This window comes from Sinohyriopsis cumingii, chromosome 6 (genome assembly GCF_028554795.1).
Source record: "Sinohyriopsis cumingii isolate HCF-2022 chromosome 6, ASM2855479v2, whole genome shotgun sequence".
Taxonomy (NCBI): Eukaryota; Metazoa; Mollusca; class Bivalvia; order Unionida; family Unionidae; genus Sinohyriopsis; species Sinohyriopsis cumingii.
Genome location: NC_142966.1, coordinates 76,432,956 through 76,577,134, shown reverse-complemented (window position 1 = coordinate 76,577,134; position 144,179 = coordinate 76,432,956). Strand labels below are relative to the sequence as shown.

The 144,179-nt window shown below is 34.5% G+C and overlaps 4 protein-coding genes across 8 annotated transcripts in view; all 4 read right to left on the bottom strand.

Annotated features, from left to right (window-relative positions):
- Positions 1 to 14,233, bottom strand: part of LOC149797253 (uncharacterized) — a 23,938-nt gene extending 9,705 nt beyond the window's left edge. Inside the window, exons 1-4 of one of the 2 annotated variants that reach the window (XM_089961951.1) lie at positions 13,974 to 14,233; positions 13,002 to 13,107; positions 11,235 to 11,406; positions 489 to 677 (exon numbers count right to left, since the gene is read on the bottom strand). In XM_089961951.1, coding sequence (XP_089818077.1) covers positions 489 to 677; positions 11,235 to 11,406; positions 13,002 to 13,107; positions 13,974 to 14,048 — 542 coding nt within the window. In that variant the 5' untranslated portion in view covers positions 14,049 to 14,233. Of the gene's footprint in view, positions 1 to 488; positions 678 to 8,487; positions 10,520 to 11,234; positions 11,407 to 13,001; positions 13,108 to 13,973 lie in introns of those variants that run through there. The other variant, XM_089961952.1, reaches the window with a different exon arrangement.
- A 24,575-nt stretch (positions 14,234 to 38,808) lies between these two features.
- LOC149797252 (uncharacterized) lies at positions 38,809 to 54,897 on the bottom strand. 4 transcript variants are annotated; one of them, XM_089960382.1, is made up of 9 exons: positions 54,638 to 54,897; positions 53,408 to 53,508; positions 51,604 to 51,709; positions 50,857 to 51,028; positions 43,974 to 44,162; positions 42,790 to 43,031; positions 41,598 to 41,804; positions 41,051 to 41,252; positions 38,809 to 39,083 (listed from the first exon to the last, which is right to left on the bottom strand). In XM_089960382.1, the coding sequence occupies exons 2-9, from the start codon at positions 53,474 to 53,476 to the stop codon at positions 38,933 to 38,935; spliced, it is 1,338 nt and encodes a 445-aa protein (XP_089816508.1). In that variant the 5' UTR covers positions 53,477 to 53,508; positions 54,638 to 54,897; the 3' UTR covers positions 38,809 to 38,932. The 4 variants fall into 4 exon arrangements, with proteins under 4 accessions (XP_089816508.1, XP_089816507.1, XP_089816505.1 ...); XM_089960381.1 differs by lacking the exon at positions 54,638 to 54,897 and adding an exon at positions 54,132 to 54,397; XM_089960379.1 differs by lacking the exon at positions 54,638 to 54,897 and adding an exon at positions 53,825 to 54,007.
- Positions 54,898 to 68,648: 13,751 nt separating this feature from the next.
- On the bottom strand, positions 68,649 to 99,331 carry LOC149797251 (uncharacterized). The gene is made up of 9 exons (XM_089961950.1): positions 99,094 to 99,331; positions 89,203 to 89,272; positions 86,789 to 86,912; positions 82,548 to 82,719; positions 78,253 to 78,441; positions 74,611 to 74,852; positions 72,169 to 72,375; positions 71,511 to 71,715; positions 68,649 to 70,851 (listed from the first exon to the last, which is right to left on the bottom strand). The coding sequence occupies exons 2-9, from the start codon at positions 89,227 to 89,229 to the stop codon at positions 70,701 to 70,703; spliced, it is 1,317 nt and encodes a 438-aa protein (XP_089818076.1). The 5' UTR covers positions 89,230 to 89,272; positions 99,094 to 99,331; the 3' UTR covers positions 68,649 to 70,700.
- Positions 99,332 to 112,866: 13,535 nt separating this feature from the next.
- LOC149797250 (uncharacterized) overlaps positions 112,867 to 144,179 on the bottom strand; it is a 49,343-nt gene continuing 18,030 nt past the window's right edge. The window contains exons 11-29 of the mRNA XM_089960378.1: positions 143,003 to 143,134; positions 140,980 to 141,264; positions 140,001 to 140,213; positions 139,315 to 139,470; positions 137,280 to 137,386; positions 136,289 to 136,410; positions 134,614 to 134,735; positions 133,669 to 133,804; positions 132,351 to 132,469; positions 131,118 to 131,258; positions 130,114 to 130,293; positions 126,395 to 126,560; positions 125,206 to 125,309; positions 122,734 to 122,850; positions 118,908 to 119,048; positions 118,459 to 118,497; positions 116,746 to 116,928; positions 116,139 to 116,334; positions 112,867 to 113,378 (exon numbers count right to left, since the gene is read on the bottom strand). Of these exons, the coding sequence (XP_089816504.1) occupies positions 113,063 to 113,378; positions 116,139 to 116,334; positions 116,746 to 116,928; positions 118,459 to 118,497; positions 118,908 to 119,048; positions 122,734 to 122,850; positions 125,206 to 125,309; positions 126,395 to 126,560; positions 130,114 to 130,293; positions 131,118 to 131,258; positions 132,351 to 132,469; positions 133,669 to 133,804; positions 134,614 to 134,735; positions 136,289 to 136,410; positions 137,280 to 137,386; positions 139,315 to 139,470; positions 140,001 to 140,213; positions 140,980 to 141,264; positions 143,003 to 143,134 (2,975 nt within the window). The 3' untranslated portion in view covers positions 112,867 to 113,062. The remainder of the gene's footprint in view (positions 113,379 to 116,138; positions 116,335 to 116,745; positions 116,929 to 118,458; positions 118,498 to 118,907; positions 119,049 to 122,733; positions 122,851 to 125,205; positions 125,310 to 126,394; positions 126,561 to 130,113; positions 130,294 to 131,117; positions 131,259 to 132,350; positions 132,470 to 133,668; positions 133,805 to 134,613; positions 134,736 to 136,288; positions 136,411 to 137,279; positions 137,387 to 139,314; positions 139,471 to 140,000; positions 140,214 to 140,979; positions 141,265 to 143,002; positions 143,135 to 144,179) is intronic.

Below are 144,179 nucleotides of genomic sequence, written 5' to 3'. Positions count from 1 at the left end.
TTTTATTTTGGCATACCTATACCTAAAATGACACCCATACTTCAACCTTGCACGTTTCTGAATGTTACGTTAAAATTCATTGGGCTTGCTCATGAGGGAACTTCAGAAACCAGGAAATTAAAGATGCATAACAATCAGTGTGTGTGGGATTTGTATTGTTAATGTAGCTGTAACAATATTTCAGTCATATCGCTACGATGTCTGCAGTGTGACAGTTTATAGTGATGTCTAGCACTGGGACATCATGCCGCAGACATGTAGCATGATGTCCCACCCAGTCACATTATCCTGACACCAGGCCGACCAGTCCTAACACTAACCTCTTAATGCTGAGCGCCAAGCGAGGCAACTGCTAGTACCATTTGTATAAGTCTTTGGTATGACTCGGCCGGGGTTCGAACCCACGACCTCCCGCATCCGAGGCGGACGCTCTAACCACTTGGGCCACCTAAGCAGTCAATCCTACCTTTTTGAAGTTAATATCTTACCAGAAATCTTTTGGTGTGTTGAAGAGGGTGAAGGGTGCGAGTACCCCTCCCAGGATGAGGGCCCAGTAGCAGGCGTGGATGTCCCCGTGTAGCTCCCGCACCAAACTGTGGATATTTTCCGCTGAAACTACCAAGTACACTACCGCCGCTCCAAACAAGGTAAAGTTAATAGCAAAGGATACCAAGTGCCTAGTTAAATAATAATAATAATAATAATAATAATAATAATAATAATAATCATAATAATAATAATGATAATAACAATACTAATAATAACAATACTACTACTACTACTAATAATGATGATGATGATGATAATGATGAATTTGATGATGAATTTGATGATCATGTTGATAATACTAATAAAAACAGCAACTACATTAATTGCAATGATACTTATAATAATAATAATAATAATAATAATAATAATAAATTATAATAATGAGAAGCAGTAGAAGAAGAAAAATCAATACCATGGTCACTGAAAATAGTAATATTAGAGCTACTGCAATGTTTGTAGTAGTAGTAACAGCAGCAGCAGCAGTAGTAGTAGTAGTGGAAGTAAGAGTAGTAGTAACAGGAGCCTCATTTTAAGAAATCTTAGCAGTGACATAGGAAGAGTTACAAGATCTAAGATACACTTTAAAAGGTATCAGATCCTTCATAGATATACATTTTAACAGCTTGTTTAGTAATATATAATTAAGATCTCTCTATTTGACCAGTGCTTATAATGTACCACATACCGTGTCAAGTACAATCGGCTGGTTTACAGAACTTGGTATTTCGATATCGTTCATGAGACATGTTTGACCTCTTTCCCAGCTGTCGTCTGACCATTCATATGCTTCATTGCTGCATTATAAATGTGTCGATATTGGACCACCCAACCCGTTTAAGCAAGACATTCATATTTCCAATTTAAATCCATTATCCCTATACAAGAACATTTCTGTACAATCTATTTTTTCTTAAAGTAAAAGTACCCCCAAGCCCTATTACTATATTATACAACGTCTATTACTTTTACATTGGGACCCCAAGTGGCCGAGTGGTCAAAAGCGCTCACCGTAACGGATCATTGCCATCTCACCTCTGTCTGCGTGGGTTCGAGTCTCAGCTTCGGCCAATGTGGGTATGTGAGAAAGCTTGCCAATAGCTTCTCGGTGGTTCTTTCAGGTGTTTTCCCGGTTTCTTCCTCCACCATTTATACTGGTTGCCATGTATAGCCTTGTGCTGAAAAATGGCGTTAAACCCTACAACAACAACAACAACTTTTACATTAGCATGCATAACCACTCAAATAAAAAAAATAAACAACTAACATACCCCAAAGTCCCTGGTCCATAGTATGTATTTTGTGTAATCTTTGACACTTACATTCAGAACATTAATTTAGATTTTTTTCGCACATCTTACAATATGGCACAACGCTATAGCATTAAATTCAGTAGTTGTCAGAGACGCAATTTATTTAGATCAAAAGTTTAAATTGAGAGCCACAATGTCGATATCAAGAGATAATGCGTATATGTAAATGAATTTAAGATTTTGAACATGGTGCAACAAAATCCCATTTTCCTGCAACTGTACTCATTACACCAATTAATAAGGATATCGCGCAAGTATTTAACGGAAAACAAATTTAATATACTGTTTAACAAATTGGCACTTACAAATGATCAAGCATTTTTTTTTTAAAAATAGCTATGCCGTAAAATTGATAGTGTATTACTAAATTTTGGCGAGATCAGCCAAACTCGGCCGTGTGGATGCCAACAAATAAACCAAAGGTACCAAATATACCATATTTTACACAGCCCGTTTTGACAGCAACATACGCTGTTAACAAGGTTAATGAAACTATCAATTTTAAGAATCAATGTTGCAACTCAGATTGCGATATCATGACCAATGCTCAACAACACGAGCGGTATTTAAAAAGTTGTGAACATTAGTGCTCCGTACAACAAAATTACTGTGCTAGTTAACAGTGCGTAAATGGATCCCATTACAGTATCCAGTTAACAGTGCGTAAATGGATCCCATTACAGTATCCACCCTCTTGCAGTTCTATGCACTTTCTCAGTCTGGGTAAATAATTATGAAAATACATTTTGAATTAACTCTTTAGTATCTTGTTCAAAGAGGGGATAACTGCATTTTAACTGATTGACGGTTTTCATATCGTCCATCTCTCAGCGAATCTTTGATAAAGGGATTGAAGGGGAAATAAACTGGAACTAAATCAGGATTGCATGAAGGATGTGACAATATTTAGATACTGTTCTTTAGGAAGTCTGGATGACGGTGGATTTACGTGCCGGTGCGATGTCATGCAGTATATTGATGTCTATAGATCTATGTGCGAGGACCACTACCGCAGGAACTTAGACAATCAGATCTTTCGCATCGAAAAGTAATACGTATAAAACTATCTTTTAAGATCGACTACGTCGAGCGATATGTGGTCCCTGCTAGTTTTCTTCGATCGAGTTCAAAAATGCTGGTCATGTTTTTTTTTCTTCACCTGTGACAATTGCTGAAAAGGTCTCTTTTCATATTTAGCGGATAGGTGTTTGCCTATTTCATACAGTGTCTGTTTTTGTTCAGCCGTCAACCAAATTTGGGACCTATCCTCTAAGACATCTTTCGGAGCTTCAAATGACTCTTAAGTATATTGAAAACAGTTGACGAATTAATGCCAATGATAAAAGAGATATCTTCTACTATGTATCGAGCCTCGCCATCAGATGCCACTTTCAATTCACCAATCGCAGACAATGGTCTTTCTGAACGTAGGTCATATTCCATGGATTTGCAACAATCTTTAAAATGATGAAACCACCTCAACATTGTAGGATATGGTAGAGAAAATTACATAGGTTGACTGTAACCAAGTCGGCCATGATATCAGTCGGAGAGGACCCTAAGAGAGCCTTGATTTTACGGTAATTTCTTTGATCAGTAGCAGACTTGTTCTCCTTTTCAAGTGTTTTTAGAGTATTTTAATTTACCTATTCTGTGTCTCAAGGATACATTTGCTTGTGTCCGGCTTGCTGCACTAGCAGCCGCTCCTCCTTTTGTAGAACGTTATTTTTTCTATGGCGTTATATTTATTGAAAGAAACGAAAAAGTTGCAACCAAATATTTAGAACTTTAATTAAAAATCGTATCATCAACTATTGTTCGGTCTTGTTCATCTATTACATCCTCCTCCTCATGCAAAAGATTTTCAAGCGAATAATCAAAGTCAACACCACCCTTGGTGTAACCCATGTGTTACACCAGTAAAAGTTGTCGTCAGAAAAGATAAAGATTCACTGAGTCCAACTGACGTAAAAAAAAGTTTTGTTTTTAGTTTCGTCACTAAAGTGAGGAGCTGTATGACAACTATAAACATTTATCGTTATTTAATCAGGAACAACCGAACAAACAGCATGGGTCAAAAGGTAAAAAAAAAAAAGGAATTTATTGAAGACAAAGGTAGAAATAGCATTCTTTTGGAGAAAACGAACTGTACAAACAGAATTCAGCAAAGTTCTTGTAAACCGAATATAGTCTGAGATAGAATGAGATAACAAGTAAGATTGGAACTGAGAAGGATTTGTAAACAATGGACCAGAAATAAATGAAGAAGAGGTTAAATGTTTATAACGCATAGCTCTTAAATAAAAAATCATTGCTAAATTTATACAGTGAATCATTTCTTATAATCGATAAATTAGAAGTAAAGAAAATGAGATGAAAGATGACTACATGATATAAAATCATATGAATGGATTTGTCGATCTTAGTCTGCATAGGTAAGTAACTTTAAACAAAATACATCAATGGAGTCGGTTTCAAAATGACATCATATTAATAGAATGAATCTGAAATTCTGAAAATGTTTGAAAATATAAATGCAACTTGTGCTGGCTGCTTTCTGCTGTCGATGCATTTAGTACCTTTAACTACAATGGTTACAAATAGTTGCAATGCAGCTGTTTTCCTGTGTTGAAATCTTATAGGAAAAGTATATTAGACAATGAAGAGATAGAGCAGACTAATTAATATTGTTCAGAATCCCCTGAGTGATTAAGTTTGTAAGTTTAAATTATGTGCCGTTTTTAACGCGCTCCTTATCTCTTCTCTGGAAGACATGCTATCATCGTTTGACCTATTTTCACTGGCTCTCTTTATGCAGTGACTAACCAGTGAAACAATTTCTCTCTTTTTCAAGACCAGTTAGATCATATAATACAAACTGAATGATCTATGCCTAAATAACCCTCATGCATTCAGGTTTTGTGGAGTTTGGCCTCGTCCATATATGGGATACAGCGGTTTTCAATGTGGTATCTGATTTAATTTTGTATCTTAGAGAAAAGATATCATCATTGCCTTACCTTTGTTCGTGTACTTATTCATGTATCCGTTACAGAGCTGTCCAGATTCGTCTATCCATCATTTAAAGCTCACTTTCTTGAATTTTATTTTAGTTTATTCTATCACTTTTTACTATACGGTTTAGTATGTTGATTGTAAATGGTTAACATTATATATTATTTTTTTGCGATTGAAACGCAGTTATTTTTGTATCTAATACATACAGTACATAGCTTTGTTTAGATTGTTTTTCTTTCAACAATTATATTTAAAATGTAGTTTTCATAACTTGTTAGTAAAATTGAAAGATAGCTTACAAGTAACGTTTTCAACATCTTGAAATCAAATATCGTAAACTTTCTAGATTTCGTTGGCAATTATATATAAGATAGTTAACAAAAAATGAAAGTTAAAACAAAGTTAGCAAAGAACCTGTAAAGGTTACTTGACACAAACCAAAAGAATATTGTACACATGGACTTGGCAGACAACAGGGGAAAGGTTGAAAGGAATTTAGAAAAAAGAAGAAGCTGAACGTTTGACAAAAAGAATAGCAAAAATCTGAAAAATTACTAGATTTTGAAAGAACATTAAATGAAAGAAATGAAGCAAAACATTTAATTCAAACAGAACATTTATTATTTCATAGGCCGTGATGTTGTTGTTTTGTGTATATTGGTCAAAAAGTAAAGTTGTTTCACTTTACATCAGTGAGGTAATAAATCCTATATAAAGCAAGCCATTACACGATACACATCAACACATCTAAGGAACAACATTACAACAAAACAACACACAAAAGAAGAACACTACAACAAATCAACACACCAAAAGAACAATACCAAATATAAAACAACACCTCAAAGGAACAACACCACAATACTTTGTCAAAATATAAACATTTCCGGAGATGCTTCATCGTTTTTGCTTGATAAATAATGAGATGTGGACTTAAAGGGAAATCATCCTAAACGCAACAGATCGTGCAATAGTATATTCATGCTTTTACCGCTACGTACAGCATTATTTTGAAAAGAAAAACAGTACTTAAAGTCGTCTATAGGTAACCATGGATACTATAGAAGTTATTTAACTAGTCATTAAAGTTTTCTTCATCAATATCACAATAGACAACATTATAGGTCATGGACTTATAATGGATACAATTTTTATTTAGTGAATATTCTGCAGAATTCCACTAACACATGAGTTGTCTATCGACGACTAACGTTTAACGCAAAAAGGTGTTTAATAAATTAAGAGATCTCTTGCATGGGGCTGATATTAATAGACTGAATATCGGAAGATGAAGACAGAAAAGTGTTATGTATATTTGATTTAATTATATCTGATTTAATATATATTTATTTAAATTTAATTGTTTGTCAGTTTTACTTTTTTTATTTTTCATTACATGATATTGTAATGTAAATTTATTCACTAGAGATGATACAATTTTAGAAAATAACTTGACCTTGACTGTTAGTTTATAAACACCAGGTGTTGATCTAAATCCTGACCTTGTTTCAGAATTTGTAGCAACCTTCGTAAACAAGTTCTATTTTATTTTAAAATGATTGGTTGTCTCCAAGGTCATTATGGGACTTTGTCTTGAAGATATAAACCATTTTTATGTTTTTATTTCTTAGAGTAAAAATGATTGGTTTTCGTCAGGGTCACACTGAGTAAACGTGATCTGTAACAAATATTTGCTTCTATGAACGTCCAGAAGATGATCACGTGACCATTGTGTACGTTTTAGAAAGCCCATATAACTCATGTTTTGGAGAATAATCAGTAGAAGTTGGGCTGTTAAACTGTTAGTTGTATGTTGTGCTGTTTGGAGTTATTTCAAATTACATGGTTTGGAGTTATTTTAAATTACTTGAATTCAAAAGGATTAATTCTGTTATTTTTCAGGAAAATACGTGTGCTCATGTAATATTGTGGAACAAGGACAGTGTTTTCATAAAAATGTATTCAGCTATCAGAAACCGGATTGATATTTCTTGTTTCTACAAGCAACTGTAGACTTCAACACTACATATTGCAGCATACGTCATCGTCTTCTATCTTGGATTCTTCGTTGGGATTCGAACGTGAAATCAGTAGAACCTTTTGTTATTAGGACTTCAAAATTTTTATTCTTGGATAATTCTCGGATTATTTTTGGATTTGATTCTATAAAACCGTAAGTTCATTTTTTTTTTCATTTTTACAGAACTTTTGCATGGAAATAAATTATTGCATTTTTCAAAGCTTGTTGTTTTCACTCTTTCTGGTGTTACTGTTTATTTGAGCCTAAACAAGCGACATAAGAAAAGGAATATATATTCACTGCATGCCAAAGACGTATGTTACTCAGGTAAAATGACGAAGTAAGTGTTGAGTACATGTGCGATATCTTTATGAGGTATTAAGTGCTTATCTCTACGGATTAGATAGCAGTTGTACGGGCACAAGCAATCTCAGCAATATGGGCATTATCAGAATTTTACATCCCAAACAAACAAGTTATACATGTAATAGTCACTCCGTACAAAGACGTGTTAATAATCAAATGCACAGGGCTCTGAATGATAACACTGTTAAGTGGTATTAAAAGAGCTAACAAAATATTATAGATGTACAAAAACAGTTTGATGAGATGATTTAATAGTTCAGACAGAGATTCTACAGCTATGCAAGTGTTGCAAATAGAGAAATAGAATATCATTTACTTAACAAAAACATTATATGCATCCGATCAAACATAGGATAGACTCAGAGATAGTTTCTTTAAAAAACGACTTGGGAAAAAGAATAATTAACTGGAAGCTTATGGAAGTCTCCAATATCGACCGGAATAATTCCAGAGAGACTTGAATAAATATATCCAACAAAATGACACAAAACAGTAAGGTACTAAATGATTTGAACACAAACGTTGGCGACTTGAACAAGAATATAATTGTTAATACTACTACTACTACTAATACGCTGACAGGGTTGCAGAATAATGAAAAACAATGAGAATAAAAACGAAATCAACGTTAATGAAAGCACGATTAGATGAAATCATCTTGTAAATTAATATATTGCAAATTTGAATGATAATATGAAAACGATAGAAGATGTTACATTTATCGAATTTATATATCGCACTTTTACACTTGGCCAAGACTGCAGCACTGGACCCAGATATGACGGATAAGTACTAAGCACTTTGATGGGATAGGGTTCTGCAACTTGTCAGCAGTATAATAAAAAAGGTTATCTTTTTCATCTTGTTCCACATATGCATTACAAGTCCTACTGCTTCAATGTCTTAATAATTGGTATTTATATTAAATCCAAGTTTTCACCTTGACTACGTTTGCTGACGTTGCCATTCTTTTGATTTCCATATACTGGCTTGAATTATACATACGCTTATGACAAATTTTTTATTACAGATTTGTATTATAGAAAAGATTCATGCTGGGCAACTACAAGCGCAATATTCGACAAATTATTTTTATAAAAAAATGAGATTAACACCTTACAACCCAACGCCCCTCTAAACAATCCACACCCCTCAAAGATAAACAAAAAACGCAGCAAAAATAATAAATAAATGGGTTCGATGTGGGTATGTGAGAAAGCTTACCAGTAGCTTCTCGTGGGTCGGTGGTTCTTTTCGGGGTTTTCCCGGGTCCTTCCTCCATGATTGATATTGGCCGCCATGTATAACATTCTTGTGCTGAAAAATGGAGTTAAACACAACAGCAGCAGCAACAACAACAACAACATATTCCTCATGATTGAATTCATGATCATTTATCGCCGTACTCACCACATCATCGACACTATTCAACTTATATATGGCAAAAGTTACTATCTCATCGTGTTTAATAGTTGGTTGCACCTTAGCTTGTCTTCAAATGTTTTAGCTACAAACCATGATAAGGGTGCAGGAAAGTATCATTCTAACCTCAATCCATCTAAACAGATGAAAAAGCTTGCATCCTTTCTTATACTGTTTTCTAACACATCTTTTATCTTCCATCTCTTTATCTAAATCATTATTAATCAACCTAAAATTAATGACTTTTAAAATCGTTGTTGAATTAATTAATGCTACCGGAGCGGTATGAAGAAGATAGTAGATCTTGGTGTACTTCTCGCATAAAATATTATGAAAGTTCAAAACAATTACAACATAAATTTAGGAATAACTCGAACAGTGTCCAGATGTTATTGGTATAGACTGATTTTAACTTTTGTTAGAAGTTATTTTAAATAAATAATTTTGAAGCTATTCAGATTTTAGTTTCGGTCATAGTTTGTCTGTGTGACCAAATCTGCCAAGTAATATATTACATTGCAAGGATACATCTCCCGAAATTATTGCATGTTGTAAAGATGTTTAGCACATAAGCATTATGGCTTTTCATAATAGTCTACCTGAATTACATGTATACAGAGCTATGCTAAAACGAGAAACACTTAATTTTCCTTACATGGATCAGTACACTAATTAAGCCAATATACTGTTACGTCGATCTGATTTAATTCATATTTATTTGAATTTAATTGTCAGTTTTAAATTTTTTATTCTATTTTATGCTATTATAATGTTAACGTATTCACTGGAGATGATATTTTTCCAGACAATTGGTTGACCTGAACCATTCTTTTCATAAACACCAGGTGTTGGCCTGGATGCTGACCTTGATTCAAAATTAGTAAACAAAGTTCTATTTTTATTTTAAAATGATTGGTTGTTGTCAAGGCCATGGTGGGGCTTTGGGTTTAAGATGTAAACAACATTTATTATTTTTTTATTTCTTAGCTAACGTTATTGGTCTAATCAAGGCCATATTCTGTGCACGTAATATAAACATGATCACGTGACCCCCCTTCTAATTTCGCAACTTGGGGGAATTTTGAAACTGCGTCTTATAATACAATATAACCTTTGTTTTAGAGAGAGATCTTTCAGTTTGGGGCTTTTTACACTGATGTCAAGTTAGTTTGTTGTAGCCAGATTTTGAGCTATAATTTTCTTCAGATCAGTTGGATTTCAAAAGGATTAATTCTTTTTTCTCTGGAAATATTTTGAGGAGTGCTCACACAGAAATTTTGGAAAGACATTGCTTACAAATTTAATTTGGATTTCCATCACTGGATTGCCATTATTTGTATTTCTACGAGGAACTGTAGATAAGCACAGTACTGACCACAGCTAAAGTCATCGTCATCCATCTTGGATTTTCCATCAGGATTCGAACTTGAAATTATTAGAACATTTGTTACTAGGACTTTTGCAAAATAATTCGTGGATTATTCTTAGATTATTTTTGGATTTGATTCTTGAAAAAGTACGTTCTTCTCCTTTTTTCATTTTTACAGAATTTTTCCAGGAAAATAAATTATTTGTTAAATTTTAAAAAGCTTGTTATTTTCACTCTTTCTGTGTTACTGTTTAATACGTCAATTGCATCTTATTGTAGTCCTCGTAATTAAATCAAATTACCATTACCTGTTATTTCCTGATCAGCTATGCTCTGTACCAGATGTAATTTTGCAAACACCATTTATTGTTCAGGCTTGCCAGTCTGCTGTGGTATAGTTTTCTTTAACTTTTGGGAAGGAAATCCATCCTTGCACGATTGACTTGGGTGACATGGAGGATTGCATGTCAGTTCTACAGGCTGGACGTCAGAACATGCAACATTATGCATGATAAGCTTTTTAATATATTTGTTGTCTCTCATTTTAATTTACAGGAGACACAGTGGTCCTCTGTGTACAGTTATTTCCTTCAGGCTATATTTTAAAATAAATATAGATAGTATATATGAACACTAATCATGTATTGATACATTTAAACTGGTTGGGTGGTGCAGGATTCTGCACATTTATACTTTCCCTTACGTTTCTGGTCCAAACGCCCGGTTTACAAACTTGGCGTTTAAGATACCGTTGATGAGAGATAGCATACCTCCTTTGATTAAATCGTACGATTTTTCAGTATTATTTATTGGAAAAACTAAATAAAATGTATTTAGTGCTTTTGTTGGTCAGACGTGGACATTGAAAGTCAGAAAATTACTAGTGGCATGAAATAGGACTAAAAAGCAACAATACAACACACAGCAAAACAACATAACACAACACAACATAACCTTTATAACCTGTGTAATTATGCGACTAAATAACTCCATTTCGAAACCTGACATTCTTTGCTCGGTTAGCTGTGCTATAAGATAACGGATTCTATGTCTGCCTGTCTACTGTCTGTGATCGTCATTATGTCGCCATGATCATTCGCCGTTGCAATGAATTTCTTTGGGAGTAGGAAATTAGGTTAGACATTGTTGGACAATCAAAGTTAAATAGACCAAGATTTACCTTCCTAGTCTTCCGAATGTAATTTCTCCAATTAAAGGATAGGGATATCGGACGCGTGCTTCTCTATGTTGGGGGTATCTTTCTAAAATTATCAACCAGGTTCGCCCCAGAATAATCCCAGTGTATGAGGATACGAGGCATGCGCAAAACATCAACAGAATTCCAATTTCACCTGCAATATACCATGAAAATGCATAAATTATAAACAATTTGTGATACCTGGCTGTAAATATATTTCTTTCATTATTAGAATTTAAACTAAATTGACTGAAAAAATAAACCAAACAAACTTATAATAAGGCAAAATCGGGCGCATAGTAGCTTGTGTTAGGTTTCAATCGCGATCTTTGCTTTGCTGTTGTTCTAAATGTGATTTCTTGCAAAACCAGTTTGATATTTAATAATAATTGATTATAATGCTGTATTTCAACCTTCCATGCACGTGTTGATTTAAGACTGGCAAAGTAAAATGTATTTTTATTCTATTGGCAACGTACGAAATGGCAAAAAGTTAACATATAATTGTATCCACTCTCCAATCAGAGTTAAACATTCTTTGCGTCATCATCGTAGTCAAAGAAAGGACAATAAGAAGAGCTGCTTGCAAAACCTTATTCATGTTTGCTAAAAGAAGAAATGGGTATAGAATGTAAGGTTATCTTTAAGTGTTCATTATTTTAATCGACCTATTAGCCTCCGTTTCATGCGATGCCTTTTTTTAAAAAATTCGGTTTATATTGTTTTCTCTCTTTTAATAGTACTCAGTTACGGACTGTCGATATTGATTGGGGGGGGGGGTGGGTGGGTGGGAGACGGAGTAATTTACGTATCGTATTGTAGATATAAAAATTAAACGTTCTCAAATTACTGTTAAAAATGTTATAATACCTACAACTATACTATACAATTTGCCTTCTTTTTTACAAGAAAAAAGATCGTATCTTATTTCCATATAACACATCCCCTTCTCGTTCTCAATAAGAGTTATCGTCGTAAGTCCATTTCCAATGTTTAAAGAACTGCCACCCTCTGGGTAGTGAAAAACAAAATATGAAAAACAAAGATCAAGTCAATGTAGTTTTTGAGATATAAAATAAAACGCCATGTTCTTTTGTGTCTTCTTTACTTTTGTGATGCAAAATTATTCAAACACGAAGCGATTTTGATGTTAAAGATCATGTGGGATGGTCCATATTTAAAGAAAAAATAGATCTGTCACATTTCTTCTTCAGTTTCAGATGTCAAATTAAGATGGAAGTTGCCTATTGCCGTGCCCAATAAATAGTTAATTAAATCAACTAACCAGTTTAGAATGTGTTCATATACTTTGAGCACCACCTGTAGGGGCAACAACTCCATGCCTACGTAACAGCACATGGTCGACTTAGCTGCTTAACATTTTACTTCGATTCGTAACCTCTCCATTTTTTTGTGGTCAGATACTTTTCTCAACAAAGTTATAAAAATAATTCTTAAATGGAGAGATTAGCTTTTCCACAGAATATTTGCTAATAGTTTCCTCATTTTGGAGACTTCAAGTCTTATGTTTGATGCATCTAATAATAAAATCATGTTTTGTTATCGGATAGTCTAATGTAGATAAAAATGATATACTGACAAACGTGGGTATTCCCAAATTAAACATGCAAACTATTGTCCCATTTTCTCTTCATTTTACAACTTATTAATATTCATTATTGAATTAATGTTGTGTTACGACTACATCACCTTTCTGCTCGTCTACCTATCTCTTTTCATGTAGCTTACCAGTCCCTTTGAGAGCATTTGGCAAGGCAAGGGCTCCGGCACCGGCTATCACACCAGAGACAAACACCGAAGTTTTGAAAATGTTTAGTCCACCTTCTTGCGAATTCTGTAAGAATATAAGATCTGTTACTTTATCTCATCTATAACACCAACTGACCGGAAATAACCAGAATTACATAAAGCTTGAAACCGTCAATGTTACTTTGAGTGGTAGTTTCGAAAGCGAGGTGAGACTGGACGGAGCATTAAAGTGGGAGGCCAGACCAAACGTTCAAAACCTTTTTAACAATGATTCTTCCTGGATCTGACATAAATTACAATAATAGTATATGGCCTTATATACATTATATAACATTATATACAGTACAGGGCCTTATATTCAGTATATGGCCTTATATTCAGTATATGGCCTTATATTTAGTATATGGCCTTATATTCAGTATATGGCCTTATATGGCCTTATATTCAGTATATGGCCTTATATTCAGTATATGGCCTTATATTTAGTATATGGCCTTATATACAGCAATTTAAAAAATGATAGGTATGTGTAGATTAATGAATGGATGGATGGTAAAATCAATGAATGTATGTAGGCATGTAGGTGGGAAAAGTACCATTTCATCCACCATTTATGGTTACTCAGTAGCTACATTTCACTTAAATAATAAATACATGAATGTAAAAATGAAGGTCAAAAGGTACCAAACATGATAGGACATAATTGACAACAAGCCTTTCCTTTTATTATCTTTTTGTTTTTTGTTAGCATTTATCACTAAAAATAGGCGACGCGCTTTAGCTACACGATGTCATTTTATAAATAAACATGTATGTACACACACACGCACACACACATTTGTAGACCCTGATTGATGGATGAATGGTTGTGTGTGTGTGTGTGTGTGTGTGTGTGTGTGTTGGAAGAGTCAGTTCTAGCATATATGTAAAAAAACCAAACAAATATATTACCTGAATACTGATATTGTCTTCCATTAGGGACACCCTCTCATATATTCTGGTTGTATCCGAGATACTCATCCTCATCTGTGCACTGTAGCCTTGTAAATACACGAAAAAGGAAATTTGTCACGTGTTGCCTATCACACACAGAAATTTATATTGTCCGTATACAAGAATTCGATTGGAGCAAACGAATGAAGAAACACCAGGATATGGAAGTAAATGCGTATAGATACAATGACACACCTGTTACGATGTGTATATAAAGTGGTGTACATGTATATTATCTCTAAATATCATGTATCATTCTGCATCAATATATAGGTACAGTGATATATATATATAGACAATAACATGCTGATTAGATTAATGACACGCGAGTAGATAATTTGAGGACTATGCCGAATCACCGGTTGAAATGATTAAGTGACTGTCATCTCTTAACCACGATTCTCAACATGCTATCAGAGGATGCTACTATCTGTGCGTGTGTGCGTCCATTCGTATGCGTACGTGTTGTCACTCAGCTCCTCCTACACCTTACATGTATAGATAATTACTTCAGCTTATACACCTTAAATATCGACTTTAGATTACAACTTCTTCAACATAATTAGGCGTGGTACATGGATATCCACGATGGTCTTTGACTTTTGATCCATAGTAAATGGATGGTAGTAAACCACGATGAAGAACCTATGCAGGTGGAAGAGTAGAAATCACTGCCTCAATGAAACGTCTTTTGAGATTTGTGGGATCTATCGAAAATTGTGCCTATTTAAAAAGAATAAAAATATGCCTTTACTTAAAACTTCATAAAGTCCTCAACGATCTTTATCTAATTCAATTTCTCTCTTTTGCAAAAATCTCTAAGAATATTAAAATATAACATATTTTGTAATTATATGATCACCATCCAGTGACATAGTATATCTCATATACGAATATGTATAAATAGACCGACTGAGAAATTTATACCTACTTACCTACCTACTTACCTGCCTACATACATACATACATACATACATACATGCATACATGCATGCATTCATACACACATACATACATACATACATACATACATACATACATACATACATACATACATATACACTGTTACGTGTTTAGCTCGAATAAACAGTAACACAGAAAGAGTGAATAAACCAAGCTTTTTAAAATTTAACAAATAATTTATTTTCCTGGAAAATCTGTAAAAATGAAAAAGTAGAAGAACTTGCGGTTTCAAGAATCAAATCCAAAAATAATTTAAAAATAATCCACGAATTAAATTGCAAAAGTCCAAGTAATCAATGTTCTAATAATTTCAAATTCGATTCCTGATGGAAGATCCAAGATGGATGACGATGACGTATGCTGTAGTCAGTACTGTGCTTATCTAGAGTTCCTTGTAGAAATACAAATAATGGCACTCCGTTGTTGGAAATCCAAATTAAATTTGTAAACAGTGTCTTTCCAAAAACTCTATATGTGCACTCTTCAAATATTTCCAGAGAATCAAGAATTTAATCCTTTTGAAATCCAACTGATCTGAAGAAAATTATAGCTCAAGATCTGGCTACAACAAAATAACTTGACATCAGTATATAAAGCCCAAAACTGAGAAATCTCTCTCTACACATTTCTATTAAAACTAACAAATGCGTAGTTATGGAAAAACTAGAATTGCGAAATCAAAGTGTGGGGGTCACGTGATCGTGTTTATGTCACGTTCATCAAAAATGACCCTGACTAAAACCAATAATTTTCTCTAAGAAATAAAAATAAAAAAGTTGTTTACATCTTAAAGCCAAAGCCCCATCATGACCTTGACAACAACCAATCATTTTAAAATAAAAATAGAACTTTGCTTACTAATTTTGAATCACGGTCAGCACCGATGCCAACACCTGGTGTTTATAAAAAGAATGATTTAGGTCAACAAATTTTCTGGAAAAATATCATCTCCTGTGAATACATTTACATTACAATAGCATGTAAGAAAAATAATATTTTTTTTTCTCAAACTGACAAACGAACAATTATATTAAAATAAATATGAATTAAATCAGATATACGTAACACCTTCCCCCATAAAAAAAATATATATATACGATAAAGCTTTCTTTTTACCATAGATTAATTATACACGAGTTTTAAGAAAAACATAAGAAGTACTCTTATGAATTATTAACAGTGTAAATGAAATAATACATTTGTATGCACGGGAAATTCTGGGTTTTACATGTCCATGTCCCACAATATGTCATAGAAAAGTTACACTAGCACGACAGAACTCACTTTTAGATAAATTAATTGTCAAACATGCATCTGTGAGTCTGTCAAAGAATTTCGGAATTGTTGCTAAATGTTCTTTCCAGATGTCGTTGTAGATGATGACATCATCGACGTAAGCGTCACAATTGTCTAGACCAGAGGTAATCGTAATCATATTCATGAGGCGTTGAAATTTACTTGGCGACCCTTTCATCCCGAAAGTTGTTGCTGTTGTTGTTGTTGTGTAGTTTAACGCCATTTTTCAGCACACGAGACGCTATACATGGCGGCCAGTATTAATGGGGGAGGAAGAACCCAGGAAAACCCCGGAAAGAGCCATAGACCCACGAGAAGCTACTGGCAAGCTTTCTCACATACCCACATTAGCCGAGACTCGAACTCACGCAGACAGAGGTGAGATGGCAATGATCCGTAACGAAGAGCGCTTTAGACCACTCGTCCACTCGGGGCCCCCATCCCAAACAGTATTACTATATATTGGTAAAGTCCATCTGGAGTCACGAATGCTGAAATTTTCTTTGCTCTTTCCGTTAGTGGAATCTGCCAAAATCCTTTCAGAAGGTCAAATTTGGTGACATACTTGGCATTCCCAATCTTATCAATACAGTTATCAATTTTTGGTAAAGGGAATGAATCTGTTTTTGTCACACTATTTACCTTCCTATAATCAGTACACATACGGAAAGTTTTATCTGGTTTTGGAACAAGCATGCATGGTGAACTCCCGTCACCTTTACTGAGCTCTATACAGTTATTCTTCAGCAAATATTGAATTTCCTTTTGCAAGTATTCCTGTTTAAGAGGGTTCATCCTGTACTGGTGTTGTTTGACAGGTTTGGAATTTACAATTTTTTCGTCATGGAAAATTGTCTTTGTTCTTGCAGAAACATCTGGAAATAAGTGCTCATATTCAAGTACTAACTGTTTAAGTTCATTTCTTTGTTGCTGTTGCAAAAGTGAAAGTTTATGGTTCAGATCTTTCACAATTTCTGAATTCCGAAGATTTGTCACTCCAATGTCAGTAGAATCTAATGATATTCCCTCACATAAATCTTCACCGAGTGGGACAGGTACAACTAAATTAATTGCATGTTTAACTTGGTATCTTTCAATATACTGGTACTCCTATAATTTATTTAGATCCCATGAGCACTAATATTATAATTTAACTCATTCATTTTCTTCTTAACCTTGTAAGGGCCGTATTATCTAAATTGAAGAAAAATTTGGAGAATGAGCAAGAGAGACATAACTCCATTATTACAAAACTCAAATGTTCTATCCATTTTAGTTCTGTCAAACCATAAATGCACTTCTGACTTGAATTGCTGAACGCCAAATTCAAACACAATAGGCTGGAAAGTTCCAGACCTAAAATTTGACCCTTGACCCGATTGAATAGAGTTAGAAAGGCTAAATTGAGTGAAAGACTTTATCAAAGCTTTTACTATTATTTTAGATTTTATATTCCTCAAGGGAATTGCCTCTGAAACTTTGTTCTTGCACACATAATGGTCAACATGTATTGGTTACCTGACTTACTGTGATCAATAAATGGTTCGTTAAAGGCAGGTATAGGTTGTAGATGAGCTTTGGAAATTTTCTGAATTGGTTTTCCTACCATTTTACAGGTCACAAGATCTAAAGTATTTGGCAACATTACTTTTGATTTTTGGCCAATAAAAGTGAGTTAAGATCTTGCGATGTTAAGTTTCATTGATCCCTAAACGACCAGCCAAAGGAATTTCATAAGACAAAACTACGTATTTCCTGTCTGTAAGGTTTTGGAACTACAATTTGATAGTTCACTGACCATTCGTCTCCATTTTCTCATATGAATGCCATTTTTAATGAATTAAGAGACAGGAACTTTAGTAGCTTCAGTTTCACTAATGACTTTCTGAAACAAACAGGAGATCTCAGGATCATTTTCCTGTTCGACGACAAGTGATTGTCGTTCATCACCCTTAATAGAATAAAGAGAATGAGTCGTTAAAAGAGGATCACTGTGATCAATACCTTCTGATTGATCCAAACAAGGAGTGAAGGTGACCTCATCAAAAATCTGACCAATACATGTGTCAGCTAAAGGAATACTTTCCTTATCTACATCATTCTAAAGAGCTTTCTTTGCCATAGCTCTGGTAAGTGCACAAACTGGAAAAACATCAGAGAATACTTTTCCAATTGGATCGACTTTCTGATCCAAGCAAGGCTTGTCAGTCACAAGTGGATTAACCACAACCTTGTCTCCAGCTAGGTCATTGCCTAGTAATAAATTAATGCCATCAACGGGCAAAAAAAGAGACCGTTTCGACTGTCGCGGGTCCTGGAACTAAGTCTGATGACAAATTTACACAGTGGAGAGGAACATTAACAAAGCCGCACTCTACTCCCTGGATAAGAACACTCTCATTAGAAGAAGACTTCTCAGAAAAAGGCAAAGTACCCGACAATAAAAGACCCTGAGAAGCTCCTGTGTCCCATAAAATTTTAATAGGGATAGGATTGGCCGAATCACCCAAGAGTGACATAGAACCTTTCGATATGAATGGTTCATAATTCTCCATAATCAAATCGGACTGGTGTTTGTTAGACCCAACAAATGTATTGCTTTCAATACATGACCGTGACCTTGACCTCTTAGAGAAAAGAGCATTCGGAATAGGTCTGTCTTCATTCTGATGGCTATTTTTCAATTTGTAGCAATCAGAAATAACGTGTCCTTTTTTTTCTTGCATTAGGTATACGTAGGAAGAGACAAGGATCTTGAATCAAGCTTCTCCGAAGTTTGATTTTTAGAAGTTGTGCCAGTTTGAGTTTTAGAAGGGCTTGTATTAGGCTGAAATACTTTTCTGCTAAAAGATGGTTGAGTAGAAGTCTTATTTACAAAAGGAATTTTATGAGTTAAAGAATAATCATCAGCAGCACGAGCAGCATTTTCCAAGGTTTCAATCTGATTCTCGTCAAGATAAGACTTACTGTCACTATGTACACAGTTTTTGAACTCTTCAGGTAATACAAGTTGTTTAAGCCTTTCATAATCTTGTTCAACTTTCTTGGCGAAGCACCATCTATCATATAACTGCTCTTTTCTGTAGCAAATTCGACATGAGTTTGTCCAGCTTCTTTTCTACAGTTTCTGAATATTTGCCGATAAATTTCAGGGACTAACTCATAACCCCTTAAGATGCATTCTTTGACCGTATCATAGTCACTACTTTGTTGAACTGACAGTGAACGGTAAATATCACTAGCTTTACCAGTGAGTACACATTGTAATAATTGAGTCCAATGCTCCCTTGGCTACTTCAACTTTTCAGCAACTTTTTCAAAATATGGAAAATATTTGTCTACTTCTTTTTCTCTGAAAGGTGACACTAATCTAATATTCTTTGCAAGATCAAAACTTAAATTTGGAATTGAAGCATGAATGTGCTTTTCACTTGCCAGTTCCATTTCTTTCATTCTACATTGGTATTCCCTCTCTTTCTTCTCTCTTTGCAGTTGTATTTGTTCTTTTTGTAACTGCATTTGTCTTTCTGTCTCTTTTTCTTCCTTATCTAACTGCATTTGTTTTTCTTGCATTTGTCTTTCTTTTTCTTCTGCTTTTAATTGCATTTGTTCTTTTTCTTTCTCCAATTTCATTTGTTCTTTCTCTTTCTCCAATTTCATTTGTTCTTTCTCTTTCTCCAATTTCATTTGTTCTTTTTCTTTTTCCAATAGCAACTGCATTTGTTTTTCTTCTTTATCTTTCTGATGCTCCAGCTTCCTCAATTCCAATTCCATCTTGTATTTTAATTCTAATTCCTTCATTTTTTGTGTCAGAGTCTGATACAGACGTACTGGCTGAAACGAAAGCACTTTTATCCAAAACATTCCTTTCTCCCACATACTGAACCAAAATATTTCTTATTTCCTATTTCGTTAAGGAAGCCTTTACTTCCGAAAGATAGTATTTTCTGACAAGTTGAATCAAATCATCTTTTTTGAAAGGATCTAATTGTTCCTGGGCAGGCTATGAAGGAAAGATTTCCACTTTTTATGCCATTTTTAAAAAAAGCATGTCGATTTCACTAAAGATTTCAAAAACTAGGGAAATTCAAATTTAAAATTACAACGTTTTCTGAAATATTTTATTCAAAATACAAAATCCTTAGGACGAGCGCCCAGTTTCTATGTTACGTGTTTAGCTTGAATGAAAATAGAACGTTTTTTACTAATTTTGAATCAAGGTCAGCATCCAGGCCAACACCTGGTGTTTATGAAAAGAATGATTCAGGTCAACCAATTTTCTGGAAAAATATCATCTCCAGTGAATAAATTTACATTAAAATAGCATGTAAGAAAAATAAATTTTTGTTAAACTGACAAACAAACAATTAAATTAAAATAAATATGAATTAAATCAGATATACGTAACAACACACACACATACATACATACATACATACATACATACATACATACATGCACACACACACACATATATACATACATACTTTCGTACGTACATACGTACATAAAACAAGTATGCATGCATATATACAAAAATACATGGAGCAGACATACACAGACACACACACACACACACACACACACACACACACACACACACACATATATATATATATATATATATATATATATACACACACACACAATACATATAAGTATGCATACCATTGGAAACAAATACCCATTTAAAGATACAAACGCACACCGTTCGCCTTGTAATTTTTGGCTTGTACCAATTACGTGATATAAAATGGTCACTATTAAATATCAAGGAATTTCACCAGGATCTAGCACAAATATAGGAAGTACCACCTTATGTACATTGCAAAATATCAGGAGAAATAAATATACATGTAAGATCAATAGGTGACAATATATAAACTGTGCGCGAGGCCCCCTCAGTCGAATGACTAAGTTCCTTTTTATATCTCTTTTCTTTTCTTTATTCTTGTTGATATGCAAACAAAATCCCAAAGGTTCTCTACACGGCCATGAAATGTTAACGGTATATAATTAGCAGAGTACTTGTTTCGTATTCCTAATTGCTCTGAGTTCGATGCCGCCATTGTTATGTATATTTAATTTGTATTGTTTGTTGGCTTTTCTCAATGATTATATGTTTTATATATCTGTATTTTGTACTTTAGCTTTCTTGCAAAAATCAAATTTAATGGTGTACCTGACCAGCGACATTTATTTCCTAAACAACACAATATGTAGCTAATATTTCTTTATGAGTCTAGATTAAATATTCAGATAATTAATAAGTGTAAACATGTTTACTTCAGTTTGAGTTAAAGATATAGTCTTGAATCTGACCTTAGTATCTTCCAGAAAGAAAAATTCCAATTAAGTTGACAGAATATTTATAGAAAATGATAATTGTGACTTACATCAAGTAGAGGGGGCATATAATCTTGTTTACATTTAGATTATTCATTCTTGTCTTAACATCCGAAGCAGAATAAGTCTTAATATTGTTCAGTTTCTAATTTCGGTGGATTAATTTCTGAAATTATTATTTGCTGGAATTACAAAGTGCTGAATAATAATCTTTGACTAAAACTTTAATTTGGAATTTTAGTGAATTCAGACAAAGACATTTTGGATTTATTATTGTGATACATCAAACGACTGTTAACAAATCACGACATTCCATGGCACATCGGCATAGTCGAACTACAGGTACATCAACACATTCAATATTGGAATTTATTTGAAACTTCATACATTTAGACTTAGGGTAGATCTTTTAGGACTATTTGGAATTTAATTCACAATACCGCAAGTTATTTAAAATTAGTAGTTGAATGTTACAAAACTTGTTGATTTTCGCTCTTTTCTGTTACTTAGTTTAAGACCATTTACCAAAATCAAGTTATGATGAGATGTATTCTCCACGTGTCCAAGTTTTTCCTCGCCTTTAATATCACTGCTACCTGCGTCTTCAAGAATGTTTGGTACAGATTGTTTTAATTTGGTTAATATGTGCAAAATACAATCTTTAACTGAGTGTAATACAAACACGGTCATCTGAAAAAAAAACTTTAGTGTACTGTGTAAATCGTTCTAAAATATAATAAAAAATCTCTTTAAGACAATAATATCAACTCTTTTTAGACCTTGCTGATCTAATATTGAGAACTAACATCTTATAGTCAATCACATTAATATTTTTAGCGTTTATTTGTGTGGATGCATGTACATGTAGTACATGAATGCTGTTTCAATAAATGCAAGATAAAAGAGACAACACAGAATTTTTGAGAATAAGAATGAAAGTAAACATAGATCGTTTTCTCCATTTGTAAATGACTCAAGATTATGTATGAAGAAAAAAATACAGAAGGGAAATGAAAGTGTATAACGCGAGGAAGGCTTCTTCAAGTTTATGTGGACATTTGTTTGTGTCTGTATGCCATCCATTTCTACTTGTCGCCAAACGGTACCAACAAAGACTGCACAAATGGCTTCTTTTTTTCCAAACTTGTTGAACAAATTACCATTTTAATCATATGAAAATTTTGACATATACAAAATGCTTTTTTTTCAATTTTAGGAATGTTTTAGTGATACTGAAGAGCAAATGAGCAGTAAATATTTTTTAAATTATTTGACATTGATTATTGAAATGAGTAAATGTTTTCTTAAGAAATCTGTTTTTTTCCCCATTATATCTTGCTGGATTACAAAGATGAATTGCAGATTTTGACGTTTCTGTTCAATCATTTTCAGCTGGTTCTGTTTATATTATTGTTTTAAGAACTATTACAGATTTACAGATCCTCCATCTTCTGCAAAATTTAGACTTAGTTCTCTCTCTATCTCTGTCTGTCCGTCTGTCTGCGTCTCTCTTTATGTTTATCTGTCTCCATCTCCCTCCCGCTCTCTCTCTCTCTCTCTCTTTATATGCTAATACAAATAATACTGGTTAGAGAATTATTAATTCCTCCTCTACTGAGATTCGATCAGACATCCCCTGAGAATGCTAGGATGGACATCAGCGCAGTCCGAAATTGATAGAAGAAAATTGATGTTTTTACACAGATTGTGTTTGATGCCTAATAACGTACATACTAAACGTGTGTTTAACGTTGCGTTATTTCACTTCATTTTGAGCGGATGCATGTCAAGCTACTGGTTAATTTAAAATGTGTATTATATGTTAAAGAAGTTTGACTTGCTCGAGTATGTAACTGATTATTTGCAGCATTCCGAATACCAGATAAACAAAATTGAAAAGAAATTGTAAGGTCAAAAATTGCTGGTCTTGAAAATATTCCCTGGAGAGTTCGTATGTCTAATCAAGCAGATTTTGATAGGTTCTCTTCGATACACGAAAACGTACGACCTGCCTCAGTGTGGCAGTCGGCTAAAACCAGACAGCGCACTAAGGTATATACATAGGTAGCTAAACTATGGGTTGCTGTTCCTGCAACACAGCTCGATATGTGTATTAGATGTGGGAATGTTCATACAGACTTGATACTTCACTGTTGTGTTGTTTGTCCTTATATGCCGAATTTCAGAAAATTTTTCTGGGATTTCCTTACTGATAAATTTCCACTGAGCCTGCACATTAAGTTATTTAAAGCAGAAGATGAACTGCAACTACAATATCTTCTAGGTAAAAGGTTACCAGCAGGTGTAATCGACAAAGGAACCTTCAAGCTATTCACCTAGTATGCAGCATACTTTGTCATGCAGTGTGCAGCTATCTTCTGCAAATAAGGTGCTGAAAATTGCAACTTATGCAGTTGAGGAACACTTTATTGATTGGTATATTGTAAGAATTTGTATTCTAATGTTCAATTGTTTTTTGGGTACTTATTTATTGATTGTATTCAGATGATTTATTGTTATCTCATGCGATCTTTTATGGAAGGAAATAAAGATAATGATGATGAGCATTCTTCTATAGGAATCCAGGGATAACATTTTCCGTTCTGTCTTGTGTATATTTATAACTTCTCTCTCTCTCTCTCTCTCTCTCTCTCTCTCTCTCTATATATATATATATATATATATATATATATATATATATATATATATATATATATATATATATACCACCGCACCCGCACCCACACACACTCTTTAATTCGTCTCTTACTGAGAGGTTAGAGATATTAGTCTTGGTTGAATAAAATCATTGTTATGAATATCAAACGTTGGCCCCTGATTGAGATATATTCGCTCAGTGTATGTCGGATATAGATCATGAAAACGATTCGAACAATAACTTTGTACTGAACTATTTGCCGGATTTAAAAAAGAACGTATTCTTATATTTTGGGGGGTGGGGGGCGTTTGCTTTTTTATGTTACATGAATAAATTGCAGAAATATAAGATTTTAGGGGTAGTACTCTTATTTCCAGTCTCCTAAACATACAGAAATGAGACTTATAAAAGACCTTTTAGGTTCTTTTATATTTTAAGAATTTTTCACGGCAATATTTCCAAACAGGGCAAACAATCACCAAGTCACCTGGTGATGACACGATATTAAGATTAGTATAAGTAGCAAATCGCCGTCGCTGTGTGATAAGTCATACAGAATTATGAGATATAATTTAACATTTTATGTTGATTGAAGTAACAATCCTGAATATCTTTAATAAGTAGCATTAAGAGTGCTACGTTAAATTTAGTAACATCCATATTTAGTCAGTGATCAAAAAGTCAAAACACTGACCACCAGGACTCAATTCTTCCATGTAATTTGTGAGTCTTAAGTTAAGGATGATCTAAATTTCTAAATTTGCCACCAGGAGGACAGGGAAATTGGCAACCAAATGCGATTCGTATTAGTTAGGGATGGAGGGCGGGTAGGAGACTTGCATTTTTCTTGACGAATGACATTAAGCACGTGAGAACGGAGATCTACTTTAGGGTAGGTTACTTAATAATGTAAATTCCGTGTATAACCTGATATATAATGAGACAACCTTTCGAAACTGTTATGTTGTTTTGAAACAACACATTCTTTGATAGATCGATAAATTTTGTCAAACTTTGATATCACAGTAGAAGAAACACAAACTTGTGAAAAGTTGGAAGTTCTATAAACTTTGATTTAAAAAGAGAAGAAGAAAAAATTAATGTTTTTGTTTTTTGTTGTTGTTGCAAGTATCCGCCAATTCATGTCGTAGAACACCGAGAAAGAAACATGATTTTGATAGGCTGAACGTTCCTTTAACCTTCATTTATTTTATTGTCAGATCTAAGCTTTATGATAGTCGTTGAGAATGAGCATTGTTACTGATAACTCTGTTCTTGCCTGATGTTTACATAAGGTTTAGAAGAATCTTATCCTTTCTTAGGGCACATGCGTCACGCAAAATATGTAAGGGTAATGGGTGCAAAGTTTATACATTTCTGATGATTAGCTGATTGCTAGATGAATGCATTTATTATTATTATTATTATTATTATTATTATTGGCGTTGTTGTTGTTGCTGTTGTAATTATTATTGTTGTTGTTGTTGTTGTTTAACTAAACATGGATTGTAACGAATAGAAAGTCGAAAAGAATTCTTCAAACATAGGTAGGCTAAATGAGTCGCTATATCTTTTTCTCTCAACATATGGCTATAGGAACAATCAATCCTTTCTATAAAACAAATAGAGATAAAAACATTGCTGCGTCTTATAATTTATTGTTATATTAATAACTGTTATAAATGACGCCATATTAGATTATTGTAGTGAATAGCATTAACACCAAACCTGCATTAGAAATTAATTAAAACAAGTCCACGTCTCGTTATGGCGTGACTTTGAAATATGATCTGTTTTGTTTATGTAAATACTTTCGTTGCTTTATTTACATTTAAGTAATCTGCTTTAGGTGGCGCTATACAGTTTCGCATGTTGCATAGGTTTAGGATTTTAAAGAAAAAGAATGTCCCCGGCTTTCCTCACTGGTTATACTGGCTATTTAAAAAAGACTTTGTATATCTTAGGTATAATGCAAAGAACCTTTAATTCCCTTTATTTTGGTGTATGATTGATGGGTGTACTATGGGTTATAGAGTATACAGCTTGGCCTTACTTCAAATGTGCACCTTTCAAAAAAGTGCTAGCTCTACTTGGTCATTTTCACTTCCTGAACTTCAGAGGTAAATTGTATAAAAAAGAGCCGATAACTTTTTTACATTTTATATATTTGGTAATTCATTCATTGCACTTTCAGAAGCTGGTATTGTCTAGTCTGGCAAAATTCATTTTCCCTATTTTAATAGCTGCTATGTATAGTGTACTTTAGACTAATTCAGACTGATTTTTTAACACAAGGGAGCAGTCATTTTAGTTAGCAGTGTGCTTAAATCATGTAAAATTTCCAAAAGTACAATATCCAAAAGAAATATCATCCACATTACATTAATGTAGCATAGAGGTATGCAAACATTCTCTCCACTGTTCATGTTTTAAATGCGAACTACTTCACCTTACATACGTCACTCTCTCAAAAGTAAATAGTATCTGGTGAGCGCCACCTTAGATTTAAAGATTTACATTTATTTGGTTTGCTTTGATGTTTTACGGCACAGAAACGCATTAGGTTATTTAGTGCCGAGGTAAGTGGAGTAAAGTACCTCGCCAAAGGACAAACCATGCGGCCCAGTCGGGCGGATCCTTTTGGTAGGACTCGAACCCGCACTCTTTCGATCTCGAGACTGAGATGCAAATTACTGAGCCACGGAAGTTCCTATTTAGATTTATATACTCATATAATATTTTCTATTATTACACACGTTTAATAACACCCAATGACACAACGAATAGGCCGTGCCAACATGTAAGGTGAATTCGTAATGACCAAGGCATCCGAATGTAATTTAAAGTCGATTCTTTATACCATTTTTGCGATACTTACTGAGTGACAGTGCAATATTTTGTAATGTGATATAATATAATATAATATAATATAATATAATATAATATAATATAATATAACCTTTCATTTGAGATATTTTCAAATGAAATTAATGAAATACATTAAATAGTTTCCATTGTTGCAAGTATTTAATTATTTAATTGGTTTCATTGTGTTCAATTAAAACAAATACTTGTGTAAGATACTTTATTTGTCGTTCGTATAATTTGGCATGGCATTAAATTCCTTTATTGAAATACACTTCGGTTATAAAACAAATAATTTTGGTTTGCCCTCTTTAAAGATTCGTTTACCAATTCAGTCCTTATTTCATCTATGCTATACTAGTAGGCCTCATAAAATACAGAAGACACTATACCGTATGTTCCTTCAATGGCAATATCAACAACAGCAGAAGCCTGAACCCCTTATTCTACCAAAGGAGGAACGGGAATATGAGGCTTAACATCCTCACAATTTACTTCCAGTATGTATTAATTCTTGAGGTTGAGATAAATGGAGTAGGAGATGTGCGGCTTGTGGTGACCGACCTGAGAGGTGTCGTCAGTAACTGCTCTTTTAATAATAATAATAATAATAATAATAATAATGAGGACATTGCACAGCGCCTAATGGTTAGAAGCTCTAAGCGCTTTACAACATTAGACAACACCTATAACGTAAGAAACATATATAATGATATGATTACAAAAAACAAACACCATGATATTAGAAAACATAAAAAACATGCTGAAAATATTTAAGGTAGGAAACATTATTAGGTCTTTAAGTTCGTTCTTGCAGTCGAAATAAGTGAGTTTTGAGAGCACTCTTGAATGGGATCCATGTCTCTTTGTGTCTAAGTTCAGTGGGCAATTCATTCCGCGTTGCTGGGCCCTGGTATGCAAAAGAACGTTGTCCATATGACTTCGTTTTCATAGTGGGAATAATGAGTATACGATTGTCAGAAAAGGAGCGTAAGTATCTTGCTGGTGTGTACACTTGGGTAAGGTCGGATAGGTATTTGCACTAGAGTCCGACAGTGAAACGTAGCACAGGGAACAAATTTTGTGTTTAATTCTGGATCAAATGGATAGCCAGTGTGGGGTACAGAGCAGCAGGGACGTGTGCTCTGATCGTGGTACTCTAAGTATGATCCGAGCAGCTGTGTTTTGAACTTTTTGAAGTTTCTGGAGCAGATATTGAGATGAACCAGACAGATTTGAGTTACAATAGTCCAGTCTTGAAAGTACTAATGAACACACAATTGTTTTAGTGGCATCAACTGAAAGATATTTGCGAATGGAGCTGATGCGTCTCAGCTCAAGATATGCAGCCTTGCATATATGCATGACATGTTGGTGCAATGTGAGAGTATTGTCCAGAGTAACAGCTAGGTTTCGTACTGATTGTGTGAATTTAATGTTGGTGTTGCTGATATTTATAAATGAGGTAAAGGATGTGAATGAGAAAGTCTTTGTGTTGTGATCAGAATGGCCTCAGTTTTATCATTATTAATCTGCAGCTTGTTACATGTCATCCATGATTTCACAACAAAAATGCACCTCTCTACACCTTGGATGGTAACATCAGCTTCAACTGGGTGGCTAGATTTGTATATTTGTGTGTCATCAGCGTACAATTGGTGAGACGCTGGATGATGATCTATGAGACTTGAGAGCAGCTGAGTGTATAGAATGAAGAGAACAGGTCCAAGAACAGACCCCTGTGGAACACCACAACATAGATTAACTGGGCTGGAGTGTATTGCATTTGCAGACACAATCTGTGTCCTGTTGACCAAGTAGGACTTGAACCACAGTAAGGCTGTATCATGAATGCCAAATACATGCTAGAGACGGTGAAGTAATATATCATGGTCTATTGTGTCAAATGCTGCAGACAAATCAAGGAGGGTGAGGGCTGTAATCTTTCCGCTATCCAACGCAGAGACAATGTCATTAACTACTTTATTTTTTATATGAATGGGAGATTAGAAACTGGGCGGTAGTTCTTAAAATCGTTGTGGTCTAATGTTGGTTTCTTCAGCAAAGGCATTACAATGGCAGTTTTGAAAAATGATGGGAATTCCCCGGATGAGAGAGAGGTATTAATAACATCAGATAGTGAAGGCAATACTGGATCTAAGCACTCAAGGAGCTGTGATGTTGGCATTGGATCCAAAGAGACAGGTTCAAATGCTGCTAATGGTTGCCGCTGAAATTCTGAATCCCAACTGTATGGTGACGACGAGTCAATTGAAATTGTGTTGTCAAGCTTATCTCTAATGGTTTGTACTTGTCACGGAAGAAATTTGCAAACAGGTCCGGAAGGTTGACGGGAGAGAAGGTAGTTGTAAGTGGTGTACATTTGTTCCTTGACATTAGCTTGTTAGTAATCTCGAAGAGCTCTTTGCAGCTGAAACTTTCCGTGATCTTAGTACTTTAGTGGGCTGATTTCGCTGCATGGACTATATTTGTGACATTCTTCTTAGCGGCTTCATAGATTTGCTTATGAATAGAGAGTCTGGTGGAAAGTCAAAGCCTCTCAGCTTTACGGCGGTCTCTTTTAGCAGTGCGAAACTGGTCCCTAACACTTCTATACCATGGAGAACACTTTTGAATTGATACTCTGCACTTGGTAGCTGGGGCGTGTTTGCCGAGCAATGAACGCAGGAAGTTATCGAGTTGTTCTGCTGTAGGAGGTAAGCAAGTTGTTAGGTTTGCTTGGATGTCATGCATTAGTTTGGTTCTATTTATCATACGGAGGTTTCTCTTAGTAGCAGATAAAGGTGGAGGGGTAGAGACTGATACGTCAAGATGGCATATAATGCAGAGGTGATCTAATGAAAGTTCTTGGGATACCAGGGAGGACCGTAGAATGTTATCATCAGGTCTATGAAGATGTGACCATGTTTATGGGTGGGTTGGTTAACTGACTGTTTGAGGCTGAAAACATTAATGGAATCTAGGAGTTTTGATGTGTTTGGATTTCCGGGACAGTCAAAGTGAAAGTTGACATCTCCAAGAATAATCAGGTTGCCACCTAACGAATTTCCATACTCCAGGAGATTGGGAAACTGCTCAAAAAAGAGAGATTCAGTCAGCGTGTTTTTTCTATTAGGAGGAGGGCGGTATAGGCAGAAAAATGGACTGACCTTTGCTCCAATGTGAGTGTGGTTTGGACTAGTTCAAACGATGTGTGGTAGAAATTAAAAGTTGTTGTGTGGTTTAGGGTTTGATAATAGAGTTCTTTGTGATAGCAATTCCACCTCCGCGAGAGTGGCGTGGGAACGACTTGATGGAGTAACCAGTGGGTGTTAGATCCGCGAACTTTGGCTCATCGACTGATGCTTTTAGCCATGTTTCTGTCAGGAAAAAGACGTCGACATCTAGTCGTTGATAAAAATTAACTATTTCTGTGCGCTTTTCAGGACCATGCAGGTCACTAGAAAAGAGAGATAATTATCCTATTTGACAAAAGCTTTTGTATTTTATGTTTTGGGTTTGTATGTGCTTGTATATGGCTATGTTTTTGTCAACTTAAATTTAAAACACATTGTACCCCTTCTCTTTTCTGTTTGATAGTATGTTTGTATGTAAGGGTACACTTCATACCCTTCTGTGTGATATCATGTTTTTCTGTTTGTGTGAAAGTATGTGGGCAAACAAGTTTCATTGGGTTGTAGGGGTGTGTGCTTGAATAGTAATTTAAGAGCGGGTGCTGGATAGTAGGTGTCTGATTTTGGATAGTAATCAAAATGTGGGTACTGGATAGTATACGTGGTGTCGGATTGTAAAGGTGGGTGCTGGATTGTAGATTAGAATTTTAACATATTACGTATTATTCTCTTGTCCCTATAAACTATCGACACTTTTTCCCTTCACCATTGTAACAATTCATTTTCACTTGTCCCTATCAGCAAAATTGTCCCATAAACAAAATTGATACTATAATACCATTCCAATGTTAATCCTATGGATCAATCACTCTAGCATAAGATTTCCCTTGTCCCCTAGAATCCCGTCAATGTAAAACCTATTGGCCAATTTAACATAAGATTTACCTTGTCACGCAAGAAGCCCGTGAATGTAAACCTACGTCGTAATGTTAATGTATTTACACACACACACACACACACACACACACACACACACACACACATATATAATTTATTTAATTGTTTGTCTGCTAGTTTTAATTTTTTTATTCCATTGCAAGCTATTGTAATGTAACATTGTTTACTAGTAGCTGACCAAGTTCCAAAATCAGTGACAGTTTTAGTAAACAACGTTTTTTTAATTGTTGTTTATCTTTCTCAGAGTAAGAATCATTAAGTTGAGTCAAGGTAATACCTGGACTACGTAATGTATATCATGTCGGGCTTAAAATATTTGACACGTTAAGTTGTATTATGTTGTGACCAGTTTGGGCTGAATTTTATTTTTCTTCAAATTATTGAATTCAAGTGATTGTTTACCCTGGAAATACAAATATGTTCTGATAATTCTTGGTCAAAGACATTGACTTGAATTTATACGAAATTCAAAACTGGAATAATATTTTCTGTAATTCAACAAGAGACTGTTGACACATCAGTACAACGGTGACTATTAATGACGTCATCGCCTTCCATCTTGAATTTCATCGGGATTTGAACTGAGATTCACTTAGAACATTTCATTGATAGGACTTGTGTATTTTAATTCTTGGATTATTTTTGGATTTAATTCGAAAAATCGTAAGTCCTTTTTTCTCATTTTTCACTTTGTATTCAGGGAAATAAATTGTTAAATTTTACAAAGCTTGTTGTCTTCACTCTTTGCTGTTACTTATTTTAAGAGCAGAGACTCGTAACAATATATGTATGTATGTATGTATGTATGTATGTATGTATGTATGTATGTATGACTGACTGACTGACTTTCTTTATTTCCTCTTCAGAAGAGATTTCATTCAGTTAATTTTTCGTTAATACAGAAAAGTTAGGCTTGACATTAATGGACTTACAGTACACTATATATATATATATATATATATATATATATATATATATATATATATATATATATATATATATATACATGCACATACATATATATGAGTACATACACACATCTACACACATACATACACATATATATAAACACATATTCATACACATACATACATACATACATACACACATATATATACATACACACATATACATAAACATATACACACCTATACACATATACACAAATATAAACATATGTAAACACATACACATGTATACATACATACACGCACATACATACATACACATATGCACATACACACATATATGCATATACATATATACACATTATACACATACATATATACATATATATATATACACATACACACATACATATATATACACATACATATATACATATACACATACATATATACACACACACACATATATATATATATATATATATATATATATATATATATATATATATATATATATATACACACACACATATATACACATACATACATATATACACACATGCATATATACATGCATACACATACACACATATACACATATACATACATATATATGCACATATACACATATACATACATACATGCACATACATACACACATATATATACACACATACACATATATATATATATATATATATATATATATATATATATATATATATATATATATATATATATATATATATATATATATATATATAACTATAAAGAAACGTAAAGAAAACGCAATATCTAAACACATGAGTGAGAGAACTCATTGGAAACAAGATTAATATGCAACTTAGATTAAGAGAGGAAAATAAAGGAATTGGAATTATTTACATTCGACTGTAACGATTTAAATGGATTATCATGTTCTCTCTCACTTTGAACACATGTAGATAATTTATAAGATCGAAATGAAATGGGTCCATTTCCCTAATTTACTGAACAAGCATAGTATCATATATCGTTTTCAAGGTCATTTGTTCTTCTGTACATTGTGTCTATTCCATCAGCCGCCACACACATGAATGCCTGCCATGATTGATCATCCATAGAATCAAAGATGCCCACACTCTTGCCCAAAAGAATATGAAGTAATGAGTCATTGTCCCGACCAAAAAGCCAGTGCGAGTCTAGAATGTCCATTGCATCTATTAGTTTTTCAAACATAGTATTACGTTCGTCGTTTAGGGCTTGGCAGTATAGGAACATATGCTTGGCTCTGTCTGTAGTTAATCTTTTGCAGAGTTTACATTTATATTCATTCTCTGTTGAAATTAATAAAATAATGTTATAAAAAATTACATTTTGGAGACTTAATATATGTGTTAAAGTAACGATGATATGTTATTATGAACTAAAAATCCATGAATATATTCGCTCCGTAAACAAATTCATAGTCCAATCTGTGCATTAATTTTAACAAAAAACATTTACCATAACATCACCTCAAAAAGCAACTTTATTAAGATCGATATCTACTGAAGTTGATAGATGTTTGTCTCCTAAAAATATTGACCCGTTGTTTCATTCCGATATGTATTCTTCTGTCTCTGCTTCTTCTAAGCCCGATATAATATCTGTATCATAACGAAGAAGTATCCTCAAATGTTTAAAAAAATTAAGAATCATTTGTAGTTGTTTCCATTTTGTAATAATTTAGTTAAACGTAAACAAAAGACTAATGACGCATGCAATATATACTGTTCTGTGTTTATTGCCTGTCTTGAATTTTTTAATATCTTTATTTTAATATCTTGTTCAGTTAAAACTGATAGAAACAAATTACTTGTTTTGTAGATTTTATTCCCTGTATGGATTTAAATTTATAGGTTTATCATAAAGATAATCAGCAAATGTTTTATAATTTCAATCAACTTCGGAGTTAGATTGCTTAACAGAAGATTGGTAAGTTCGTTTAATTGCTTGCAATTTAAAAAAAAAATCCATTAACTACATCTGTTACTACTCGATGATATATTTAGTAATTTAATTCATGCTGAAGAAAATATACCAAATTCTTCTTTAAGTCAAAGTTTAAAATACCATTCGAATTAAAAAATCAAGTTAGTACAAGGTCATTATATTTGACTTAGTTTCAGATATCAAAAATTAAAATAAAATTAAACTTGTTTACAATCTTGATTGAGACTGAATTGAAATATATATTTTACCTCGCCTAATTATATTCTTTCATGCTGATAACATAGCTTATAAATATACAATTATCTTCGAGTTTTTAAAGCAAATGTGTATTTAGCATATCAAAAAACAAAATGACAACAAATCCTAAATATATTGTTATTAATTGTTTTCCATAATGATTCTATTTCTTCATTTGCAAAACAATATGATTTTATAGTAGTTTATAATAAAACACCATGCTTTTTGATAATGCAAATCTTAAAATGAACGTAAATTAATCTAAAGTACACTAGTCTGGCAAAATTCATTTTCACTATCTTTATAATTGCTAAATATAGTATACTTTAGACTAATTTAGACTAAATTTTTGAGGACATGGGATCAGCCATTTTTATTAACTAGGTGCTTAGATCATGTACAGTTTCTACAATTACAATATAAAAACAAATTCAACCACAGTACATAAAAGTAATGTAGAGGTATACTAACATTCTCTACACTGTGCATGTTGCAAATGCAAACAACTTCCCCTCACAATTGTCATTCTTTCTCAGAAGTTCTTAATATCTGTAGAGTGTCCTCATTGCAATAAAGAGCTAAACATATCCGAGATTTATTATTGATTTAACGATAAAATCCAAGCAAAAATAATATTTTAGAAAGTGTAAACGATAAAAGCCGACGTGTCCGAAATTGACAGTTTTACGATAAAATCTGACGCCATCCGAGATTATTATGTGACTCAGAGTTAAAATCCGAGATAATTTGAAATTGATAATACGTCGTAGCTATTTTAACTCGGCCCGATCATAATCATGTTTGAAAACGATTGAGAAATCGGACATTAATGAGTTTTTAATTCAAACCGAAATTAAGTGAGAATCGAAATTTTTGGTTCAGCCTCTTTATCGAACTAAATTACAAGGTTGCCAAGACCAAACGTTTGAATGCTGAAATGAACGAAAATGAACAAAAAAACAATCAACATCCATCCAAGTAAACTCCCAATCATTAAAATCTTTTGTAAAAAGATGTTATGTTATGTTATGTTATGTTATGTTATGCTCTGAAGTCTGTCCGATGTATCCACTCCGTGACATTTCTGCAGTATCTCTACCCCAACAATTTTAAACTGCATTAATCTATGTAATAAACATGTGAAGGAAAAAAACTCTTTCATTTTCGTAAGGAAACAATAATAATTCGACAAAATACACAATTTAATGCATTATTTGTAAGCGATTAATTTGTAATCGGTCACATCCCTATAATTATGGCAAATTTCGGAATTTATTTATATCGCCCTTGTACTATAGTTATTATTCGTATTGGCACATAATGGAGAAAACAGTCCATACAAATCAACGGTTTTTTCTCTTTAAAATACACATTACAAAGAACTTTTTTAGTAGTCATAAGGAAACATTTCACCCATGAAGTGGAAACATTCTGAGTTGTCAATCGTGGCAATACTCAGATTTCTACTTCGGTCGTGACCTATTTCCTTGCATCTAACCACTGAACGTAGATATCCTGTTAGCTTTAGAAAATTATTTTATATTAATATGAAAAAACCCAACAAAACAATCAAAATTTATTTGAAGTAAATGACACGTGTCTGGTTTTATAAACGGTAAACCATTCCTTGTAACCAACGGAAACCCTCAACGCTTAGATGCTAACCGGAAAACCACAGTAAAATAAAATCAATAAATAAAACTTTATTTAACGTTTATGTTCCAGGATTGAATATATTGTGAGCGTCAGGGAGGTGGTGGTGGTGGGGGAGAAGTGTGTGTGTGTGTGTTTGTATATGTCGTGGGATAGAATGATATTATGTCACTGTGTGTATTGATTTACGTCATAACTGGAGTACACTTAGCTCCACCTTCTCTCGGCACTCGGTACAGTCGCTGTTATCTTCCGGACATGTTTGCAAATTTCTTCCGTGACAAAGTACAAACCATTAGAGATAAGCTTGACACCACATTTTCAATTGGCTCGTCGTCACCATACAGTTGGGATACAGAATTTGAGCGGCAACCATTAGCAGCATTTGAACCTGTCTGTATGGATTTCGTACGTACAATCCTGATGAAGATTGCACCAAAGTCATGTGAACTTGTTCCAGTTCCAACATCACTGCTGCTTGAGTGCTTAGATCCAGTATTGCCTTCCCTAACTGATGTTATTAATACCTCTCTCTCATCCGGGGAATTCCCATCATTTTTCAAAGCCGCCATTGTAAAGCCTCTGCTGAAGAAACAACACTAGACCATACCGATTTAAAGAACTACCGCCCATTTTCTAATCTCCCATTCATATCAAAAATCTTAGAAAAGGTTGTTCTATCCCAACTTGTATCTCATCTGAATTCAAACAGTCTTTTTAGCTATGTACAATCTGCATCTCGCCCTTGCCACAGTACTGAAACTACTCTTCTAAAAGTAGTTAATGACATTCTCTCTGCGTTGGATAGCTGAAAGATTACAGCCCTCACCCTCCTTGATTTGTCTGCAGCATTTGACACAATAGACCATGATATGTTACTTCACCGTCTCCAACATGTACTTGGCATTCATGATACAGCCTTACTGTGGATCAAGTCCTAATTGGTCAACAGGACACAAATTGTATCTGCAAATGAAATACACTCCAGCCCAGTTGATCTATGTTGTGGTGTTCCACAGGGGTCTGTTCTTGGACCTGTTCTCTTCATTCTATACACTCAGCCGCTCTCAAGTCTCATAGATCATCATCCAGTGTCTCACCAATTGTACGCTGATGACACCCAAATATACAAATCTAGCCACCCAACTGAAGTTGATGCTACCATCCAATGTGTAGAGAGGTGCATTTCTGATGTGAAATCATGGATGACATGTAACAAGCTGCAGATGAATGATGATAAAACTGAGGCCATTCTGATCACAACACAAAGACTTTTTCATTCACATCGTTTACCTCAAACAATAACTATCAGCAACACCAACATTAAATTCACACAATCAGTACGAAACATAGGTGTTACTCTGGACAGTACTCTCACATTGCACCAACATGCATGAACATATGCAAGGCTGCATATCTTGAGCTGAGACGCATCAGCTCCATTCGCAAATATCTTTCAGTTGATGCCACTAAAACACTTGTGTGTCCATTAGTACTTTCAAGACTGGACTATTGTAACTCAATTCTGTCTGGTTCATCTCAATATCTTGCTCCAGAAACTTCAAAAAGTTCAAAACACAGCTGCTTGGATCATACTTAGAGTACCACGATCAGAGCACACGTCCCCGCTGCTCTGTACCCCACACTGGCTATCCATTCGATCCAGAATCACACACAAACTTTGTTCTCTGTGCTATGTTTCACTGTCGGACTCTAGTCCAACTTACCTATCCGACCTCATCCATGTGTACACACCAGCAAGATACTTACGCTCCTCTTCTGACAATCGTATACTCATTATTCCCACTATGAAAACGAAGTCATATGGACAACGTTCTTTTGCATACCAGGGTCCAGCAACGTGGAATGAATTGCCCACTGAACTGTGATCCCATTCAAGAGTGCTCTCAAAACTCACTTGTTTAGACTGCAAGAACAAACTTAAAGACGTAATAATGTTTCCTACCTTAAATATTCTCAGCATGCTTTTTTATGTTTTCTAATTTCATGGTGTTTGTTTTTGTAATCATATCATTATATTGTAAAGCGCTTGGAGCTTCTAAAGATCAGGCGCTATACAAAGTCCTCATTATTATTATTATTATTATCTGGCGTTTCGCTATAAAATGTTGTATATCATTTACACGCCTACCGAGCTTGGCAGACACGAATGTATGCTAAAAGTCTGGCAAATACTTCCATGCATATACTTTGTTTGTTGCGATGACTTGCAAAAGTTAATCTATGTCTTGTTTGTAATTTGAACTAAGTAAAAGTATTCGAAAAAATAAATGCGTAATATTGCCAATGTCTTTTGGAACTCTTCCGTTGTCAAATCTTCACTCTCGGACGTGTTTTACGTCATTACGATCATTATTTACTTATTCCGTCAAGTCCAGACAGGTACCTACGATGTAATACGCGAACTACATTCAGAACTACTTTTGTTCAGATATGGCGGCGGAAGGAGATAAAGTCATGGTTAGGACATTTCCGGCCTTTTCTGTGGCAACATATGCAGAGGAGAATCACCAAACCTGTCAAATGTATGTTTCCTACAACTACATGGCCGAGTGATGATACGATTGACGTTGTGAAGCTGTTCATTTTCGGAGGTAAATAATTCTTGCATGCGGTCCGCAATCCCGTAATACCTAAATGCAAGTGATAGGTTTTGAAAAGCTTATACTGTTTTTATCTCGAATTTCAGCAGTGAAACAACTACATGTGACTTTCGCGATCATGTGCACTGTTGCCACGAGAGAGAGAGAGAGTTATTGCATTTATAAGAATTTCATCGATAAGAGATTTCCATATATATTTATTTCGTAGAAATTGTATTCTGCGGAGAAAACACATTTTTCCAAACAGCAAAATAAAAGTACCAACACATAACAATATCTAATTTTAGGGATTCTTTCAGCATTAATCAGCGCTTGTGATGTTAATGTAACATGGAGGTGTAAACTTCCCGGAAATGACATCATGTAACCCTGAATACGTCGATGCTACGCACGCAGCTATTCCCACTACCAGTATTAGAATGTTTAAGACCATGGTATAAAGCGGCAGCCCCCTGCAATAAAAAAGAATTACAAGTTTATATATCCTTCACACACTGCCGCCATGCCGCCAATTTATTTTTGTCACAAGACAATGTTTAATTTCATTCAACAAATGCTTGACACTACTCTTGAAGCCCACATGTCTAATCTGATTTCGATCAGGCTTGGAATATGGATTTAAATCCTCAAAATCTCGGACAAGTTCCATTATGAGCGTGATGCATGATATTAATAAGGTAATATTGCATCTGATTGGTTAACCTTTTAACCACTCTGGAGTGCATATTTCTGATCCGATTTCAGTCAAACTTAGAATATACGATTACGGCATTAAGCTACCAAACAAGTTCGATAATGATAGACATCGATCCATATTGGCTGAAGTTATTACCAAACTGGAAGCCATACTAGTGATCCAGTTTTGATGAAACATGGAATATATGCTTCTTTCGTCAAGATCTTAAACAGTCATTAATGAGCAAGAACTATGCATATTTATGAAGGGATCTTGCATGTAATAGGGATACCATATTAACAATCTGGAAGCCAAAATTCTGACTCGATTTGGTTAAAATTTGTTATGGGCTTATATCATCTAGATTTTAGGGGATCTGAAATTAAGATGGACCCAAATGTGGTAATAGGGTGATCTAGCAGCTTATTGGCTGACAGTGTTGTCACCGTTGAAGCAATATTAGTTTACCTGTTTTATTTATTATCATCATTATCTGGATGACTTCGGTGTTGAATAAGTGTCTGTGCATTTGAATTATGTCTTTTCTTTATAAATCATCTTATCAGGTTATTGTAACATAGGTGAAATAAACATGATTTATTGTTTGGGGGACAACCATTCATAAAACGTATTCGTACAATACTACACGAGCCTGTTTAGTGAAATGGTCACTTGTTAAGTTATGTAAGTCAGGTAAGCGATATCAGACCCGGCTGGGCCTCTTGGTTCACCATAGTAACAGTACTTCACCGACAAAATAAACGGCTTCGTAAATAAAACAACTTCATTGAGTAGATGCAAGTTGAAGCCTTGTATAATAACCCTTCTACAACGTAATAAATACTTTGTGTTCGTAATAAATTAGTCATATTTCAACTGAGAGTGTACATGAGAAGGCCACTTGCTCGGTAAGAAATCGCTTACTCCCTATGTTGAGAGACGGCAGCGGTCGCCAACGGGCAGGAACCATATTTCGCAGGGTTATGGAAGGCTACATAATCCAGATTTGGACACATGCTATTTATAACATAATATTTATATAACCCATTGTTGTACTGATTGTAACATTTTTCGTTTATGTAATCAAGATACAGTTAATGCTTCATATGCTCATTATATACCGATATCTATTTTATGCTCATTTAATTGTGTGCTCAAGTGTATGCAATCATCAATCCTATAGGTACATCAATATTCATTATATGCCGATATCTATTTTATGTTCATGTAACTGTGTGCTCAAAAGTATGCAGTAATCAATCCTATAGGTATAACAATGCTCATTATATGCCAATATCTATTTTATGCTCATTTAATTGTGTGCTCAAGACTATGCAATGTTTAAACCTATAGGTACATCAATGCTCATTATATGCCGATATCTATTTTATGCTCATGTAACTGTGTGCTCAAAAGTATGCAATGATCAGTTATATGTACATCGGTAAACCAATGCCCATTTTTATGTTCATAAGCATACCATGTTCCTTTTCATGCTCATAAATATGTGTTACTAACTGATATGTTTACATATCAGTAAAGTGCGTTTGAATGCTCAGAGTACATCATACTCATACGTAGCTTGTCATGAGTACGTGTTGAGTAGTTTTTCGTTGATTTGTCTTTTCCAAACAATTTCTAACAATTACGAGATAACGATTAATGATAAGAATGATATGTCTATTACAGGCTTGTGAGGTTATCAAATGCAACGCATTGGAATGAAAAGGAATATCAACGAACCCACTCTTTCCATTTGCGGTAAGGCCTGGATGCATACGGCACAATTTCAAGTAAAATAATGGCGGTAGAATGAACACAAGCAGAGTACTGGTTGATCCTCCAATCAGAGAAAGGATTAGTCCAAAGTGCGGAATTGTTTCCGCCACGAAGACTATTCCAGCAACTAACATTGTTCTGCTAAGAATTCTTTTCCAAGTAAACTCTAAAAAATGTAAATACAATATTAGGCTGAAAAAAATCAGTCATTCATATTGTCTGAACAACATAGATTTAAAATTATTTTAAAAAATGTCTTCACTGTTCATCTATATGAATATTTAAAAAAAGTAATATAGCTTTTTCCACTCTGCAGTTCAGAAGGACGCCTTACATCCATCCATCCATACATACACACATACCTCAAAGGTTCTGACATTTTAGAAATAATTGGTATGCATTATAAAAAGTTATTTTTTTTAGCAAGAGAACGAAATTACGCATTGCTTCGATTAATAATCGAATACATTTTTGGTAATCGATGGAAAAAAAGGAATATATGTATACCAACCATCTGGAACTTTGAACAAATGCTCCAATTCTTGGTTCACCGGATTTAGAAGGATGATAAAGCCAAACAAAAAGTGAAAAGTCAGTAGAATGGTCATAGTGTAATTCATAGGACCTTTTGATACAGTATGAAGAATGTTGTCTCGTATATCATCCCCATAGACGAAATAGGCTGTAGTCGATACAGGTACATACATGACTAGCACCACTGTAAGTAATAATAATAATAATAATAATGAAGTACTGTCTTACACTTGCTCAAGTATTCCTTAAAAAAGTTCGTGCTATTCAATAACTTATAAACAGGAATGACTAATAAGTTCTGTGAATTGAAGAACCGGAGGGGAAAAATTCAGTTTAATGGGCTATCGATAATATAAACTTGATGACGACAACGACAATATTGACAACATAGTTTCTGCAAAGAAATTAATGGGCTTCACAACCAGAAAACTTCAATTAGTAATTTTTCTCATCAGCAGTTTCATTTATCTGTCTGCGTAGACTGTAATTGTTAAATGGTGCTGATCGTAGCCACGGTCTTTATGACGAATGGTCAAAGTTCATCACGCATTGCCAAAATGAAACAAGTTCGAGACAGGCCAATATATTGAAGTTTAGTTCAAAATGAGGCGGTAAACAGTCGGAATTTAAATATAAAAGGATGAAAATACAGTGAACGTTTGTCACGAGAAATCGATTCTGGACTATGAGGATTTGCAAACAAAATTAATATTTTGGCCGATTACATGACTGAATGATATTCACGTGAATGGACAAAGTAATCATTTTGTACCCTAGCAAAATATCTTCGTATATTTAATGTGAAAAAGTAAAGTACATTAGTGTGGATTGATATCATTATTTCCATTGTAATTCTTCTTCAAACTTGTTTAGATATTTACTGAAGATCCTAATGCCGTTTGGCAAGAAAGAACACGAAATTACAAAAAGTGCCCACGATTTTTTAAAGATATATTTATAAACCTGTCTTCCAAATCGAAGTTACACCTGTAAGAATATGATCGCATATCTCCAAACCAATTCCAATTATACCTCAAATTCTCAAGTATCTACAAGAGGGCTGCATTACATTAACAAATAATATATGCAAACACGCATGAATTAATAAGCGGGCATACTAAAAAATATTATTCTTAACTTGATCGAAAAGTGTGCGAAAGATTACTTACGTATATATCCGACAATAACGGCTTTCCAGAATTTCTTCTTTTCCCGCATGTCTTCTTGGAAGGTCGGAAAACTTGGATGTCCACCAAAAGCAAAGCACATAGTGCCAAATGCCGTGGAGAAGGATATGAAATCTGGCGTGGTGTGTTTCACCGTGGGATAGGATGATTTGTCAGTAATGATGTTCGCCAGAAGAATGATGCACGCGATTGCAGTAGTTGCAGTTGCTCCCAACGCCAACAACCTATTGAGCGCAGAAGAATTTAAAGGACGTACTCGAGGGCTAGGATATATGACAACGGTAGTTTTGGTTGTAGTAGTAGAAGTAGTAGTGGTAGCAGCAGCAGCAGCACTAATTGTTACATTAACTTAAATGCAACACAATAAGCAACCTTCTTGGGAGCATATCATCTTAGAAGTGATAAAAAAGTAATTGTTATACACATATTTTATTTTCAGATTATTGAAGAAAATATAATAATACTCAAGTAACTGTACTATGGATCACTACATGAATGATGAAACAACAATATTTATTTTACTTTACTTAATGCAATAATGATGCTATCAATGAAGATGATAACGATGAAACATTAGATGACAGGAAATGATCGTGAGTCTTCCTCATATTTTAAATGATGGTCACTTTTCTTTATCGTTATTGGTCCTCTCACATCAGATAACATAAAAAACCCAGAATAATTTATGAAAATCTAAATAAGGATGTATGATTTCATTTAAAAATAAACAAATAAAAAACAAATAGACGACTGTACACAATACTAACACGATGAGGAAAGACACTGAGACACGGCCATTTTCATTCAGTTATGGCTTCCTTGGATGCATAGAGGAGACCATTGGAAATTATTGGATTTCAAAATGTTTTCTCCGTAGAATAACAAAGAAATGTATCCATGCATCTTCTAGAGATATTCAATTAGGATTTTTCAAATTTGCAAAGTTTTACAAACCTTTAATTTTTGCCTATCTTTTAAACCTAAAATTGTACTAACACATGACAGTCGCATGTTATGTTGCTCAATGGCGTGAGTGACCTATGCGACTGGCATTCTGTTTCAGAAGACTTTGGTAACGAGGGAAAATTATGAAAATGGAAGCAAAAGATCCGCAATAATCACACTCATTCCGCGGGATACAATCAATCCAACATTTTATAGCTTACCAGAAATCTTTTGGCGTGTTGAGGAGGGTGAAGGGTGCGAGTGTCCCTGCAACGATAAGGGCCCAGTAGCAGGCGTGGAAGTCCCCATGTAACTCCTGCACCAAGCTGTGGATGTTTCCCGCCGATACAACGAGGTACACTACCGCCGCCCCAAACAAGGAAAAGTTAATAGCGAAGGATACCAAGTGCCTGGCAAAATGGAAGGGATAATCACAGTAATGAGAAGAAGAAGAAAAACAACCGTTATCAGCATCATTTTCTTCCTAAGCTGCTGTAGTGCCTGTAGTAATAGTAGTACTATTAGTAGTAGTAGTAATAATAATAATGGTAGTAGTAGTAGTAGTAACAGGTGCTTTATTTTAAGAGTACAATAAAAAGAACTTAAAGCGAATTTTGTTTACGTCGCAACAGATCATCTCGCATCCAGACAGTGATATATGATACGCCCATTTATGTTAGAGTGGACTCTCATTAATTGCATTAAATAGCACTCGTCTGCGCTCCATACTACATTGTGCATTAGAATAAATGACTTAGGACTACATTCATCTTCACTTAAATAAAAACGGCAGCGAAAACAAAAAACGTTTCAAAGCCACGAGGCGTAAAGAGTAAGAAAAATGTATATTTTCTCCATTTCGCCCTTTCCAACGCATCGATTTGAAAACTCGACGCTTAATTGGAACAATGTAATTCAAATTCCGTTTCAACCTTTAAGTGCATCGCAATATTCAATCGAGGGCCATCATGCATCGGAATAGTCAACGCCAAATCAGTTTGACCACCGGAAGAGAGCGCCTAAATAGTCAAATATATCAATGATCAGGATATCGACATCTTTTTTCCTAATAGAAACACGGCGAGAAACACCAATCGATGACTAAAAACACGAGGATCTACCCTCCTCCCGTTACTCCATCAAGTCGTTTTCCCGCCTCTCCCGCGGAGGTGGGATTGATGTCTTCGCAAAAATTCCATACCCTATCGTCTTAACCACACTGCAGCCTTCAATTTCGACCACACTTCGTTTCTATTGGTCCAAGTCACACTCACAATAGAAGAAAAGTCAGTCCATTTTGTTTTTGCATGTACTGCCCTCCTCCAAGTCGAGAAACAAGCTGACTAAATCTCTTTGTTTTGGAGCAATTTTCTAACATCCTGGAATATTAAATTTGATAGACGGCAGCCTGATTATTCGTGCAGATTTTCAAATTTCACTTTTACTGTCATGAAGACCTATATACGTCGCAACTAAGAGATGCCATTAAATTTTTAACCTCAAATAGTTAGATAGCCAAGATAAAAAATTGCAAAAAGACTCTGACTTCAAGCTTATTAAACCTGTTTTTAAGTATCACTGCACGAGTTGAACTAGTCAGCTGCTTTGCATCCGTTTGTAGTCTCTATGGATACTTTTTTTCTGAACAACTGCACCCAGTACAGATGTTATTTTTCTCCATTTTGAAAGCGATGTTCATTAGTGTACCAAACTAAAATTTCATTTTCAGTTTGCTAGTCGAAACTGCCACATTAGCCTTTCCATTCGTGGTAGTAAATTTGTCAAGGGACCGTTGAATTCATGACACGAAGGTCCTTGTGCTAGTTCCAAAACCTGCCAATCCAGAAAGTGAAACATAAGGTATCCTGTAAATTTAAAAAAAAAAAAAGGTTTTGACGCCAATGCTCAATAACAAGAGATATTAAAAATTCATACTGGCATGCACCTTGTACTTTACTGCTGTTAAGAAAGATCACCAACACTTGAAATTGACACTTTTCTGTCGGGCTCTGAGATAGTTCATACTGAACTGTATGTGTTTCAGCTGTCTTTTGGCTTTATATGACACTGTTTTCAAATCTGGCTAGCAATCTATGAATAGAAAGAATCACAGCAATCACGTCCCCCCCCCACACAATAGGCCGCCATATAACTCAGAATTTGTATTCGTTATTTTTCTTTTCTTGCAGCACTGAAGGCTGCACACATCATTTTGAGACGAAATAGTTTGTAACCTTGGCATGTGCATAAGATGGCACTCTTCGATATGAACTTCCATGAACTACTGCATTTGGTCTGGGCATGGCGGATATGTCCTTAACAAGTGGGCGAGATAGAGTTTGGCAGCTTGACAGTAATATAGTAGAAATTCCATTTTCTCCATCTTATTCCACACATAAATTAAAATTTATCTTCATTAGGATTTAAGACAACGTCACTAGGTTGGTCAGTTGGACTAGATTCTGTGGAATTGCCCGTGTTTTGCGGTTCATGTCCTGGCTTGAATCCAATTGGCAGCAGATGCTTCAACAATTTTCCGTTACCTATTAGTAGAAGAGAAGTTTTCATGGGCAAGTATTACCCTATACCATTCACCAATTTAATTTCAGATCAACACCCAGCCCCCAACTCTTAAAAAGTTATAAACGTTTGTTTTATTTTCAAGCTGCCAATCCATAGTATTCACCTATTTTTTTATTTGGAGATCAACATCCAACTCCCCACCCCAAAAATAAATAATTTTTGGATCAACGTCCAATGCTATTGCGTCTATCGTCAACAATAATTAACTGCAATTTTCAGCCACCAAAAATCTATATTAGTTTAACCCACCAAACTTTTTTTCCTGAGCCACCAGTTGCTGTTCCTTTTTCTCAACTCCTCCCCACGCAATGAGATCACACCCTAAGCTATTGCATCCATCCTTAGTAATAAATATATTATTTCACGACCATCGACGCCTCTATCATATGAAGGTGCAACTAGTAACTTTATTATCTGGTGGGGAGGGGGGCATACTAATGGACCACCAAGAATCCACCCTCACGGACCCAGCGACCCCTTTCAATCCCTCAAATAAGGTTTTGAGATTATTACCCAACCGTCTATAGTCACGATGGCGGTCATCACATGTCAGAACAGTATATTTAACCTATAGCATTTGCTACATTCAACACATTTATCTCTTTGACACAATTTTTTTCACAACCCGACAATCAACCAAATCAATTTGTTTTATCGATTACACTAATAAAGTAAGTAGATGAAAGAGCAAGACTAGCAGTTTTGTATATCAGAATATCATATGTACGCATAATAAATAGAAATGAAGTTGAAACGATAGCTAAAGACATGTGTGATATGCTAGGCATACAATGTAAGTAAAGACAACAGTGGAGATTTAGCCTGCTAATTATCTAACATGTAGATAGATATCGACCAATGAATTGAGAATCAGAGATTTATCAGCACTTCGATTATTGTGAACGTTAAAGATGGAAGATTATAAAATGTGTTATTCATAATCGTAATTTAAAATTGTGTATTGGCTATCATTAAAACCAAAAAGAAACATATAACAGCTTATTAGACAAACAGAGTTATAATTATACGCAGAATACATGTTTGCGACTTACAGCAAACAGAAAAAATATTCCTTAAGTTGGTGAATAATACTCTGTTCAGGAAATATGTGGAACCTTTTATAACAGAAAGAAAGTAAACCAAAATATAATCACATTCTACCCTTACAAGATGTATAAAACCACGTTGATAAAGGCTGCATTAAGCTGATATGATGTCAACATTAACTGTTCAACTGTTTCATGTATAATAACTGAATGTACAAAATCATTACCATTTCAAACATATTCCAAAGATTTTATTTTTGGAGTAAAATTGTAACAGAATTATAAATTTGCAGTAGGACCTCCGTTGATATTGTAATGTCTAGCACTTAATTGTACCTTGCTGAGGATGGTTGCCATTTTGCACTACCGCCTCTCCGAAATATAGTATTAGTTCCCTGGCAAAGATGGATAAAGAAATCGAGTCCTTTATCTAATTATCACCGGGATTTATTATTATTATCTTCTAATGACTAAAATTCCATTTCCTGTTGTATGCCTTCTTGTTTGTAAATGTTGAAAGATAATGACAATAAAGTCAAAGAAGTTCTTACATTTCTATTAGGAAACATTGTCCACAATTGGTAGCACTACCTACAATCATATAATGCGGTTCCAAATGCATTACTGACGTCATTTTCATTGGCAAAACTGTATTGATCCTATACGATCATTCTGAACACCAGATACAACACAAATATGCATTCTGTTTCCATCTACGTTTTCTTCTCGATTTTTCTAAATTTAAATCCCGTGTGGAACATTAGCCGAGTCTGTTTCATGGTATCTATTTTAAAGATAAGAGTAACCTCCATACGCACCAGCACCTATTGCAAATGCAGTAAATACTGCACATACGTTGTTTGCACGTCAGAAATTGGTAACCAACATTAAATTTATGTTGTCTATATTTCTAATAACTAGCATCGGGCTCAATATAACTAATAACTAGCATCGGGCTCAATAGAATATTATGAAACAAACGTATCATTTAAATTATTTAGCGTATGTGCAACTAAATGTTGTTCTCGAAATCTTTCGTTCACGTGGTCGAGTGCCATTGATCTGACTTCGTTGAACTCAATACTTCTCTTCTGCAATTCTTCAACACTTACTTGTCGTGTTCTCTCTTCATCAGATCCATTGCCATCAAATAACTTGAACAGTTAATTACAGTTAATAACAGTTAATTGCTTTCTGTGTATTCTGAAGCATTAATTCTTGTGGCATCAAGCATATCTGTTGTTATACTTTATTGAATGGCAACACAGTCTAATTTTTATAAAGCATGATGTAGATTGTTCAATACTATCTATGTATATTTTAAGTAATAAGACACCACAAAGATTTTGTTTCATTCTTATTGTTTATATAATAAAGCATGCTTTTTAAAATCATTTTTGAAATATTGTAATAACCCACAACAAAATCAATTCATATTATAGAAGTTTTTGAAATATATAATTTTGAAGCTATTCAAATTTTAGTGTTTTTTCTTCCAACATTTGTGGTCAAACCTGGCGATTCACGTTGCACAGTCCAAGGGAGACAAATTATTGCACGTTGAAAGGATGCCAACCCAGAATCAATGGTGTTTATAATGAATCACATGCGTATTACGTTATACTAAAATCAGACACATTTCAATTTCATTTTCCTTAAACGTATTACCACATTCATTAAGCCAGGTACTGTGCCCAGTGCTAGATGTTATTCTGCGCTTGTTTTTAAAATAAATTTTATTCAGCAGTGTTCAAGAAACAAATTTTTTCTTCTTCAGGTATGCCATTTAATTTTTGGCGTAGTAATCTTTCCCTTCTGAGTAGCAAATCGGTCCTGATGCGATTGACTTGAGTAACCTAGAGCAAGGCTGGTATGTTCGAGAGACCTGATGTCCAGAAAATTCAACAAAAGCTATGCTGAATTCTTTATATTTACTGTCCCAAATAGCCCAAATAACAAGAGACATATAAGGTGATCCCCTTTTTGAAATTATATTCTGGAATTAGTTATTTCAAAAAAATATAGATCATATGTTGGAAAATTTAAACGTATGGTGATACCTCTATTAGGGCAGAATTTGTTTCAGCAAAATTAATAAGATTGAAATTTTCTCTAAGTTGTATTAAAAGTAATTTTGAACTAAATTATATTAAAAGTAATTTTCTATCAAAATATACTAAGATTAAATTCATTTATTTCGGTATTACAATTATATACTATTTAATAAAGATTGCACCCTTATGAGCAAAAGGCGAAACTCTATACATTTCCCTTGTATCATAAGTCAGCAAAAGAAACTACACTCGGTAAGTTGTGAGATAGACGAACTAGACGAAGTAGACAAATTCCAAGGATTCCTTCTGGAAGGGTAAATGAGATGATCTGGCAGAATTGTCTACTTAATGACGTACATAGACCCAGACGATAGTCTGTAAGGAACGATGGAGCATCACACTGAGATTCTGGCAGAGCACAAGTACTAGACGTATGTCCTTATTTGCCCATGTCCTAAGAAACTGGTCCATTCGCGGACACGCTAATTCATTCGTCGGAATCTCAAAGAGGCTCGTGTCGTTACAGGATCCCGAAGTACCTCCCGCAACGCCAATTTCCCCAAGATGTAGCTGTATCTACACCGTTATGAGTGACACCTTCTTTGAAGGGAGCCCAGAACTCTCTCTCTCTCTCTCTCTGTCTCTCTCTCCATGGGCAAATGGTCGAGTGTTCCAGCAGCAGCGCATCGATATCCGGTTTACCAACTTGACTTTTAAGATATCGTATATAAACTATAGCAATCTTCTTATGCATACGTCTATGATTTGTTTGATGCAAATTATTTGACAAATTTCTTATGACTTTTGTGGTTTGTTTTTTTTTTTTTTTTTTTTTTTTTTTTTTGTATTATCTGGACGTGAACATTTAAGATCAATAAATTAGAAATGACTTTAAATTGGATCGGAACAAACAACACACGATATTATCACACAACACAAATCAATACAACCATCACAACCAGAGTAATTTAGTGCGTAAAGCTCTCCTTTCGAACCCTAAACGTTTCATCCTCCATTTTATTTAAGCACTATGATCATTCTCAGTTGCTTTGAGAGTACGAAATTAAGTTTGAAATTGCTGTACAATCGAAGAGAAAATGATCAATATATATCGCTAAGTGTTTAGAGCTTTCGACTAGGATGCGATAGTTCGTGGGTTCGAACCCCGGCCGAGTCATACCAAAGACTAAAAAATGATATTTGCAGCTGCTTTGCCCGGCGCTCAGTATTAAGAGGTTACTGCTAGGACTGGTAGGCCTGGTGGCAGGATAATGTGACTAGATGGGGCTTGATGTTACATGTCTGCGGCAGGATTCCTATAAACTGCTACTCTGTTGACATCGTAGCGACTGAAAACTTGTTAAAAGCTACGTTGAAAAACAAACAAACACAACAAACCCAAATCCAAATAAAAGATTTACCTTCCAAGTTTTCCGAATGTAATTTCTCCAATTAATGGATAGGGGTATCGGGCACGTGCTTCTCTATATTGAGGGTATCTTTTTAAAATTAACAACCATGTGCGTCCCAGAATGATCCCGGTGTATGCGGACATGAGGCATGCAAGAAACATTAACAGGATTCCAATATCACCTGCAATATACAAAAAATATATAAAAGGCATGTACAGTTTTGTTTTAAGTTTCAAACTGCAGATTCAGATGAAAGTTATTCATACGCATTTTCAAGTTAATTGAAAACATGAGAACTAACCAATTGTGTATGGCACCATGCACTTCACGCAACAACTCAAGGGGAACACTCAGTAAAACCTGACTACAAATGGAGGTTTTTCACTTGACGTTTTACAACATTGTTTAAAACTTTGATTTATTTTTGTAGTCAAAAGGTTTTCTCCACACAGTTATGTGACAATCATTCAATATATAGCTTAGTTTTAACACATTACATTTGCATATAGCTTTCCCTCTTTTGCTGCATAATATCACGAAGATAAAAATAAATATTCAGGCTGAATATTCAGAAATTAAACCTCCCTACTACCCTACTATTGTTCTAACTTTCGCATTATTATGAGACACACACGCACGCACACATATACGTGTGTATATATATATATATATATATATATATATATATATATATATATATATATATATATATATATATATATATATATATATATATATATACTTCCTTTAACTCACCTGATCCCTTGACGGCATTTGGCAAGGCAAGAACTCCAGCACCGGCCACCACACCAGAGACAAACACAGAGGTTTTAAAAATGTTCAGTCCACCTTCTTGCACATCCTTTCAAGGTATAAAATAAATCAGTGCATCTGATCTACAACTTCCATAATAACATTTAAATGTCTGCCTATATAAATCTAAACATTTAAAAGCACGTTCTCTCTCTCTCTCGTTCTCGCACTCTCTCCAGGTATGTTTTGATATTATATCTTTCCAGCGATGCAAACACATTTTGCAATTTATTCCTTATTTACACATACTCTTGCTCATTTGTCCAGAAAAGGTGAGCTAATTTTTCGTAAAATCTTTATGCATCAAAGAATGAGACAATGAAAAAGATTTAATGACTATTTCCGACATTGTACGTTACAGCTAACAACGTTTTATTAAAACAGATGTAATAATTACAAAAATATTATATTATTTGACCACTATGTATGCAAAACAAATAACATAGATAACGTAATCAGGGTTGCTTTCTCTCTGAATATATTCTGTTATGGATCACATTTGTTCTCTGGGCTTAGCGATGATTTTTCATTCGCAAAAGAACTTGATAATGGTTTGCAAGAAAGCTGGTGGAAACGGTTCTTCTCAAGCACCGACAAAAACTTTTTTCATAGTTCCATGAAAATCAAAACATGTGCAAGAATGTAAACGACGAAACGAAATTCACTCTGCACATGAATCAGTATGGAACTGTTACATAAATCTATAAAACTGGTTCGATCATTGTATTTAAGGCCTCGCCGTGGTTTCTTCGATTGTTGAAAATTTGTTGAAAAATAACAGGTACGTAAATCGCTCAATGAACACAATATTAAAATGGATGCAAGTGGGAAAACTCGGCAGTAAATGCTATAATTACCAATAGTTACACAAGCTTAATTACCCTGCTTAATTACACTGAAATTTAGACAGAAGGGCTGGAACTATTTTAAAGTCAGTACATTAAACTATGTGTAACTATGCATCGATTGATTGATGAATGGATGGATGAATGCATGGATGGTTGGTCAAACATATGTATGTATGAATGCATACACGCAGTTGTAGGTAGGTAGGTAGGCATGTAGGCAGGTAGATAGGTAGATAGGTAGGTTGGTAGGCAGGTAGGTAGGCAGGTAGGTTGATAGGCGGGTAGGTAGGTAGAGGAACGACCATTTTATTCGTCTTTAAGGTTTATTTAGTAGCTGCATTAAAGAGTACATACTTGAATATGAAAATGTAGGTCAAACTGAATGTAAGTACCAAACATGAACGGAAAAATCGATACCGTGCCTGTCGCTTATTATCTTTTTATCTCTTTCTTTCGTTTATTACTAGGAATCTGTGACGTAGCGATGTCTTTATATAAATAAACATGTAGGTGCACATACATATTTATTGGCGCTGTTCACTGAAGACATAATTTGTACTCTTTTAATTAGTCAGTTTTCCTTAAGTTTTCATATCTTATAAAGTCTAATAAAACATTTAAAAGATATCGTGCCATTTAAATTATATATATGTATATCCAGGAATCTATAGTTTTTCAGTTGTCTCTCCTTCCCCGAATATTATATATATCTCCCTCTCTCTCTCTCTCTTTATATATATATATATATATATATATATATATATATATATATATATATATATATATATATATATGTGGAGGGATAGACAACTGTAAAAGCTATAGATTCATGGATGAATGTTTGTGTGTTGGAAGATGGAGGGAGGTGGGAGCATGTGTAAGCCCACAAGATGTATTACCTGATTGCTGATGTTGTCTTCCGAAATGGACACCCTCTCATGTATTCTGGTTGTATCCGAGATACTCATCCTTAGCTGTACACTGTAACCTTGCACATAAACTGAAAAGGAAAGTTGTCACGTGTTACCTGTCATGCACTGAGATTGCTATTGTTTGTTTAAAAATACTCAGTTGGAGCTGACATGTGAAAAAAATTAAACGGAAACGGAAGTAGATGCTTACAGATACCAGGATAGGTTATTCTACCGATATGAGAGAGAGAGAGAGAGAGAGAGAGAGAGAGAGAGAGAGTTATATTGTAGACATGTTTTAACCTTCTTTTAAATGTTACATGTAACTAAGTATTTTCATGGTATGTTGAAGTTTTAATGAGATTTATAATACAGACGATGGATTGCATGATTTCTTTTACTCACCTTTTGTTGCACAGGTTAACACTTTTCTTAGTTAACAAAGTCGAACAGTATGGTCAAAACCGGAATTCCTCATTTACACATATACGAATATTGTCCATTTTTAAAAGTAGATATATTCTTTCTGTACCCGTTACAATTCTTTACCTGCAAATATGACCATATGCATGTACAGATTGGCGTACATGTATGTTATATCTGAATATGACGTGTGTAACTTGTGTATCTACATAGGTATAGGGACATGAGCAGACACTAAAGTTATACTGATTACATTATAGCACGTGAGTAGATAAATTGTGGTTCATACCAATCTATACAGAATCGCCGTTTGAAATGATTCAGTAACTGTCTTTTCTTGACCGCTCCGGTGGCCTAGTGGTTAGAGCATCCGCCTCGGATGCAGGAGATGCGGCTTCCAACCCATGCCGAGTCATACCAAAGACTTATAACAAAATGGTACTAGCAGCTGCATCGCTTGGCACTCAGCATTAACAGGTTAGTGTTGGGACTGGTTAGCCTGGTGTCAGGATAATGTGACTAGGTGGGACATGATGCCACACGTCTGCGGAATGATGCCAAAGTGCTAGACATCACTATAAACTGCCACACTGCATACATTGTAGCGATAAGACTGAATTTTAAAAAAAATACATTAAAAGTCCAAATATCTCTCTCTCTCTCTCTCTCTCTCTCTCTCTCACACACACACACACACACTTCAATTCTTACACATTAAATGTATATATACTCACTTCTACACCTTAAATATATAAATACTTTGAAAGACACACCATGGAGAGAATGTTGGCATACCTCTATGCTGCTTTCATGTACTTCACTGAAATTTCTCGACATATTGCACTCGTGGAAATTGTACATCATATAAGCCCACAGCTGGCCACAATGGCTGCTCCCATGTGCTCGAAAAATCAGCCTGAACTAATCCAAAGAACACTGACTTTGGCATTTATTCAAGTAGGCACAACGAATTTTACCCGAGTGCACGATGCCACCTTCTGAAAGTGCAATGAATGAATTACCAAATCTATAATATGTAAAATATGTATTCAGTTTGGTTTTCTCAACAACTTAAATTTGATATAAAGGAAATGAAAACGACTAAGCGAAGCTAGCAGTTGTTTAATGGGTATACATCTGAAGTAAGGTCAAATTGTCTGCTCTATAGCTCTTAATACAGCAGTCCATTACACAACAAAATAAGGGGACATTATAAATTCTTTTACCTAATATGTACAAAATTATTTTCAAATAGCCAGGATAGCCAGTGAGAAAAATCTGGTAAAGTCTTCATATCAAAATTAAAATCATTGCAAATTACGAAACTGTCGAGTGCAATCAACATATTTGGGAGTGCATGCTTTTCATGCTCTCTGTTGATAGTGTTCTTTGACGTTACGGTTTCAATCGGTATCAGCTTCTTCCACTAAGTAGAGAACGGTAATCGTTTTCTCTTCCTTTATTTATATCAAAGGTAATTGTACACATATTTTAGAAAAGAAACACACATCATTAATCTTGGAATCATTGACTTTTGCCAATTCTGTGTTTTAAAATGATCTACATTAAATATCAAGGAATAACAGCAGGATCTATGACAATTATCACATTATGTACCTTGCTAAAGGTAAGGATATATAAATGTGTATAAAAGATCAATAAATCAGCTATATAAAATGTTTGCTAGGTCTTCACTTTCTGATGAATAAGTAGTTCTTACGTCTCTTTTCTTTTCCTTCCTTTTTGTCGATATACAAAATCCTCAAGGTTCTCTTCTCTTTGGGTTTAATTTCCGTTGTCGCCATGTACATATATCGCAATCCAGCCATGATCAGAAGTTTTCATGAGATTTTTTTTTATAATTTCGTTCAAATTGGGGAAACTTGTTAAATGAGGCAGAAACTGAATGTAATCCAAATACGTCCATCTGACGGACGTTAGTTTACTTTGTAAATCATTATATTATGTGAAAGAAAGAAAAATAACCTAAATGAAAGTAATCCCTTAAACATTAAACATCAACTCCTTTGAGACCTTTGGACCTTCTTAAAAACGATCATCGGCGAATTAATTGGATTATTTTGTGCTTGAGTGAATGTGAACTTATAACATGTACACTGCTATTTCAGTAAATGAAAGAAAAAGAAGAAACCCACAACGTCTACGCATATAAAGAAAAGTGAACAGAGATTACTTTCGTCCACTTTGTACATGACTCATGAAGAAAAAATAAGAAGCGGGAAATAAAAGACTATCCATGAAAGGAAGAGGCTATTCAGGTTTATATGTTTCCATGTAAGAAAAAGAGAGAGAGAGAGAGAGAGAGAGAGAGAGAGAGAGAGAGAGAGAGAGAGAGAGATTTTGATTTTTAACTTAGCTTTAACAATTTTCAATCATATCGCTACCATGTCTGCATTGTGGCAGTTTATAGTGATGTCGCCAAGTCGTCCAGTCCTTACACTAACCTCTTAATGCTGAGCGCCAAGCGAGGCAGTAGTTAGTACCATTTTTGTAAGTCTTTGGTATGACTCGGCCGGGGATCGAACCCACGACCTATCGCATCCGAGGCGGACGGAGAGAGAGAGAGAGAGAGAGAGAGAGAGAGAGAGAGTACGGTGTATGTATGTTTGTGTACTACAATCACGATGATCTCTGGAACTTGATCCACCTCAGATTTTCAAATTGAGTTTATTGTATATTGTTATGATGATCACACACACACACGCACGCACGCACGTGCGCGCGCGCGCGCGCACACACATACACACACACACACCTCTCTTGTTTTATCAAACTCCCTTTCCCTATAATGATTTTGTTGTACTTCTTATTTCAGTAGTTTGGTGACTTTTTTAAAAACAAATGGTGTACCATTATAATCGGAAATTGAATAGATTAGAGAATTATCCCAAATTTTATTTAATCCCTTGAATTGTTGACTAAGATACTGTCAGTCTATTGAAAACGAAATTAAGGTATGTAGATTAATATTTCGTGAAATCTGTACGTTTGACATGTTTGTGTATCCAATACTTATTTTATAGTCTATATCTCTTGCAGATTGGCTTCTTCTGAACAAAGAGTTTGATAAAATATATTTAGTAAGTATGGGATTTGCACGCAATCATTGTATCGTATATCTCATACGTAAATATATAAACATTTTACAGTAGTACGAAAGACATGGATCCTCGGATAATTAACATGTACTAACCGGCTTATTCCCTTTAAATCAGTTTTCGTATTTAAAAAAATAAAAATAAAATATCCCACCACTATGTGACCGTTCATCTCTCTCTCTCTTTATATATATATATATATATATATATATATATATATATATATATATATATATATATATATATATATATATATATATATCATCATCATCATCATCATCAGTCCCATGGCCTATATATATATATCATCATCATCATCATCATCATCATCATCAGTCCCATGGCCTAGTGCGGTCGTCGAGGCGCTGTGCTCCTGAACATCTGACCAGTTCCCTCCACTTGTCTCCATCATGTGCCAATGCCTGTGTCTCCGAAAAACTTTTCCTATATATAACAAATCTTAAGCCCACAAGATTTTATGAATTATCCTGGGCTACTTTTCTTTTTCTATTTGGTACTAACCCTTAAACATTTCTAGGCCACTACATAGATTCCGCTCTTCAGTTAATACGTACTTCTGAGAGAAGAACCGGGATAAGGCAAAGTTGTTTGCACTGGTAGCACACACAGTGGAGAGAATGTTGAAATATTCTTTGCTACTCTCACGTGCTGTGACTGAAATTTCTTTACATGAGGTAATTTCTCAGGCAGAGAGCTTATCAAAATGGCTGCTTCCATGTGCTCGAAAAATGAACCTGAAGTAGTCCAAAGTATACTAATTTAGCTGTAGTTAAAATAGTGAAAATGTATTTTGCTGGAGTGGATAATACCAACTTCTGAAAGTGTAATAAATGAATTATACAATATTAAAGGAAGAAAAACCCAATGTTTTGGCTAGTTTTCTTTTTCGAATTTACCTTTGAAGTCTAGGAAATGAAAATGATCATGCGGAGCTAGCAGACCTTTGGAAGGTCATGTTGTATATTCGTTAACTGAAACCTTACCCATCAATCATGTAGCAAATTAATGAGAATTAGCTGTTATTCTGTTTTTGATTAACAAACAACATGTAGACCACGATATATCCATACATTTTTAAAAAAAGAAATCATTGGGCTAACCGGCAAAATTATATGAAAATCCCTGGCCACTTACCTTTACTAGTCTATACTAACAATCCACCTTTCTTACAAAATTCTAGACCATTAATATTAAACAAATTATTACAAATCCTAGGCCAACTATCTTCACTACCGGGTACTAACCAGTTTTGTCAGCCACAAACGTCCAGGATTATGAAAAAGTGGGCCACTAAACCTGAATGTTCTTTTTAATAAACACACTGTAGGCCAGTGTCACTGAAAGATCAAGGATTATGAAAAACCCAAGCCACTAACCCCTGATCCTCAAAGATTAAAATACCCATGCTAGTGGTTATCAAAGCTAATTGTTGCAAAGAAGCCATGGGTCGGTGGTCATTTAAAAAAAACCTCAAAGTCTTCCACTAGTCATTAACCATCAAGGATTATGAAAAACCTCACCCAACCAAATGCTATATTTTGTGACGTCTAATTTTAAATATTCTTAGATGAGAGTCCTAATTTGTTAAATTATTCAAAAAAAATCTAGGATAAATCCGGCTTTCCGAAGTGTAGTCTTTATATGCCAACTTTTTTTTATTCTTCTCAAATTCTGTACATCACCGGCTCCGAAAAACCACAAAAGAAATAAAGCAACAACCCCTTTTTATAACTTTTGTTTAGAAAAAAGACGACCACGGAAGGTTTAAAACATCAACAGGTAAACAAAAACAACTTTCTTTTTTTTAAAGCTCAGAACGTTCTATCTTGGGAACAGTCATTTAATAAGTTGTCTCCCTTTAAGTACTGAAAAATTACATTGTCCCGCAAACACTACAGTAATAAATGACGCAAGGAAAAGAGGCATATCATCTTTATTATAACGAAATTTTGCAGATAAAATATTATTAGTCACTAAATCCAGTAACTATGCAATTTTAGGCATAAGCACACTGTTAGACAAGCCTCACAACTGACACTCATTTGTTTCATTTAGACGGTACTTAATTGACGTATAAAGACTTTGACCTTTGGTTTTGTTTCTGTGTTGCTAATACACGTATCGTTCGTCTGGTCTTGGAGTACTGTTTAAGAATTCTATAGCGCTATTTATGAATTAACAAAGGTAAGTAAAATGTCTGTATTATGAATATAGTAAGTATGTATATCATTAAAAATTAAAGGTACTAATTGTATCCGAAATAATCTGCTTACTTGACAAAGAAACTTACTATATAACAGATTGGCCTGGTTTGTCTCGACGTATACTATAAGAAATCATATTAAAATTTTATTAAAAATATAACCTAGATAATTAAGGTATATAAAATTATTATGATTGTACATACGTATATATCATTGATAAAACTAGTTATAAAATATAAATTACGTCAGTCAGTAAGTGAAAATCAATATTGATATAGAATATGATCAATAGTGTTAGAAAGTGACCGAAATCATGTATCCTCATAATGTTTAGATTTATAAATCAAAAGTTGTCATACCTAACCTCTCTTTGTGCCTAAAATAGTTTTCATATGGTATTGAGCACCATCTTTAGGAGCTAGCTGCATACTAACAGATCCAAACACCTGCGCAATTGAAATTAAAATCAGTTCAAAACAAAATACAATAATATTGCTATTGCATTATAAAATATGACACAGAATCTGGTGATTTCGTGTATGCAGAAAAGTAAAGAAACTAAATCAAAATAAAAACTAATATGGAAACAAATCTCGAGACAGATAAGAAGGGTAAACTCTGCAAAAGGAGATGCCGCCTCCCCCTGTAGATGAAAAGTGGTTTATTCCTCAAAATGTTACCCACGGTGGGGGGGGGGGACTTACGATACTTAGCAATTTTATTTTCTAAAACAGCTATCTAATATCACCATAAAAAGTGTCTTGACCTTTTATCTTACAAATGCAAAGAATATGGATAAAGTCATAGGTCTTTTATATTAAAAAATGCATATCATTATTTCTTTATTTAATGACATACACTAACCATGAACATTAAGCAGGGCATCTATACCACGATCATAAAAGTTCACTTGCTTTCAAAAATTTGTATCAATTGTGTAGAAAAAATTAAGCTGGATAAGAAAAAAAATGAATAGATTTAAATTGTATGAATTTAAAGATTACACATTACACATGTAGACCAAACTATGATTAAATTATTGATTTGTTTATGTTCGTCAATTAGATGACAAGTTTCAAGCAGACATCGTTGATATTCAAGCATATAAAACGAATGTTTACGACTTTAAATTTATTTCGACAGTGATAGACGGCATTTCAAAATAATCTAAGGCTTGAAAATTGAAAACAGAAAAGTTAGAGGATATACACGCCGTTCTTACAGAAATATTTAATGACTGACACTCCACCTCAACTCATGGTAAAATGGAAAGGATCTGAGGAATCTTTTAATGGTTGAAAATCGGAAGAAAATATTGTATCAATAAAACAAACCCCGATTAACAGTCCTAAATTCACTTTTAGTACTGATGTTATTACTAGAACACTGTAGCATTACTATGAAAAAAATGTATTATGTAAAGGAAGCACGTAAATGTATATTTAGTCATATGGGTTAAATAGCAATGCTACAAATAAATTAATTAAATAATTATCTGTGATATGCCTTGTGAAATTCAGCCATCGTATGAAATGGAGCATGCAATACAGAACGATGTGATATGATGAAATCTTACTGCTATTCTTACTAATGGAGATAAGAAAATCAGGGGATACAAACAAAACAACAATCACCCGTAAATGTGACAATACTCTATCAGAAAAAGTAGATTTCACAAAAAATTTATGAATGGAAAACCGCTGGTCACTCTAACAAGACTTTAATTATGTGTAAGAGTTTCCTCCAAAATTTTGAATAAAAAAAGATCAATATGAAAATTTATCAAGTTTACTTCATGCAAAAGTACAAAATGTTTCAAAGAAGGAAATTTTACAATCGTCTTTAATTTTTGTTCCAATTATAACAGAGATAAAACGAATAGTCAAAGAAGCTTAAAAATACACAGAAGACCAAAACGACTAGCTTAAATATATTTTTAATAGATATAAATTTTGTCATCAACATCTTTGATTCTTTTTATTGCTTTTTAAAAAAGAAATTCAAAAGTTGTTGAGCCATAAATATAGACAGGAAAAAAGGTACATACAAAGTGTTTATTTGTGAAGTAAATTATTTAACTATACATATTAACAAATTTATCCCAATACGACAAAATTCATAAATATTTTTATCATACCGAATTTTAAAGAGTTGGTGGCCATTGAGATGACTGTACCTTGGGAGGAGAGGTGTTATGAAGCTCATGAAATAAAATTGACCACGCATGCAACGCTGATGGAGACATTCAAGAACAGGGGATACAGATCTTGGTTGTTCCCACAGGAAATGGAAAGTAGAACGTTTCCTGGTCAGTAAGTCTGGAAGATGCTCAGTGCTCTATGGATAACAGTTACTTCCTTAGAGGAGGAATACAAAATTGAGCAGGGGTGCACAACCTTTTTCGGCCAAGGGCCAGATTGCATTTTCTAAGACTACTCGAGGGTCACAAACACTATGTAATATAATTACTGTTCACGGGACAGATCTCTATGTTGTTTTAATTTGCCATGAGGGCCGGACAGAATACGTTCGCCGGCCGAATCCGGCCCGCTGGCCATTGGTTGTGCACCCCTGGTCTAGAGCCCTACAATCACGCATTGGGGGAAAACTGCTACAAGCGCTCAGCTGGCTAAGGATAAAATATGAGGACAAGAGCTGGTTGCCTAGTACCAACTGGTATTTACTGATCAACGCTTCCGACCAGCCATCAGGAGGTTGTTCAGGCATCAGGGGAAACACACCCAGTGATAGATGGTTCCGGCTAATGATGTTGATGTTGCAGCAGTGGATACACTGTATTACACCACCGTCCACCTTTTCTGTATTCAAACAGTGTTTGATAGTTACTAAATCCATTTTAAAGCTTTTCATTTATTGCTTAAATCAGAAATAGATTAATAGCTCTTAGTTTTTTTTTTTTAAATTATAGATCTAACTTTATTTGTCACTAACTTTATTCATATCATGTTAAGTCCATAACCTTTCTATTGATTTTTTGTAAGTTATTCTTTCACTGTAACTGCAAAAGACTATTACTGGAAGCAGTCAGCGTATCTTCTAACTTTTTCACGCCGACTTCTGTCAGGAATTGGATTTACTTTATTTGTAGTCAGCATGCAGTAAATTGTGTTAATCTGTTCCACTGTCTCTGATATTTAGTTAGATGTTTGATTGTTTAAAATGTGCCTTGTTTCAAATATAAAACGTCTAATCCCATAGCAACATTTATATTAACTAGCAAATAATAAATACTGTTTAAGGAATTGCAATCATGTAAATATGTTTTGTTAACGACAGTTATCGCAGTAAAAAACTTTTCTATTTGTAACTTTCTGCTTTATTTCTTATCTAAATTCTTGTAAACATTTTCCAAGTTATTTACAAAGTTATACTCTACGAGGATATTTGATCTTTTTCAAAGTTACCTTCTTTGGTAATTAAAGAACCTTAGACATTTTTTCATCAGTTTTAATTTCCCAACATTCCATTTAATCTAAAATGAAATAAGTTTTCCAAAGTTATTAAAGTGTTGTTTTCTTCTTCAATTTGTAATAAGTGCTTATTTATTTATAATGGTTTTCATCTTTGACATCAATGAGCTAGTACTTGATATTGAAATTAGCTATCACAACCCTACAATGGGAATTATTATATGCTCAATTTTTTATTCTACCTAAAGCATAATTATATTAACAAAATACCCTACAAGAAACAAAGTAACTGAATGTATGCCGTATTCCAAACTAAATACACAAGCGCAGATTTATCATTACATAACAACATTATTACTGCGCACATAACTCCGCCCAGATAAATTTGAACTTAGTTGCGCGCTCGACATAACTTTCGAAAAAAAATGGCGTGTTTAGTTAAAATTGAAATTTGGAGTCATATTGTGAATAAATGCGCATTGCAACAACTTACCAATTTGATCTTGAATGAATAGATTTTGGTATTTTGTTCGATTCTACGAAATTTCGTGATTATTGACTGGATGTATATGTGACAATTCCACATGAAATACATCGAATTGAAGAAGCTAGGGAGAAGCGTGTTGACATCTGCAAATGTGTTTCTGTTTCTGTTACTGAACGTTTGAAATCATAATATGGGAAAAATATGAAGTCTTTCAATTGCAATTATCAAAAAGACGCTATGTAATTTAATGCTTATTTCATTCTGAGTGCAGTAAGGAGGATGTAATTGCACTTATATTTGAAATTACAGTACAATGTCGAAATGTGTAATCAAGATTGAGAACATATGACATGGCTCATGTAATTTGGATTTGCAGAACTAAGAAAGTACATTTTGAGGAAATTCAGGATGTAAAGCTAAATATATTTTTGCCATTCTTATCACCAGCTAAAGAAGACAGTATGTGCCTTGTCACTGGTATGTTATTTGTAAGGACCCTTTGTTGCGTCTGTTGTATAGCTAGACTAAATCCGAAACATTGTATCAAAAAAGTTAACGCGGAATGTGCCAAAGCAGCTGGTATGTGGCAGTCCACGAAACATCTGCTTTACTTTATTCAGAAACAAATTTAAATACCACAACGCAAAGCGCCTACTACGCGAGTGTACATGATTTTTTTACAAATCAAAAGTGCTGGCGTCTGCGTCTATTGTTTGTTTACAATAGAAAGTTGTTACTTTATGAACGTGAATGCAATATGTGTATTCGCACGCGAATTCAGTATCGGGTAATATTGCACGATTCTGACAATGTAAATTTAACAGAGAAAAAAAGGAGCATATAATAAGAATCTATTTCCATTACATGTATGATGAAGATGAAAATGAAGATAATGCAAGAGATGTCTATGAATATACTTAATGGTGTAAAAACCATATTTAGATAATCCCCTAAATGAAGGATTTACAACTTCAACTCCTTTAAAGCATGATTGAGTTCATGACTATAAAGAACATATTCAACATGGATTAAACATAGATTAATCTCTATATTAGGTAATTAGAGTTAAAATAAGACACTGAAAACTAAATATTCTATTGTTTACATGAAAACAAACATTAATAAAAATATAAAATTCAAATTTCAAAAACTGGTATCTAATGCAATTCTTAGTACCTGGCTTTAATAGCTTCTTTCACAGGTGGAAGAAATTTATTGCATATATTAGGTTGGGACAAGAAAGGAGATATATGGATAGAATCAAGTACCAAACAAAAACAATCGGCAAAAATGATTTATTAATACTGTAATTGAAGGTGTTTTAGTTACTTTCTTACTTACAAAACATTCTCTAGAGTGATGATTTATAGTCAACAACGAGCTATAAATACAATTAAAACAAATGTTGGGAGAAACTTATCCCAAGAAATTTTAAATGATATTGGAGAAATACATAATGACTTAAAAAGAGAAATGTTGATTTTAAAACAGAAATTCAAAAGAAAGAAATAGATTTAGAGATATCTTATTCTTGCGATGCAAACATTAATAGTTTAAGGATCAAGGTTAGAGAGAATTAAGGGGTTATATGCAAGACCTTCTGCTGAAGTACAAAAAAAAATAATAATGAAAACTGACATTGGTTTAAAAAACAATTTTATCAAGAAAATAGAAAGAAGATATTGGCAAGGCAAAAGATGAAAAAAGCAAAGCTACAATAAATAAGTCATTGGAATCTTATGAAAGTATAAGAACACAGATTATTGGTCATTGAAAATATACAGAAAACATCATTAGAAAACAATATTAATAGCTTTGAGTCAAGAGTTAACGAAAAGTTACCACCAGGCAAAATACTAAAAAGATTAGTGAATGAAAATGAAGGGAACAAAATTTCTAGTTTTACAGCTATTAGTATGACAGCACAAATGTTTTCTTTTAGCATTGCAGATTTTTGTGAAGAGATTAACAATGACATGCGATAATGGTAGCAGTGGTTCCAGATTTGTTCATTGATAAATTTGTAAAAATGTATGAAAAATATTGCCAACCATTTGTTTCAGTTATTGAAACAAAGGCAGCAGCAGCATTGGCGGTGTAATAAGCAGGCATTAACATTAGCTAGAGAAGCTATTTCTTTAATATGTGATAATCCGATTATATTAATTCTAAAATTAGCTTGTTGTACTTAAAGGTTTACTTTTAGCAAGAAAATAATAAATAACTATCAAGCGATTTCGAAAAAGTTCAGTATATCAGCTCCTGGAGCCATAAACATAATTCTAAATGCTTGTTTGTTTGTTTCTTGAGCTGTATATTTTATATCATGATATACTTTGATTGTAATATGAGGTGTATTGGCATTGTGGTTGTATGTTTGTCCACATAATTCTTATCAAAGTTGTCTTCCTTGTTGTCTGCCATTTGACAAATTGCTGAAGAATTTTTTTCAACTCATCAAGTTAGAGTTTTATCAAGTCATTGTTTATAGTAACATTTATTCCTAGTCAAATAAATATGACATTTGTACATTCTTTTTGTAACTCACTACATCACCATAACACTAGAAAAAACAAAAATGCCATCACCATCGACTATATAGCTTAGTCTAACTTTTGAACTTGAAACATTGATGTGTTTCCATCTGAGTCATAACATTGTATGCTTAAAATTCACTTTTCAACTAACCTTGTTTATAGTCCCAAAATTCAGTTTTCAAATATCATTTTTTAGTCCTAATATCCATTTTTCAAAAATAACATTATTTACAGTATTTTTACATTACACAAACAATGAATAGTCATTCTATTCTGTACTTCAGCACCTACAATACATATAACATGCAACCTAATATTCATTTTAGACACACTATTCTTTCATTGTCAGGTCCATTCCTATCTTGTAGCAAGAAATAAGTCTATTATAGTCTTTCTTCAAGTGTTACCATTTCATTAATTTCTTCATCTGGCATTTTTCTTCAGCAAGGAAATTTTCCAGCTCTGTACAGTTTTACGTTCTACAGGCCCGTTATTAATGGGATATTTGTTTCTTCTTTTAATGTATCTCGAATCATGATATGGTTGAATATTAAAGTTGTAGCAAATTATGCTAAAATTTTTTTTATCTTGATTTTTGAATCAAATGTGCAGTCACATGGTGATGGTATGGAGCAATCACACAGCAGGTTTTTATTTGAAAATATATATTTATGAAACATATATATATTGGTTTTACTCATTTTGTTATACTTTATCTGATAAATGCCAGTAAAATATTTTGAGCCTGGCATTGTTATCCATACTGACCAATTTAATTGATTTTGCTAAAATTTCAAATCATACTGTGATTTGTATCATTTCAGTGAATTATCATTATCAAATTTTAAAGTAAAATTGCCTATAATTTTTAGGTGTTTGTATATAAAATATATATTTTTTCTGTCATGTTCTATTTGTGTATTCAAATTCATTTTCTATTTTAACTTGTATGGTGTTTGTTACCAAATCAAATGCAGTGCAGGACAAATATCAAGTGCACTGTATGATAATTTTTAAATCCGAAGTCAATGATTTATTTTGTATCACTCACATTTAATGACCACTGGTCAGGAGTATTTTTTTGTAATTTTTTACTTTTACTTGCTTATTAGTTATTTGTGTTTTCATAGTCAATGATGTGACACTGGATTATGGTTTTGATAAAACATTTGGAGTTAATGGCCACCAGTTATTCATAATTTTTGACATTGTGGTTAGTACAGATTACCTGCTAGTAAAAGTGGCCTAGAATCATTCATGTAATAAATAAATAAATGTAATAAATGTAGACAGCCCATGATTTTCATAAAGTCAGAGAGTTAATAATGTTTTCAAAAAGAAAATTGAGTCTTACTACAGATGTGATGATAATGATGATGTAAATAGTAGTTACCTCACATTTCCTTGCTGGTAAAAGTTTTATGGTGGCAAAAATATTTGCTCACTTGCATAAAGTTTGCAAACAGTGTGCTTATTTGCAGGTGCAAACTTACGTATGGATGTATCAGTAATTTGCAATGAATGCATTCCCATTGGTTTTATGATAGTTAAGCAAACTGTTGGGGTTGTTTTAGGGACAAATATATTGTTACAGTCACAATTTATGCTTTTTAAAATCAAATAGGGTACATGATGGAAATTACAATTGATAACAACATTATTGTTGTTTTTATTGTTGAAGATGATGGCTGAAAATTCAAGCCTGGTATGCATGATGTTAATAATATTTTGAAGGTAAACAATATTTTTTACATGTATTCAGTATTCAGTACAACAATCTCACCATCCTCCATCACAAACATGCAGAATAATTTTATACTTTTTTCATTCTGTTACATGTTAGGCAGAGAAACAAAGTTTCAATAATTGAACTTTATTTTTTTAAGTTATGAAGCTGGAGAATCAATTACAACATGAATGGCCTTTTGCTATTGCCATTACAAGGGTGTCGTTGAATGTCTTCATGATAACATTCAGATATTAAGTTTCAAATTTTACAAGTTTATTTCTGAGTGGCTGATGGTGGAAACTCAAACTCAAGTTAAGATTTTATATCATCTCCAGACTTGTACTCAATCCCAGCCTTTGTCTCATTCATATTGTCTGGTACAGTAAATACACAGAAGTAGTATACTGCATAAAATATATATACATACAAACATACATAAATACATATATATATATACTTTACAGCTGAGTACCACAAACATTTTTTGGGGCCCTGATCGGTTGAGTTGTCTAAAGCACTCTCCATTACGGATCACTCCATATCACCTCTGTCTGCATGGGTTCAAGTCTCAGATTCGACCAATGTGGGTATGTGAGAAAGCTTGCCGCTTGCCAGTAGCTTCTCATGGGTCGGTGGTTCTTACCAGGATTTTTCAGGGTTCTTCCTCCACCATTAATACTAGCCACCATGTATAGCCTATCATGTGCTGAAAAATGGCGGTAAACCCGACAACAACAACAACAGCCACAAACAATTTTGTAATTTTGTACCACAGTACACTGCAATTAGGGACAAACAATCCAATGTTCTGAGGCAGAGACCTGATAATATTTTGTTTAATAGCTGGATAAAATATCTTGCTATGATATATAACAAAATAACTCCATTATATCCAAGATATTATTTGGAGAAAGTGTTAGTTATCTTGAAATGAACAAAAAGAAAATATTTCAGCTGAAACAAAATCTCTGCACCCCCACCCCCCCAGTATCTTGAAGTAGATGAATTTGATAAATGTTAATTGTTGTACCAGTCGTTGTCTAAAAGTTGTAACAAAATTGGGATGATTAAGCTCACACTATAAATGATACTACAAAGTACGTAGTACTGACATTAAAGAGCCAATTGATAAAATTAGGAAATGCTGGTAACGAAGCCAATAATTTTCTAGCTACACTCTTGATATAATATGTAAGAAAACTTTGAATGGGAAGCCAATGCTTGGGCAAGATATTTGTCAGAGAGCACCTGTAAACACAAAACATATTTCCCAACAGATGAGATGAGAAAATATTTAATGGAACTGAGATATTACGTAAAGTTCAGACAGAAAGCAATTTGCTCCTGAATATCACAAGATGATTACATTCATATATGCTACTAAATAACTAAAACAAGACATTTTAATTCTGATATTTTAACTCAAAAATGTTTATGAAAATTGGATTCAGCCAGAATCATTCACAATTTTGTAGCTGTGCTAGAATACGCAACATGTGTCAAACATGCGATTAAAGATATAATTATATATGTAATATTCACCACTAATCTGTGACAGATACAATGGTTCTGTTAACAAAATATAAGTTTTTGAAACCTATTTCTCATGGTGAATGAAATTATGCAATCAATATCATTAACATCGTAACAAGATTCCTCAAGGATTTGTATACATTTCTTACTGACAGAAACTACCAACATCGTAACAAGATTCCTCAAGGATTTGTATACATTTCTTACTGACAGAAACTACCAACATACTGCTACAGTGAAACAGTTCCACAGTATGTACCAGTTGAATAAAAATAACATGGTAAACCGGTAATATTGCTCACCTCAAAAAATAATATATATATATATATATCAGAGATCCTGAAATTCTAACTGTTCTTGCCAGACATATGCAAGGAAATTTAACCTGACAGTCATGTATTTGTGAAATTTAACACAAACATATTCACAATAGACATACCAAGTTTTGACAAAAAAGAAAACTTTTGATATACCTAATTATTAAATGTCTTGGAAAAAAGCCTACTTTTGGTTATGGATTTGTTGTTGCTTTAGTATTAGTATTATCCTTCCATGTTTGACTGGTTTCTTGTCAAACTAATAATTTATAAAACATCATTTTCTTATTACAGAAAACAATAGGACAGCATTTTAACCAACAGTATTTTATTGCACTTGACTCATTTTAAAAGTTAATTAGTAATTGATGACAAGCTCATTAATTGCATTTTCACTGAAGCCTGATGGTCAAGTTTAATTAGATCAGGTCCACAAATAAATCTTGGAACTTAATTGTTTTTGCTAGTATCCATTTTTCTTCCTTCTTGCCTAATTTCACATATTTTGTTCTAAAGCTGTCATATTTTGATCCACCACAACACAAACCACAAGATGTAAAAAACTCCTTTAATATCAGTAATACAAACTCTAGGAGGTAATCGTTCAATTATGTTTTTATGGCATGTTCAGGAAATAAACTTTGACACTGCTTTTGTCTTGTGTTTTATGGTTATTGAGTGTTTGAACAACTGTAAAAAAATAATGACCAAATGTTGTTAGTCAGCAACACATTGTCCAAGAAGGAACTGATTGTCCAATAAAGAAACAATGAAGTCATCTTTGAATTAAGTTTAGTTGGCAACATTTTTAATTACGTTTTGCCAAAAAAACAATCTGTAAGCTAGACCTAGTAACCTTTGAATTTTAGTTCATTCACATGTTGTTTGTTTGTGACAGATTAAAGGGTAAACAAATGAAAGAGTCATTTGTATATATATATATATATATATATATATATATACCATACAGAATTGCACATTTTGGACCATATGGTAGAAAATACTTTTTAACAGTATACATGTACAAAATTATCACAATGGAATCACAGCTACAGCTATTTAACCAAATATATTGTACATTCTTTGCTTATCACAAGTCAGGTAAGAAAACAGGAGATTTAAGTTGGCCTTTTCTCTCATCAGCCTTTAATCACACTTCAACAAAGACCATCCCATCTCTGTTGCGCTTCTGTTTTTATCACATTTGAATGGGCAGTAAAAATGAAATGCTTGAAAAGAAAGACAGAGGACATTTGGTATATGCAGTCAGACTTGTAGGAGAACAGAAAATGCTAATTCTGACTCTTCTGGATCTGTCTATGTGTCTCTCATTTTCTAGTTCTCTCTGTATTGGTCTGAATCAGAAACATATACACTCCCTCCCTCTCTCACACACACACACACACACACACACACACACACACACTCTGAATCAGAATAATTTAATGTCTACACAATTCTACTAGTTTTCTTTTTCTTGTTATTCAGCTCGGTTGACATCAATGTAGCAAGGCGTGGAAAAACTGCTAGATACCAAAGAATTAATGGCAGAAACTGTTGATGCTGCACCTGCACAGATGCCAAGAAGGATGATTTCATAATTCAGTACTTTCACATGAAATGGAACTTCTCTGAAAATAAAATTATAAATAAATCAACTCTTAATATTTAAATTTATGTAACTCCACAAAATTATAAATAATGTGGTAATCATATACTTTAATAGTTTCTAAAAAAGAAAGATGATCCTGTCACATTGTACATGTAATTCAAGTATCAAAAATTTTTATAAAACTTTGGGAAATGATTATCTAAACATATTTTTAGTTTGTTTAGCTGGCAGAAAAATCTTGTCAAAATAACATAATCTAATTAACAAATACCTTGCTGGCAATGTTTCACATCATAATATAATGAACCTGAATAATAAAGACTGTATCTTCATATTTCTATTTTTATTTTTTAAGCTATTCAATGCTGCTTTAGTCAATATTACAGTCCTAACATGGTGATATTGTCTCATTCAACCAGACTCTTGTGTGGCTCCATGTGAGCTATGTAATATCAGTGTCTGTTTAAATGCTTAATTGATGTCTGTTACCTTGGAAACTGGTGCTTTAGAAACTAAATAGATGTTAATTGATACTGTTTAACTAACTGCCTTTCATTTTACTGATTGCTTTAAAAATAGTGTTGAGACAGGAACAGTCAAAGGTGTGGCACTGTAAATTTCATTTCCAGAATTTGTACAATTAAGTTTACTTTAATTGACCCTTATCAAATGTCTTACATGGGTTTCCAATTTTCCCCGGGTTCTGTGGGTTTCATCTTGCACAGTTTTAAATAGAATAGAGATGGACAGACGTAAGCAAGAAGCGTTGTTGTGGATCCACCAACCAGAGACAAGATAGCACCAAAATGTGGGACTGTTTCTGCCACAAATAGTACACATATTACCATTGAAGTTCTTGAGATTATTCTCTTGTACGTGAATGCTGTAAAAACAAAGAAATCATGCACAGATAATGATGAAATACTAATAGATTATTCAGAAATGTGAACACCTATTTAAAATCACTAACAAGTTACTAGACAGATTGGAAACTGGTGCTTTAGAAACTAAATAGATGTTAATTGATACTGTTTAACTAACTGCCTTTCATTTTACTGATTGCTTTAAAAATAGTGTTGTTTGTGGAAAATTGTTCACATTTAGCTGCTTGACTTTGTGTGATTCAGGTTTTTCAGAGCCTTGAATATGAGTGCCAACAGAAATTTGGAAGCATAGTTAAGGATACTTTTGATTAAATGTTTAAATACATTGCTTTTCCACTTCTCTACTGGATAAATTTCAGTTATTTTTGAGACAATATAACAAGCATAATAAAGACATTCTTGTAAGGAAAGCTCAGTCAGTGAAATAATATCAGAGATAAAACAGTACTTACTTTCAGGTATCTTGACCAAATGCTCCAGTTCCTGACAGAATGGGTTGATGACGATGATAAACCCAAGCAGCAGATGGATGGTAATCAAAATCTGCACGATGTATTTCAGATACCCTTTTGAGACCACATTTAGCACATTGTCCTGCACCAGTTGGCCATACACAAAGTAACCCCCCAAGGAGACAGGCAAGTACATGGCCAAGACAACTAGAATGGAAAAGACCAACTACAGCAAATTCACTATAACAAGGCAAGCACAAACATTTGACTGCATTATTGTGGAAGATTTGTTGTTTTAGGTTTTCTTTTAGATATCTTTGCTCCATGAAAAGTGATCACCATTGTTTGAATGCGAGGAAGAAAGATAATGCTACCACATTATTCCATGGTTGGTCATATTAACAGTAAAAGTTAATGTACCCAAACCACAAATAACTGAACTGCTCTCTCATCCATGTCTCTATCTATGATACAAAAATGGCTATGATTCATATAACCAAACTCAATGTGTGCCTTGGGCAGATCTGATAAATGAAATTATGCCATATTTGGAAGGATGCATAAAAGGTATAAATTACTTACAAGTTATCATTTGTTAAACTAGATGCTTGCTATCACAAAATGTACTAAAAATTTCAGGTAGACTTGAAAAATATGTATGAAAATTATTCATTTCTCTTAATAAATTTGCACAACAAAGTTTCAAAATATATACTGCTAAACTAATGTTTATTTATGGGGTTGAAACAAACTTTAAAATTTAAATGTTAAAGAAAATATATTATTTAAAGATAATCTCAAATATCAAATATTTTTATCATACTGCACAAAAATTAGTTTTTTCTATTTTATCTTCACTTAGAGTTAAATGTCATGCCTATAAATCAAACTTTGCACACAAGTCTAAGTTTCATTCTTAGCTAATAAAAATAAAGCAATATAACTAAAATCCTTTGAGATTGATAGCTAATAAAATGATGCTGTATAACTAAAGTCCTTTGAGACTTGTAGCTGATAAAATGATGCTGTATAACTAAAGTCCTTTGAGACTTGTAGCTGATAAAATGATGCTGTATAACTAAAGTCCTTTGAGACTTATAGCTAATAAAAAAAGCAATATAACTAAAGTCTTTGAGACTTATAGCTAATAAAAATGATGCTGTATAACTAAAGTCCTTTGAGACTAATAGCTAATAAAAATGATGCTGTATGACTAAAGTCCTTTGAGACTTATAGTTAATAAAAATAAAGGAATATAACTAAAGTTCTTTGAGACTTATAGCTAATAAAAATAAAGGAATATAACTAAAGTTCTTTGAGACTTATAGCTAATAAAAATAAAGGAATATAACTAATGTCCTTTGAGACTTATAGCTAATAAAATGATGCTGTATAACTAAAGTCCTTTGAGACTTATAGCTAATAAAAATGATGCTGTATAACTAAAGTCCTTTGAGACTTATAGCTAATAAAAATGATGCTGTATAACTAAAGTCCTTTGAGACTAATAGCTAATAAAAATGATGCTGTATAACTAAAGTCTTTTGAGACTTGTAGCTGATAAAATGATGCTGTATAACTAAAGTCCTTTGAGACTTATAGCTAATAAAAATGATGCTGTATAACTAAAATCCTTTGTGACTTATAGCTAATAAAATGATGCTGTATAACTAATGTCTTTTGAGACTAATAGCTAATAAAAATGATGCTGTATAACTAAAGTCTTTTGAGACTGATAGCTAATAAAATGATGCTGTATAACTAAAGTCCTTTGAGACTAATAGCTAATAAAAATGATGCTGTATAACTAAAGTCCTTTGTGACTTATAGCTAATAAAAATGATGCTGTATAACTAAAGTCCTTTGAGACTTATAGCTAATAAAATGATGCTGTATAACTAAAGTCCTTTGAGACTAATAGCTAATAAAAATGATGCTGTATAACTAAAGTCTTTTGAGACTTGTAGCTGATAAAATGATGCTGTATAACTAATGTCTTTTGAGACTTATAGCTAATAAAAATGATGCTGTATAACTAAAGTCTTTTGAGACTTGTAGCTGATAAAATGATGCTGTATAACTAAAGTCCTTTGAGACTTATAGCTAATAAAAATGATGCTGTATAACTAAAGTCTTTTGAGACTTGTAGCTGATAAAATGATGCTGTATAACTAAAGTCCTTTGAGACTTATAGCTAATAAAATGATGCTGTATAACTAAAGTCCTTTGAGACTAATAGCTAATAAAAATGATGCTGTATAACTAAAGTCCTTTGTGACTTATAGCTAATAAAAATGATGCTGTATAACTAAAGTCCTTTGAGACTTATAGCTAATAAAATGATGCCGTATAACTAAAGTCCTTTGAGACTAATAGCTAATAAAAATGATGCTGTATAACTAAAGTCTTTTGAGACTGATAGCTGACAATCAGGATTCTTACTAAGATAGCCAAGAAGAACTGCCCTTCCAAAGTGTTTCTGATTCCTCATGTCGGTTTGAAATGTTGGGAAGGCAGGATGGCCACCAAAAGCAAAGCAGATGACACCAAATGCAGTGAAGAATGACAGGAAGTCAGGATTGCTATGTTCTATAGTGGGGTAGTTTGGCTTGTCTTTTATCATGTTTGCTAACAATATGACACAGGCCACAGCAGTTGCACACGTTGCTCCCACTGCAACAAACCTAGAAAGATAGGTTTAATGGTACATGTATTAGAAAATGGTCAATATTTACTGAGGATGGCACTGAAGGGATAAGGTTAGGTGCAAAACAATTTGTAGGATATGCAGCCATGTTTCAGAATAGGGCACAATATTTTGTATAAAAAGGTCGGGAAAAGGTTAAATTTACATGCTCTGTATTAAGCATGATCAAACAATTATCCTGATTCTCCTGCCAGAATCCCAGTAAAATCTGACTTCTCCTCTAATTTGTTCAATCCATTAATGCTTAAATATAAATATTGTAAACATTAGAGAATAAAATTCATCATATATAATTAGCATAGTTAATTTTCAACAGTGGAAGGTAAAAACATGTATCACACACACACACAAACACACACACACACACCAGAGTTCCTGAGATCCCTGTAATTTGTAGATCAAAAGTTTTAACTGGCACTGGTCATTAGTCAAATGAGTTCTCAAATACCATCGTATCAACTTGTCTTTAATCCACCGATCTGTTAAACTACCATATAATCATCTTAACAAGGTAAAATTCAATGGTGACTGTCTAGTTTACATAATTTTTCCTTATCAGAAAATAAAGATGTTGCTAGATATGCCTTATTCAAAGGTGACTATATCTAGTTTACACTATGTTCCTTTGTCAGACAATCAATATAGAGGTTTTGCTGACTGAGCTTGTTTGGTCATTATGTTTTCCCAATAATTTAATTCTCTATAACCACAAAACACAAGAAGAAAAAAGCCTGTAAGCTTATCTTCTGGACAAAATACAATATTTAAATGGTTACTCCAGAGTCCATACTATCATAAAGACAACAGATAAGTCCCTCACACTGCATGGTTTATAACGTGATGTGTCAGCATATAATACCTTTAGAACAAACATATATAAAAAAAATATACTAGTAACAACAACTTTATTATCATCCAATAAGACTTATTTGGGGACCTGATCAAATAAAATTTCACCATCTGACTTTACCTGAACTGCCTGTTCATCTGGTGTTACATATTTTCGAGGTAGCATGTCAGCTTGTTGTCAATCAATAAATACGTTTAATAAACAATAGAGTGGAATAAGCCACTCTTGTTGGGGAAAATTATAAAGTACAGTTTTCTGAAAGGAACAAATAAATTTTTATAAATAACTAGCTTGAGAAGAAACCAGTTAATCATGGAAGGATAATACTAACACTAAAGCAGCAGTAAATGATCCAAACTGAAAATGAGACATTTTCTGGTACATTTTATAATTGGTATATTGTTATATATATTTAATTTATATTATGAGCTGGCTGTTCTCCATGATTATATGTTATGTATATCTATATTGTGTGGCTGACCTTTGTCACTAATTAAGTTTAGGGCCTACCTGATTAATGTCTTGTTATTTTGTGAACAATATTACATAGCTATTATTTTTCTATGATTTTAGATTATATTGTAAGATCATTATTACTTGTAGGTAAACATATTTACAGATGTTGATTTCAAGGTCTAGCTTGTTTTAGAAGCAATTTGTTTACAAATTTGATAGGAAAACCACTCTAACTCTGTTATTGTGTCTTAGCATTTTATATTGATGCTGTTAGCTTCAAAATTATTCATTCTTATTTTAACTTGTTAAAGAATCAGTTTTATCGTTGTATTCAGATTTTTAATTTGAGAAGATTCATTTATTAAAATCATTCATTAGAATTACAAAGTGCTGAATATTTTCTGACCAGATCACTATTTTAGGATTACTGTGAATTCATTCAAGGACATTTTGGATTATATCGTTATGATAAATCAAGATGGTTGGCACATTAGCACATTCAAGACTACTGGTACATCAAGACATTCAGAATTAGATTTCATTTGGAACACCACTGAAATTCATTCAGAATACTCTATACTATTGGACTTGTGAAAGAACTTCTAGGACTGTTTGGGATTTGATTTGTAATACTGTAAGTTCTTTTTAAATGTTCACTTTGTATTCTAAGGAAATAAATTATTTGTTGAATTTTATGAAGCTTGTCAGTTTTCTCTATTTTCTGTTACTTAGTTTTAAGACCCAGAGTCATAACAATAAAATGTTTTCTGTTTTGTCATAACTTGTTACATCTCCAATGAATGTTTTTATATTAAAATATGAAATTTTACTTATATCTGGTCATCATACAGGACATATATATATATATATATATATATATATATATATATATATATATATATATATATATATATATATATATATATATATATATATAGTACATTTTCTTTTTGTATGGAGCTTCATATGTGAAAAAACCCATGAGTTTTGTAATATTCATTTTCTCTAAACAAAATTTATATTTTACAAGCTCAACAACACTAATGAGACTAATTACATCAAAGGAAGCCAGCACCATAAAAAAAGCTTAGTAACTAGGTGTGGAATGTACATAATTATTTTTCTCAATGCAAAGTAGCAGCATGCATAAGAACAAAAGGTTATCAGTGAACATTTAGAACTTTGCAAACATTTAATGATAGTAATGATAGCAGGAACTGATTAATTAATTATTGTTGTTTGGTTCTTATTGGTTTTAATGACACTTTTAATGTTATTGGCTATATCATGAGAAGGAAATGTGAGCTAAGTGTTTCCCAGGGACACAACAAGGCAGGTATTGAACCCATGATTCTAAAATAAAGAGTCTAATGATCTACTATCTGAACTACCATGATGTACTGACTTATTAATGAATAACCTGTTGCCAAGCCAACAGTTGCAACTTTTATTGGCTGAGTGGTTGAGAGAGAACCCTTAGAAATATATAACTGTGGGTTCCAAATCACACGGTAGAATTTGTTTTCCTCTTCAAGTCATCTTGAAAAATGGTTCCATGAAGAACTTTCTATTCTCATAGACTTTTGCAGCAAAAAATATTGAATGGTACTCACCAGAACTTGTTGGGAGTGCTACTGGCAGAGAATTGTTTACTTGAACTTATCTGTTCCATGAACATTGACCATAGCTACTTCACATGCCTACTGTACATTGACTGTGGGTCGTTAAGAGAGATTAAAGGGCACACCTCTCCTGAACTGACCTATCAACCATGATCCATCTACAGAGTAGCTAATGACTTTCTTTAAATTAAAGATTCTGTAAGTGTGAAATCTGCATACAGCGTACTGATAAGTATATAATGAATGTTTTGACAAATGGGGCAGCCCCTCCCCCTACAAAGGTTTATATCAATTTATACATGGTATATATAGGGAAAACTGGTTAGGTGTTAGAGGACTCAGACAAACAAGATAATGGGTTGATTGTGCAATGACTCACATTATAACTGGTCTGCAGACAACTAGATCATGATGGATGAAAATGGTGAATGGTAGCTTTACCTACTCACCAGAAGTCACTTGGAGTTCCTAGCCATGTCATGGGAGTAAGGACGCCAGCTATAATTATGCTCCAGTAGCAGAAGGACATGTTGGCACCAGCATCTGACACGAGAGACTGGATGTTCTCAGAAGCTATAAGCAGGAACACACATGCAACTCCAAACAGTGTGAAGTTGATAGAAAAGGACACCAACAACCTTCAAAGATAAAGAATAAGATATTGTAAGGTCAAGAAGTAGTTATACATACATGTATTTTAAAAACAGTGGAAGCAACAAGTATGTTTTAGATAAACATAATTTCTCATCTTTATTTGTTATTACCTCTTGAAGTTTCTTTCATGAGAAAACTTACATTTAAAGGAGTTAGAAAGCATAATAATATTATTCTTGTTTGGCACCTCTGTAGTCCTGGGTTCAATCTCCAGTTCTAACATGTGACAGTAGCAGATAGCCCATCTCAGTGGTTATCCAATTTGTGCCACCTGAAAGACTAAAAAGATGATAATGTCTACGTTATAGATGCTGTTAGAACTTGATGTGAAATTGACATGAAATAAAGTGATACTATACCATTTTGTAAATGAACTGAATAGCGACTGACATTCTTTGTCTTACCCCAACCCCCCTTTAAAAGACTTTTTGTTTCAGCATATATTAAAAATACACTATTGTAATAAGAACTTTGATTCTGGAGTTGTTCCACGTTTTGAATTTCAAAGAAGTAAAGAAAGACTGCATCCTGCTTGCAGGACCATGTGGTTTCAACTTCCCATCTACCTTGTCTTTGCACGTGATGGCCTTGAGTATCCTAAATTGTTCCTCATTCTAATTTAGTATGAGGAAGTGGTACATTACCTGTGTTACAGGAAGCAATCTGTTTTCATGTTTTTTTCATTAGATTTGAGAGTAACATGAATTAAAACAATTATGACAACAAAGTTCCAAATGGACAATTACTTAATGTGTAATTGTGGCCAGGAAATGGCACCATGCATTTGTAATAGGTTTCATATTATCAATGCACACAGAGTGTAAATTACAACTGATTAGTTGCATCTAATGTCAGAGCCCTATTGGTGTGTTGGTTGACCATCAGGGCTTGATGAAGTCCATGGTGTGTTGGTTGACCATCAGGGCTTGATGAAGTCCATGTTGTGTTGGTTGACCATCAGGGCTTGATGAAGTCCATGGTGTGTTGGTTGACCATCAGGGCTTGATGAAGTCCATGATGTGTTGGTTGACCATCAGGGCTTGATGAAGTCCATGGTGTGTTGGTTGACCATCAGGGCTTCATGAAGTCCATGGTGTGTTGGTTGACCATCAGGGCTTCATGAAGTCCATGGTGTGTTGGTTGACCATCAGGGCTCGATGAAGTCAATCCTGCGCTTCTCTTTGCTGATGGGTCCTCATGTGGCTGATGAATTTGATATGAGATGCTCATGTCCTGGAGCAGTGTGTACACAGGAAGCATGGGTTGGTTCTTGATGTTGAGGCCTTCCTGCATTCCCTGGCATCAGCGACTTCTGTTCTATGGGCATCCTCGAAGGTTTTGTACCCATTACTAACAGCTGCATGTCAGCCAGGTCTATCCTTGGTGCAGAACTTGAAGTTTTGTCACATATATCGAGTGGCATCTCAGGCTGTCCTTGATGGAGTCTTTAAATCTTTTCTTTCGGTGACCAATTTTTTCACTTGATAGAGCTCCATAAAAAATCTGACAAGGCATTTGAGACTCCTCCATATGGATGAAATGACCCATCCACCAGAGTTGGGCTTTCATGAACATCGCTTTGATAATGGTTAAGCCTGCTCTATCCAGCACTTCCAGGTTCATCACTCTATCTTGCCATCTGACACCCGTAATCCAGTGCAGGGCTCTTGTGTGGAAGCGATCAAGGTGCTTGATGTGCTTCTTGTATGTTGTCCAGGTCTCACGTCCATATAGGAGGCTTGTTAGCACAACTGCTTTATATACCTTTATCTTGGTGGACAGTTTGATACTCCTGTGATTCAACACACGAAAGCAGAGACATCCTAATGATTGACTGGTGCTGCTGCTGCATGCTGTTATCCCTATGTCTAGCAATCCATTGGAAGATATGATGCTTCCAAGGTACTTGAAGTGATTTACAGCTTTCAGCAGGGTGTCTTTGATAGACACAATTGGGGGGGGGGGCAAGCTATGGTGCCTAGGACAGGTTGGTGAAGTACATCTGTCTTTTTCCCACTGATAGTGAGTCCGAAGAGTCTCGAGGCTTCCACAAAGTGAGTATTGATGATCTTTTACTACAATACTAGAGCCCTATTACTATAATGAATAATGTACAAATCTTGTTAATCCCTATGTCTCACACTAATAACTACAACCATAACATCATGAAAAGCTAGGAGAAATCAAAAGCATTACATTAATTTGGTATAATGTACCAGTCACTGCAGCAATCAAACTAAACATCCCCTGCATCTGGAGTCTTAAAACTATACATGACATAAAGACACTTATTACATTCAAGATGCTGTTATTTTAAAATCCCTCAATAAACTGTGGCATAATACTTGCAGTTTGTCCTAATTGAAAGTTGTGCCAATATCATCTCCATCATGGCCTCCAAGGTGGTCATCATGAATAATAGTGTTGTTGAAACATCCCCTGAATGTAAGGTCATCTCAATATGAGTTTTTGATTTAAACACTTAAGAAAATATGTAGTTGGCACCAGAAAAGTAAACAGAGCTGATCTGATATCCAACATGGTAACAATGGCAGCCATCTTAAAGCTGTTTCAGCTGCTATATAATGCCTGAATGGACTGTCATATCGACATAGAATTTTTACTGCAGGATTTCTTGCAAAATGAAGATAGTCCTAAGTGAACAGAACCCCAAACACTTGCACTGCTGCAACCATCTTGAAAAAAATAGAGTCATTTTAACTTCTCCAGAATTAATTGTTGTATAGACATGGGATTTCAACTGAAATGTAGTTGAAACCTAAAATAAAATGTTTCTAACTTAATGTTCAACATGGCTTCTACAGTAACCATCTTTGAAATATTTTTGTCATTATTCCTGATCAATGGATGGTAGTATCAACATGGCATTTTAATAAAGGATTTTTTGTACCATTTTGTTGGTCATCTTTAATCTGTAGTAGTTTATGGACATCATGCCTTTAATATAATTTTAATCTCATTAGGAATGGGTTTGAGTATCAACCCTTTATGAAGTTGGGGTCAAGGTCAATGGTCACTTCTTATATTTTTGTATTTCACCAAGCTTGTACAGACAGTAACTTTTTCATTTTCAAATAGATGTTTGCAGAACCTTTTTTACAGCTGTAGTTAATAAGACAGCAGACCAGCTGATAGTTGGTACCAATTTATACTGATTTCAAGGTCAGAAAGTGTGAGTCGGGTTTCATGTGCAATGATTTGTAAGTATGATATTACAAGAACATATGTGATTTTTTTTATACAATAAAACCTGGTTTGTGAACATATCAAACAAATTCCTTGAATGATGCAAGTGCCATAACCTTGGTTTCCAAACTTAGAATGTGGATATATATTGAGATTGGCTGAGATGAGTTCATTGATCTGCTGTTGATGACATGAGTTCAAGTCAGGACTTAGATTGTTTATTCTAACTTAAGTTGTGAACATGTTAACTCTAACATATAAAGACAGACTTTATTTACAGAAAAACTTGATATGGTTTCAATTCTCAACTGGTAAAGAGAATCTTCAGGCAATGGACTGTTGATGATATATTATGACTTAGCATATTAAGTTTCTCTGGTGTGCTTTTCTGGTTCTGTCATTGCCACCAATCTACATATGCTGTGATAATAAAACCATAAGAGAGACATGACAAAAATATGCACAAGATGAATTATGTATAAAAATATGAATTGACTATTAAGCATAGACATCTTTGTTTTCAAGTATTAAATTTTAAAATATAAGAAGCCACCCAACACTTTCATTTCTTACCTTTGAAAAACTTTGCTATATGTAAAGATCTGGTTTCATTTTTTATGAATTAAAGTCATATCTGATACTATATGCATGATGGCTAAAATATGATATATATGGGTAGATGTATGCTTTCCAAGTCATGTGTGGCTCCAATCACATTCTTAAATGTATGGAACTAGATTCATGAAATAGGGATGGCCATTTTTTCATGAATAATTCCTTGTTTCATCTGCATTCATGATCCCTCTGGTGCATATCATTAAGGTTTAAGTATTAAAGAGACTGGTTGCCAGTATAGTAACATACAGTAAACTTAGAACCTTACCGTCCAAATTTTCCATAGGTAATTTCTCCCATGGCAGGATAGGGATAGCGGACATGTCCAGTGCGGTAATGTTCATATCTTTCTCTGACAATGCCCCAGGAACGGCCCAATATATCACCAGTATAAGCCGAAAGAAAGCAGCATCCTATCACCAACACTATGCCAATCCAACCTTATAATGCAAAAATACCACAATGTTAACAACTGTCTCAAAAGGCTTTTCTTCCTTCATATTCATTCAAAGTAAAACTAACTATAAAACAGTGATCCTTGAAATTGTTTCTACAAGTATTCAGTTGTGAAAATAGGGTTCAATTTGTTAAAAATTCCCATATTTCTACATTTTTCTAAGAAACATTTTAAAAAGTTTACTCAGGTGGTGGTGGGGATATGCTTGAACTCCTTGACCCCACCCCCTTCTAAACCCTCCACTGCCAGAAATTCATTCCAATCACTTTCCACTAAATATGAAGGTTTTTGCAGTTCTGTTTCACTCTGAGTTTGCAATTTCATGATTTTTCATTTCAAGCACTTTACTATTTCTGGGGAAAAACAAAATAAGGAATGACATGTAGAATGCATGAGCAGTTCTCGTGAGTACCCCTCAACTGGACCCCTCAACTATTCATTGGCTTTGGACTATGCTGATAATAAAGAGGTCATGCAAACATTTGCTGCTGCATGAGGAAAAGGTTTTGAGTCTAAGAATTCAGACTCTTACAGGATTAATTAGCAATCACATAAATAAAATACCAAAATGTTAAAATTAATAATATTAAAAAATGTAGGAGAAATAATCAGAGTTTAAAAACTGCTGTTCAGCAGCAATTGCAACCCCAATATTAAGTACAGCCAATGTTTACAAAATCACTAAACAGATAAATCCACATGGCCCCAATTTCAATATATTATGTAAAAGTCAAGACTAGATTTTAACCATTCAAATTAGCTACAGTTAAGTCAGAATTAGATATTATCCTGAATTTCACCAACAGAACTTTTAAAGTTAATTCTAGGATAAAGGCATTTCACTAGTCAATTTCAGATTAGACCCAGATTTCAGCCACTTTAACTGCTGGATTCCAGATAAATGTTTAAGTCTGAACCTTAGGTCTACTGGTAAAATCCAGGTCAGTCATGATTTAAAACTTAAAGCAAGACCCAGACTGAATATCTACTGGGTATATCCAGGCCAGGCTTGATTTAAGACTAAGGCAAGTTCCAGACCTAAGGTCTACTGGTGAAACCCAGGCCAGGCTTGATTGATTTAGGACTAAGGCAAGGCTCAGACCTAAGGTCTACTTGAGAAATCCAGGCCAAGCTTGATTTAAGACTTAAGCAAGGCCCAGACCAGATATATACTCATGAAATCTAGGTCAGGCTTGATTTAAGACTAAGGTAAGTTCCAGACCTAAGGTCTACTCGTGAAATCCAGACCAGGCTTGACTTAATACCAAGGCAAGGCCCAGACCTAAGGCCTACTAGTGAAACCCAGGCCAAGCTTGATTTAAGACTTATTAGGCAACACCTAGATCCAAGGTCTACTGGTGAAATCCAAGCCAGGTTTGATTTAAGACTTAAAGCAAGACCCAAATCCAAGGTCTACTGGTGAAATCTGGACCATGCTTTACTGAAGATTTAATGCAAGGCCCAGACTTAAATTCTGTCACTGAAATCCAATCCTGAAGAAGTTCGAATACTAAAAATATAAACGTTTTAAACCTGCAATTAGAAGTCGGTTAATATGAAAATGCAGTGTTAATTTCACTATTACAAATAAATTAATCTTGACCATGTATTTCTCATAGATTTAATACCACTCCAACAGCAATTTATATGTATAGTTACTTTTATGATGAAATAAAGAAATAATGATGCCACTATGAAAATGTTTTACTGCTTGAAGATGATTACCAGGTAACTTGGGAGTATGCTTTTCTGACAATAGAAACATTTTGTCAGTATTGAACTGATAAGATTAGTTCAGAGATAGAAAGATGATATTTCAGAGACTTTGTCAATGCCTTGAAACATTATTAATAGTTATAATATGCCTACATATCCCAGCCTCTTAAATTAAGCTGGACTATAAGCACATATCAAATGGTTTGTCCTTAATTTGACCTATGTATTATATATAGAGAGATTTGATTTGATTTGCAGTTTTACAGCACAGCAACATAAGTTACTTAGAACCAAGGCAATTGGAGTAAAGTGCCTTCCCCAAGAACATCATGACTGCCAATAAGGGTGAAGTGATTAATCAATATATCAATAATTTTGCCATACTGATACACATATCAATATAAGATGTGAACAACTGATACAAAAGAGTTTATGAACATCAAGTTACATCAATCTTCAGCAGTCATGAATAATTATCAGTCATTTGCCTTTTAATTCTTTGAATTGAGATTTCATCTGAGTGAGGCATTGGAGGCACAATGGAAAAGAATAACTATTGACTGACCCCTTTTAAAAATTAATTAGAAGGTGACTAATTCAACACCCAGTTTAAAATCAGCTACCTTTGCAGATTCCATGCTAATTCTTTTCATAACGTCAGCACATTCAGACACTGATAACATATATCAATATAAAGGAAACATTTCAAACTTGATCCCTGTTTGTAATGTAGGTAATTTACTGGTCATTTGATAACCACTTTTAAGTTTCTCTGTTGCTTTTTATCTTGTCTACTTGAATCAAATCTGGAGGCCTACACTTCCATCATGTCTCACTGAAATTAGCTGCAATCAGTCCTGATTGGTGGTTATTGTTTTTTCCAGTCCAGGGTGGAAAATAACCACCAATCAGAATTGAATTTGGCTTACTCCCTGTCAGTCACACCAGAAAGTATAGGCACCAAAACTTGATCCAAGTAGATACCAGAAAAACAGAAAAACTTCACTTATAAATGGTAACTAAATGCCAGGTAAAGGAGTTAAATCATACATGGGGAACAAGTTTTGAATATCTCATTTATGATTTTTTATATGATATCAGAGACTGAGTTATTCATCCTATGTTAATCTGTAGGGATGTTGTCAAAAACTTTCCTTTCTTGCTGAAGTGTCTGTGGTTGCAGCAATTGCATTGCACCTGCAGGAAGGTTAGCATGAGCTGTTTGGTTATTAGTTCTCTCCACTCCTCCACCTGTTCCAGGTAAGATTTTCCTTGCACCGGGGAAATGCACTATTTATGTTGTTTTTTAAGATAACATTGTAATGTCTTTTGAATTTAAGGAAACACATCAATTTGGAAGTAAGGCACCTATAAAGTATTCATGTAATGCAAAATAAAGGGTGAGGTGACCAAAATTAGTCTTTCATCTAATCAAATTGTGCTGCCTGAAATGGTAAATGAGGTTAAAATTTAAATTAGAATCACCAATGACTAGCAGGTAGTCGGTCTGTTATCTTTGCAAGGAAGAGAATTACAAAGGAAGTCTTGTTACATCTGCAAGCTGTGTACTGGAAACACGACCAACATGTTCACACATCTAAGAGGGTACTACCTTACCTCTAACACTCCACTCAAGATGACAGACCTTCAAGTTGATATGCATATTGATAATGCTTCATATCAAAGGCTGTGTAAATGATATGTAATGATACATGCATATCATTTCACCGTTAATTACTGAACAGGCAGATGCAAAGGTAGGATTCTCACACCATGTTGGTCACGAGTCTGGCAATTTGTCACCATGACTCAGAAAGAAAGAGAATGACTGGGTTCTGCTGTCCCATACATTCAACATTTTAAATTTTTTTGCAGTAAAGTTCTTTTGCTCCATCATCAACATTGTCATCACTATTGTCATCATCATCTTCTTCTTCTTTATTAGCGAGCTGCAGTTTGCCAAGTGGTCTAAAGCACTCGCCTTTACCAATCATTGCTATCTCACCTCTATCTGCATGGCTTGGCCAATGTGGGTATGTGAGAAACCTTGCCAGTAGCTTCCTATGGGTCAGTGGTTTTTACCAGGATTTTCCTGAATTCTTCCTCCACCAGTTATATTGGCCACCATGTACAGCCTATCATGTGCTGACAAATGGAGTTAAAACAAAAAAAAAGAAGAATCTTCTTTATTTGTGATATATACACTCAAAAGGCCAGAAGGCAAAGAACGGGAAGAGGGAACCAGAGTCTTGAAGTGGGTTAGCATGCAATTATCAGATGATGAAGACCATCATCTACACAATAAATCACCCGCATCGCATTTTTATTATTCTTACCTGTATTATCAATTGCTTTAGGTAAAGCTAAAACACCAGACCCAGCTATCTCACCAACGATGAAGACGGCACATGTCCAGATAGTTAGTCCATGTATTTTTTCCTGTTGAAAAGCTGCAACATTCTGAATAATAATAATAATAATAATAATAATAATAATGATACAATGATGATGATGATGTGATCATGACAAAAGAAGAAGAAAACAAACATTAATAGCAATGAAAACTTCTCATATGACAATGACAAAAGCAATAATGAAGGCAAGGTGCACGATGATAGTGATTTTAAGTAAAAAAAGATTTCTGTGGAATCTGACTCACAAACAAAATGGATCTTAGACACAAAACTCAATTTGATCATATAATTTTTAGATTATACATAATTCAATCTTCCCTTCAACCTGACATGAGTCTGTTTTGATAGACCATTGATACAATTTATCAAGTCCCTGTCAACACTGACCAAATTTTCAATTTTTTTCCAGTAGGTCATACACTCGAAAAGGGATGGATTTCCATCAATTTCTATGGTATCATAATTCAAATTTAATAACATATATACTCACTTGTAAATATAGTCCAACTCCACAGACCCATATCTGTCATTGCATAATGTACTGACAAATCAGGGTTTACATTGTTCTACTAATAATTCCAAGCAAACTTAACACAGGTCCAGATCTGATGGTGCATTATGGAAGGGAAGATCACAGACTGTGCAGTTTGCAATTTGAAAGGACTGATAAAGTGAGTATATGAAGTAATGCCAAAGAAGTTTTAAAACTCATAGTGATCTTGGAAAAAAAGACATTTTTAAGTTTTACTGGTAAGAGAAGGCATTACTTCAGGACACAGCAAGCCATTTGAGTTACACATATTCCTGAAAAATGAGAGAGAAAACAGACTCCATAAAGCATGCTTTGCAAGCTGGAAATATACGAGGTGGTTTATTATAGTGCTGAACAAAGTTAATAATAGTTAATTATGGTTAATTATAGTTGAGGAAATACATTTTTATTTACAAAACTAAAGTGGGTCCATATTTTCAACCATGATCCTATGTGACTGACCTTAAACCCAACTGCCATCATCGTTAACTACAGTATTGTAGATTATATATTTCTGCAGAGAATTAAATTTTAGTATTGCGAAATAATTTCCTGACTGAGTTAGAAGCATCTGACAGCACAAAGATCAGAATGTTTCCAATTCTATGTGGGGCTTTTAAAGCAAATATTGATACAAAGCAGAAAGATAAGTTTATTTAGCTGTATGTATGTGAAGTTAAAACTAAAATTTCTCATCAATCCACACTTTATGTCTTGATAAACCAGTCTTGAGTTTGTTTATGTATGTAGATATGTAAAACATGTTTATGTATGTACATATGTAAAACATGTTTATGCATGTAAACATGTAAAACATGTTTATGTATGCACATATGTAAAAGATGTTTATGTATGTAGACATGTAAAACATGTTTATGTATGTAGACATGTAAAACATGTTTATGCATGTACATATGTAAAACATGTTTATGTATGTAGACATGTAAAACATGTTTATGCATGTAGACATGCAAAACATGTTTATGCATGTACATATGTAAAACATGTTTATGTATGTAGACATGTAAAACATGTTTATGTATGTAGACATGCAAAACATGTTTATGTATGTACACATGTAAAATATGTTTATGTATGTAGACATATAAAATATGTTTATGTATGTAGACATGTAAAACATGTTTATGTATGTACATATGTAAAACATGTTTATGTATGTAGACATGCAAAACATGTTTATGTATGTACACATGTAAAATATGTTTATGTATGTAGACATATAAAATATGTTTATGTATGTAGACATGTAAAACATGTTTATGAATGTACTAACATGTTTATAGCAAAATATGTACATGTATGTGCATATATTTATACAGTATAAAATATTTCTGCACGTACATATATCGATACAGTAAAACATGTATGTATGTGCATGTCTATTCAGTAAAACATGTACATATATTTATACAGTATAGCATATATGTACATATATTTATACAGTATAACATGTTTATGTATGTACATATATCTACACAGTAAAACATGTATGTTCATATATTTATACAGTATAACATATATATATACATATATTTATACAGTATAACATGTTTATATACGAACATATGTCTATACAGAAAAACATCTTTATATATATATATATATATATATATATATATATATATATATATATATATACGGTAAAACATTGTTTTCAAGTTTCTTTTCTAATTTAGGGGCTGTGTTAGAGTGTGAGAGGTGGTACAGTCATGCATACCATATACAAAATAATTAATCCTATTTTTGTAAATAAGATTACACGTCAATATTCATCATACTCCACCTCAAGTATTCTGTCTGTGTCCTCCATTCACACTGTTTCAGCTGCAATGTATATTTTGTTGATTTACATCCTGGAAGAAAGAAATTATATGTATGTATGTATCTTTTCAAGTACATGTATTGTTTTATTTTGTATGAGCTTTGGACATTTTCTGGGTCTTTGTCTCACAGACCACCCCCTACAGTACTTGCTAACCATAATTAATCTGTACCAGCATGTGTCACAAATTGAGCAGCTAAATTATATTTGCAAGATTGAATTGAGTTTGGGTTTTTTAATGGCGCTATTTCAAGCATACAATTTGGGGTTGAGATGGTTCAGTTTACTGGGGTGGGGTGATTATATTCAAGATGAAAAAATTTGGGAATAAATAAAAATGTTAGTTTTGAGGGGATTTTGGTATACTTATGTTTCAGTTTTGAGATGTTGAGACATTGAATGTTGAGTGGGAAAAAACATAAGGAAATGTGAAGAGATCATAAAATTAACTGGAAATGGACAGAGAGGTGATCTGGAGCAATCATAGCATGAACTGGGAATGACTTATAGGTGATTTGGAGTGATCATAGGATGAACTGGAAATGGACAAAAGGAAATCAGAGGAGGACTAGCTGAAATCATCAAGATGAAGTGGAAGATGGTGAGCTTGAGAAGGCAGACTGGCATAACTGAGAGCAAGTATGAGTCAGAGAGGGAAAGCTGGAGTATGTGAGAGCATGTGGGAGAGTCCATGCTGGAGTATGAGTAGGTTGGGGCAAGCTGAAGTAATCAAGTGTGAGTGATACATGTAGAACTGGAGTAACTGAGTGAGAGGGCAATTTAGAAGAATCAAGTGTGAGGACATGGATCAGATGATGGAATAAATGAGTAAGTGGGAGAGAGTGAGCTGGAGTAATCAAGACTGAGAGAGTACAAGCTGGAGTAATCATGAGCAATTGGTTGTAGATGGTGATTGTGAGTAAGAATTAACAGCAAGTTGATGAGTAATAGCTGAATAATCAAGAGAAAGTGGGTAGGGTGAGCTTGAGTAAACATAGGTGAGTGAGAGAGGCTGGGAAAGAGATTACAAGGTGAATTAAAGGGACATAACTCTATCAGCGATTTTAAAACAAAGTAAGATCAAAGACTCTGCCAGAGTCACTAATTTGTTTTAAAATTTGTGTACAACTGTTTTTGTTTTTTGATTATTAGAAAAACGGAACTTGTGAAGTTTGGATGGAACAAAACAAAATAAAATAAAAATTGATGGCATGGAAATGATGGGCAACAGTCTTTGAAAAAAAAAGTACATAGCTTTATAACTAATACAGTTATTTATGGTGTTTAAATATTATAGATCAAATTTCTTATTAACAGATTCAATTTAAGAAAAACACTTTAGTTTGCATGTGAATACGTGTATATATGAGCCTTCCGTTTTGTTGTCTTCTTATATACTAAATGGGGACAAATCACACGGTAAACCACTCAGTCGTTAGAGTTACACAGATTATACCCTAGCGTCCAGCCTACACTTCCACGTTAATGATAAATACACAAAAGTTGCATCATATGTTTGGTTTTAGCCAATCAAAAATAACACCGAAATTTACACTCCACCCCCTCCCTTAAAGAAAACTATATTGATAATCAAAATAGCATATTAGCTCGCAAACACGATAGCACTGAGACCACCAGCCCAACCCCTCCAAGTTCTATATTACTTCTGATCGATCATCAAAGGAGGGGGTGGGGGAGTGGGCTGGAACGTCGCAATGGATTTGCAGGAGGGGAAATAACTCTGATTATACCTTTCATTTTACTGGCAAAAATACAAAGTTATGGCAATATTGCTAAATTTCCCTCATCATACTAAAAGAAACACCATTTATCTTGTGATAAAAGAAAAACAATATCCTAACGATAATTTTGTTCAAAAAATCACCAGCATACAATGTTGTCGGGTATTTCTGCGCACCTAAGGTTTCCGTCTCCAATATTAAAGCAAAACGCTTACCGACTTCGACCGATTGACGAAAATAAAATAATGCAATATTTACCATTTGAAAAGAGGCAGTTATCACCAGAATATTCTGTTCAAAATAATATTGTTTTGCACACACAGGATACCACCCCCGTGTTTTCATGATTCGCAATATGTCGGCCTTTTCTGCGTGCAGCTTTGAAAAGATGTAAAGTTTATCCATCGGGCTATAGAAATGAAATATATTACTTAGGACTGTTTCTGTCAGCAGTTGAGTCGAGTAATTAGGTCCGGTTTATAGCTAGTTTTACAAAATTCAATGCAACAATGCCAATAAATGGCAAGAGATATTAAGCAAACTGAACCGATCTTGTAAAATTTTTTTAGTAAAGTTCAACATTTTATAAAATAATAAGCTATTATATGGAAGAGAAACAACAATGAATATGATGTAATGGGTTTTCCAACGTCTTGTTTATGGGGAAGAATTACTAAAGAATTTGGAAACAGACTATACGCCGGGGAAATTCTTGAGAATGCCGTTCTAGCGGCAAGTTGACATGTTGGATAGCAGACGATATTGTACGTGGAAGAAAACTTCTTGAAAAATTGGAAACTTGGATGAAGTTGCAGAATCTTTTAAGGTATATATTCCATCTTTTATATAATGTATTTATTTGTATGATTCTAAAAGATACACAGTAAATATGATTTTTTGATTTACAGGTTTAAGAAGGTCATAGAGTAGGTCTTCATGTTGACACTTGGAAATCACATTTTCATATACATTTCGAGTCAAAATGTGGAATATTTTTGTACACTTTATGTATGTCACTTTTCTTAATTAAAGTACGATCATTCTTTCTTAATACAAAATGGATTTTTGATCAAATAGCACGTGATCAATGTTTACAGACATGACGTATCGTTTCGCAGAATTACCCGACGCGCAGAACTGGCCGACATGATGGGTACTGGTCCAAATTAAATGGTCGATCCCTCTGATGTACGCAAATATACGGTTCACAATGGCTATTATCCATTGCACATGAAAAGGTTAACTAGAGTTTAAATTAATATATTCAATACAGTGATCTTTCTGCCGTTTTCAAAACGAGTTCCAGAGTCCATGGGATTGAGAACTTTTTACACGTAAAAAAGGAAAAGTTGGGAAATTTTTCGAATTCCTTTTTTAAAAAAATTAAAAATATTGAACATTAAAATAATTACAAAGCTAGGGTCCACGGTAGGGGGGAACTCAGGCGAAATATTAACACTCAAGCCTGCCATATCGCCAAATGTAGGGAGAGTGGGATAAACAATCTGATGAAAATCAGATCTCCACTGTTATAGACGTATGACAGCGGAAATCTGATTTTGATTGGATTGGTGGGACTAAATAGAACAAACCGTACATATATGAATAAGTAAGACTTCATCTGATTGGTTGATAAAATTAGCGAGTACATATATATATATATATATATATATATATATATATATATATATATATATATATATATATATAGCCTTTGACGGATTTGCTTAGTGTCAGTTTAGATCTAGGACAAGTCGGAAACGACTTAGTTTTGTTTTGCACAGTAACCCGATGTAAACTTGTTATTAAAATCAGTTAAAATCATTATGTTTTAGTTTCGCACCTAGGCGTCGATTTTCTATGTTTTTCACAGTTATTCGGGATACTTTTTCAGGAATTTAGGCACCATTTCGATACGGATAAAGTTTCCATTTCAACCAGGTATCGCCCATCTTTATGAGTCAGACGTCCGAAAAGTTAAGGGATGGAGAATGTCAAAATTGTTGTAATTGTTCTCTAGTCAAGCAATGTTAAAGTTGCCAAATCTGATCGCTATTTTCAAGACTGTTATTAAGGATACATAATACATACACATCCACCCCTTAATTTCAAAATGGATTGATCTGTCATTCACATACTTTCTCGGAGGTGCCAAATAGCTTTTTACAGCCCCGTGTAATCTGATTAAAATCATATCTCCACTCTCCCAGGTTAGACAGTGAATATCTGATTGTAATCAGATCGTAGCCCCGTTTCATAATTAAAAATGAAATAAGAAATACCATAGAGACTGACGTCACACAAATTTTCTTTTAAAAATGACGGTGCCCAAAAGGCGGAGGTACGAGCTGGTTATTCTTTTGTGGTGGCTATCGAGTCGCGTATGTAAACATCCGACAACTGTTTGTACGGTAGTGAACTGGTGATAACGCTTCAACATGTTTTTCTACCAGCGATAATTTTTACAATCGTGCATTTTTATTATTCACAAAATCTTCACGAGGGCATCTTGACAATAATGTAAAGTCAGTTGATAAAGGTTTTGAGGGTACTTTTCCAAACTGTTCCACAAAGCTGTATAAGTTTTTCATTGTTGTCATTACGGAATTGCAATGCGGAGTTTGTAAATTTATCAGATCGTCAAAACAAATTAAGTAACATCGTATGCACAAATAACACTGGACAACAAATTTTTACAAAAGTCATGTTACTGAAATAAAATTAGTCAATTCTTATCAATTTTTATGTGCTGAACACGAATATGACAGTCAAATTGCAAAATTGGCTCTAGTTTTTTTGTAATCTGCAAGAAATTAATGTTTACATAACGAAATGCATTCCAATAGTAAAAGGTCAACTGTAATAGCCTACCTATAAAAAATCAAGTCATTGACTACATCTTAGATTTCTTCGCCTGTCTCTTGTACAGCTGTTCAGGAGCATCTCTGAGGAGTGTCCAGCAGTAGTCAGCCAGCATTGTAGTGGACCATTTTCCCTGGTATCTTTGTTCCATTGTTGCGATATCTTGATGAAAACGTTCGCCGTGTTCATCACTAACAATACCACAGTTGCTAGGAAAGAAATCCAAATGGGAATGAAGGAAGTGAATCTTTAGAGACATATTGCAGCCAAGTTTCTTATACTTCATCAACATGTCTTCTACTAGTTCCTTATAGTTTTCTGCCCTAACATTTCCGAGGAAGTTTGTAGAAACTAGGCGAAAAGCATTCCATGCTTGTTTCGCGTCACCTTCCAGCAAGTTGTTGAACCGGTCATCTTTGAAAAGCTCTCGAATCTGAGGACCCACAAAAACTCCCTCTTTAATCTTTGCTTCGCTGAGTCGAGGGAATTTTTCATGCAGATATCGGAATGCTGGCAAAGTCCGGTCAATGGCTTTCACGAAGTTCTTCATCAAACCTAGTTTGATGTGAAGGGGTGGTAGCAAGATTTTCTGAGCCTCAACCAGAGCTGGGTGTTGGATATTCTTCTCTCCAATGGCTACATTCTGCCTGTGAGTCCATTCCTTCCTCATGTAGTGCATTTCCCTTGCTCGGCTATCCCACTCGCATAAGAAACACATGTATTTTGTATATCCTTGCTGCAGTCCCATTAAAAGGGCAACTACCTTCAAATCACCACAGAGGTGCCAGCTGTACTTGTTATACTCAATGGAATTCAGTAGCTGCCTTAAGTTATCGTATGTCTCTTTCATGTGGACAGCATACGCTACTGGAATAGATGGAAGAATGTTTCCATTGTGCAAAAGCACAGCCTTGAGACTCAGTTTCGAAGAGTCTCCATTCTTGTGGGTCATGAGTGATTTTTAAAGCATTCATGAGGCCCTCAATATCGGAACAGAATATCAGATTACTTTCCTTTCTGAAGAAAGGCTCCAATTGCTGGTGGCGCTTTCGATATGCAGTAATTGTGACATCTTCTTCTAGAAGATTCCATTGTTGGAGTCTTGATCCTAGCAATTCTGCCTTGTTCTTTGATAAGTCCAAATCACGAATCAGGTCATTTAGTTCTTCCTGTGTTATTCTGTGTGGGGTTGATGATGCACCACAGTGAAAATCTGGATCGCTGCATGCTGATGGACCAGGAGAAGAACAGGTCGACTCACCTTTGTCTTCGTCAGATGAATCAAGAGAATATTCTGCTGGAGGTTCTGGAATAGGAAGTCCCTCACCATGTGGAACTGGTCTCAATGCAGACGGAATGTTTGGGTAGACTATTCTCGACTTCTTTCGCTTCGTTATTCCGCCGGAAAGAGGAGGAACCAAGCAGAAGTAACAGTCATTTAGGTGGTTGCTTGGCTCTCTCCACACCATTGGGACTGCAAACGGCATTGATGACCTTTTGCAATTCAACCACTGTGAAAGCTGTGTTGTACATGTAGCACAGCATATATGCGGAGCCCAAGGCTTGTCTTGGTCACCAACCTTGCATCCGAAGTAAAGATGATATGCCTTCTTCACTTGAGAATTGATACTTTTCTTCTGGTTGGCAAATGTCACTTCCCCACAAATATAGCAAAAATTGTCCGCGGTATTAACACACTTTCGAGGCATTACTGTTCTTTATTGTACGTAAATGGATAAAATAATAAGTTTTATGTAACAGTAGCTTGAACTGTCTCGCACAACGTCTAAAATATTTTAAATGCTGAACCTATCTGATTGGGCTTTATATAGTACACTGCTTACGTCAGCTTCAGCAGCCGCCTGGCATTAGTATAATAGGCCTACACATGTATAGTACACTGCTGACGTCAACTTACTTCAGCAGCCGCATGGCATTAGTATTGCATTGCATCAGAAAATGATGCAATCAACTGTGGATGATGTGAGCATGATGATATTATGCAATGTTACATCATTATTCCGGATGTTGCTGCAGTCCTACTGGAGAAATTTACACAGTGAAACATAGAAAATGAGGTATATGAATATCTTCAAAACGAGAGCCAATACAAATTTTTCACGGTTATATTCATGTTCGGCACACCAAAATACTACAGATTAGGGCCTTTTCAAGTCAGTAATGATTTCACTGTTGACCAGTGTAATAAATGTTTGGCACAGTCAACACCATAAAGATTTCCTGGCCATTCAAATTTTTTTTGTGGTGCCGATTTATAAACTGGCTGATAACATATAATCACAAACATTTTATTAGGGTATAAAAACGAAAAAAAAAATGGTAATGATCTGGATTATGAAATCATTGTAAACAAATAACCTGACAAATTGTGAACATCCGTCAGTTACTGGGGGGGGGGGGGGCTGTTGTTAATGAAATGTTGCCCTACTCCTGTTATTGCTGTTAGTGATGGTCTACCAAGAAAAAGAGATTCCAGTAAATTAATGCTTAATGTAAAAATAATTAAATATTTAATTATAAACAATTAAACACCAAGAAGCATCCATGACTTTAAAGGTAAATAAAACAGGGAGTTAAAAGTGGTTGGATTGTGCCTGAGTTTACACACAGTTTTAATATTCATAACTGTCACAATATAGATAACAAGATTAGAAAATGGGGCCGTTTGCACGAACTGCATTAATCTCTTTTTACCCACCCCCATCACCCCTTCGAATAAACCCCAGCAAAATCAAACTCCCTGAAGAGATGATATATAAGGGCATGAATGAGAACAATACAAATATTTGAGGGAGTAGGTGGAGTAATATAGTTCAGGTTATTTTTAAAAATAGCATTTTTTTGTTAAAATTTTATCTTGAATCCTGCAATAAATTTAAAATTAGCATTTTAATTAAAGTTCTGAAGCCGAAAGAAAACTATATTCTGCATTTAAATGATATAAAATGTGACTTAACTGCATACAAACGCGACATAACTGCATACAAATTGCGACTTAACTGCATACAAAATGCGACTTAATTGCACACGAAATACAGAAATTTATAAAATAGATACATTTATTATAGTATACAATAAACTTAGAAAGTAGATTGGAGTTAGTCGAAAGATATATTTTGCTGTTTTAAGCCTAAAGTGTCTTCATGTTTCAAAATGAACCTTTTAATCTTCGTGCAGTCTATTTCTATTAGGACTCGTATAGCTTTTAAAACGAAAAGAAACATAACATGACGTAACAGAGCCTGGCGAAATGCATACAGTATAGCAGTTGGTATGCATTTGAAAGTTGCCTCATGAAAGCGGTCCAGATTCTTTGATAGTAAATTGGTATGATTATGAGTACTACATTACACCATTCATATGGCAGTACGACTGCGAATGGACACAGCAGAAACTGTACATTTTAATTAATTGTAATTGATAGGGACCTAGTTTACATTAGAAACAAGTATAAACAGTTAATCAACTGCCTTAGGAACAAGGATTTTTTTACTTTTCATAACCTGACCAAAAATAAAGGAAGTTCAAAAGATTGAGACGTAGACCAAAAATAGAGGAAGTTAAAAAGATTAAGATGTAGTTTTGATTTAACCTTCCAAACATGAAGTTATAAAGCTGAGGTTACTTATTTTTAACACCAGCGACCACACTGGTGTGAAATCACAGATACATCTGCTCTAATGTACATTTAAAAAGGTTTGTTTGAAAGTAGTTGTTAAAACAGTTTTCGATTTAGTCATCTGGTGAAAATTTATAAACAAAAATAAATAAATAAATAAATAAATAAATAAATTGTTTGTTTTAAGTAACAGTTGATTTAAGTGTTTTTTTTTACTATCTGCAATTGTAATAACATAACCTAAGCATCCTTATCAATTACAAATTAATTACAATCAGTGTTTCTCCGACGAGTGAAAGATTAAGAAGCAAAATAGCCCCTTCGGGTCAGAACTGGGGTCAGATTAGGCGTATGGTGTCTTTTATTCAAAAATGAAGGTAAAGGGAAACACTGACAATGCATAGATTCTGCCGTACGCATTTTACGACACATAGTCAAACTACATGGTGTTATCGCCAAGAATAACACAAACGTGATGTCAACGAGAGCCGGTGATCTTTCGGTCAGTTGATAACCTCTGTTTTAGATGTCTCTTGTAATTTCTCTCGCGTTTTAAGTGCATAATTATTACTGGTTACTCGATTCCGTATAAAAAAAAATAAGCAAGGTATTCAGCGATCAAATTTCAGTGTAATTCAGTAAAAGTGTACAGTATTAACATTAATCCATTATAGTGTTCTCAGCGGTTCGTCATCGTCCTTTTTGTTCATTAATAGTTAATAAATGTCAATCAGCCTTTCTAAGAATCTCTATAGTTCTTTTCCTGTGATAAATAGCAGACACTATTTGTCTTCTGCTGTGACTGACAGTATTACATATCACTTGAGTAACTTGTGAGAGCACAAGCTAATCACAGAGACTATGTGATAACTTCGAAACTCAAAAGGTGTTAACTGGACTCTGCTCAAGCTCTGAAGTAAGCTTTTCTTGTAACTTTTAGACCACAGGTGCTCGACGCGAGCTTGATGTTGAGAAAAGGTACGTAACTTCCAAATACTTGGTTTCACCCATGACCCTCAATTTCCTTATACCTTCTCTCTTATACAGTATGATAGAAAGTGTCCTATGTCAGAACGGGTCATGGGGTTAATCTAAGGTATTTTGTCACTCTGTATGATTTTTTTCCCTTCAGATTATTGCGTTTTTTTCTCAACATCAAGCTGGCGTGGAGCACCTGTGTTTTAGACTGAACATACTGTGTGAATATAAAAATCAAAATCTACTCTTTGTTTTTCATCCCCTGTTTCGTTGTATGTATATGTATGTATAATTCTACGTCGTTGTATGTTGATGAACTTAAGAGTGTAGAACACATTCCTGCTTAGATTAGGTCACTTGCGACCGTCCCAAATTTCTGCGGTTGTTAAAGGTGGCGGGATGTTGTTACATGAACTTGCTTACTGCGATGATTATACGTCGTTTATTCTACTAAGGTGTTTTAACGTTAAACATTTAGAATAACATAAACAGCATTAGATATTCTTTGATTCTGAACGACTTAAATAATATGGATAATACTCTTTTAAACATCCCTCTCGCGCTCGTTATTTCATTAATATTTGTCCAAATCTAACCTGTGTATTCATGTATACTAAACAAAATACTTACATCCGTGTTCCCACCAAGGTACTCTCTCTCTCTCCTGGCCACGTAAAATTGACAATAAACTTGATAGCCGCAGGGCGTCTTGTGATAAAATCCACGTGGTAATGACTTGGTAATGACCCGTAGATTTATGTACAAAACAAATCTACCATACATGACTTATCACTACGTATATGAACGTGATTGTACATGAGTTAAGAGTGGATCAAAGTATAAGTTTCTGCCGGACCAAGTGTTAAGTATTGTCGTGCGGCGAAATAGCGGCCTATACGACTCGCATATGCAGGGCTATTGGTAATGAACAATTCAGTACAGACGGGTGGGTGATGGTACTCGGATTGTAAAGAAATGGTTAAACATTATATAAATGGTGACGTCCCATTTACTTCAGTTGAGTCAACTCAAACATTTAGCAGTGAATATGTGAAAGAATAGCTTATAATAAAAAAATGTATTGCCATATTGTGTCCAGAGACTGAGATGTATAGCAATATGGAGTCGGTATGTTGTGAAAACAAAACTCCACTGATACTTTTGAATAACCCCTTTAGTGGCATGAAGAAATATGTTATGTATAACACGTAGGGAAACTGAAAATGAGCTGTTTTTGTCTCGACATACTGTTTGCTAATAAAATGGATTCTAGTCAGTCGTGAACGATCTTGACAGTACATCTTGAAAATGGTAGAAAGGCCTGTATTGCCCATAAGCAGCAGTTAATGAAGAAGACAATGACAGTACACCTTGTAATTTGGTAATAATCTTACTAATGAAACAGATTTTAGTCCTAAATAATAGGATACCCAAATGAACAGTATGGAATGTTTTCACATTCTCTGATCAGGTCTTTCTGTACATGATGTACATCTACCTTTTCTACAACGAATTATGATTCAGTTTTATATTATATTATATTATATTATATTATATTATATTATATTATATGTATATATATATATATATATATATATATATATATATATATATATATATATATATATATATATATATATATATATATATATATATATGAAACTTGAGTTTAAAGCTTGAACTACTCGGTATCCTTACAATGGACAGAAGGCAAGTCGTTAGACTTGAGTCTAATATTTCTTCTATATTTAGATCACCACACCAGCCACATTAACCTTTCTTACTTGTTAAAACTTCTCACGGCCTTACAATAACTATACTGTAATGTGATACAAATTTACCCAGTGTTAAAATGTCATAGAAAAATAACACAAGCAATTATATATCACAAACACTTTCCATAAACATGGCCCATTCGACACGCTGTAGAATTCACTGTAGACAACACGTCATACATGTCACTGTAGATAATACATGTCATACATGTCACTGTAGATAATACATGTCATACTCATCGACACTAGGCATGTAGAGCTATATTTAGTTTAACATTCACGATTAGTGACAATCACAACACCCAAAAGAACTGAACGAAGTAGATTCTTCTAAAGTTTAAAACTGCTCATATATCTTACATGATCAGTTTGCAATCTTGTTAAAATTTGTCTTTTTCTTAATTTCAATCAGACTCTTGTTTTGTAATTAAGTGTCATCTCACACTAGCGGAAACGCACACCACACATACAACACTTTACATATTTATAAGCAAAATCAGTATATATCCCACGTATGCATACAGTTAGGTTTAGTTAATACAAATAGCTAATGGCAGGTACTTGTCATTATATATAGACGGGTGTTAAAGTAATAGGACGTTCCGGGTTGGGATTAGATTATAGCGAAGACATTGAATGCAAATTTGTGAATGAGATATTTGACACCAAACTTGTGCACATAATGGATTTAACAAACTGGTGACTAACAAGTTAAACTGATATGAGGAAAATTATATCGTTCCTAAATGGAACTAATCAGAGCATGTAACTTAAACGAGTAATCAACAAGCATCAACGGATGGAACTTGTAAACAAATATGATTACGTATGTATCTATCACCATGGATAATCACTAATGAGAATTTAATTACAAAAAATGAACAATGTTTCATCTTCAACAAAGTTTATTAAAAATTAACTTTACTTTCATTTTCTGTTTGATTCGAAAGGTCGATTTTTTATTTAAAAAAGAAGGTAATTTTCGATATAAAGAAGGCTGAATATTGCATTTAAATACATCCAACTCGACGTACGTACGGGTTTCCTCGTCTAAAAATAGAGCTTGGTTACGCTAATATGATCACGTGACAAATCAAAAGCGTAATCAATGGCGTTTGAGGGATGTTGATACTGTCACATTAATTTAGGTGTCAATGAAAGACTATTTACTGGTGTCGCGAGTGGGATGAAACAGGTTTGTTACATAGAAATATGCTCTCTTTTAGGTATAGCAGTTATACTATGCAGTTGTAGAGCAGAATACATCAAATAGTTTGTTGTGTAATGGGAATATGGGGTCATCTCAAAGTGTTACGGATTGAAAGTGTACGTTGTAACATCTCCCCCTCTCTCTCTCCTCTCTCTCATAAAATAAAATAATAAAAGGACGAGCCCTCTAGCTGTTTATTTATATGGTTCACCAACTTACTGTTATGTATATTGATTTAATTTATATTTAATTTAATTTAATTGTTTGTTTGTTAGTTTTACATTTTTTATTCCTTTACATACTATAGCAATGTAATTTTGTTTACTGGAATTTGACATTTTCAAGAAATTAGTTTGATCTGACTGTTTTTTCGTAAGCACATACTTACAGAACTTTGTATCTAAAAGTTGACCTAGTTCCTGACTTTGATACAGAATTAGTAGCGTTGGAGTAAACAACATTTTAAAAAATTTATTCATAGTGTGGGGTTTTAGGGTGGAATCGAGTACTGAATGTACGTGACTCTTTGCACGTAATAACCTCTATTTCGAAATTATGGTTTTACAGGAATTGCGCAGTAGTCAGGTTTAATACTGATGTTTTGAGAAATAATCTAAGTTAGGCTTTTAAACACTTAGATATCAAGCTGTTTTTTTTTCTGCTGTGACCAGTTAGAGTTTTATATATATTAATTTTTCTTGAAACTATTTGGATTCTAAGAGATTAATTCTTTTTCCTGGAAAATATTTTAGTGCTCATACAAAATTCTTGGAAGAAGACATTTATTGAAACTTTATTCGGAATTCAAACACCGGAATATTATTTTCAGTGGTACAACAAAGAACTGTAGACACATCATTACTACACTGGCTATAGCATACGTCATGGTCTTCCATTTTGGATTTCGTCGGAACTCGGACTAATTGTTAATTCTTGGATTATTCTTTAATTATTATTTTTTATTCTGACTAGAATCATTTTGACAGGTCGTAACTCTTTAATCGTTTTAAAAAAATAAAGAGAATTATCACTACTAATAGAATACTAACTATATTTTATAAGAACACATTAGGCCTAGATTGAAATAACAGTAAAGAAAATTATAATCTGCAGATTGCACTTGATTTTGAAATTATTCTCCTTTCTGCATTAAACTCTACGATTGCACATTTAATTTTTTTTTTTTGGGGGGGGGGAAGAATATTTCCAGATTTGAGATAGCTTTTAAAAATTTCTCTCTAATTTGTTAAAAAGAACATATTTAAAAAGAATTAACTATCTTGAGGTAATAGAGAAAAAAATATTTTTGCTTTGAAAATAAATCAAATGTCCCTTCTCCTTTCAGTGAAAATACTTGATTTGTCTGGTAGCAGACTTTATTTTGTTCTCCATACATATACAATAAGTGTAACAAATCTGAAAGAGACTTCTTTTATTTCTAACGTTTGACTAAAATTGACATTATAGATCTTAAAAATATTAAAATAAGTTTCTACCTGGCTGATGTCAAAGATTAGGACTAAAATCTGTGTCATTAGTAAGATTATTTCCTCATCTATCTCTCAACCCATACTATAATAAATATGCTCAGGCGCAATCTACCAAAAAAGTGTAGAAAAGAAAGCATAGTGTTTGGGATAGATACTTAATTGTTTTTACACATTTTTATCAGTTATGGTCTATACATGAGGGATTTTGATAAAAACAGCATTATAAAGAACTTTTCAAATAAATTCTACTTTCGCCCTACAGCTCTTAACTTTTTAACTTCACTTCCTAAATCATTAACGGAGATATTTTGTAAAAACATTAGACTCATATAAATAGGAAATTAGACGAATTTTAGATTTAAAAAAAGCACGGACCTGAAGTAATTTTGATAGAGGAAGGATAAAAAAGGAAAACAATACCTGTATCATTTGGAAAAAATTGATTTTAGTTCAAAACTCATGCCTGGATTGATAATAAGCGACCATCATAATAATTATAGGTTACTGCATTTGTATGGGAAAATATGAACGAGTTTTTCGAATGGAAATACTGCACGACCTTGGGAGTGCAGTATATCCATCCGACAAAATGAGTTCATATTTTCCATTACAAATGCAGTAATCGTTTTATTGTATGCTCATTTTGTATTCTACCTAATGCTTAATTATATTAACAAAATACACTACAAGAAACAAAGTAACTGAATGTATGCTTTGTACCAAACTAAATACACAATCGCATATCCATCATTCCACAACACCAACATTATTATTGCGCACATAACTCCACCTAGATAAATGTGAACTTAGTCGCGCGCTTGACATAACTTTCGAAAGAAAATTGCGTGTCTAGTTAAAATTGAAATTTGAAGTCATATTGTGATTGAATGCGCAATGCAACAACTTTTCCATTTGATCTGGAATGAATATAATTTGGTATTTGTTTCGATTCTACGGGATGATAGACTGTATTTATATGTGACAATTCCACGTGAAATACATCGGATTGAAGAAGCGAGGGAGAAGCGTGTTGACATCTTCAAATGTGTTTCTGTTTCTGTCATTGCATGTTTGAAATCGTAATGTGGGGAAATATGAAGTCTTTCAATTGCAATTATCAAAACAAAAAGACGCTATGGAATATAATGCTTATTTCATTATGAGTGCAGTAAGGAGGATATAATTGCACTTATATTCGAAATTACAGTACAATTTCGAAATGTGTAATCACGATTGAGAACCTATGACACGGCTCATGTAATTCGGATTTCCAGAACTAAGAAAGTACATTTTGAGGATATTATTTTGCCATTCTTATCACCAGCTAAAGAAGACAGTATGTGCCTTGTCACTTGTATGTTATTTGTAAGGACCCTTTCTTGCGTCTGTTGTATAGCTTGCCTAAATCCGAAACATTGTATCAAAAATGTTAACGCGGAATGTGCCAAAGCAGCTGGTATGTGGCAGTCCACGAAACATCTGCTTTACTTTATTCAGAAACAAATTTAAATACCACAACGTAAAGCGCCTACTACGCGAGTGTACATGATTTGTTTACAAATCAAAAGTGCTGGCGTCTGCGTCTATTGTTTGTTTACAATAGAAAGTTGTTCCTTTCTGCACGTGAATGCAATATGTGTATTTGCACGCGAGTTCAATATCGGGCAATATTGACAATGTAAAGTTAACGAAGAAAACAAATGAACATATAATAATATAACATAAAACAAAGTCTTATTATGACGATCTTTATGAATTTAGAGAAGAAGAAGTGCTAAGGTAAATTATTATTGCTAACCGCAATTTTGAAGTACTTAAATATAACTTAAATGAACAAAATGAACAAAATTAAATTGATGGATTAATTATATACGATATATTACTGCCCAGTCTTAGAAACAAGAAAAACTGTAAAAGTCCAGACTGAGTGGGTTTTAGAGCAGAATCATTAAGAGTCTTTAGGAAGTAGTTAGGGTTATTTCTTCTTAGATCAATTTTTTGTTGAGCCAGTGTGGTTTTTGGAGATATCAAAGTCGAGATCACAACCTTTTCTATAAACATCTGTACAATTGTAGATTAAATATCGGGATTTCACGTGTAACAACCGGATGATTGATTTTAGTTTTGTAGTTTTGTAACAATGTATCCACGTGGAATAAAAGTGACTGTTTATTAACCTTTGGAATATCTTGTTGAAGATATTACAGGTTCCATGGATGAAACTTAGAGAGAACAAACACTAGAAGCTTCAGATGTTATCTTTGATAGACCATCTATGTAATTTCTCATAAGATTATTCACTTAACAAAAGAAAAGTTGACAAAGTATTCATTAGCCTTTATAAAGATAAATTTACACGTGAACTTAACTTAGATGAGTGTTTAGACCGGCAAAATAATATATATTAATACATGCATTTACAAAAGATACTTATCTTAAATTGTTAAATTAAAACTTCCATATAATTCAATCTATGAACTGTCTTGTATACAAAATGAGAAATAAACAAAACAAGTTCTTATTGTAGGAACAGAATAATCGCGTTTACATTTACTGATTGCACTAGAGCTAACAATATTTAAGTACAATTGTTCATGTTGCTTAAATATAAATTCATACACCTTGATACTTTAACTTCAAAGAAGGAGATGCAATATTAGAAATACATAAAGAAAATAACCTGATGAAATTTTAAATTTGATTTTCCTTTTTCTAAAGTACTACATGTTTAAATTACATATTCACAAACTAGTACCATATATGGAAACAAATTCTAAAGAAAAATTATATAGCCCACAAACACTGATTAACTCCGCCATGGCCGGTCCCATGCCCGGGTGTAAAAGGAGGAGGGTTGGGCGTGGGGCTAGCAACCCGATTCTGTAAAACCCGAACTTGCTACAAAAACGCAAACAGAAGAAAAACCAGAAACTGAAAGCCTGAGGGAGGAAGGGTCTTCTTCTGGAAGATTTATGATGCTATGTGGTGAAAGCCGCGAGCCCGCGGAAGCTATAAAGCAGGCCACCCTTCTATCAAACAGGAGAATTAACATCGCAACATGGAATGTGAGGACAATGTATGAGGCAGGAAAAACAGCACAGGTAGCAGCAGAGACGAGGAACTATAACCTATCCCTACTGGGCATTAGTGAGACAAGATGGACTCAATCCGGACAAAGAAGACTGATGACATCGAGATGCTACTGTATTCATGACATGAGGAAAATAATGTACCTCATACAAAGGGGGTGGGGCTCTTGCTGTCAAAGCAAGCATATAATGCACTGATAGAATGGGAACCACATGGGCCCAGAATCCTCACGGCAACGTTTAGGACCAAGAAGGAGAAAATAAAGATGAACATCATACAGTGCTACGCCCCAACAAATGACAGTGAAGAAAAGATAAGGACCAGTTTTACAACAGACTACAGAATATAGTAGAGAGCTTCCCAGACAAAGACATCAACATCCTCATGGGTGACTTCAATGCCAAAGTTGGGTCAGACAACACAGGGTATGAACAAACCATGGGGATCCACGGCCTAGGCAAGATGAACGAAAATGGAGAGAGATTTGCAGACCTTTGTGCACTGAACAACCTGGTCATTGGGGGTACCATCTTTCCCACAAGAGAATCCACAAGAACACATGGACATCACCAGACCATGTGACAGAAAATCAGACTGACCACGTCTGCATAGCCAAGAAGATCAGAAGATCCCTGCAAGATGTTAGGGTGAAGAGGGGAGCAGATGTGGCATCTGACCATCACTTAATTGTCGCAATGCTGAAACTGAAACTGAAGAAGAACTGGATGGGCACCAAAGAGAAGAAAACAAAGTATAACATCAGCCTGTTGAAAGATGCAAAAACTAAAGAAGAATACAGACTGATGCTTAACAACAAGTACCAAGTGCTACAAGAGCTTCTTGAAGATGAGGAAGACAATGCAAGCAACAGATGGCAGAAAGTTAAAGAGGCAATAAAATCAACATGCCAAGAAGTACTAGGCCCCATGAAGCACCAACAGAAAGAATGGATTTCAGCTGAAACATTGCGCAAAATCCAGAAGCGTAAACAGAAAAAAATCAGCAGTAAATAGCAGTAGGACAAGAACTACAAAAGTAAAGGTACAAAAGAGTACACTGATGCCCACAGAGAAGTGAAAAGAAGCATCAAGATAGACAAGAGAAACTATGTTGAAGGAATGGCAGCAGAGACAGAAGAAGCGACAAGAAGTGGAAACAGGAAGAAGCTGTACGACATCACCAAAAAGCTGTCTGGCAAGTACAGCAAAACAGAGAGACCCATAAAGGAGAAGCAGGGAAAGATCATAGCAAGTACAGAACACCAAATTAAGAGATGGCCAGAACATTTTAAAGAACTGTTGAACAGTCCAGCCCCACTAAATCCCCCAAAAATCCACCCAGCCAATGCAGATCTCCCCATAAACTATTACAATCCCACCAGAGAGGAGATCAGGAAAGCAATCGGCCAGCTGAAGAACGGCAAGGCAGCTGGACCTGATGGCATCACAGCAGAAGCCCTCAGAGCAGACTTAGATGCTTGAGTGGAAATGCTATACCACCTCTTTGAAAGGATCTGGGAGGAAGAAGAAATACCGACTGACTGGAAGGATTGACACCTCATTAAGATCCCAAAGAAAGGCGACCTCAGCAACTGCTCCAACTACAGAGGAATCACGCTCTTATTAATACCAGGGATAGTCCTCAACCGGGTCATCTTGGAAAGGATGAAGGAGGACGTTGACCCACAGTTACGAGATGAGCAAGCGGGATTCCGGCAGAACAGATCGTGTACGGACCAAATAGCTACTCTTCGCATCATAGTCGAGAAATCGTTGAAGTGGAATTCTTTACTCAACATCAACTTTGTCGATTATGAGAAGGCAATCGACAGCGTGGACCGAGAGACACTCTGGAAACTTCTTCGCCACTATGGCATCCCAACCAAGCTGGTGAACATGATCAAGAACACTTAACGGAATGTCCTGCAGAGTCATTCATGCAGAACAGCACACACACAGCTTCCTAGTGCAGACTGGCGTGAGGCAAGGCTGCTTGCTGTCGCCATTTCTCTTCCTTCTCGCCATCGACTGGATTATGAAGACGTCCACCAATGGGCGGAGAAATGGGATCCTGTGGACATTGTGGAGTCAACTTGAGGACCTGGATTTTGCCGATGATCTAGCACTCTTGTCCCATAGTCAGTAGCAAAGCAGGACAAGACCGACATACTGGCAGCCACATCAGCATAGATTGGCCTCAACATCCACAAAGACAAGATCAAGATCCTCAAGATCAATTATGCCAGTAACAACCCAATCACACTGCAGGGAGGTCCCCTGGAAGAGGTGGAGTCCTTCACGTACCTTGGCAACATTATCAACCAGCAGGGTGACACAGATGCAGATGTCAAGGCAGTAATCGGAAAGGCTAGAGCAGCTTTCATACAGCTCAAGAACATCAGGAGCTCCAATGAAATTTCCTTAACCACCAAGATCAGACGGTTCAGCTCCAATGTGAAGTCAGTCCTACTGTATGGAGCAGAGACCTGGAGAACCACCAAGTCGACCGTAAAGAGAGTTCAGACCTTCATCAACAGTTGCCTAAGAAGAATTCTTCAGATCCCTGGCCAGACACCATCAGCAACACCAACCTGTGGCAGAGAACCTCCCAGCTTCCAGTAGAGGACAAGATCAAGAAGAGAAGGTGGGGATGGATAGGACACACCCTACGTAAGCCGCCAACCACATTACCAGACAGGCTTTGAAATGGAACCCTCAAGGCAAGCGTAGAAGGGGACGACCAAGAAACACCTGGCGACGCGACCTTGAGGCGGACATCACTAAGATGGGTCACACCTGGAGTCAGCTTGAAGGGACAGAAGCCTCTGGCGATCTTTTGTGGGCGGCCTATACCCCGGCAGGGGTGACGGGCAAAACTAACAAACACTGATTGGGAGACGTTCAGTCAATGATGAAAAACTTATGAAGGCAAAATTGTTACATAATTTTTGTTATGAATAATTTGCAGACTTTACTGTGTAAAATAGAATGCATGTATTATCATGTAGGATACACGAATTAGCATCTTTCTATTTTGGCCGATATCTTTTACCGATTGGAATAAGGAATAAGTATTTTAGCAGTGAAATATAAGACAACAAGGAATGCATTGCATTTATAACCTGAATCTTTCTCTTTCCCTCCTTTTGTCCCTACTCCTTCTCTCTCTCATTAATTGTATCCCTTTGTTTTACTTACTTTGTCTTCTTTATCGTCAGCTATACATTCTCATCGTACTGTCAGTGATTGTTTATCAACCTTTTGAATTTCTTGTTGTCTACATCAATACTGATTGTAGTTTTAACCATGTTTAAAGCAATTAATACCTTGCTGTTAATTGTTTTTATATCCGACAAAACTTCCCATACCTATCACCATGTCAAACGGCTTTTATTCTGCAAATACATTGAGCTTTTTTAATATTTTTTTCCACATTAATATATAACTCTCTGTTGCGTTGTATTCTCTGATATGTTAATTTCCTTCATTTTAATACCAAATTTAATTAATGTTTTATACAATATTTGAATCTTTGGTATTTTGTATTTCGTTTATCCTTTTCCTCTACAAATCTTCCTCCTCAAGGACACATCTCTTCTGTTTATGATTTTACCATTTATTTCAGTAATTTCGTTTCAATTACTACCAAATACAGTTCAGCGAAAACTTGATATTTAATATCTGATAAATGGACAACGTGAAGCGTGTTCGATTTGTGTGATCTAAACGTAATATTTAATTCTCGGAACCAGCATGTTTGCGCCGGACAAATATCCTGATACTACTCGAAATTTTGTATCAATTACTGGTGTACAAAGTAGGTAGCAGCGCCCCGAAGATAAAGAAGACAATGCGACGAAACGGGAATGTGAATATTTTTATTTTCCTCCTTATAATTGTTTTGTTAGCTTTGAGGACGGGGTATGAAGTTAATACATCAGATGTTGTTAGAGCTGTTGTTAATAATGGGAATGAAATAAAGGAGGAGATTGTGCTTTATAAATAGTCATTTCTAAATATTCTAGCAATGTTAAAGAAAGTGGCGCACATATTCGCATTGTAATTTTTCCTCGTGTCCCCACAGCCTTTTCAAACATGGACATATCAATGTTTGCTCTGAAAGACTTCAAATAGTTTTCGCTTTATTTTTCATTCAAGTAAACCGTGACATAACACATATTTCCATGTAATGTGGCATTTACGCCTAATCATAGGGCTATACTGTGACTTTAGGACGTCGACGTACTGCTTGTTCTTATTTGATGATATGGGATCAAGGGTAATAGATAATTTGCGATAATTTTGCAATGGACAAGGCTTTTTGATGAACGACATTGAAGTTTCAATCGAGAGCATTTGCATTATTTGCATTGGTTGCGCCACTTAAAAATAAGTTAATTATGCCAGAGTTACAAGTCTGTTATGGTCTTCTTCTGTCCGTCGATTACAATGCTGAATAACCATTCAGGTGATTTAAACAGGTAGTGATAGATTAGCGCTGGTGTTAATCAGTGTTCTGTCCTTCTGTGCACGTGTACATGCAGCATAATGTCTCCTTTCATGTGTGACCGATTTAATGTTCATTCTCAAACCTACCGTTTGTAGTAGCGCCAAGAGTCACAGGAAAGGTTTTGAAGACAAAAATGTAATCATTTGGTGAAGTCAAACTTTTTATATTCAGGTAACGGAATTAGCTGCCAAAACCCAACTGTTTTCTTTGGAAATGCTGTTCACATCCACGAGCGGTGAAAGCCGCGTTAATTCTTTCCATATGCAAATAGGTATGCGTGCGTGAAAAGAACATTAAATTCCTCCCCAAAGAGAAGTTAAAGAAACCATGAATTGGACTGTTCCTCCACCGTCTGACGAAGAATTTCAATTTTAGTCCTAACCTTTATGAATTGACGATATCGAATAATGTGTAATTCATAGCTGGGCCCTTTCTGTCAGTCGTGAAAAGTGCTCAGATTATCACTGTCATCTATCTTGCATGCGCTAGTTGATTAGATAAGTTTGCAAGTGAAATGAAGTTATTAACTGCATACCAGCTTCTTTTTAGTAAAAATAACACATAACATCTGAAACAGAAAACCTCAAAGCGCACGGTCAACAGAACACGCGAAAAGCTTGCACTCCTACTTTAATAAAATGGGAGCACATTGGGTATTGATTTTTCCATGTTTATTTTTCATGTGTTTCGTTTACCGCGATTTGAACTCAATTTTATTTGATACAGAATGACGAAGTATTATGTGAACCTTAGTGAGCGCTATTCAGGTCGCCTAATACAGTTATTTACATTATACATATTTCCAGAACAAGCACAACATTAATTGTTAAGATTGCCAGCTTTTATTAAGGAATTGCAAGAAAAAGATGCGTTTTCTGATAAAAACTTTAAAACAAGATTTGGAAGATTCGAAAGGTTACATACTTTACGAAAACCTTTAATTTTCGCTCATCATCGTGGTTACGGAAATAACACATGTAAGACAAAAGAAAAGCCCCAAACAACAGCAACACCAACACACAACATAATGAAACGTTTCTAAAACATTTGGCGATAAGTACACTTGTTTGCTGAAGAACGTTGTCTTATATCGAAACTGATAGTTCAAAACAGCTCTTTAACTTCGAGAATAAAATAACGCACATTTTCAGAAACAAATGAAATAAATATTTATTTTGGTATAACATTATTTTAATGAAAAGAATAAAAACGAAACACCTAAATCGGATGAACCAACCAACCTTTAAGAATACCGTTTGCAAAATATGAGCACTCCAAGAAGGTTAATGGAGCATTTTCTTTGTCTCGCTATCTGTCGTTTTGAAGTCGGATTAAATTATCTTGCGCTGAATAAGGTACAAAGTTTAAAGATGTGAAGTATCAAACACCTTCTGCACTTATAATACTCTACAATCGGGACATTGACTTGAATATCGACCACCTTGCCTATAGGATTATACGTTTCGTTTGTTACATGCTTTGCTGTCTTTAATGTGTAATACAATCATGTAGATTTTCTCGATGTTTGTCTTTTCTTCACATACAGCTCACCTTGATAATCCAGATGATAGAGAAATGTTTCCCATGCCATCTATTTTGGATAGTCTTGTGATAATTCTTTATGACTGAGGATGCCATGAAATTGCTTATAGTAAAATAATTGTCGAGCAAAAAGTTCCTAATTGATTCAGTATTTCTTTGAATGGCTGAAATATATATATATTTTTTATAGAAGCCATGAAAGAACTTTTAATTTCCCTATGATTTCATCAGTTTATATGTGACCTGCATTGAACGTGATCTTGTTTTTCGCTAGTAAATCAGCTTCTAAACCGTTCACATTGTATTTATTTATCATCTTTTCTGTTTTACAGTTGTAATGATCAACTTTTACAATGCTATCTCTTTTTAATTCTTTTGTGACATCATTCTATCACCATGCTGTGACATTGCCTACACTGTAGTCGCCTTATTATGTTTCGTATGTGTACCATTTTGATATATGACGGTGATGTTTTTGGACGTATGAGGAGAATTCGTGCGGCAATTTTAAAACATGAACGTTTTGTTTAATAAATGCATACATTAAAACTATTTGAATGTACTACTTTCCTATGCCATCTTGATTTCGTTATACAATGACATGGCATGTATAAGATTAAGATTGAATTAAGAGGAAAGGAAAATATTATTAAATGATGACAGTTGGGGACGTTCATGGAAAATATAATAAATGAGAAAAATAAAACAAAAGTAGAAAAGTTCTGCGCAAAAGCATTTTCTGGCGGACGTAGTGTAGAAATGTATAATAATCAATAGATGTACGCAGTTCTCTGTTTTAAATTGCTATTTATTCATCTTCTAAGCAATGGGTATAAGCTAACACATAAAGGAAAATTGTATGCTATATATGCATAGGAGGTAATTGCAAAGAAGAGCAAAAGTACAATGGAGATGGGTTGTAAATCTTGTTAGGTTGGTTTCAGATCTTGATCGGTGAACACAGGACTCATCTAAGCTTCATTTTATTGTATCGGTCCGACGATGGCGGTAAATGAAAAGATTCTGCAAGAAGTTGACGCTTTAAATGCAATACTTTGATTGACCAAAAGCAAGGAAGGGTCGGAATATGTAACCGATGAATAAAACAGATTCATTCCCTCGGGCTCAACAGTAGATACACAGTCGTCATAAGTTACCCCTCCACTTGAGGCTCCCACATACATAAAGCCGATCAGATCATTGGGTTGAACAGCAATCCGACTTCCGGAAGGTATGGCAATACGTCTAAGCCTGTCGTCACGTGCTTTATCTATTATGTTCTGGCCGACCAACATGAAGCTGAAAGATAATAAATACTACATTTGCAGAACTACGAGTTACTTAAACTACTACTACCATCACTAGTGCTATCATTGTTGCATTTACTGTTAATGTCAACACCATTTCATTAAATCAGAGAAAAACTAATATTAACACTATCTCATTATCGCGTTTACCGCTAGAGTTCACGCCACTGCTGTTGATGCTAATGCTGCCAGAAAACGAAGACAGAAAGAAACGTCAAAATTTTAAATTGTTGCTAACAGTACATTTTCTAAACTATTTCAACAAGATTTTAAGAATGTACTTACTTCTCACTGGCGTACTTACAAAAAATTGTAAGACCTCTTCAAAAGTTAAGAAATGTCACATACATCTGTCTTGAAGGCCCGCTTCCTCACATTGCATGGGGCGCGGGACGATAGTTACGCCACTACTATTACTACTAATTAACTACTACTGTAGTATTCTCACACTATCTTGTTCGCTTGTGCCCCTACCTACCGATTTTGAAAACAGAAGTCATCAAGGGCATAAAAAATGCACAAAACTTCATTTCATTAATTGATTTATAAGTTTAACCAGCTTATTGTCAGATGGTCCCTAACACTGTGAGCTTGTTAGCGTTTCAAATCAAACGGGAGTTTCTTTAGTAACACAGGAGCCGTATCTGCATGGGCCAGTCTATGCTTGCAAATAACAGATGTGATTTTACCAACCATGTTTGATAATCTCTATAATTACGTAAATTTTGGAGTTAAATTTCTTTGAACGCGTGTATACAAGAGTTACTTTCTTTTATTTGTTGAGTTTGTTTTCGAAATATTATGACTAGACATTCCATATATTGGACGCAGACGACACACTTTTACTAAAATGAACTATTCTAGAAACCTGTAAAGGACAGCGAGTAGTATTCCTTCTTGTGTATATCGGGAGCTTCCATTTGATTTGAAACGTCAATACACGTGTATATATATATATATATATATATATATATATATATATATATATATAATGTAATAAACTGACTAAGAACAGTGCAAAACGCCAAGAGTATTTGGTGAATATTCACGTTTGTATTTAAAATAGGGGTCTCAAACTCAAACCACCCTGAGGGTCGCATGAGGGTATTTTCGATGGTCCAAGGACCGCACCTCCTTTATCTCTCATGACACGTTGTTGACGCCAATCATTTTGCGAGCCACAGGCTACGGCTTGGCGGGCCGCGTGTTTGAGACCCCTGCTCTAAAACAACGATCTTCATAGAGATGATATCAACAAATTTATATCAATTTAGCAAACTTTTAAATCTTTTGAAATGAATAACGAATAATTACAAAAGCTAATTCAGAAATATTACCAGGACATAAAAATGCAAGCAATCGGAAATTATATAATGTGTTGGCTTATTTGTTGGTACAGACGGGTCAGAGGTGGTGGATGAGTTAATCAAATAAAAAATCAACTGCTTGTTTGATAGTACTTTCAAGTTCAGGGATAATTAGTCGTCTATGTATGCTGGTGGTCATATAATTATATCTTTCTGATTTTTCTCGTCGAATAGAGCAATCTGTGAAGTCACGTGTAGATTGAAAAATACATACAGTTATATAAGTACGAAACAGAACCGCTCCGGTGGCCTAGTGGCTAGAGCGTCCGCCTCAGATACTGGATGTGGGTTCGAACGCCGACCTAGTCATACCAAAGACTTATAAAATGGCACTAACAGCTGCCTCGCTAGGCGCTCAGCATTATGAAGTTAGTATTAGGACTGGTCGGCTTGGTGTCAGGATAATGTGACTGGGTGGGACATGATGCCACATGTCTGTGGCATGATGCCCCCGTGCTAGACATCAGTATAAACTGCCACACTGCAGACATCGTAGCGATATGGCTGAAAAATTGTTAAAGCTACGTTACAAAATCCCAATATCATCCCCCCCCCCCCCCACAGAGTACGAAACAGAGAAATGGACTTAAAGCGCAACTATTTGTTGGTCATATTGGAAAACGAGGTGTAGGCATAGACTCACATGGATGTACCGATTTTGTGATAGTCTTCGTTTGTCTTCAAAGCAGGGTGTCGCATCGTCATAGTTCGAAAAGGCAAAAATAAATTAAATATAGATTCTATGTTCTCTTTTGCGAAACTCCAAATATTTCCCACTTTATACATGTTATAAATATCTTAGTCTTTTAATTTTAAAGTTCTTTCTTTGTTCCTGTTATTTTCAAGCGACGTTCATTCACATCCGTATGATTTCGGCGATGTGATTCATTTACCAATTCCTTGAAATTAAATAGCACGCCCCCTCGAGAAAGTAGTTTGATAGTGTACTCAACATCAATGATATACACTGGATTTTAAGGCTTAATGACCTTCATATCGTCTCCTTACGGGTAATCAGGTGGCAAAGACAGGTCTTTTCTACAATGGAATTCCGTTCCACATGCACAGTTACCCTTCTCTGTCCCACTAAATGAGGTACGATGCCATATCGTTATAGGAAGGTAGATGGAACTAAACAATGATAAAGTCGCACTTTCCTTTATATTCATCAGAGGCCATCCCACCTCCAACCTCTGACCCCACTTTTATGACAATAAAATGTGTCATATCCCTGAGTGTATATTTGGGCATCATTGCCAATTTAAACTGATACTGAATGGTAAATATTAACTTCACGCCAAACTCAGATGTCACTAGGTTTCCCTTGTTAACAGTGAATTTCTAACCAAACATAAACATTAAAATATAAAAACTACTTTTCTTACCTCAATCCGTTCCTTCTCCAGACTTGGAGTGCAATTTTACCATTCACATAGCTGTAAAACTGCCATTCAGAAATTTCTCCTGCCTTCGTGATTCTGTGGTAAGCATTGTCTCCAGTGTAGACGGTCTTCTGTGCCAACACTTGGTCTCGTTTCCGGATGCCTATGCTGCTTACTTTGGTAGGAACTAGATTTATCGCTGCCAAAAGAATTATACATTTTACGGTTCAGCCATTACAAAATACAAAAAATTATTATAATGGATAATGGTTTAATTCACTCAAAAGGTCATTAATTGAACAAATAAATGAATTAAAAACCGTACCCCCCCCCCACGAAACCCCAGACAAGAACATGCACGTCCTGGAACACATCTTTTCCTGAATATATGTGCAATATTCAACAAAATATATTACTATATTACTCTAGCTGTTTGGCGCTAGATGTAAGCTGATATACACTTCCCCCTACAAAGTCCATCATGTTTCATGAGGGATTTTAGAGCATTATGATCTGTGGAACTACAAGAATAAATGTAAATAATGGTTTATGTAAATATGTGCTTTAAACATACATACATCCATACATACATCCATCCATACATACATACATTGACAAACTGGAGCTGAGCCAGTCAGAGAGCCGGATGGAAGACAAGCACGGATGAGGTTGCCTTGTATCAATGTATATCCAGCATTGCACGTGACCTCAAATACCTCACCGACAGTTATCGTGTCACCTCCTCTCACTTTAGTGGCATATGAGACAGGCCCAGGATCCAAACAAACTGCACCTAAATAAAACATTACATATCTAATATGAAATACAGCAGTTCGTAGAAGTATTGGAATTGTGATGTTTTAGAGGAGAGAAACGATGTATCAATTGTGTTATTAAATACACTGTATAGAAATATCAAACGAAACCTCAAATTAACCGAGTTAAAAACCGACTTGGCCTAATCTGCCCACGTCGAACCGTTCAAACGCACTTTTCTCCAATTCGATGTTGTGTTTGTGTCATGGCTGTACATGTCAAAACGTCTGATAACCAAATCAAGATCTGTAAGTGCAGAATCTTTGACCAAATCACTGAAGGATGAAAAGTATGCTACTCTGAAGTTGGTTTGCTAAGGTGAGTGTTACTCCACTAGTTGAATTTACCACTCAAAGCGTATGACTTATACATGTACTCCACAAGTTGAATTTACCACTCAAAGCGTATGACTTGTACAAGCACTCCACAAGATGAAATTACCACTCAAAGCGTATGACTTGTACAAGCACTCCACAAGTTGAATTTACCACTCAAAGCGTATGACTTGTACGTGCACTCCACAAGTTGAATTTACCACTCAAAGCGTATGACTTGTACGTGCACTCCACAAGTTGAATTTACCACTCAAAGCGTATGACTTGTACATGTACTCCACAAGTTGAATTTACCGCTCAAAGCGTATGACTTGTACATGCATCAGCTTCAGGGAAATTTAGATAAGCAATAAGTCTTCAAAAGATTGAGTTAAGTAGACAAAAACAGATTACGTTTCAACCGCTTAAGAGACATGATAACCAGCTGGTGTAAAGCCTCATAGAAATGGTGATAGGTAATAACTTTCCAGGTCAGATGAGCAGTACAGCTTAGTCACCCTTGGGTTTTGAGTTTGAACTTCAATGCCATTGGCTATTTCGATTATCTTTGAGCAGGCTACCCCACATCATCTCAACTTCTTAGGTCTCTTGTGGTAAAAATAGGCAATGTCGCTTGTTGAAAATGAAAAGCCATGTTAAATAATAATAATAATAATAATAATAATAATAATAACAATTATTATTATTATTATTATTATTATTATTATTATTATTATTATTATTATTATTATTATTTCTTTAAAACCTTAAAAGCTAACGTCTACAGGTACAGCAGCAACAACAACATGTATGACAACAACAACTGTGCTATTAACATTATAAAAAGGTGTATATATGCTTTATTGAAGCTTTGCACGCGATACAACAAATATCGTCTTCTCTTATCAATAATAGTCAGCTTGAATATACGTTGCATGATATTCACTTCCGAATTTGACACTAAATTAAGCGACAATAAATCTGTTAGTTTTAAATCCAACGCTTAATTCCAAAATCATTAAAGTTCAGCCTCATCGCCGAGAACTGCTGAAAACAAATATAAATATGACACATGCATTATAACAATTTATGTTTTAAAGATATTCTTATTTGAAGAAATTTCAGCTTCCCATTTTGCCAAGAAAGCATATATCGACAAAATAAAGAAGAAGAAGAATCAGAGGAATACTTACAAGAAGCTGATGGAGTACTTGAATTGCATGGCATCTGGCCTGTTTAAAAGTACAATATTTCTAGAGTTAACGCTACATTTCAGTGAGGAAAAAATGTTTCTTTCTTTAGCACTTTCATACGTGAACACAAACTTGCTCTCTCTCTCTCTCTCTCTCTCTCTCTCTCTCTCTCTCTATATATATATATATATATATATATATATATATATATATATATATAGTCGGCAAGAAGTTTATTTTTAAGAAGGAAATGTAAAACATGACATAGATGAACAATCTAAATCAAAGCGAAATATATAATAATATAATAAAATATGTAATAAAATGTAAAGTTCGACAGCAAAATTAAACTTTTTAAGTAGACGAGTAATGAAAATTTGTTTAGATGATTTTAGTATGAAATTATCATTAGTTACGATTCCAGGATACATAAATTATAAAATAGGAACCTGTAACATCCGTATTGGTACACAGCCCTGTTGTTCTAGGACATCTTTGCCATGCAAATAAGGGATATTTAAGGCGCATATCCGGGATCTTTTCTATCAGAGTAGTGCAAGCATAACTCTGATCTGCGCAAACCTTTCGCACTGAAAAGGCAAGTGGGGGAAACAATAATTACACTGACGTTGACACAAAATCTCTTTCACACAATCAAATTAACCATACGGAAATCTTACAATGATAAAAGTTATGTATATCTATATTATATGTTTCAGTTTTGATTCATGATTGTAGATTGTAATGGGTCATTTTTATAAACACATTGTACATTTTGATGATTGTGGGTTTGATAAGGTAATTTTGTTTAGTACACATGTTTATGTGGCCTTTTAACATTGGAAGGTGTAGAAGTAATATTGCTGAAAATATTGGATGGGATTTGAGCTCAGATCATTGGTTTCTTCCTAGTAAATTCTGGGTCACCTGATCTCTGGTTGGTTAGCTGCTAAAGGACCTGACCTAGTTAGCGAGTTAGAATGATCTGGAAATGAATCTGTGACCCTCATCTTGGTTCTGACATTGTTTATTACTTTTTATATAAGGGATGTTTACCTGAGAATTGATAATTCATATCTTAAAACACCAGTCTTACTAGAATCAGCTTTAGTTGTGTTCAGTAATAATTGGAGAAGATTTATTTATTTCAAATATTAATTGAAAATACTTGATGATTATAAACTGTAGCACCAGGTAACTATTTTGGAATTACTGTGAATTCATTTAAACACAATTTCGATTATGTCAATGTGATACACCAATACTGTTAGCATATCAATCATATTCAAGGCTACTAAAATATCAGCACAATACATTCGACTTCATTAGGAACATCACTGGAACCCATTTGAAATATTCTATACTCTTGGACTCTAATATAACTTTTAGGACTATATGGGATATAGGTGGCGCTCTGCAGTTTCAAATTTTTGCATAGAATTTGAATTTTAAAGAAAAAATAATTTCTCCGGGTTTCCTCACTGGTTATACTGGCTATTTAAAAGAGACCTTGTATATCTTATGTATTGTTCAAACAACCTTTAATTCCCGTTACTTTGGTGATTGTTGGGTGTATTATGGGTTATAGTGTATACGGTTTGGCCTTACTCCTGATGTGCACCTCTCTAAAAACTGCTAGCTCCACGTGGTCATTTTCACTTCCTACAGTTCAGAGGTAAATTGCAAAAAAGAGCCAATAACTTTTTTAAATTTTTTTTATGTCTGGTAACACTGGACAACAAATTTTTACAAAAGTCATGTTACTGAAATAAAATTAGTCAATTCTTATCAATTTTTATGTGCTGAACACGAATATGACAGTCAAATTGCAAAATTGGCTCTAGTTTTTTTGTAATCTGCAAGAAATTAATGTTTACATAACGAAATGCATTCCAATAGTAAAAGGTCAACTGTAATAGCCTACCTATAAAAAATCAAGTCATTGACTACATCTTAGATTTCTTCGCCTGTCTCTTGTACAGCTGTTCGGGAGCATCTCTGAGGAGTGTCCAGCAGTAGTCAGCCAGCATTGTAGTGGACCATTTTCCCTGGTATCTTTGTTCCATTGTTGTGATATCTTGATGAAAACGTTCGCCTTGTTCATCACTAACAATACCACAGTTGCTAGGAAAGAAATCCAAATGGGAATGAAGGAAGTGAATCTTTAGAGACATATTGCAGCCAAGTTTCTTATACTTCATCAACATGTCTTCTACTAGTTCCTTATAGTTTTCTGCCCTAACATTTCCGAGGAAGTTTGTAGAAACTAGGCGAAAAGCATTCCATGCTTGTTTCGCGTCACCTTCCAGCAAGTTGTTGAACCGGTCATCTTTGAAAAGCTCTCGAATCTGAGGACCCACAAAAACTCCCTCTTTAATCTTTGCTTCGCTGAGTCGAGGGAATTTTTCATGCAGGTATCGGAATGCTGACAAAGTCCGGTCAATGGCTTTCACGAAGTTCTTCATCAAACCTAGTTTGATGTGAAGGGGTGGTAGCAAGATTTTCTGAGCCTCAACCAGAGCTGGTTGTTGGATATTCTTCTCTCCAATGGCTACATTCTGCCTGTGAGTCCATTCCTTCCTCATGTAGTGCATTTCCCTTGCTCGGCTATCCCACTCGCTTTCGATATGCAGTAATTGTGACATCTTCTTCTAGAAGATTCCATTGTTGGAGTCTTGATCCTAGCAATTCTGCCTTGTTCTTTGATAAGTCCAAATCACGAATCAGGTCATTTAGTTCTTCCTGTGTTATTCTGTGTGGGGTTGATGATGCACCACAGTGAAAATCTGGATCACTGCATGCTGATGGACCAGGAGAAGAACAGGTCGACTCACCTTTGTCTTCGTCAGATGAATCAAGAGAATATTCTGCTGGAGGTTCTGGAATAGGAAGTCCCTCACCATGTGGAACTGGTCTCAATGCAGACGGAATGTTTGGGTAGACTATTCTCGACTTCTTTCGCTTCGTTATTCCGCCGGAAAGAGGAGGAACCAAGCAGAAGTAACAGTCATTTAGGTGGTTGCTTGGCTCTCTCCACACCATTGGGACTGCAAACGGCATTGATGACCTTTTGCAATTCAGCCACTGTGAAAGCTGTGTTGTACATGTAGCACAGCATATATGCGGAGCCCAAGGCTTGTCTTGGTCACCAACCTTGCATCCGAGGTAAAGATGATATGCCTTCTTCACTTGAGAATTGATACTTTTCTTCTGGTTGGCAAATGTCACTTCCCCACAAATATAGCAAAAATTGTCCGCGGTATTAACACACTTTCGAGGCATTACTGTTCTTTATTGTACGTAAATGGATAAAATAATAAGTTTTATGTAACAGTAGCTTGAACTGTCTCGCACAACGTCTAAAATATTTTAAATGCTGAACCTATCTGATTGGGCTTTATATAGTACACTGCTTACGTCAGCTTCAGCAGCCGCCTGGCATTAGTATAATAGGCCTACACATGTATAGTACACTGCTGACGTCAACTTACTTCAGCAGCCGCATGGCATTAGTATTGCATTGCATCAGAAAATGATGCAATCAACTGTGGATGATGTGAGCATGATGGTATTATGCAATGTTACATCATTATTCCGGATGTTGCTGCAGTCCTACTGGAGAAATTTACACAGTGAAACATAGAAAATGAGGTATATGAATATCTTCAAAACGAGAGCCAATACAAATTTTTCACGGTTATATTCGTGTTCGGCACACCAAAATACTACAGATTAGGGCCTTTTCAAGTCAGTAATGATTTCACTGTTGACCAGTGTAATTAATTCATTGCACTTTCAAAAGTTGGTATTATGTAGTCGCTAAATTATTTTCCCTATTTTAATAACTGCTAATGATAGTGTACATTAGACTAATTCTAGCTGACTTTTTATCACAAGGGAGCAATCATTTTAGTTAGCTGTGTACTTAGATTATGTACAGTTTCCATAAGTACAATATCCAAAGAAATGCCTGCCACATTACATCAAAGCAGCATAGAGGTATGCCAATATTCTCTCCATTGTGTATGTTACAAATGCAAACAATTTCACACCCTCAAAAGTTCATGATAACTGGTGAGTGCCCTCTTAATTCGAAATACTGTTAGTTTTAATTGTTCACTTTGTATTCTAGGAATTTTTTAATTTGTTTAAGAGAGAGAGAGAGAGAGAGAGAGAGAGAGAGAGAGAGAGAGAGAGACTTGTTAATAGAAAATTGAGCACTAAAGAGAAAGACAAAGCACGAGGACAAGAATGAGAGACACCATGTGTCCTTACCATCGAATGCCCTTTTACAAACAAATCCATTTGTACTGGTGTCTTGGAGATCGTTCCATTTGTCATTCCAATATCTCATAGTTGCATAATCCTCGTTGTACCAATTATCTGGCTGACCTGTAAATTATCACGAATTATTATTATTATTATTATTATTATTATTATTATTATTATTTGATAATAGCAATAACAATAACCACCTTAAGTGATTAGTGTGATGTGTGTGATTTAGATTTTTAAGGTAGCTTTAACAATTTTTCAGTCATATCGCTACAATGTCTGCAGTGTGGCAGTTTATAGTGATGTCTAGCACTGGGGCATCATGCCGCAGACATGTAGGATGATGTCCCACCCAGCCACATTATCCTGAAACCAGGCCGACTAGTCCTATCACTAACCTCTTAATGCTGAGCGCCAAGCGAGGCAGCTGTTAGTACCATTTTTGTAAGTCTTTGGTATGACTCGACCGGGGATCGAACCCACGACCTCCCGCATCCGTGGCGGACGCTCTAACCACTAGGCCACCGGAGCGGTTCTTTAAGTGATTAAATGGTGGTTCAAGCCACTTCACATATGTAATAATGAACCAAGTTTTGCTGATTATATATATATATATATATATATATATATATATATATATATATATATATATATATATATATATATATATATATTTCAGCTGATTTCTACAGATGCTCATCAATAACGAAATTAATGGTGTTTTGTGTTCTAGAAATTAATGAATGCCTACGATTAATAATTTCTTTGTATTTGAATTTAAATGGAAAAAAGTAAATAGACTCTTGAAAATAGTTTGATTGGTGTCATTGAGATAAGTGGATCCATTTGCAAGTATTATGCATGTACGAAAGTGAACAATAGTCATAACTTCGAATGAACCAAATGCAACAATACATTCTTGTGTTGTGATGGAACGTAACTATTTACAATTATTTTCATCAACAACGATTTCAAATTTGTTGGTTTCTTCACGATTGTCTCAGCTGGCACAAACACAGTTAAGACTTATTGTCGATGAAATAAAATTCTGGAGGAGGTAGAAAAGATTGCAAAGGTAACCAGAAATCGACGAATTATGATTGGATAGTTATTGGCTAATCAATACAAGACTGAAGGACTATCGCTTCTATTTAATTAGAGACCGATTCATTTGTAGATAATTACACGTGGTAACCATTAAGATTCTTCAATATGTCGATAATTTAGGTAAAACATTATGTTGGTATAGACAGATAATTTTGTATTAAAGATGCCCTTGCAGGCCCATGACGAAATTCTATATACGTCGATCAATGAAACAACTCGTCGGTATTATTTAACAAGGCATCGCCCTTCCTAGTACGAGAGTGATAAAAGAAAGTTTCAAGATAAAAAGTAAAATAAAGATTTAAAAAATTGGGATAAGCGAGCTGAAAAGAAAGTTTGAACATGAAAGTAAAAACAAGTATTTAAAAAATGGGATGGTGCCAAGAGTTTTGAATTAAAGACCTCTTGTTTGGCAGCTGTGAACATAGAAAGACAAATGTGGGTGTTTATATATATATATATATATATATATATATATATATATATATATATATATATATATATATCTATATCTATATATATATATATATATATATATATATATGATTTCCTTTGATGCAATAAATATTCCCGCTGCTTCATAATTTGAAAGAAAACCCACAAAAAAACTCTTAAAGCAGATTAAAAATAATGAACACATCTTTGAGGATAGGGTGACTTCATCAAGCAAGTATCATTAACATTCATGTTTTCAACAATGTAATACAACAAATGGAAACCCTATGAACTTTAAGACAGATTTCCTACATATCTCAAGAAGACAAAACTGTCTTTTCAACGGCACGACTTGTAGTTTTACCGAATATTTAAAGAGGAATTGTATCTATATTAAAGTTACGCTTTACTTGGCCATTCTTATTGTCAAATGGAATTTATATTTGTTTTCATTTCTATTAACAAACTCTGTTACTTGCATGGTAAGTGTGGTGAAAAAGACGAGAACGAATGGAACAAAAACGGAACCGGAGAAAGCGAGAGCTCAAAAACGTGTCGAAGGGGGTAGGTCAGTTACACGAATGAAGAATAAGGTGTAATTTAATGATTATTTTATTTCTCCATATACACAAACGAACTATCGGAATGAAAGAGAGTTAAAAATAATATAGTATCATTATAATATGTTATAGAAAGCTAAAAAAAATCATGCTCAGGTACATGGATACTTTATTTGAAAAGATTTAGGACCAAGACTTTTTCTGTACCGATATATATATATATATATATATATATATATATATATATATATATATATATATATATATATATATATGCAGAATGAAGAATTAGAAATGTACATGTATTGTCTAATATGCTTTATTGTGGTAGACATAAATATAACGTTTATTAAATAAAAGCTTAATTTACCAGAGTCCCAATTGCTCCACGTGACAAGAGTTCCGTCGTTCCATTTCCATACACCTTCCACTTCAGCGTCATTCATGCCTAGCCAGATATACTCTCCCCAGGGTCTGTACGAGTTGAAAGGTAATAATGTGAGAATTAAAAAAATCCAACAAAACATTAAGTGAATGCAAGGTAGAGAGGTGGGAAGAAGGGGAGGAGATAAAGAGTGATACATATTATGCAAATGGTTAGAGGTCGTGATGAATTGGGGATCACATGGTAAGATTTGTATGCATAGCTAAAAGCACGCGCTTAATTCTCGCTAAAAGTTATAAAAGGTACCGTCAACGGCTCAGATGTTCGCTAAAGTGGTCTTTAAAAAAGTTCTCATAAGTTGTTTTACAATCGAAGTAAAAAAGTTAAATATATCAGTTCCTCTTTATTCAATCGATTTGCGCCATAGCTTATATACTCACTCGTAACAAGTCCATTGCCTTGTGGCGGTTTTTACTCAAAGGTATATACAACGGTGCCTCAACGTGATATCATACATTTGGAATACCTTCATCTATTTTCGATAAGAAAAAATACCTGTTTCTTATAATTCTACAAGAAAGGCAGAGGAATCTCCAAATCGCCGGAGAGTGTCTTTCTTTTCATACATTTATTAAAATATCTTATATCTGGTCATTCCGCGTGATAACTGGAAGATTAAATTAACATCCAAGTTTGTCGCAAATGGAAGGAAGGTTAAAAATGTATTGTTTATATCAAACTGCTATAGACACTAGGAAAAAATGAATTAGAAAGTAACTGAGCAATACTGCTACTACTATACTAATTTTAATAGGCACATATTCGTCCAAAAGATGTTTTCAGTTATTCCAAATGGTATGTCAGCGACAAGATAGGCTTGAAAAGAAAAGTTATAAAAAATCAAGATGGGCGGCGGATGTGCCTTTTGTAAAATTGATTTATAATAATATTGATCTAAATGAGTAACATGATAAATTTAACACTGATTTAGTCAGAGAATATATTGTTTTCAAAATATAATAATAGTGTCGAGTATGGCTCCTATGTAAAATCTACTCTGCATTCAACACCACTACCACCACCACCACCAATAATAATAATAATGATAATAGTAATAATAATAATAGTAATAACAATAACAACAATAACAACAACAACAATATGATAAACTTACGCGAGCGAGCCAATATAATTGTTCTCGTCTATGGTTTTTGCGGTCGATACGGAGGCGTTCAGTGAAGCGCAATATGTTTCAGCATCCTGATAAGTTTTGTCAGTTTCGAAGAACTTGTAGAAATATCCTTGGAAAATAGTCCATCCATCGCCTTTTTCTGTTGGAACTGAAATAGTAGTAAATTGATAGTGTTGTTGTTATTGATAACGATGATTTTGTGATGAAGAATGGGTAGATGATTGAATTAGGAGTCACTACTGTGGTAGGTATTAAAAAATACTGTATGCTGTAGTTCTTCGTGATATGCACTTTAAATTACCACTAAACAAGTTAAAACTATTCTTCAGATTTCTGAGGTATTCTATACAGTATCAGAATTCTGGAAGCTGAATTATATACACCAATGGACTGGTTGGCTGGATTATTTAAAAGTACAGACAGGCAGTTAAATTATCTATACGGACCGGCACTTGAATTAATGACACTAATCGACTGGCGGTTGAATAATTTACACCTATGGACCGACAATTAAATTATCAACACCCACTGAAAGGTAGTTTAATTATTTCCATCGGTTGATTTCCACTTGAATACGTTATACCGATCAATCGAAGGATGGATCAGGTAGTTATCTACTATCGCCGATGAATCGGCAGTTAAATTATTTACATCGATGGGTCAGGTACTGGATCTACTATCGCCGATGAATCACAGTTGAATTATTTACATCGATGGATAGGGTAGTGGATTTACTAACACCGATGAATCGGTAGTACAGCAATTTATTTAGATCGGCAGATGAATTATTTCAACCGATGGATATATCGATAGTTAAATTATTTACATCGATGGTCTGACAGTCAAATTATTTACAGTCAGTTATTTATATCGCAGGTCTGTGAATTGATCCATTAACGGGTATTTCAATTACCTACATTGTTTGACAGGCATTTGAATTATTTACACCAAATGGACCAGCATTTTAATTATTTACATACATGTTGAATTATGTATTGACCGACATTTGAATTATTTACCTTCATTGTAATTGTTTACATTGACGGACCAGGAAGTGAATTATGTACAACGATGTACCAGCATTTGAAGTATATACAGTGTTGGACCAGCATTTGAATTATATAGTGTTGGACCAACATTTGAATTATGTACACTGAAGGACCAGCGTTTGAATTATTTACAGCAGGGGTCTCAAACTCAAACCACCCTGAGGGCCGCATGATGGCATTTTTGATGGTCCAAGGGCGCACCACCTTCGCTATCTCTCATGACACCTTGTCACGCCAATCATTTTGAGGGCCACAGGATACAGTTTAGCGGGCCGCGTTTTTGAGACCCCTGATGTACATTGATGGACCAGCATTTGAATGATGCACACTGGTGGAACAGCAGATGTATTATATCCACCAAAGAACCAACAGTTGAATTATATACTGTATTTTTAATACTGATTGAATGAAGTTCGGACGGCTGTAGAAAACAATGCGAAAGAAGCGCAGATATTTCCTGTTTGTTTCGCTGAGTTGTAATTTGTGATATGTTTTATGAAGAATTCCGGTAAATGCAAATAGATGTTGTTTAGACAGTGTTATTTTCTAATATAATGTTAAATATAATCATTGTAGGGACTACCGTTGTTGACAAAAGTCCACCACAACTAATATAATCAAAAGAATAAGAAATAAAGCAATAGTTGTACACTACATGTCCTTCATTCAGTTAATTAGTTTATGACCATAGAGTCGTAAACTGCAGGGATTAACACTGTTAATAAAAATTCATGACAAATGATATAACATTTAAAGTTGTAGTTCTGCAGTACACATACAAAAGGTTTTAGCGACCAAATTGTGCTGAAATAACTATGATACTGACCATTTTAGCAACTGTATTTGACATGAAAAGAGGACCATGTCAATTATTACATGGCATGTACGGAGAGGAAACTATTCACCGTTTATGAATATTTTGTAAATACTTTTTGTCAACGACATGACCATATCACTTCCTTTGTCGATGATAAATCAGTAGGTTATGTAAACTAGACTGTAACGTGAACATGTTATAAACAAGTAAAATGAAGACTAGATTCATCTACTTTATTCGTTATTTCCGATTTCCTCCAGGGCGCAAGCAGAAGAGCGATTTTTTAAATGTACCAATATGTTGTAAATATAACCGAATATAACAAGGTCGAATATAACAAGGTCGAATATAACAAGGTCGATGGCCCGGAAGTTGCACATGCCAGTACTACATTTCGAAATTTCATCGAATTTTAAACTATTTGTCGATACAAAGGTGTATTCGGATCTTTAAGTGAAGTAATGACAGTTCTTTTCAAATTGTCATCAGTTTGGATGATTGTCGTGAGAAAGGGCAATTTATATACTTATGGTATCATATATATCTTTAACTTGCTATCGGCATTCCATTTAATAGGTCTGAATAAATCAACTACGAAAGATAAGTCTTGCCCTGCTATACCGCCATTTATTTAAGGCTATGCACTGCCACCACTACCACACAAGAAGCAGTCTATGATGTCATGATCAAAGCAGCGTTTTGCTTTCCATAGACTTATTCTTTGGCTACAACTTTGGCTCTCTAGGTGATAGACTTTGCTTAGCAAGCAGAATAATACTTATCGTAAGCACGTCTTAACTAATACTGGTTAAACTGACATTCAGGTACGTCTTAACTAATACTGGCTAAGCAGACATTCAGGTACGTCTTAACTAATATTGGTTAAGCTGACATTCAGGTACGTCTTAACTAATACTGGCTAAGCGGACATTCAGGTACGTCTTAACTAATACTGGTTGAGCTGACATTCAGGTACGTCTTAACTAATACTGGCTAAGCGGACATTCAGGTACGTCTTAACTTATACTGGTTAAGCTGACATTCAGGTACATCTTAACTAATACTGGTTGAGCTGACATTCAGGTACGTCTTAATTAATACTGGTTAGGCTGACCTTCAGGTACATCTTAACTAATACTATTTGAGCTGACATTCAAGTACGTCTTAACTAATACTGGCTAAGCTGACATTCAGTCAGGCAGAATATGTATAAAAATATATACGGGTATCGGACCTTTCTTTGTCTAAGTAATATCTGATGCGGCAAAGAACAATATATTTACTTGCAGGAAATAAAACCATGACATCATTTGTATCATGTCATTGAACGTATGTGATTTACTAATCAGAAGTCGTTATAGGTGCATTAGTTGACAAGAGTGAGGTGGGTTTTTGCCAAAAAATCTCGTGATAAATAAAATACAAGCAGAGCTGAGTTTTCTGTTATAAAATAATTCTCTCGCATAAACAAAAGAGCATCTTCCCCGCTTGCCTATGCTACATTGTTAATAGACGAGGACATTGAAACTTTATTCCGAGCACCTTTATTCACTTTAATGTTTTGTTTGTTGTGAATGAAATGAGACGAATATAATATAATATAACATTCCACACTAAACAAAATGCAGAAAGACCTGTTTTCTTTAATATATGTAATCAATCTATTAGCGGAAATCAATGCAGAGATTAAAAGCAATCTATAAAACGATTTCTTTTTTAGTGATGAGTTCTGCCAGCTCAAGCAATTGATATAAGCGTAAGGAAGAATGTAGTTGAGAAGAAAAAATAACACTCTGTCAGGTCTGTACCTTATATGCAAGAGAAAGTGAGATTACCTCCGCATACAAAAGATATTTCAGGAACCCAGGTTCCCTCAGAACTGCAAGTTCTCGTAGCTTCGTCTGTTCCTCCGGTGCATATGTACCGGACTTTTTCGCCAACTGCGTATGATGATTTCTGGGGGGTATAATCACCATCGCTGATTGTACTGGGTGGACCGCAAGTTACCGAAGAAGCTTAGCAGTAATAATAATAATAATAATAATAATAATAATGATAATTAATATCATCCTCATCATCATTTTAGTCATCATTAAGGTTTTAGATAATACCACATAATAGAAGCCTTTAGGAACTGACATTATGTAAATCAAAGATTTGCATTAGAGAAACATTTTAATGAAATTATCTGAGTATACTAAATACTGAGTAGAGGAGATGATGATAATGCTGAAAATAGTCATGAGGATAAGAAGACGAAAAGACGAATTGTGATGGAAGCATGCGATAATCACCTAAAATCCATCATCTGACGGAGACTAATTTACTGAGATAAATATATTGTAAAAATGCAGGTAACTTTAAAGTCCCCCACCCCCAGGGCTTGGAATAATTAGATCATGTCCGTAAGTAATTATAAGAGATTAAACTTTTGTTGCATCATATTATTTGCGTGTTTAAACAGTTTGAACCGAATTTATCGCCCATTCTGTGTGAATGTTTTGTAGGAGGAGGTATACTTGCTTAAAATACATAATTCCAGTTTGTTGTTTGAAATTCCGATTCTAGTTAACTGATAAATGATTCTAATGCTGAAAAGGAATATCAGTATGAACGGTGTACATATCCGCTTCTATTTCTATTACTCGATTATTTTGCTAATTGCAGCTTTGAAAATCGGTGTTACATAATTGAAAGTGACACTCTTAATTTCTGATATATCTCCAGCGGTGACATTTGACCTTACATAATAGGGTTGCATACTTGAAATATAACATTTAAAATTTTTAAATTAAAAAACTCCCCAAAGACACAGACATTCTGTCCAGAAAGGCCTAACCCGGTATGGCAGGAACAAGTGTATTGCATTTCCCACAAGTCTTGGCGCATTTCCAAGCATCACCGTTTACGTATTTTGTACAGAAATCAGTTTCAAGGGTCAACAGTTCCGCACAATCTGTCCATACGTCGATGCATCTCTCTGTAAATATTATTAAAATTATAATTCAATAGTGCAGTATTTATATCTGCCCCATGGTTTGAATTTTCAAACGTTTAATAGCACTGTTTAATTCTTTATGAAATAAGTTTGATTTTACATGCATGCATATATATATATATATATATATATATATATATATATATATATATATATATATATATATATATATATATATATGTTCATACCACACATGATGCATAAACATTGGCAATCTGAGCAGTTTTGCCTTCAACTGCTGAAGTCGTGTGATAGTTTGAGAAATGTGTTCATTGTGAATTAAAGGATATATATATATTTGAACAGTAGGGACAAATTTAGCTTTATCGTCGTCTTTAACAGCATGTCTCACACTGCCTTTTTGATAGCAGGCCTGCATGACCATTTGTAAAGTATAACATAAGCGGAACATTTTCGACAACAAATATCTTAAACTTGTTTCGGTATAGTCAGTGTCGCAATACTGTTGTATTTGTAGTACTAACTGACTCACTCTAAAATAATACACGTTAACGTCACATATAAATGTCATTGCAAAAGTAAAATTCCACGCATTTGTATGATGAATAGAGTCAACCATTCCATTTATTATTCTTTCATTGTTTTTTTTTTAAATATTTTGCTAAGGAAGAGAGAAGTACTGTAGATTCATTATTGTAAATTATTTGCTTGGGATTAGTTTGTTTTCCATATTTAATAGTTTACAAACTGTCTTTCCAAGTAAACCAATATCTATAATTAGTTCAACATGATCTTATTACATTGATGTAATGACTGTAATACTGTAATAGTTCTGTCAATCTGAGTTATATTACATTTACTGTGAGAAAGAAAAAGTCATCCAAGGACGATGTACACGCATGCAAAATGAGACACTAATATTTTCCTCATATGTTGCATATTGTAACCTGAGTGTAATAAAGAATCTGTCTTGTCTTGACTTGTCGCAATGGAAATTTAATAATTATAGCTGTAAAATATTTCAACATTCTGTAAGGTACATATTATGAATGTTGATTCCTTCTTGAAATAAACTATATGATCATATACACACACATAAGTCTGTACACTTACCAAGATAGCTAACATCGCAATAATCTCTGATACACTGATCAACGTTGGTGTAGCACCATGGCCTCGACCCAGTCCCGGGATTTCGACAATAATTCTCTGCTAGATCGTCAGGCACATCACTAAACAATGATATATATATATATATATATATATATATATATATATATATATATATATATATATATATATATATATATATATTACTGATTAAGCTTCAGATGTTGATGCTGCGTCTAAGTTAAAAAACAAAACAATGTGAGAACCCAGAAAATAACCCAATTTGGATGTGCGAACATTGACTTTTGCACGTTCAGGAAGCAAAACGTAAATGTAGAAGTGAAGTGCACATCTGTTGACAGTGTGTCATAATATCCCTCACTAAATATTTTTATTGCAGATATTTTCCAAAATTTTACATCACAATATTTTTATTGTACAAGCTATCAGAGTCCTGGTAGTATTATGGAGAGTATCAGCCAAGGACCTTTATGAGAAACTGCTTCCGGTAGTATTATGGAGAGTATCAGCCAAGGACCTTTATGAGAAATTGTTTCCAAATATCATTGAAAGCAAAGTCGTGTAAAGATTCTTCTGCACAAATCATAGACATATAATCTGTAAAGTAGATGTACTGAAGCCACGAGTGACAACACCCAATTTTTCATAAAGGCATGTAAAATATTTTTGCATGGACTTTTTCCAATCTGTGACAATGCCATTCGCATGTGTTAATAAATCAATAGAAAAAGTTAATACATTTTAAAAACAATCATGGAGCAGCGACGTTTTGCAAATTTAGTTCGTATATATAATGCTCCAATTTTTGTCAAAATAATGATTGGATTCGTACGAAATTGAAGGTATTTTTACAATATGTGCTAATACATTTCACCAACCTCCATACCACATGTATTACCGGTGAGATCCAAAAGGACGATCTAAATCGTTTTCGATTTCAAAGTATTTCATTATTAGATGGTGCGTTTTTGGAATATTTTGGTTTTACCTCGGATTATTCGATATCACAAGTCCTCATAAATCATTTAGTCTTTGTCCTTTCCGCTAATGAAATAATTTATGAGAAGAAACGTGTGTTCTTGTTTGTTCCACACCAAGTTCATTTGAACCTTTTATCTTTTCATTATAGTTTAAATTTTTATTATTATTTATTAATTACAATGTGCCAGCCAAAAGTAACCTACTGTAGGTCTTTAGGTTGCATGTTTACAAACGTGTGTGAAGTACCTACCCCCCATCTAATCTTTTAAGACTATATTGTGTTTGCAGCATCGAATTCGAGGAATAATGCATGACTCACCTAATGTCCATCGGAGTGTGCGGGCACTTGCCGACAATATCCGTCCAGGGTAGACAAACATCGAAGTTACGCGTGACATTCACTTTACCGTCATATGCTCCCTCTACTCCTTGGTTGACGTAGTTTAATATATCGTCTAGTTGGTGAAAAAAGTCATATTTAGTACAATGTCTAAATAAAGAAATAGTTATATTTAGCATATTTTCTAAGTAAGGAAATAAAGTTGTATTTAGTATAACGTCTTTGTAGGTAAATAAAGATATTTTAGCATGACGTCTAGTAAGGGAAATAAAGTTATATTTAGCATAACGTCTAGGTTGGAAACTTATTTTGTATTTAGCATAACGTTTACATAAGAAAATAGAGTTACATTTTCAATCCATCTTGATGAAATCCTGCATATTGCAAAAGACAGACTTTGGACATGCTAAAACAACAGTACCTTGATGATTCATTGAAAATTCATACCTTCCAATTGTGGAATGTTGTTAATAAATATATTTGAATTATTTTGCTCAGATGTTTTCAAGAGCTCTTGGTAAGATCGTGAGCACAATTACGAAGCCTGGAGGAGTCTTTATCTAGTGTTCACTACAGGATTGGAAGTGAGCGAATCGTGTTTGAGTGTAATTCGTGCATTATCAATGCATCGATAAACTGCAGCAATCTTCGAATCAACAATTTCCTGTAACATGCTTAATTTGCCAAATATCTACTTTAATGGAGTCATATGTTTAGAGAAATGAAGTTTGTGCACTCTATCTTTTGTTTTAATTAACACTTCTGTTCAAATATGCAAGTTAAATTGGACATGTTGAAATTTCCCAATGGAAAAGATCTGACAGTTCTACGTGTATCAACTTGTAAAGAATTCTATTAACTGTTTCAGGGTGTTTTCATCTCAGAAATATTTTTACTTTATACTGTAATGCTGAACATACTTACCAGCTATAACATCAACAGTTGCATTGAAACCTGTTGCTGCATTGTTTAAGTCCGTTGATAGAGTCAAAATAAGGTAGTTCTTCTCCGTTATGAGACTGTTTCGGTAGCCATTACCACAGATCCTACAATGATAAAACCAGCATCGCTTCGTTAGCTTTCGCGCTATACTTCAAATAGAAAGCATGCTACAAACGCGATCTAAGATTTTCTTGTTACAGTATCCATGAGAAGCATGTTGCAACCGCAACTTAAGTTTTTATGATAAAGTAGTTCCAATGGGAAATATGCTACAAGTTCCTATGGGAAAAATATTGCTAATGCAGCTTAATATTTCACAATGGCAGACATGTAACAACCTCGATTTAATGTTAAAGTATACCTTTCCTATGGGAGACATGCTCCTCAAGATTTCATAACAAATCTCACATCCTTACATGTTCTTTAGGGATTTGTCTTTTTATGGTGTGCTAAAAATCTTTTGAGCTTTTTGGTACCAATAGGATACATTTCAGACTGTCGCTTACTATTCTGCCTGGATGCGAGCAAATAATGCATTTGAATATTGATCCGGAACAATGTTTCAAGTTTCATTAAAATGTATGTGTTAAAGCAAAGCCCGATATTGGAATACGTACCAAACCTGCATTGTTTTACTGCTGTTTGACCATTCTTAGATTTTTACCGGTTATGTTAAGTTTGAAATTTTTTATCCTATGTCTATAGTATATGAAGTCTACTTGTCTTAACAGTTGATTATAACTATATACTCAATAACAGAGCAGTGTTCATGGACAGAAGTGTTAGTAAGTGCAAGATGAAAGTAAATTTCGTATTTGCAGAAGGACCATTTCAACAGTGAGAGGATGAAACATAACGTTATTTAAACAGTTTGCAATGATTTTTTTGTGTAATACATATTTATTGCATTTGAACAATTACAAAGGTAATAAATTTATGTGGCAATATAATTTGCATGTGAAAGAAGAAGTACTATTTCGGCTAGTCACATCTTTCTCTATAGACTGTTTGGTCTAACACACCTCTTGCACAGTCAGACGACTCTCCCTGATTATGCTGAGTTCTCATTTTTAGGGACATGAGTCAACCAAGGTGTCATCATTATGTGGTATGTAATTTGTGACCGGTCAATGGATGTCTCCAAAATACAATCACTCAGTGACCATTATTCAAATCAGATGGTTTCTTGCTAATCTTGGGATCAGTTCCATACGTGGAACGTTGCTTGTTAGTATGTGTTTTAAATTGTATCAGGAAGTGGACTCATCACAAGTGTGCGGAGAACATTCTTTGGCACTTTGGACTCATACAATTTAAAAGAAATGCGTGAAGCATTCAAATTATGTTGTGTACTTAAATGTAGAAAGAAGTTTGTTAAAGTGATTTCGTTGATTATACATATTTGGGATTTGAAAGTATTCAATGGCTTGAAATGTCTTATCCCTAGCATATGACAATCCAGAAGATGTATGAGATAATAATAATAATAATAATAATAATAATGGGTAATTAGATTAAACGGTGTATACAATAATTGTTGAAGTTATTGGAGTCCCCCCCCCCCCAAAAAAAAAAAGGCAAACCGGTTGTAATTGGAATCAGGAAAATGTATATTATATCTTCAGTTAAGATATGAAATGGATTTTTGACGTCGTACAAAAATCCTCTGTGCCCCGGAAGTGAATGTCGTATCTCTAACAGATCTTCACATGACCCATCCGCTGCCGTTTTGATGTCCAGTCTATCAAAATTAAGGCGTAGCTTGGTCCCAGTAGGGCCCTGGAATATGACAATAAAACCGTGTATTATTACAGGATTAGGACCCTCGCATATAGTCTGACAAGTACTATTTTGTGACGTAAGCGATACCCAAACATTGGAATTGGTTACATGTTTGTGAGTAAAAAAGTATCCATTCCAATGCTACATAAAAGTTTTGCATCAGAACTCATGTTTTAGTAAATATTCATGAAAGGGTAACGAATCATATACTGTTTTCTATTTGCAACATTTGCCAGTGTACTCAGCAACACGTAGAGCGCCTTTGTTCAACGTTTGCTTGCAGTAAACAGTGCATGATCATGATTTTTTCAGTTTTATAAGCTTAGTTGACAGGCAAATTAAAACATAGTGGCACAAATATTTGATCATACTTTGCTTGCCAAGACAACCGCCTTTTATGCAGTTGTCAAGTTAAGATGACTGGCATCTTTTGAGTCTCCCAGGAAATCGCCCTTATATCTGACTCCAACTCTGAGGTACCCAGAGAGAAACTTTTGATATCAAAGTGATCCAGTCCGACCATACTTTTTTCGGCAATCGCTTTTAACACGTGTGGAATTGTCTCTTTCGAATAGTATATACATATATATATATATATATATATATATATATATATATATATATATATATATATATATATATATATATATATATATATTGCATTTGGTTTCCTACAAAATAGACATAAAGACTTCAGCAAGTTAGATTTCTGGGTGATCATGAATTTTATGTCATGATATAAGTGCATACCTGATTTAACTAGAAATATAAAGACAAATAACTAATACATACATACATACATACATACATACATACATACATACATACATACATACATACATACATACATACATACATCAACTCACCTTTACCACCCATGTACATCGTTTTGCATTGTCATAATTTAGCGGATAGTTCGGCGATGTAATAGTAACAGGATTACCATTCGACACGCTGTAAATTCCCCCGCATTCTGAAAGAGTATGACACTATTATCAGTACACTTCTTTAAGATTTCCTTGATATTAAGTAATATTTACGTGCGAGTAATTAATTTGGAAGAGTTACAAGGTGCTTTCGAAACTTTATGTATTTTCTAACATGCTTTGCAAAGATAGTTTGATTCAGAAGTGGAACTGATGTATCCACTGTTTCGTAAAATCATATTAATTCTATATTCTAGCTGAAACAATGTCATCTCGAAAAGTTATTATTGGTCTTTTGAGGCCACAAATAGGAAGAGCCTTTTACCAAACAAGCTATTCAGTCCTACAACATACTGAGGCATCTTCACCATGCCCAGCATGTATTTGGCATTCACGAAAAAGGCTTACTATGGTTCAAGACCTACTGAGCTTGACACAAATTGTGTCCGTAAGTGGATACCATTTCAGCAGTGTTGATCTATGTTTTGGCGTTTCACATGGCTCTGTTCTCGGCAGCGTTCTCTTTATTCTGTACACTCAGCTGATCACAAGTGTCATATATGGAAATCAGGTGTTTCACCAGCTGTACGCTGATGACACTCAAATATTAAAATCTAGCAGCCAAACTGAACTTGAGGCTACCTCCCATGGCGTGGAGAGGTGCATTTTTGACTTGAAGTCATGGATGACATGTAACAAACTGCAAATAAATGATGATAAAGCTGATGCAATACTGATCACCTCGCAAAGGTTTGCTCACTCAGAACCTTTACATCCGACAATAAGTATTAGCAATACCAACATTAGATTCACGCAGTCAACAGATCTCTCTAATCACAACATGTCATGAACATATGAAATGATATATATCTGGAGGTGGGACGCATCAACTCCATTGGCAATTTTCTTTCAAATGATGCAGCTAAAACACTTTGGCGTTCCTTAGTACTTTCAAGACTGGATTATTTTAATCTAGGTCTGTCTGGTTCGTCTCAGTATCTACAACATAAGCTGCAAAAAGATTAAAACAAAGCTGCTTGGATCATCCTTAGAGTAGACAGAAATGAACACACATTCCCTTGCCCTGTAACCTACACTGGCTACCCGTTCGATCCAGAATCAAGAACAAAATATGTTCACTATGTTGCATTTTGTTGACTGGCTCCAATTCATTACATATGTCTGACCTCTCCCATGTACATACCCTATCCAGAAACTTGCGCTCCTCTTCCGACATTGTATTCTCATTATACCCCTTATAAAAACGAAGCCATACAGGGAATGTTCCTTCCCGTGCGAGGGCCAAGCCAAGTAGAACGAATGGTCCATCGATCTTAGACACTAGTACACTGATCTCATTCAAGAGTGCTCTTAAAACACTCCATTTTCATTTACAAGATCATCCTTAAAGACTTAAAAATATTTGCTTAATTATTTTCAACATATTTTTCTTTGTGTTATTTCATTTTGTTTGTTTTTGTGATTTATATCTGTTTATTATATGTTTATTATGTGTTATCTAATATTTTAAAGCACCCAGTGCTTCTAAAAATTAGGCACTGTAAATAAGCCTCATTATTATTATTATTATTATTATTATTATTATAGGAGGGATTGGAGAATAACATACAAGAAAGAGGCGAAGTAAGAAGAGGAGATAAAGGAATGGATTGGTCACAAGAGATGAAATTAAATGAAGTTGGTTGAAGGGAAAATAGACGAAGATAAAAGTTCTCTGGTAGAAAAAAAAGAAAAGATTTATCAGGGAGACTTGAAGAGAAAAAAGAGAAATGTAACTATTAGAAGGAGGGAGGATCTTGATAACCAGAAATAGAAAGAAGGAACTGGATTGAGCAAGAATTGAGAGAGTAGTCCAATTCGGGAAGAAGAAAAGTAGGAGGAAGATGTAGAGGCGGCGATTGATGCATTTTAAAGGTTTAAAATAGTGACATAAAATACATATGTCTCCTCTTACCATAATCAATTGGATAATAAAAGCAAAAGTAGATATTCCACAATCGTGTAAATGAACCAGTGTAGACATAAATGTAAGGGTAAGATCCAGTTCTGCTCGTGATGGTCGAATTATCTGTGTTATAAAATTGGTAACGTTCTTTCAAACTGCGCATGCCTGGAAAAAAGGTAGACAGGATAAGTTAGTTTCCTTTACGAAATCGAAGGAACAATTGTTATATAATCTCGTAAACGAGTTAAATTAAAAAAGGTTTATCTTTAGGAATACAGAAACATAGTTAAATCCATTATAATTTACAGAATAAGATTAATAAACCATCAGTTGCCAGTCTATGTATGTAACAAATGTATGTGCAGTGTGATGAGCTGTCTATAACTTAAAATGATTTGATATCTAGGTACAAAATAACGCATTTAAGACATACAATTGCTATGTTACAGTTAAGACATAGCATAGTAATGTTACATTTAAGACATAGCATTACTATGATGCAGTTAAGACATAACATTGCTATGCTACATATAAGACTAAAAATTGCTATTCAGCAGTTAAGACATAAACTGCTCTGCTATAGTTACGACATAAACTGCAGTTTCGCAAGTTAAGACATAAATTACAGTGTTGCAGTAAAGACATACAATTGCTATGTTGCAGCTAAGACATATAATTGTTATGATCATACACACCTTTAACCTCTTGACACGACCCAGTGGGTCCGGTATACATCGTGAACGGTACAGATTTGGGTAGTTCAATAGGTGTGCTTGAAGGCCCGTCATTTCGGCAACAGAATTCAAACTTTGTGCCAACTGTATAGATCCCATCTGGAACAGTACCTGAGGTAGTTGTATTCCCACGTGCCTCCATGTCATCATACTGGATAGCTCCTGCATCAAAACCTGATTTAAAAGACATATTGTATAAAACAATGCCGTAACTATCCGTTTATATGGATTCACCTTTCAAGTTAACCTACTCATTAGCCGACACTCTATCCGGGTACACAACTGAGAGGAAAGTTATTGTCATCTATTAGCCAGTGTTTGTTGTTTTAGTTTGTTTTTGTTTATTTTTGTTTTTTGTTATTCTATTTATTTTACTTTTTTATATTTTGGTGTGTGTGTGGATTCTGTATATATGTATCTAAACAGAAAACAGGTCAGATGCAGAAAGTGGCAGCACGTGAGTCAGAAAGAAAATAATCTTTCCAAATGACAAAGTGCGGTGTTGCCAGTCAGAGAATTGACCAAGCGGTTTTGAGATGTACTGATAGTTTTCTAAATTAGATTACACAGTAAGTTTCCTTTGCTTTTCTGGGTTACAAAAGAAAGAAAAAAGAAATAAATTAGATTGGCAGCCTCAAAACTGTCATACTAGGTGTCACGAATCAAGAGGATTATTCTCATGTTTCTCTCGCCATGTTAACATTTATTAGCAAGGTAACGTCTTTTGTGCAGTTCTGAGTTGGTACATGTGTGGAACGTTAATTATAATTGTTTGCAGGTATATCAGTTTGACTCGGGTCCGGCAATTAGTGGGATTGTGACCTGTATTTCATTATCTGAGCTCATTTATTTTGTATTAATAATGGAACTAAATGCACTAAGTAATGTGATCGATTTGATTGTGTTAGTGCAAGCAGGCTTTATATAGATTCACTGATACCTAGTGGACAGCTTCCACCCTTTCTATGAATACAGTAGCTGCCCGGGTTCCATTGGGCCTGGTTTGTTTGGCTGCCATTGAATGTGTCATCCTTGACACAGAAATCCTCTCTAACATAGGCGTAGACGGTGTATTCTCCGGAAGCATGAAAATCACTTGAAACGGTGCTGGTATAGCTTTTGGGATCTTTGTAGCGCTTGACAAACCCTGACGTGAAACCTACAGGGCACCCTTGTATCGGCTTCAGAAAAGCAAACGAACCTGCTGGCCACGATAACGCTGGAGCTGAAATAGAACAATCAGCCCTTAAAAATCTTTGCTTCACATATGGTTACAATGACTGGTTGAGAAATGGTTAACGTATGAACGTAGCCCAAAGTTAAAATCATGATATCAAATATGTCACCTCGAGTTCATCCTTTTTGCTGAAAAAGTAAGCTGTGAAATTGCCACAAAGCTAAATAAGTTCCAAATAAAAGGGTAAAGAATATCAACTTATACTTATATTGACTTTCACCTTTGGTTTTATGCTAAAATGCTTTTGTAACATTAATCATCGCCACATTAAGATGTCACGTTTTGTTCAAGCTATTGGTAACGTTATTATTTGCACGTTATGATTTCAACAGAATACTTAAATTTATGTGGAATATCTCTCACAATATGACACAAACACTATTTTTTCCATTTCTATAGGATAATTGGAAACTTGGGCTGTTATTTGGTTATAGTTTGATATTATATTCATCGGGTAATGCTAGTGTTGTGGAGATGCAATTAGAAACTAATTAATGTCTTCTGAGATACATACACAAAAATGCAAGTAGACATAACTGGAACATTACTATCCATGCTTAATAACGTCAAGTTTGCTCCCAATATTCAAGACATTGGATACATTTTATCTTCTTCTTTTGTTTGCAACATTAGAATACTTTGTAACAAATATTTAGAATTCGAAACACCTTTAAGATAAGCCAGTCATACCTGTACCGATAAATTTGTCCCTATAAGGATTTATTTTATATTTTGGCGGTCGTTACTGGTGACAGATATAACTACATACTGTAGGGTTGTCATTAAATCTGGCCTACAAAGTATTTTGAGGCAATTTCATCTGAAGATCACACTCGTAGACTAAAGTTCTAGAAAACTTTTGTTTTCATCCGTTGCGGTTTCCAGTCGAAGAGAATTTTACTACTTATGCTCTAAGATAATTATTTCCAAGACCACTCGACCATGTGACTACGTCGGTAAATCCACCATTTTAGCTGCTAAATCTAGCGGACAGCCAATCACATTGCAACAACCCTTTTGCAGACTAACAACAGAAGTTGCTACTAAATGTATACGGACACACGTTCTTAGGTAAGTACCAGATTATCGGTTTTAAGTCATACAATGGCAGTGTAATCAATATCTGTTTTTGCTGTATATAGGGAATTACACACACACTTTTAAATGAAAGCCGAGCAATATATATAGCATGAAAACTAATATATCATGCTATTATAATAATATATTAATAGGTATTAAACCTGATTACATGATCTAACATTAGTTATACTTGATAGAGTAGCCGACGCTAAGGGCCAATATCCTTCAACAGTAACGACGATCATAATACAAAATTCCTTATGCGAACAGATTTATCATTCTATCTTCTGACCAGCAATGCCCATCTGATACACAACTAATAACTTCAGTGCGCGGCAAGCTGAGCTAAAATTATATGTTTTCTTCATCTTTATCGATTCACATAATATTTTGTGATTGGTGATTTCTTTCTTTAATACGTTTTATTTTCTAATAAGCCTTGACTGATATAAATTGCTGTCAACAAATTTAAATTTCGTCCTAATAGCCAAGATGTTACAAGATCTGAAAGTTCTCTCATGACCAGCTTATCTATTTTAAGACAGAAATAAAGCTAACCCTGAGGAGGCAAGAACAGATGCAAAGGTACGAGACAATGCACCAAATCTAAAAGAGCGAGGTTTAAAATGCTAACAAGGTATCTCACCGTTAGGTTCTAATGTCTGGCACCCGTCTCCAGAATTGAATGCAAACGGACAGCGGCACTGACATTTTCCATTTACGTAGCTCAGGTATCCACCGTTGTAGCACACCATGTTAAAGTTTGGACAGAAAGTTTCTGAATAAGCAATGTAAATATATTTAAAAAAAAATATTCTAAGGCAGCCGGGCCACTTCAGTAATTCTCTCTGTCTCTCTTTCTCTCTCTGTCTCTGTCTCTCTCAGGCAGACTCATAAACACACACACACACACACGCGCGCGCATTTGTATTGCTTTCGATCAGAAATGACACATTGGTCTAAACACATGTGGACACTTTAGCTGTATATCAATGTATCACAGCGATTAATGGACCCGCCCATTTACTACAACACCTCAGTTTGTTGGAAATATACCTTACTGACGTGTGTCATAATTCCAACTTTTACTGGCTTCTTTTCATAAAGTTCATCTCCAAGTCGTTTGGTATCTAAAGAGAATGTAGACAGAGAGATCAACTCTCCCAATATATCTTTCCTGTGTTCAGAGATGTTTAGTAGATATAATAAAGACAAATTACAATATTAGGGGAATTTACATAGATAACACAACCTATTTTCTTTCTTAGCACATCACTTACTCTTGATGGTTCAGAAAAAATCTATTATATGTGTTTTATATCTTCTAAATCAATATTACTTATTTTCTGGTCTTAGTAAAAATGTTGAAAAAGGTAGGTTGAAAAGGAAGTAGAACAGGTTAACTTTACGTTGTCAGAATTGTACAGCATTGTTTGATACTACACGGTTTCATACTGCACATGTGTGCCTATAATAGTATAGAAATATTCGTAACGTTTCGCAAATAGAATGGTTCAGACTATGAACAGTGCTCTCCAAGGTATATTCAAATAACATAGAAAGGCATATGAAGGCCAAGGGATATTGAATATCTCTCAGAGGCGTACCATTTTACAAACCAGTGAAATACTAAATTCGAGAAGAAAAGTGCAACTGAATGTTTTAGTAGGAAACAAAGAATATCAGAGCCAATAAGTCAAGACTTCGAAAAGTATTATTTCCCCTGGCTAAATGAACTGTCATACAACAATTTGCGATATTTCCCCGTTTGACTATTTTGATGCAATATTATGCTAGCGATACAAGCATAAACATGTCTTCTT

Excerpts from the sequence above, each read along its gene's own strand:
- LOC149797252 (XM_089960382.1), bottom strand. The coding sequence starts at position 53,476 with ATGAGTATCTCGGATACAACCAGAATACATGAGAGGGTGTCCATTTCG. Across the intron at positions 51,029-51,603 it reads AAATGCCGTCAAGGGATCAG|GTGATATTGGAATCCTGTTA; the intron begins GTGAGTTAAAGG and ends TGTATATTGCAG. Across the intron at positions 44,163-50,856 it reads ACATTCGGAAAACTTGGAAG|GCACTTGGTATCCTTCGCTA; the intron begins GTAAATCTTTTA and ends CCATTTTGCCAG.
- LOC149797251 (XM_089961950.1), bottom strand. The coding sequence starts at position 89,229 with ATGGAGGACACAGACAGAATACTTGAG. Across the intron at positions 78,442-82,547 it reads ACCTATGGAAAATTTGGACG|GTTGTTGGTGTCCTTTTCTA; the intron begins GTAAGGTTCTAA and ends TTATCTTTGAAG. Across the intron at positions 70,852-71,510 it reads GGGGAAAATTGGAAACCCAT|AGAAGTTCCATTTCATGTGA; the intron begins GTAAGACATTTG and ends TTTTATTTTCAG.